The sequence below is a fragment of the Ixodes scapularis genome, unplaced genomic scaffold (genome assembly GCF_016920785.2).
Source record: "Ixodes scapularis isolate PalLabHiFi unplaced genomic scaffold, ASM1692078v2 PGA_scaffold2__306_contigs__length_199485367, whole genome shotgun sequence".
In the NCBI taxonomy this organism is placed as follows: domain Eukaryota; kingdom Metazoa; phylum Arthropoda; class Arachnida; order Ixodida; family Ixodidae; genus Ixodes; species Ixodes scapularis.
Window position 1 is genome coordinate 112,738,986 of NW_024609857.1, and position 114,609 is coordinate 112,853,594.

Genomic DNA, 114,609 nt, shown 5'->3' on the forward strand with positions numbered 1-114,609 from the left:
CAATGAGCCTTTTCGTTCGCAGGCTCCCACGGTCACAATAATTTATTTTGATGGCATAGAACCAGAGCCTTCCACATCGCGAAATTACTAAATTATGTTATGTGTTTGTTTGTTTTTTCGTAGTTTACGTATCTACTTATTGATGCGAGCAGGGCGGAACCTGCGAGTACGCTCCTGAAGAAAGCGAAGCTACAAACCATTCCAATAATCGCCTTCTGTATGCGCTACCATCTTCGTCTGCTGTCGAACGTGCTTTTAGCGCATGCGCGGCGACTCTCGTCTCTGCGGAACATCAGACGCGTGGCGCATCTGATGTTCCGCTTAGCCACTATGACCCCGCATTTCTCGTCTGCGTTCTATCAGCACCGGAGTTGTATATAGGCGTCCAGCATTCACCGCCACTCTTCGAATGACAGCGCCGTGTCTAGCCACGTTTTTTGCACTCTTGAAGCACTACCTATAACCCACCGTCCCACGGCGTCACGAGTATATCCTGAAAGAAAGAAAACACCATCGTTAGTTGCGCGCGCCAGGTATAGGTACATCGAGCAACTTTTGCTTGCACTAATTTCTCGGTTGCAAAAATTACCGCAACGTAGCGCAACCTGTTTCGTGAAACTTAAGCGCTGGAGGCCTTGTAGCCTTTAAAGCCCAGGGGCGGATCCAAGGTGGGAGGGGGGGGGGGTGCGACGGGGGCGGCCGCCTCCCCCCCCCCCCCTCCCCCCCCCCCCCCCCCCTCCTTCCTTCTCGGAGGGCAATTGGACAAGGGTGGACCTCCGGTGCACAAGAAAGAATGGGAAAATAGAAAATAGTATCCTTAAAAACTCCCCCCCCCCCCCCCCCCCCCCCCCCCCAAACGAAGTTCTGGATCCGCCCCTGTTAAAGCCCCAGTCAGACTGCTCATACGTTACAAAAGGCACGGAGTCCGATGCAGCCATGATGGCAGAATTATTCGCGGACGCGCCTCAGTCGCATTTCCGCAACGCTCCTACTTGATACATGGGTGTGCTTCGAACATGACTCCAGACAGCAGGTATAATTTGAGGTAACCGTTTTTGCACTTCCCATGCGGTGCGATGGGCCCTTCGGTGCGAACCGCGCATGTGCTACGCAGACGACCCGCACATGCGCAGTTCGCACCGGAGGGCCCATCGTATACCGTATCGGATGTGCGAAAACGGTTACCTCAAACTTCCCAGTACTTGTGGGACATGAGCGTACCATACAAGGAAGACGCACGTCTCAGATGGTGTCTGCAATCAACGAGAAACGGTTTCAGCGCGTCCGCGGAGGAGAGACAGTTTGCACGTTGTCCGAATTTACCGGTCCGACGTGTTTCTTGGACCCCGTCCTCCCGGCAACAACACACGCATGGTTGCCCCGGGGTAGCGCGTGCCGTGAGTGCCGCCGTGGATCGCATTCTGGCCCTCCTCAAGGCTGGCCGGTTACCGTCGGTGCGCGACCGACCTTGTCGGCTTAGGAGCAGGAAGTCTCCTCCGTCTGTCAGACACGAGGAAAATGTAACTCCTACATGTCCCACGGAAGCGCTCTAAACTGCTAGACTTTATAGACAAAAGAATAACGCATTTCTTCTCTCTCTCCTTTTTGTTTCCAGACGAAACTTTAGTTATTTTACGATCAGTGCCGGCTTTTATATCGTTGAGAAGGGGATCGAACCGTCGCGTCCCTAGTGGCTACATTGATAACTGCACCGATGTAGACAACAAAAACATAGATGTTATGTTTGTGTCTTTACGCATAGCTCGACCCACGTAGCTGAACGCATACCGCCAGCGTTCAACTCGGGCTCGTGTTCAATGAGTGCAGCCGAACGCGGACGCAGCACTCGTGGGCTGGTTACTTCATCTTTCTCGAAGGAGCACGGTTAAAAAATAGGGCACAAAACGTGCCCCCCCTCTTTCTTTTTTTTTTTTTTTTTTTTTTTTTTTTGCTTTGCGCTTTATTAGAGAGTTTTAGTAGATCGTGTTGTCAGGCCACGCTATTCGTAGCGGGAGCTCGCGCTGCCACTTCGATGCATGCTCTGTAGCACGCGCTCGTAGAGGTAGCGGGCCTTTGAAAACGATCTACTAAAACTCCCTATTGAGAAGTGTAAACTATAGTTCGTTTCACCTTATGTGCGAGCGAAGCCGAAGCTACAAGCGCGAGCATGCTGCTTGTAACAGCGTCTGTAGTGCACTAGCGCACGTGCAAAGCAGGAACGCTGAGTGTGTTGGGTTCGCGCTTCTAGCTTTGACTTCGCTCGCACATAACGTGAAACGAAGCATAATGAATCCGAATCCTGGGCGTACGCCCTGTGTTGGTAACCAGAGAACTCTGGGGAAAACTAGAGAGCCTCAAGTAAGATGTGTTCAACTACTCACCCGGGGGAGGTGCTTGTGTGCGCCGTTAAATTGCAAAATATTGCTGCATGTCTATGAAATATGGGTGGTTTTTCAACGTAACTCCGCTTTTAAACAGCCCTGGAAATGCTTAAACATTTTAAGCGAAAAGAAAAACAACTTTTCTTTACACGCCATTTTTGTTCAGGTAGGGTATTGTAAACACGAAAAAGGGTGTAATCCGCTGTCTCTAACGCCGCCATTAAATTGCAAACGCTCTCCGTAATTTGACCTGAACACACTTTTGAAGCTTTCTAGGGAAAACAAGTTGGACGTTGCGCCCCCTATAGTTCCAACTCCTTGCCAAAATAACGGGTCAATCAGAGCGCAGGGTGGACTTGCTAGAGACGAAGTCTTACTTAGCTACGGTGGAAGGAAAGAGAGGTGTCTGAACAAGGTCGTCAGCCAAGGCGGCAAAATTGTGATTGGGCTTTCCGCATCTCCCGACACGTGCACTGCCGGTCACTCGCTGCGCGCCCTTTTAAAGGCTCCGCTATACTTCTACGTTGAGCGTAGCGAACGCAGTGTAGCGTAGGACGCGCCCCTCATTGGCCGGCGAGAAGGAACTCGATATCTGCGACCAATCAGTGTGTGTGCGCTGCACTACGCCGCGTTTGCTACCTGTACGCGAAAAGGGACAGCTCGTCGGCTGATTTTAACGTTACTCCAACTCAGTTGGGAAACTGCCATAGAGCCTGCTTAGGAAAAGTGGCTTCGATCCGTACTCGAGGACCGAACTAAAGACGATCGCAACGCCGTCATTTCTCGCTCAGCGACCGCTCCGGGAACTGCACGTCCGCATGTATCGGTTCATGTCGAGCCCACGACCAACGAGTTGGTCGTGGTCGAGTCTTGCAAGGGCTTTTGGTGCCATCTCGCAGTGCCATTTCGCAATAGCAAAATAAATGAACTTTTATGTTTCGACTCGTCGCCAAAAAGTGGGGCTGTATCGTATTTAGTTTGGTCTCGGTGGACGCGAGCGGTCCGGGTTTCTAGTGTCAGTTTCCCAACGGGGTGTTTTAATAACCCTGGATGACTCTTATCATACTGTATTGTATTATAATATATTCTGCGGCGCAATCTTTTGGACACTAGAGCCTAATAGCGAGTTCGTTTCACGCCACTCGTGCCCACGCGTGCCCACTCGCAGCGTGGAGCGGGTTCGTTTCGGCCGGCTCTCCACGAGTGGTTGCACCCTCCCAGTTCGTTTCAGCGCCGTCACCCCACGCGTGCATGCACTTTCTGCACCGAGGAAATCGAGCGTGCACCAAAATGCAATCCCGTCATGCCCCGCTCCGGCGAGGAACGGGAGCAGGCGACACAGGCTGGTCTACTACGATGTGTCATTCGTACAGCCACTGCAGTACAACGGAACTCAAAGGGAAAAAAATAGTTTTTCTGATAGAAATCGTGTCCCGCGGGCACGGTGTAAGATAACACTCTTCAGTCTGTCTATGCTGGAAAAAGCGGTGGAGAAACTGCATCGTGACGTCGCCGGTGGGAGGAGCCTAATCTCCATCGCCAACCAACTACATCGGAAGAGAACTGCACCGTGACGTGTCCGGTGCCGTCGCCGAACAGTGGCGGTTGAGTTGAAACTACATCGTTCTTTCTTTCCCCACAGGGAATTTCAGAGAATCGCCGAGTGGGCTAGCGCACACCAGCTCGGCGCGCGTGGAGCGAAAGCTCGCGCTGCAGAGCCCAGGGATCCTGGGTTCAATCCCCGCCCCTGCCCGTTTCGATCTGGATGAGCATAGTACAGGCGTGCGGTCGTGTATCACTTCTGTGTGATGCACGTTAAAGCTAACCCCAGGCTAGCAATCGTACTGCACTGGCTAAATTGCTGATCTACAGTGGGTAACAATGTCGCCATGATCAGGCAGACTAGCCTCCTGCTGCATAAACAACTAACGACAAATTTCACTTTTTGACTATGTTTGACTGCGTTAGTGCAACTTGTCTCGTGCTGCACGAGAAAGAAAAAAATGTTCCTTCGGGGTTAAATTTTCGTTGAAGTAGGAGGCAAAAAAGAAAAAAAGAGAATATTTCCCTCAAGTATGGTTCGTAGTAGAAGAGGACGAAAAAGAAAATCAGTTGTTAGTCCCATGGTGTGCATGGTCTTTTCTTTATGTGTATGTTTATTCTAGTTCAGCTGGCCTTACCTTAAGTAGTTTCTCTAAAATAAAGCATATTTCTCTCTGTCTCTACCTGAAGTATGAACGAACTAGCTCAACTTAAGCCTGTTACCGCTGCTTAGCTTTTCGCTCAGCCAAATCGCTTATATGGGGTGCACTCAAATTAAAACGCAATCGTGTTAAATCGTGTAAGAGTATTTAGAATATTTATCAATAACGCCGCTGAACTTGCATCGCTCGAAGAGCTTCCTTTTTGTGAGCGCCTTCTCTGCTTGAGTTTGTTGGAAACACAGCCACTTCGATCCGAGGCAATCGATGATAGCGTTGGTGACATCACCAAGGTATACGCGACTCACAGAGCACCGGAGAACACCAATGTTTTCGTCGCTCCCGGTGGTTCCCTGGAAGTCGCCAGCGGCGTAAAGGCGTAGAGCTGCGAGGACTTGTTGTTCGACCGTCAGCACACGGGGCCCTTCGCGACGCCGCTGGAGCTTTCCCCGAAGCTGGTCGCACAGCCAGCAAGTCACCCCTTTGGACAGCCGGTATTCGCCCACAAACCTCGCATCGCTCTTCTCGAAAGCATCCCGGTGATCTCTAAAGACTCGATCCGCTGGCGAACCCAACAGCGGAGATGCATATGTCAGGGTCGCCATCTTTTACGATGCAGATTGATCTCTGGCTTCGCCTCGACCACTCAGTTAACTGCATCGTCAAAGTGCATCGTGACGACATTTTGACGTCACCGCCAACTGCATCATTTTACGAGCATAGCTCGAACTGCATAGGGAAAAACTACATTTCGACGTCATGTCACGTGACCAGAGAGAATAGCCAATAAGTGCCCGATGCAGTTTTCTACATCATGTAGTTGGCGTTCCAGCATAGACAGACAGGTGAGGACAGCGCGCTCCTCGCTCAGTGCGGATAAAGTTCGCTTTTCACTCTCTCTCTTTCTCTCTCTCACTATTTTTTCAAGTGGTGCCGGCAGATGACTCGTCGACCCGTGGGCAAGACAAAGACGGCTCGTGCCGCCTCATGCTCCACACGCGCAGAACTCCAGCGAGGCTGTCGCTCGTGCAGAAAGACCACGGTGTACCGGGGTGTCATGGCAACGAGTTAATTTTTTTCGCTCTCACGCAGTTTCGCCGTTTGGCCGCCGGCGACACTGTCAGCCGCGGGCACGGTGGCAGCGGAATAATGCAGCCTTTCGGATGCCCGTCGAACGAACACTATCTGATTCCTCGCGCCGCGCGTTCAGCCTAAGAGTGTATCTTACACCTTGCCCGAGGGCAACGGAATCGAACAGAGCTTAAATTGTGCTCATCTAATATTTCATAAAGGAAGCAATTGACAGCTTGTGCTTTATTTGCATTTTTTTTGTCGCTCTGTTGCCGTACAGACGCTGAAATATACCAGTGCGTAAAGAAAGGCTCAGAACAAACGCATCAGCGGCCCCCGAGATCTTCATCACCATCCGTGTGCGGGTGAAAAATTTAACATTTGTCGACAAAGGTCCCCCAGCAGAAACCTGTGGCTGCCCAATACACATCCGAGAATGCTAAACATAGTGACTTTACCCGAGGCTTAGGCAACATCATCTTGTTTAACATTTACCTACGTCAGCTATCTTGCCCCGTCGTGTTTTGTGTGAGGAAGCTCTCATTCTCGACGCCTTCACCACAGCTAAAATCTGATCCACCTGTAACTACGATCAAAATCGGAAGTCCCACCAAATGTTTTGCTGGATATTCCAACAGACTTGTTTTAGGCCGTACCCTTTCAGTGGTTCACGCATAATACCATGCTGAAACGGATCAAGAGTCTGTGCGGACAGCCATCATCAGTTTTCTTCTGTGTAAACCCGAGCTGCTTTGTAGCCAGTTGGTTGCGGATATTTACGCCGTCTGTAAATATCTCTTCGACAGCCGAGTTGCTTGAAGTTATCGCAAATAAAAACTACAGGTTATAGCGACCAATGTTTATACATAAACACTGGTAGCGACTGCAGACTCTCGCATTCCCACCCATCACGTCGAACAGAAAGGAGCTAGTTTCGGTTTGAGGTAGGTGCATTTGGCAAGTTTGTTGGAGGCCAGTTCTCTGTGCGACACTCCGCGAGTGCGATGCATTCTGGGAGAGAACTCGAACGGTGCTAGTGTGTGTGAAACGAACTCCAAACATCGGTCCCTTACATGCTGCGCCTACTCGCGGCGTTTGTTAGAAATGCGAGTGAATCTTTGCCACATCTGTTTCGTGGTGAGGCGGCGACGTACAGACACCCCTCCCTTCATCCACCATGATCTTAGCCAAACTTCTACACAAATACTTTACTGAAGGTACTGTATTTCAAGTACTTTTGGTAGTCATTGGGTATCTTGCAAATGCATTTTATCAAAAATGTTTTTACTCCATCTTAATTACATTTCTAAGTGTCCTACATCCTCAAATACATTTTTATCTCTTGAAAAAAATGAAAGTTGCTTACAACCCCTGTAACACCGAATTAGAGCGCAGCTCTTGAGGAGGAGGGAACGGTACTGAGGGGACCGTATACCCCTCCTCCTTCCTCATCCTGCGCGCTGCTCCTCCCTCCGAGCGGCATCGGCGTAATTGTGAGGTCACGTGACTCCCGTGAATCACGTGACCCCCGTGAGGTCACGTGACGTCATCGTAATGACGTCATCGGTATCGTCAGTGAAGATGTCACATGTGAAGATGACGTTATCGTGATGGTGACGATGCCGTTGAGGATTACGTCATCGTGATGATGTCATCACGCTGACCTCATCCTCATCGTCATCGTCATCATCATGATGACGTCACTGAGGACGTAATCAGTGACGTCAGTGGTGCATTATGGGACGCGTGACGTCATCAGTGACGTCACGCGTCCCATAATGCACCGCGTGGTTACGCCGACGCCGAAGGTGACGCCGCTCAAGCCGGAAACGGGCGCCTAAGAGTTGAGCTCTAAAAGTGTCGCTTGAATATTTTATGGGAATTGGAAACGGCATACCCTCGCGTAAAGCTCAACTGATAGCAAACTTGAAGCGGAAACGGCCGAACACAGGGTGGGAAAGAAGCGCAGGATCAAAGATGCGCTTGAAATGCCAGAGAATTGTTTAAAGAAAACGAGGAGATGAAAGCAAAACAAGACACAAGCTGTTTTATTATTTGTGTCTTCAAGTGTGACCAAGATACGGCATGCATGACAGTTTCTTACGGCAGTTCGGCTCTCGGGGGGGCGGGGGGGGGGGGGGGGGGGGGGGGTCGGGTTAATGTGAGTTTGACGTTTTCATAAGCACGGAGACAAGGCAGGGAAGAAGTTCCGAACAGGATGAGCTGCAATTTTTTTTAGTTTAGTCATCTCTAAATGCAGCGCTTGGGTAGCCTACTTGAGGAAGGCGCACTCAGTATTTTCCTCATCCCAAATTTGTTCAACTACGGATATAACAACTACCGCGCTTAGTAAAGCGATGCGTCCAGAGTGCGTATGATAAAATGGTCAGATGTGATTTTTGATGCTGTAACACAAATTGTGTGTGTGTGTGTGCGCGTGTGCGCGCGTGCGTGCGTGTGTGTCTATGTGCGTGTGTGTGTGCGTGTGCGTGTGTGTGTGCGTGTGCGTGTGCGTGTGTGTGTGTGTGTGTGTGTGTGTGTGTGTGTGTGCGCATGTGTGTGTGTGTGCGTGTTTCTGAGTTGTATTTTAAATATTTACTTCTGTCCTGCTTCAGCGATGCTAGTCTTTGTACTGGATCTGCATAAAAGGACACTGTGATTATTTTTCTTTGCGTCCGTCGCGTTGATGCAAATTGCGGAATGCGGAAGTATCTTTGGAAGAAACTGAAATACCCTTCTAGGTATTTGTACTCTACTCGGGATATTTCGCAGGGAAAGTAACTTGAGAAGCACTCTGCATACTTCGTGAGGAAGATATTTAACAACTTAAATACTTTTGTTTAGTATCTTGTCCAATACTCTTGTTAGTTAAGAGCATCATTAGCACGGATACTCTTAACCGTAGTTGGATGTGACCGAGGTCACACTTATATCCCTGTTACACGGGCTCCTTTAACGGCTGCTACGCGTCACCACAGTTACCGTACTATTCGCGGTGAGGAGCTCGTGAGGGGCGCTGCTGTTTTCCTCACTATGGGTAGTGCACGTGAGTATGGGTAACGTTCACGGGACGGTTACATAGTAAATTTATTTACTGCGCAACGTTACGAGTAAAGTGAATTTTCGTGCAATTTTTATATTTTCTACGAGTGCAGCTGGAAGCTATTAGATATGAAAGAAAGAGCAGTAAGGTCTAGCTGTTTGCGGAAAAGATAAATATCTTAAATTCTACGGCACGCTGGCTCCGAAGGCGATTTCTGGACGACAACAATTCGTGCTGTCGGGCTATACTTCGTCTCACCCGATGGAATAAAGGCAGAAGCTTCGGACCGTCAGATCCAATCCCGAGCCACTCAGAAATTGCGTGGTATCTCGCTTCGGTAAGTAACTGTGTCCGCGTCTCGGATCAATGATGGGGATGGGCGGACCGTGGTTCGGATCGAATAGCACTGAGTGACTCAACAATATTACATTGCAAAGACAGCCACGACATGCAGACTCTTCGCGGTGTCGAAGCTATGAAAATGATGCAGCGCTTTTGGATTCGGAGCATTATTCGTGCACCCCTAATCCATGCTAAGCGTGTCATAGCTTAGCGTGGAAGGTGATTGGACCTGGCGGCCCGTGGTCTTGGCCTTTAGTCCATCGTAGGATGAGACAAAGTATAGTTGGTGCATTGTGAGAACTTAAAAACAAAAACGAAGGACAAAAACGAGAAGCGAACGAGCACAACGCTGACTGGCAACTGAAGTTTATGCCTTCGAGGTACAGAAAAAAAACATAAAGGAAGCAAGGTAGATAAAAGATAATCAACCCCCGTGAGGCACGCCTGCAAACATTTAAAGGGGTAGTGCAACGATTTTAGTGTTGAAATAATTGGCAACTTGTATCTTTAATATTGTTTGTCCAAGCACAACTGACAAAAACGCGTCACCTTGCCCCGAAAAACTGCTATTCCGGTGAGTAATCGCAAACAAGAAAACAAAATATTTGCCGATCTGCAGCCGCTTGTGGTGGCTATAGGTAGCAATACAATTGGAGGGTACCAAGACTGGACGGCGGGTTTACCTTGCCCTCTCTCTCTCTCCCTTTATCTCTCTCTCTCTTTCCCTCTCTCTCTCTCTCTCTCTCTCTTTGTATATATATAATCTGAGCTAATAGTGGAGAGGGTGATTTTTGAATTTTTGCATTAGGGTCAAGGAAAGAGAAATGGAAAGAGAGCTGTCAAAAAAGGCCCAATTTTCGCCAGGTCTCCTTTCCTTTCCCTTTCCCTTAATCACACTCTCCCCTTTTCGTTCACGTTATTACTACGGCTGCACTTCTCAATCTTCCCCTCAGTCCCAATATCATATATATATATATATATATATATATCAGGGCGTCGAACCGGAACCGAACCGAACACCGGAGCCGAACCGGTATTTTTTCCGGAACTGAACCCGAACCCGAACCGTTATATTGTTATCGCGATGAACCCGAACCGGAACTGAACCGAAAAAAAATAACGGTTACCGGCTCATGCCAAAACGGTTCGGCCACGCGCTGTTGACAATGAATGTGCTATCAATGCCATTTGTTTTTTAAGTGCCGTCAACTGACACACATTTCGCTTACATATTTTTCTTCTCCACTCAGTCTTAGAAATATAAACGCTGCATCCATGAATCTTGACAAACGCTGCATCCATGAATCTTGACATAGGAACCAGTATTGCGCTGGTCGCGGCTTGCACGGAAGAAAAAGAACTGGAAGGCTGTGCAAAAAAAGAAAATCGCGTCACGGGATTTCATTTTCCTACAATCTCGTAAATCCTAAATGCTGCTGTGTGCTCATTTCATAACACGTTTCTAGAACGCGCGAGTTCTTGAAGCTTGCTTCCATCGGAATGAGAGAAAAAAAAAGGCTATGGAGTTTGATAATAATGCATCCGGTTTCGCATAGGCACTTCGAAGCTAACATAATTGTGAGACAGCGAACTCTTCTATTTTAATATTTATCCTATTACGTCCTTCTGGCGTTGCGTTCGGTGAAGTGTTTTTCATATTCCGTATCTTGTTTAATGAAAACTTCTTTAAGGGTCTAATTTGAGTTACCGAAGGTAGTTCAAATAAAGAAAGCTGTATTTTCACCCCACTGTTCCTTCAATTGCTTACACGCCTAGGTGGCGGGATAGTTAGCGAGTTCTACTTGTAAGTGGGTTTGTAAGGAGGTCGCGGATTTTACAGCTACTGCGTCGGACCCAATTAGATGAAGTCAGAATGCGTAAACGTCGGTGAGGTAACCTTTGAGTGCACATAAAAAAACATTCCTGGTAGAAATCCCTGATCCTTACACTACGATGTATCCCGTTTCGTATGTGCTGATTTCAGATGTTTTATTTGTAATTTATTTTGATGTTGCAATTTGTCATTTATAATTTCCGAACCGGTTCGCGGATCGAATTAATCGAACCGGAACTGAACCGGAACAAAATAAATTTACCTGAACCTGAACCGTAACCGAACCCGTATTTTTTTTCGGTTCGACACACTGATATATATATATATATATATATATATATATATATATATATATATATATTGTAAGGAAGAAGTCGCACGGACAGGGGTTTTACCAAGCGCGCGCTCGGCACGGGCGCTCCTTGAATGCTGTACCGCCATTCATACTGGTCGCATTTTCCTCCTATCTTCTATTAAACCTCCTTTATCAACGTCTCAACACTTGGTGGAGGTGCGCTAGCGATCCCCAACCTGATCATCTGGTAATTCCGACCTGAAGCTGCGCAGCGGACGGGAAGAAGTGGCACGGACAGACAGGCAGCGGTTTTACCAAGCGCGCGCTCGGCACGGGCGCTTCTTGGTAAAACCACTGCCTATCTGTCCGTGCCGCTTCTTCTTCCTTACAATATATATATATATATATGTGTGTGTGTGAAGAGAGAGAGAAAGAAACAAAGCAGTAAGAAAACTTTCATGGAAACAACAACGGAAGATTAATTCGACGTTTCGATCTGAGACATGTCTTCGTCAGTAAAATAAAAACAAGGGGCTACCAAAAATGAGTAAAAGAAGTACTGCAAAAGCAAATACCAGATACGTTACTTCGAAAACAAAATGCAGAGCTGAATGATGTCCCCATTATATCATTATACCCTCTTTAACGGGAACATGAGACAGGGTCTAATGTCTCCATCATACAAACTTATAACAGACTGCAGGTCGTTTCCAAAAGCGAGCTGCGCCGAGCCAGCGCGCATGCCTCGCACAATATAACCGTGCTAGTGTTGGTCCAGAGCCTCCCAAATACACGCTTTCAGGCAGCTGTGCACGGGCGCCGCAATAACCGACCTGCAATTTTAGAGCGCAGCTCTTACCGCTCATTCACACTGGAAGCGGATCCGCGTTCGCAAAGCGGTTGCGAACGCGGTTGTATAAAGATCCAGTACAATTGCACGGGCACTTGAGCGGTTGCGAACTCGGTTGTATAAAGATCCAGTACAATTGCACGGGCACTTGATGACATCAAGTGCACGTGCAATTGCACTGGATCTTTATACAACCGCGTTCGCAACCGCTTCGCGAACGCGGATCCGCTTCCAGTGTGAATGAGCGGTTAGGCGCCCGTTTCCGGCTTAGTGGCGTCGGCGTCGACGTAACCGCCCGGTTCATTATGGGAAACGTCCCATAATGCAACGCGCGGGACCGTCGTGACTCGTGACGTCACGAGGGTCACCGGTGACGTCACGAAGGCGACGTTTCGGCGCCGCGCGTTGCATTATGGTACGTTTCCCATAATGCATCGCGCAGGAGGGAGGAAAAGGAGGGAAGAGGGGGAGGAGGAGGAGGAGGAGGAGGAGGAAGAGGGGGAGGAGGCGAGGAGCACGGGAGGAGGAGGTAGGAGGAGAGGGTACGGATGAGGAGAAGGGGCATACCGTCCCCTCCGTACCCTCCCCTCCTCCTCCTCAAGAGCTGCGCTCTAATTAGGCCTTACAGGGAGTTAACGTCTTTCATTTTTGTTTCCTCTTATTAAAGGGAAGATGGGGCACTTCTACATTTGAGATAAAACGCTTGAATTGCGTTCATTTGGCCTTTAGATTAACAGATATCAAAATTGTATTTCAATGCGAAGCGCCGGAGAGCCATACGAGCACTTTCAAAATAGGACTGAAGCCCCGCCTCCCTAGCCTTGGGCAGCCAAAAGAGCCGTCGATGACGTCACGGACAGCGACTGTCTGCTTTTTTCTCGCGTTTAACAATACTTACGCGGCAAATGGTTTGGGTATTCGGGTTCACGGGGTAAAAATACACTAGAATTCACTTCTAACTCATTTTTTCCAAGGAGCTCCGTAGCTTCCCTTTAAGGCGAAAGCCTTATATGTCTCATCGTTCAGTTGACCTTTAAAGTACTTGAACGAAAACACGTCGGCGACGCGAAAGATACCGAAACGTTTACGTGACCACTCGGTGAATGACTAAGCGAATTAAGATGATGACTCGGCACATTTATTTATTTATTTATTTACAATACCTTCAGGGCCATAAGGCGTTAGATAGGGGAGTCGGTGTTAAGTACAACATTTGATACTGCTTCTCGGAATCTGATGGGGTCCTGGATGGTGACGAACTCTTCGGGAAGGTCATTCCAGTCCACAATTGCATGAGGAACAGGGGCGTGCTGATGTGCTGTGGAAGAAGACTTTGGCCGGGCTATTTTATTGCAATGATCGAGTCTGGAGGAAAGATAAGCCGCTGGGGAAAGAAGAGACTGATTTAGAACTGGCGAATAAAAAACTTTAGGCAGAAGGCAGAGACGGAATATTCTTTGACGGGTGAAAAACAATGGGAGAGAGAGAGATTTGATTTAATGAGGGAGACACTGGAAAAACTGGAATAATCGGACTGAATAAAGCGCGCTGCACGGTTTTGAACATATTCAATGTTGTCTGTTAATGTAGCATGATGAGGGTGCCAGATTGAAGATACGTATTCTAATTTAGACATTGAGAAGGATGACTCAGCACATTAAGAAGAATGACTCAGCATATTAAGAGGGATGATTCAGCGAGTAAATTATGTGTCTGTCTTTAACGCATCGGCTTTTGGGCTTTCGCCTTCCAGTCGTCTTAGGGATAACATAAGAGGTACCCCTGTGAATTGTTCCGTTCTCATCACTTCATTGCCCCAGCAGGATAGGTTATGGCCACTTTAGGTGCTACTGGCCGTGTTCCAAAATTTACTCGATCTTACTCCAGGGCAACGTTACTAAAACACTCAGTTGGGAAACTCCCATAGAGACAGCTTTGAAAAAGTGGCCCCAATCTGTCTCCGAGCACCGAGCTAATAATGAACACAATGCCACCATTTCTCTCGCAGCGGCCACTCGAGGAACTACACGTGACTTCTATTTTGGCTTTAAGAACAGGTACAGCGGTAGAGGCTACAGGGTTTAAAGAAAAGTTTATTGACACTGTAAACTGCAAGACGTAAATCACACCGGTATACAATAGGAACATGTACGCTACAAAGATCCAGGGACGGAGGTAACGAAAAAACATAACTTAGCGAACCAAATATGGCCGCTGTTTACATCTCATCAGCACACACGAGGAGGGTTCTCTCCTTTACCTAAGAAATGTCAGTGTAAGCCAGGCGTAGCGTTCGGCTGGCTAACGTCATATCCCCCCCCCCCCCCTTTCACCCCACCCCACGCCTCTCACACCTGTGCGAGAGGCGCGAAAAGCAAGTGGATGTGACCACCGACCAGCCGGACGTAGCGGCAAGACCACCGCCTGAGGAACTCTTCCTCGCCCAACCAAAAGAGCTCGGAGTCTAGGTGACGGAGCAGGGTACCCCGCAGTCGAGAGAGGACTGGCCACATTGCACGAGATCGTCGTTGCTGGCCAACCGCCGCACAACGATTCTGCCAGAGGACCAGTTGGCCGACTGCCAACAGGAGCAGGGCGAAGCCCCCGCGGGGGCACCTACCGCCTGACACAAAGTTCCAGATGCCGATACCCCGGAAGCCATGGTGCACCAAACGCCAAAATGAGCGCGCAACGGGACAATCAAAGAAAACATGGCTGTTTGTTTCTACCTGTCCACAGTTGGGGCACTTAGGGTCGGGAACAATGCCCCAGCGGTGGAGTCGTTGTCTTGTTGGAAGGACACCCCAGCCCCGACGCCACTCAAAATCCTCCACAGGTCCGGGAAGGCGGCGAGAAACCAACCAGGTCCACGGAAAGGCGTTCGCTCGATCCCTCTGCTCACGAGTGATCCGGGTCACGCAGAGCTCTTCGACGACGCGAGCCGGTGGCACTTCGCGCACTTCGAGGTCTGGTAACGCCCGCCTCAACTCTTCTTGGCAAGCCACCACCGCTTGGTAAAACGGTGGCGTTGCTTCTGCGCTCGGGTAAAGGTTGCCCAACGCGCGAGGAACAAGCACTCGGCGCGAGGGCCCTAGAAAATAAAGAGCCAGGGACCGTGTTGGGTGATCCGTGTCATCCAACACCCCTAGAACAGTGCGGAGGGAGAGCAGGCGGCACACCGTGCTGACGCAGGGCATGCCCCTTCCGCCCAGTGACGTGGGAAGGCGGAGCACCGACCTTGTCACTAGCTCAGCGCCCCTGCTCCAGTAAAACCGGAAGAGACATGAGGTGATGCGGCTAGCGAATCGAGAAGGGGGAAGTGCAATGTGGGCAACATAGAAAAGTTGCCCACAAAAAACAGCTCTTACTAGGTAAGCTCTGTCGCGGAGGGAGAGCGTAAAGGTCCCTGCAACAGCCACCTGACGTTCAACGGCGGATGCTACAACCTCCCACGTGCGGGGTGCCACTCCAGGAGAGTCAAAAAACACGCCGAGAACTCGGAGCTCGTTCACAATCTGGATATCCGCAGGTAGAGCGGGAGGGGAGCCTCCAAACTCCAAAGCCTGGCTCTTGGTAGTGTTTAAACAAGCCCCAGAGAGTGCGCCATACTCCAAGAACAGCTGTCCAGCAGCCTCAAAACTGTCAGAGTTGCGGACAAATAAACTGACGTCGTCTGCGTAGGCGCTAACCGCGACTGAGTCCCGGCCGGGCAGCGGAAAGCCACAAATCCGGGAGCAGGATGCAAGACGTCGGAGAAGAGGATCAAGACTAAGAACGTAGAGTAAGGGAGACAACGGGCAGCCCTGTCGTACTCCCCTACCTACTGGAAAAGGCGGAAGAAGACACCCGTTGACTTGCAAATGGCCAGTCAGTCCGCTGTATAGGGACTGAAGTAACGAAATGAAAGTCTCGGGGAAGCGAAAGGCTCTCAGGACCTCGAACAGATAACTATGCTCAACCCTATCAAACGCTTTCGCTTGATCGAGGGAGACACAGGCCCCCGACAGATGGGTAAAATTCGCGTACGAAAAGAGGTCTCGTGTGAGTGACAGGGACGAAAAAATGTTTCTCCCAGGCACCGAACACGTTTGAACTGGGCTCACCACATGGGGCATGACCGTACGGAGGCGCGAGACGAGTAGAGACGCTACCATCTTATAGTCTGCGTTTAACAAAGTGATAGGTCGCCAAGCCGCAGGATCCGATGAAGAGCCACCCTCCTTTGGGAGGAGGATGACGCGACCTCTTCTGAAGGATGGTGGAACTTCGCCTGTCTCCAGAAAGCCGTTCACAAGCTGGACTAGGGGATTCGCGAGGACATCCCAAAAAGTGACATAAAATTCGGCTGGTAAGCCGTCGGGGCCTGGGGCAGACCCGACTTTCATAGCCCGGAGGACGTCAAAGAGTTCCTCGCGTGTTGTAGGACGGAACAGAGAGGAGCCGAGATCATCAGGGCAGGCCGGGAGATCTCCGCAAAAAAGGCGAACCCGCTCGGCGAAATTCGAGATGTTTACGGCGGGGTTCGAGCAAAATAGGGACGAAAAGAAATTTCGGAACACCGCGCCAATTTCACGGGGGTCCTCCGAAAGGCTACCGTCCGCGAGATGTACACTGGGAACGTACGAGTACCCGTCCCCACCGGCGCGTGTGGCACGGAGGCACCGGAGCACCTCCGGGTCTTCCACCGGCTGGTCACGCAGCCGCTGCGCCACAGCACTTCGAGAGGACATGCTCAACAGACGTTGATGGCGATCGCGAAGAACCGTGAGGTACTCAAACATCAAGGAGGTGCGCACAACACCACGCTGCACAGTGCGAATGCGACGGACAACCTCATTGAGGGCCTCCGTCGTGCGGCGCCGAAGCGACTTCCCAGCTGCCGTCGCGAAAAACCGGCAGTCAGACTTCAGCGCGTCCCACTGGGCGGGGGACAAGGCAACGGCCGTCAGTGACGCCCGAATCGATTGTCGTAAGCTAGAGATGGACGGTTCGTCCCGCAGTAGCGAGATATCTAGGCGCCATGTGTCGCCGCGTGGGTACAAAAAACCCGTCACATCAAAAACCGCTGAAACCGGGCGATGATCTGAAACATAGCCTGCAGCTGATGGAATGGAAAGCACCTCGCAGCTGAGGAGACGCGATGCAAGATGTTTCTGGACATAGACGCGGTCCAGCCGGCTCGACGACGTGCCCCGCGACCACGTGGAGTCGTACGCAGCGCCGTGTAGTTCGACCCAGGCATCGCGCAGGTCGTGCAGCCCGAGAAGCCGAACCAGCTCCTGAGCGTCAGAGGTATTCCGCCCGCGACCAGGCCCGCGAACGTCTCGAGAGGAGTCTATTACACAGTTGAAGTCCCCGCAGAGGAAGAAAAAACCGTCCTCGGGCACATACTGCAGAAGGCTTTTAAAAAAATCCCTCGCCGGCGTGTGGCCGCCACGAACTGGAGCGTAAACGCTTATAGCCCGAAACTTGGCATGACCGATAAAAAAACTGTACACAAGGATGCGACCGTCCGGGTCGCACAGTGAAAAAGCACCTCGCAAAAACGAAGTGCGGAATATTAAAACGCCAACACCACGCGCGCAAGAAGGTGCGAGAGAGAAATAACAAGGAATCGAAAAACGGGCCTTAAACTCTGCCACATCCCGGGCAGAAAAAAAATTAGTTTCTTGCAAAAAGAGCAGATCGCAGTGATTAGACTGGGCAAAGTGTATCACCTCGCGCTGCTTGTTCGGATTCCGAAAACCCTGCATGGGAGGCAAGCGCGATAACCGTTAGGCCACGCGCGCGCTGCCTACTTGGCCAGCTGCGCGCGGCAATATGACAACGCCCCGCCAACTTGCTCGCATATTTAATAGTACAAGACAGCGAGTACACTGTCATTCCAGTTGCTCAATTTACTCAGGATTTTACCAAGCTCAACATGTCTCTAAAAGCCATAAATTATTTGACTGTTCTTGCTTTTCTGACGATTTCTATTACGACAGCTATACTTGTCTTTTAATTGTGATATCTTTTTAAGGCGAAAATCCCGAGCTCGTAGTTTTATCTTCGGTAGTTGCTCCTGCTGATGGAGAGTTCGTGCAGTCGAGATGCATCTTTCAACAAAGTGCTCGCGCTTGCAGCCTAGTAGCGGAATCGTTGTACATCACAAGAAGATGGGAAGAAAAAGATAAAGCGGAGCAAAGAGAAAATGAACACAGATAGGTAAAAAGTAAGCGAATACTTTCAAAGAACGACGCGATTTTTCGAGCGAAAATGAATCGGCGAGATGAAATCACGATGGTGCATGCCATTTCTAGCGCTCGAGACATGGGAACCGGGCCTTGTAGCCGGCTGCCTGCGGTCCGCGTCCCAGCGAGTGGCGGGCCGCGTGTTTGAGACCCTTGGCCTAGCGCATCCAACATTTGGGAGTTATGATAGACCGCGTTTCCCCCTCCGCTAAGCCCTCAGCAACGAAGAAGCCCCTACTGCTCTTGCGCGCGGATGGCCCTTGGCTGTAGCGTTCCGGGTATCGTAGCCGGTTCCGGAGAGAGTCGCGGGACGGCGAAAACGATCTACGAAAACTCCACGCAGGCGCAGTAGCGGCTTCGTTGCTGAGGGCTTAGCGGAGGGGGAAGCGCGGTCTACGAAAACTCCCTTTGGCAACACCTATTCTTGCGTGTATTTCGTCTTTTCTTTTTTTCTTTTTTTAGCATTGGTATTATAGGGCTTGTGAAGCAATGAAAACCTATACAACGACACGATGTCAATCTGTTTTGACAGGCGGAGACATGGGAAGCTGCTCTTCACTTGTAGCTCTCGGGCAACTTCCCAGATGGTGTCCGTTACTCGAAAAAAGGTCCCTTGAAAGCACGGCGTGAACGTGTGAACGCTATCGATTGTATCCGACTCAAGATGTACGGGTTTTCAGTCACAGAATTTCACCAGGAAGGAAATAAGCGATAAACAAAAAACACGATCCTCCCCTCTTCCGGAGAACTTAATCGCAATGTCTGTGTATTTAAACGCTTTGAAAATTGCATGTCAACCTCGTTTATGTCACTCTATAATGCTGCTGCATTATCGAGTGATACTAAATCCGGAAACTCCGTTTATGACGTCTATTAAAAATTGTGAGATCAGCAGGAAGTTTTTGTGAATTTATTTTGTACACTAGTTTTTTTTTGTTTGTTTTTTTAATAATAATTGTGTTTCGATCGATTCTTATGTACATATTCCAGTGATTTTGTTTCCCTTGTCGTGTTCGCTGTTATGGCGGTTGCTGCTGTTGTCGTTTTCACTGCTTGCTGCCGTTGTTGTTTTGCAGTCGTCGATGTACCAGTACTGCAAGATGATATCGTTTGCGTGCGTCGTCTGAGACCCGTTCTTTCTTGAAAACGGCAGTTCTGTGAGCAAGGTTGCACGACGTTCCCACGCGACATGATTTGTGATGCGGGTCACGTATGCTTGTACTGATCGAGGTCGATGACTAAATTTTTGTATATACCTTCACGTTTGACTTAGGAAAGCTGCGAGGTTAGGAAACATTTACCAAGGGGCGTCTTTGGTGTTTGAAAAGTGCTGTTTCGCGCTCGAGTAATACAAGAAGATAAAGTGCATTTCCTCGTGGCATTTTAGATATGAACTTCGCGGCCGAAAGCATACACACGAGTCAAAAGCTCCAACGCTGCACCGCATGGCTGCGTCCCAACTGCCTTTCATGGTAAGGCGGTAGCTTAGTACCTCCGTACCTTTCCTCGACGCCATGATTTCTAAATGTTCTGTAATTGTAGGCATTGTGTACGGGAAGTTGTGATATCATATATCTTTTGCTAATGACTGTCCAAGTGCCATAAATGCTGCGTCACGCATGTATAATGGGGAGATGTAATTGTCTCGCTTTAACCTCTGTTATGGTAAGATCTCATATTTATAATGGAAAACATAATATTCTGAATTGTTCAAGGTATGTTTTAGGGACAACATCCAAAATAATATTTCAGCTTACCCAGGCATCCATGTCTGAACGTTTTCTTGTTGATCGAATGAACAACAAAAAAAGTACTTCAATTTTTTTTTTTTTTTTTGCTTCATAAAAAAATTTTTTCCAACTACAAGGAAACAATCTGTTGATCCAACTTATTATTTCTGGTTAATAATATGAAAACTCAACGGAAAAAAACATCGTACTTTATAGCAAGTCCAGGAAAAGGATCAATGGTGCTTGTACGGAACCACCAGAAAATTCATATAGGATCTCCTTTATAAAACAATTGTCGCAAAGTAGAAGGCCTTGCATTTTGCCGAACTTCAATGAGGAGGGGGAAGAGGGGGAGGAGGGGGGGGGGGAGAGGGAGGCTGGATGGCGCATTCAGCAAACATGTATGAAATCACCGAACGTAAGCGGCTTGTCCCGGAAGTGAGCGCTTAATTGACAGGCTTTTCAACGCTTCCGTATGCTGGTTCGAACAGCGTCCGGGGCGCTGGATTTTTTTTTTTTTTCTTGTCATCTCAAAAGGCTTGCCTTTAACGCAGTAAAAGCGCATACAGACCCGAGAAGTCTCCTGGAAAGTCATTCGATGTGAAACGTTTTAGATTCTAGTTGATAAAGTGTGCACATGTCCCACGTTCAAATGCCGTATTTTCGGGATTCAATTCAAAGCGGGATTATTAAAACCCACTCAAAGGCACAAGAAAGTATGTATCAAAACGTCGAATGAATGCGCAAGGAAGCCCAGCAGACGGCCGACTTCCGGGACAAGCATCGAACTTCCGGTGGCTTCACTCGCGCCGGCCATCCAGCCGCCTATAGAAGAAATCAGTGGTCGACACGTGCTTCTATTTGTTTGTTGGCTATTAATTGTCCAGAAAAACGAATAGCCGGGAGAGGTGCCTAATTGCCTGTGTATAAGACAATTTACAACATTGCATAAATCGCGCGACCAATCGTGCAGCATCTGAAGCTGCGACCTCGTTCTTTTAGGTCAGTGTGTGTGCGTGCGTGTGTGTGTACGTGTGTGTGGGGGGGAGAGAATTACGAGACGGAATGTCCAACGAGCCTGAATGTCCAACGAGACGAAAGATCCAATATTGGATATTCAGGCACGTTGGGCATTCAGGCGCGTTGGACATTCCGTCTCGGTTGGATCTTTCGTCTCGATGGACATTCAGGCTCGTTGTACATTCCGTCTCGGTTGGATCTCTCGTCTCGTTGGACATTCAGGCACGTTGGACATTCCGTCTCGCCTGTCAAGTGCTGTACAGACTTGGGTGTATATTTAGTCCGCGTTCCTGCACGCATTGCCGTAGTTACATCATACTAAAATGTCGTGCCACAAAAGCCGACGTTGACGGACCGACAAAGAAACAGAGCAGACGCAAATATTATAATTACATCTGTAGGAAGGCTTGATGGTTAGTTAGCTGAGTGCCGATGCGCAGCTATGTACCAATCGGTTAAAGGTGTCGATTGTACGACGCCAAACGCTCCTTTGATATTAACAGTTCAAATGTTTGGAATATTCCAATGACATAGATCAGCCAATTTGAAATATATAATAGGGATGCAATGTACGGGTGTTCTAGTGGATCGCAGTTGGGAAACGACTATAAAAGCCGCGCTTCAGAACCCAGGAATTTCTACTTCAGTCCTCATCCCTGCCCGTTTCGATCTATAGATTAGCTACATACGGAGATCCGCATTGCAAACACATGACCGCCCGCCAGCGCCACTGACTATGCGCAGAGTCAATATTTAATTTTTTGAAAGGAGCTTTGGGAGCTGTGGGTGCGAGGCATCAAGAGTTTCCACAAGCGTAATTTCCCACTAACAAAAAAAAATATAGGTATCTTTTTTTAAAAATAAAATCCACATCTAACGCGCCTATAAATGCATGGGGGTGGTTGTTGGTGTGACCCGACAATTCCTGAGTAAATGCGGAACAATTGTGTGAATTTGAGAATTTTTTATTTTTGTTCGTTTATCTTTGGTACAGACAACTACTCACTGTACACTTCAGTCGTCAGTAGTTTACATACGCATCCATTCCCTACCAATAGGTTTGTATGTCAGTGAGCATAGCGATAATGCTAGTATCACACAGTACGCAACTTTTTTTTTCTTTTTTGCATGTGACATGCATAGTGGTTTTCAGAAGCCCATGTAATTTAACTGGCTTCTGGAAGCACTCCAAAGCTCGCCATTCTGTCGAGGTAGTTCATGACGTTTTGGTAGGTGGGAGCTTGACTGCTGATAAAGGAAGCGAACGCATCTATCTCGGAGTGCAGCAGAAGGTTCACACCCGGATGTACCAATAGCCTGCATCATGTGTGAATATAACAATAGATCGTTCCACGTGGCTTTCTATTCTTGTAGGGTAAGCGTATTGCACCACGAATCCGGTCACTTCGTCGAAATTCCATTGGTCTCTGGACAACTGGAAGGAGGACAATTCGTCCCGATTCGCAGAATGAAGAATGGGGCGAAAGTCCCCGTTTGTCGAACTGTCGAAAAGAGTTGATTAGGGTTGGGTGTGCAGATTGCCGGTGACAGTGGGGGTCAACAGTGAGACCTTATTTTCAAAAAAGAGAGGATGACAAATGGAGCTCTCAGAATTGGCAAGGGTCCGATAGAGAATCGTACGCGGGTTATTCAAAATGATAAAAGTCGGGTTCTTCGTGAGTATGTTCACTCGCAACTCTAGCATTATGTAATCGGGGAAGACCGAGCGAGGGGCTGACCTTCTGATGCCGTGGTCATATGTGCACTTGTAATGTACGCATATGAATAAATAACGGTCGCACTGTCGCAGCGGCTCTGTGACAGAGTAAGAACCAGTTGAAATCCGACCGCAGCCTTGGTATGCTTACTATGCTACCATGGGCGCGTTTCGGTGCGATTGCTGCATGCCACGTGACCAGGAAAGGCAGAAACGACGGAAGCCAACCCTAAAAAAGTATTGCAATAATTATTAATATTACCTACTTGTTGCTTAATACATAATTCACTGCGACAGCAATCGCTTTGGTGGCCGAAGCATGCGAAACTAATCGTCGCGATAAGCGTCAATGTGCCGAATCCTCCGCACAATCACCGAACAAAGGCTTAACGGAAGGAACGTTGTATTCTATCACTGATTTTGATATGAGGATCGAATTTTCGTTTCTGGGGACCGAGAAGTCCAATCAGAAATGTCTAAAACTTTCACGTTCGTTCTGTAAATAGAAGAAAAAAAAACTACAATTTAGAGTAATTACACATGCTACACCGACTTCACCTAATAATAATTATAATACTAAAAATTCAATCAGGCGCTTTTCTCCTATGCAAGGGACATCATCTTTGCGGGACTATAGAAAAATACAGCAACTCGTACAATACGGAAAAACGGTGGCTGAGGACGCTCGTGGGTCCTACATTTGTTTCCGCTCCAAAGGTACGACCTTCTAAAATCAAACGCGTGACAGGTTGTCGATGGTCAACAAGTTCAGTCTTTGATCTTGTAGCATTAGTGACCTTTTAAACGTCTTTTTCTTTAATTATAGAAATCATCTTTATATCTATATATAAAACGAACAATAAATGAATTGTTTTGGGGATTTTATGAAGTCTACAAAATATACGAGCAAATTTTAATTTCATTTTGGGGTCTTCACAGAGGCAACGTCAGTGGGACAAGCTCCGCGGCATACCAAAATAGCCGTGCATCAAAAATCCCGGTACTGAAAAGCCCAGTGCCGAAGCGACCACACACCGAAATGATCGCGTACCGATATCTCCGCACCGAAATGTCCGGTTCCCCATTTCATCGAACGCATTTTTCACCGCCGTAACTATCAGTAATCCTACAATTCAACAAAGAAATGTTTTCTAAATTCTTTGCCAGGTTCATTCTATACCCGTTGGATATTCAGACTCGTTGGACATTCAGGCTCGTTGGACATTCCGTCTCGGTTGGATCTTTCGTCTCGTTGGATATTCAGGCACGTTGGACATTCCGTCTCGATTGGACCTTTCGTCTCGTTGGACATTCAGACTCGATGGACATTCCGTCTCGATTGGATCTTTCGTCTCGTTGGACATTCAGGCTCGATGAACATTCCGTCTCGATTGGATCTTTCGTCTCGTTGTACATTCCGTCTCGCCTGTCACGTGACCGATTGGAAATTCAGGCTCGTTGGACATTCAGTCTCGTTGGACATTCAGGCCATAAGCGGAGGGGAGGGGGGGAGAGAATTTGTTTAAATTCGACTCCTGCCAATTTTGATGTACACGGGAAGTTATAACAGCTGTCATTCGTGTTCACTACTCTGGATTACAGAGATGTACTCTCGCGAACAATTTGAGCTTCAACGGTGTTGGCATACCTTCGGGCAGACATGTACACGGTACCCCGAACAGTAACTAATTACGTTACTCGTTACCGATTATCAAAAGGAACGCGTTACTTTACCTCAAAAGAAGCGAGTTACTTTTCTCGATACTTTTTGTTTTAGAGTTTGTCGTTTTCTTTTCATTAGTCGCTGCGCTTAAGCAGTAGCTGCTTCTCAAAGTTTTCATCAGTTATGTTTCTCCGCTTCATGGACAATACAACTCCGGCTACGCTGAAAAGTCGCTTTCCTCACGAGCTCGAATGAACGGCAGTGCTGTGCTTCAGCAAGAGCAAGAGCTGGTGAATCTGGAATTTTCCTCTCTTCTATTCTCTCTACTTATAATGTTCGAAGTTGACAATGGGTTCTGTGCCTTCCAGTGTTAACAACCTCCGGGTTTACATACCGTATGTACACTCTTCTAGAAGGTTCAACCAACGAACCCTATTGTGTTCTCTGAGCGAAGGACATTCCCAGCTGTAGAGTTTAACTGACGTGTTCAGCGATAAACGTTGCTATGCTGTCATACTGTTTAGTTGCTTTTCCGGTTGACCATCTGCCTTGGTCGCAAAAGACGCATACTCAGGCTAAAAATAAAACGAGGCTGCCTAAACGTTGCTGTACACGTTACTCCTCAAAAGGAACATAATACCGCTACAAGTTACGAGACCTTAAAAGTAACTAAGTGTGTGACTTGTTCATTTTCTAAAAAAAATAAGTAACTAAATACGGTACTCGTTACCGAGAAAAGTAACTAGGTAGGAGTAACTTGATTTAAACATGTGATGAAACGCCACGTTTACGTGTTATTATTTGAACTCTATGACAAAACTAGAGTGCCTTCATGCGAAGCGGGATATGAAGGCGCCCTAGACAAAACTAGAGGGAATGGAACATGTGGGGGACACTGACGCCAAAAAAGGCCAAGCTGTCTGCTGGGGTGTAAGTGTTTACAAACATGAACTGCCACTTGCGTCCCTAGTGACTTCCGGTCGTTCCGTCTTTGCAAGCCTGTCGAGCTTGCTTATGTTACCAGTGCTAGAAAGCTTAAATTTTACACGAACAACAAAGTTGGAGATTTAACGAGGGCCTGCGGCTGTACTATCTAACATCTTGGAGGAGGCAAGTTGGTTTACAAGAATATTAGAAAAATTTGAACGGCCAACTTGAACCGGAATTTTTTTGGGACGTCAAAAATTGGGGCGTTTGTCACGAAAAAGGGTCTATAAACCTTTCCACACAAAAGTCTTCTGGCCGGTTCCATTTTCACTGTTCGTGCTTATGGCGAGTGATTGGCTCGCTTTTCGAACTCACGAACATGCGCGTGCTGGGCTGAGGAGATCGGACGTTGCGCTAAGGACTTGGAAATTTTGGAATGATCTAGGAGGTGTTGGGAACTTGGGTGTATAAGGGTAGAAAGGGAGAGCGGGAGATGAGAGAGCGCGGGGACACCAGAGAGCCAAGCTCTGGCTGGAATGGTTAGAAGGGAGAGGCAAAGCTCGCTGCCTTTATCTGTACTCCCCGTTCGGGCGCGAAGGCCAGACACACCGGCTTTCGGATTTCGAACACGTTCGAAAGTCGAAAAGCCCTATTGCTCGATGCTCCGACGTCCCCTCGCGCTTTCGTTTTTTTTTTTTCTATTTTTTGTTTTTTGCCCGCATTGTGGCTTATCTTTTTTTGCCGCCAAGTCCGTTCTAAAGACGCTTCTTCTCTCTGCTTTCTAGTCCGTGCAATTCTTTCATTCTCAGAATCCTCGAACCCCGTTTTCCGGAATGTGGCGCCCGTTGTTTCTAAAATGGTGTATTAGAAAGACTGTATATTTGATTGGCACTCGTCTATATGTTAGGCGAGCACATTTTTAGCACGAGACACGGGACCACGGAATGTCCGCGCTTTTAGTCGCAGTGCCAACTTCCGCACGAGGCATGAAAAAGGCTCACCGTCACGCCAAAGGGGAAATGTTCCGTGAGGAAAAAAATATATAAAAGCTTTGAGATGCTTTTTCTGGCTTACCCACTTTATCCTGGTGCAGACCAAAAAAAAGTAAAAACAAACAAAAAAAAAACTTCAGGTTATTCTAAAAGACGTTGCTTGGAAAGACGTACCTTTGCCTGCTGTTCCATCTGAGACGCCATCCCCGGCAGTCTTTAAACAGTTCACACTAGAGAGATCGGGAACTTTTGTCCAACCCAAAGTTCTACGTCGAACCTCGGAATTCGATTGGTTCGTCGACCTTCGAACTTTTAGCAAAATTTGACGAAGTTCTACTTATGCACAGACTGTTGCCCCACCTCTACAGTCTACACACACACAAGAACCAATTCGAATTTTGGGAAACAAATCATAGTTGGAGTATTTTGTGGTATATTCTATAAAAAAAATTTACGATCATTTACACATCATAAAAACGAACCTTGCACGTTTAATTCTTTAGTTAGATTATTAATCTGAAAAAAAAAATGAAACAATGCACCCAATAAATATTCGTAGTTTTCCTTCTGTCGGGTGACGTCCGTTATTTTTCAATTTTCGCGCATGCGCACAGAAGGGAAGCTTTAGTCGAACCTTGATCGAACTTGGCGTGAGAAGTTCGAACAAAGCGAACTTGGTCGAAGTCGAACCTGTGGAGGTTCGCGGCACCTCTAGTTCACACAAAAAGCGGCACCCAGCACCTTTATATCCTCCCTTTTTGTTATTATATTTATGTTCACTTTGCGCTCCGTTCTGACGTCCTCATTACGGGGTTAGCGCGCGGTCCGTTCGAGGAAAGCTGGGAAGTGAGAATGCGAGACATTCGCAATGTCGTCAGAACTGCGTAGACTCTTTTGTGTGTACGTTCCGCGTGCGTAAAACTAGGCTTCTTGGAAGACATTATCACCAAGGATGAGAGGAGGAAGTGACGCTTAGTTAAACTCATTCCTTTAACCACGAGCTCAACTTTTACGTTTCCCGAGCGCACGTGGGGTTTTAAATTGTCGTAATCATAGTGCTGCCTATCCCACTAATCTCTCGCGTATTTTTTATTGTTTTTTAATAGTTAGGTTAAATGATGTTGCCTTTATTCTTTCGCAAGAAGCTGTGCCTCTAACTTCTAGAGGAAAACCTTTCGTAAGAAGCTGTGTCTAACTTTTAGAGGAAAACTGTTTTAAGGGTTCTGAATGGCACACAATTTTATTTACAGGTGCGTTTTCGGATTAAGGTCATATATAGTCAATACGAAGTTAGAAAAACATAAACAGGAGTGTCTCTGTCCCCAATTTGTGTTTTGCTTTCCTCGTATGGAGTATTACCTAAACACGCTCGTCAAACTCATCATCGTCATATATAGGGTCGCCATTCTTGCTTGCGTTCAGCAAATCTGTGGTCAAGCTCGAGGCCACTGAGATACTACTCTTATGCACATTTGAACATGATTGCACTGATTTGTGCGTGAACGCCAGGAAAAGAGCAGCCAGGAAATATTTCGATTTGTATATATTCAGTCTGGAATGCCGTGCGGCTGTTGTACTTAAAACATGTTGCACTTCCACCTTGTCGACGGTTATACTCTGATTTAATTAAAATTAGACTGAACTGGAATGGCTTCGCCCACTGAAACTTGCGCAATATTCATGTGGTGCCGTCAAAAGTAGGAACGTATGACGTTTTTTTAGTAGCGGTCATTTATTTTACAATTTAAAACCAGGTAAGACGTTCGTGTTCGGACATCCCAAGGTCGGTCTGCCTTTGGGGTATGACGACACTGATATCGGCTGTAGGAGATAAATTTAGCCACTGCAGTACGACCGCTATGGGGCCTTTAATGGCCATCGCGCTGTAGCGATACGCGACCGCACGCCGGCACGATAGCCGTTCAGACCAATATGAGCAGGGGTGGGGAGTGAGCCTCGGATCCCGGGTCCTGCAGCATAAGCTTTCGCTTCACTTGCTCTGAGCTCAAGTGCACTAACAGACACGCAAGCGTCTTCAAATAAGGCGTGCATTAGCCGTCCGAACTAGTTTAGAAATACACACGTGTATGACATCCAGAACAATTTAAAAAAAAAAAGTGAAGTACCGTATCAACGGTATATTTTCTATTCTCCAAAAAATCAATGTCAGAAAACACTTCTTGTTTCTTTGCAAGGAACCACCTAGAACCACCTAAGCGTGGTCCATTGTTGTGTTAAGGCTATCCGTAAGTTATTTAACGCGATTATTTCCGCCTTGTTATTTCACATACTAAAAGGAACAGTGTCATGCATGTTTCTGTGTATATAACCAACTAAGAAATATTACTTTTTTTCTTCTTTTCAGTAACAAATTTCGCTGCATCAACCCCGTGTTCCCCTTTCCCTAGTAAACTCGAGCGCGCTATAATTAATCCCAGTCAAACATGGAAAACTTCCTTTTCATTCTTCGGATATTAATCGAAGCCACGAGTTTCGCCTAGAAGCGAAGGGGAAAAAACGTATACGTTTCTATTAATGGCTTCTCGATCGTGCCAGAAGATAAACGCAAGGGGTCGCGGCGTATACCGAGCTCGATGAGTAGTGCGTAAGAATGTGCCTTCGCCGATGGAAACAAGCTCGGACGTCTGATTTCGCAAGAGCGCATCGACGCAACTGCGGGTTTCGCACGCCGCGCATAACCGGACGTTGAACCTGACCCGTGCGCGGCCTTCGGTCGGCTCTGGTAGGTGATGGGAATTCGTGATCAGAGCTCATCGTACTTTCTGCCGCCGAGCATGGCGCACTGGATGTCTCCACTCTGTGTACCTGCATCTGGCTTGCGTGGCGGACTATATACGGCGAGCAAAGGTTCCAAAATGCGTCTCCGGCGCATTGGAACGCCCGGAGTGGTAGGACAACCAAAGGGGAACATAGAGATCCCGCTGAAAGCGCGCGATGATGAGGCGGCCAAGTGCGTCATTCGTTGAGGTCGGAAGGGAACCAAACCCACGTGGCGACGTGGTCGCGTTTGGTGGGTAAACAAATGCTCCAGGTGCGCAAACAGCAGACGAACTTGCATGGGCGTATCAACCCAGGGGGGGGGGAAGAGGGTTGGGAGGGGGGGTGGGCGCTTGCCCCCCCCCCCCCCCTCCACAGTTTTCAGTGTGTGTGTGTGTGGGGGGGGGGGAGGCAGGCAAGGCATGTGCTTTGCCTTCCCTGAAACAGCCGCCACTGGGCAGGGCAAACTGGCTGACGGCGCCCAAGGGCACCTCCACCCGGCGGGGGCGGGTCTGGTTTGCCCTTTTTGCTGAAAAACGAGCTGGTACGCCACCGCGAACTTGCACGTTGCAGACCGTTCCAATATTTGCATTGTGCTGCGCGCCGCCATATTTGTCTACTGGGCTGTGTTGTACGCGTTCTGAGAGTACGCAGTAGCCTTCCTTCTGCAGAATAGCAGACGATGTGCCTGCGCCCTCAGATCAGCGAGCCGGCGCTTTCGGTCTGGATGGTAAGCGACGAAGGAATGCCTACGCTCTTCAAAATGAAAAAAAAAAAAAAAAAAAAAAATGATTGACTAAAATTGTGAATTGTGACAACCCACCCAGACAGTGGCGTTGGAGAAGAACGGGTATGAGGTATAAAAATATATAAACGCCTTAAATAAGGGCTTAAAACTTCCGCAATCGGAATTCAAATTACGATGCCCACCCCCCTCAATTTTTTTTCTAAAATGTTGCTTAACTGATTGGCTTTACATTGTAGTATCAAATTATGACGCTGTCACGCTTCAGCCCTAGCTGTGATTCTTTGGGTACGCAGCACAATGACGGAAAATCCGCGACATTCATTGCGAAGCCATTTACAATTCAGTATTGATTGTCTGACATGCATGCTTTATTTTAGGTCCCCCAACAGAATGCCGCCTTCATAAACCATACAGATTCTATACAGTAAATTATGCAAAGACTATTATAATAAACAAAAAAATCAGCGCCTAGCTGCTATTGTGTGAAAGGTCAATAAAAAAGCATTAGCGATATTCAAAGAAAACATAATCAACGCTTCAAGCTTCATTGTATATATAGATACAGCCCGGTTATGGTTGACCCATTGGAAGTATTAAAAGGCAACAGGAAACATCTGACTGCGACAGGTTGTTCATGAAACCTTGATGAAACTCTGCATGCCGTAAAACACAAAAAAAAAGTATATTTTCCGGTAGACAACCCTGCGTAAAAACAGAGTCGTGAGCATTTCTTTGCAAAGGCAGAATGGATTTCACCGAAGTTTTAGCAAAATATCGTAATATGTTGTATCAAAATCTCTATCGGCCATCAATCTTTCTAAACTCCTCTGCACATTTTTAACATATTCCGATTTCTTAACTATCAAAAACTTCTATGCAGATAAAAAAAAAATACATCCCTTGATATCCTTATAGTCTGCGATTTCCTGAATAGGTGGGTTATGAGAGAAACGACATCTTTGAGTATACCGCTATGCCAACTGCAAAGATCGTCCTGAAAAAGGACTTGGAATTCCTTGTACAGGACGATCCTTGCAGAAAGATAACAATCTTGCGGGTGTGTGACAAAAATACCAAAAAGAGTATGTTCGTCCAGGAGCGTATTAAAAAAAATAAAACCTGATATTTATGCGAAAGATTACGCGGAGTTTACAAGTCACGAATGAATCTCAGGAGTATATTATTTCCCATCAAAATATTTACGCTCGCAATGAAAATAACGAACAAACTCAGAAATCCGACTCCGGTGACTTTCACTGACAAGGGTCTCCCCCCTTTACTCAAATGACACAGCCATACCGTTGCCTCTGGAAGGGGCGCCGGTTAGTAAATTAATTATGTACTCTCTACCTTTTCCCTTCCTCCGCAGCAATTTTGTAATGTATTCAACCTAAAAAGAAAATATAACTATTATCTTTTTCTTGTCTCTTTTTCTGGAATCTCGCGCATAAAACCTTAGTTTACCTTATTTTTCACCGCTGTGTGCTCATGCGTCAGTGCATCAGTGTACCGCATTTTCCGGACCCGCGGACTACACATGTCTAGAAGTTGAAACTTTACGCAGTGCCCACTATCTGTAGGTGCGGACAATGTTAATAAGGATTTATGTATGCTAAAAGCTTCTTTGTCGTCTAATAGAGCCGGCATTTGCCAAGGTGGGGTGTGAAGCCCACAGCAGGTGCGAATTACGCACGAGGTGCAAATTATTTAGGAAAAAAACTTTTTTTTTCTATCGATATTTGTTTTTGCTTTTCTTCCCACCTGGTGCGGGCGAAAATACTGTACTCCTACCGACCCTTGCGGTGCCTCTTGCATTATTATAAATGGACCAATAATAAACGTAGCGCCCCTTGTCTAGCGGAGGACGCTTTCCAATTTTCCAATCATCGCGTGTTCTGTTCCCCCCCTTCGAGTGCTTGACCCTCTCACCACCAGGTGACGGGGCCGCGCCCGTTTTCGGTGCACAGGCCCGAGCTTCCCATTTCCCCATTTCCCAATTTATCCGCTGGGTGGCGTTGGCTCATTCGGCTCCCGCCATTACACGCACGCAGAAAGCCAAGGAAGGGATCATGCGCGCCATTGGCCAGCAGATGCTGAAGCACCCCGAGAAGACACTCGTGTCGAACGCAAGGATCGGGTTCGACCGGTGCCTGAGCTCCAGCTACGCGTACATGTTTCCCGAGACGGTGCTCAAGGTCGAGGAGGCCAGGACCGCGGGCCGCCTGATCGTCTCCAGGGACGCCTTCTACCACGCCATGGCCGTATACACCTTTCCCAAGGGATCGCCCTACGTGGCCACGTTCAGCAAAGGGTGAGGAACATAGCAATAATGCCCAATCTTTTTAGAGCGCAGCTCTTAGGGGCCCGTTCCCGGCTTGAGCGGCGTCGCCGTCGGCGTCGGCGTAACCAAGGTCACCCCAAGGTCATCACAAGGTCGCGTGACCCCCAAGGTCACGTGACACCCAAAGTCCCGTGACCCCCGAGGTCACGTGACCTGACCCTCCCCCCTCCGAAGTCACGTGACACCCCCTGAGGTCACGTGACCGCCCCCAGGGTCACGTGACCCCCCGCCGAGGTCACGTGACCTCCCCGATGACGTCATCGTCACTGATGACGTCACCGGCATCCGCATCGTCCCCATCACTAATGACGTCATCAGTGACGTCACTCATGGCCTCACCGGCATCCGCATCGTCATCGTCATCATCACTGATGACGTCATCAGTGACGTCACCGGCATCCGCATCGTCATCGTCATCATCACGGATGACGTAATCAGTGACGTCACTGATGACGTCACCGACATCCGCATCGTCATCGTCGTCATCCCTGATGACGTCATCGGAGTCCGCATCGTCATCGTCACTGATGACGTCATCAGTGACGTCACTGATGACATCATCACGTGACCCCCAAGGTCACGTGACTCCCCAAGGTCACGTGATCCCTCCAGGTCACTTCACCCCCCCCCCCAGTACCCTTCCCTCCTCCTCCTCAAGAGCTGCGCTCTAATTCGGTGTTATAGGGAGTTGTAAACGGCTTTCACTTTTAGAGCGCAGCTCTTAGGGGCCCGTTCCCGGCTTGAGCGGCGTCGCCGTCGCCGTCGCCGTCGCCGTCGGCGTCGGCGTCGCCGTCGGCGTAACCAAGGTCATCCCAAGGTCACGTGACCCCCAAGGTCACGTGACCCCTCCAGGTCACGTGACCCCTCCCAAGGTCATCTCAAGGTCACGTGACCCCACGTGACTCCCAAGGTCACGTGACCCCTCGAGGTCACGTGACCCCTCCCAAGGTCAAGGTCACGTGACCCCAAGACCCCACGTGACCCTTTGAAGGTCACGTGACCCCCAAGTCACGTGACCCCTCTGAGGTCACGTGACCCCCGAGGTCACGTGGTCTCCTCCCCAAGGTCACGTGACCCCTCCCAAGGTCATCTCAAGGTCACGTGACCCCAAGGTGACCCCCACGTGACCCCCAGGTCACGTGACCCCTCTGAGGTCACGTGACCCCCCGAGGTCACGTGACCCCCTCCCCGAAGTCACGTGACACCCCCCCTCCCCGAGGTCACGTGACCGCCCCCCCGGAGCATATTAAAGAATGAGGGGAGGAGGAGGGGTCTACCCTCCCCTCAGTACCCTTCACTGCTCCTCCTCAAGAGCTGCGCTCCAATTCGGCGTTACAGGGATTTGTAAACGGCTTTCACTTTTTCTTTTATTTGTTTGATTTTTTTAAGGAATGCAAAGGAGGTAAAAGGCGTTGTGAATGGTTAAAAACCAAACACGCCTGCGCATATGCATGGCTTCCACGTGACGTCATCTGACGGTCATTCCTATTTGTTCTTCATGAGAAAAGCAACTCGGTGGTGTGAAAGATACGCCGCAGAAGGTGAACGTTCAGCAGCAAGGACACCATAGTGGCCACTGCTATGACGTCAGGGGGAGCCGTGTATACGAGTGGCACCCAAAAGACATGTAGGACGCCGAAATGTCGTGAGTTATTTTTTGTCTTTCTCTTACAATAAAAAAAAATACATATATATATATATATATAATATATATATATATATATATTTTTTTTTTCCCCGCAGGAGGATTTAGGAAGGAACTTGCCGGAATGATTGACCAGTTAGCTTAGTAAAGTCCTGCATACGCAACTAATGCAAATTAAACTTCGAGGATTTGCTCGACAAGCTAGATGATATAGCAGAAGCTTGTTTGATTTGTCACTAGCTGAATGCACGCGGAACTCAACTGATTTTCCAACCAGAATCAACATTTTTCGTTCACAAATGTTTTTTCTCGAGTTTTCACTAAGCACTAGGCGTGAGTTCATCTGTTGAATGGGAAAGCACATATGAAGTCGACCCACTTTGAGACTGCACCCCAATTCTCTCAAACATTTTTAAATAAACACGTCAAAACCATATACCAGAAAAAAAAAAAAAGAGTGTGAACATCTAGGATGCACAAACAGCATGCCACGAAAACCGACAAACATACTTTTTTTTTTTCTCTCTTGCCGTGTCCTTTTTATGGTACCACGTCTACGTCCCCCTGCGCAAAAACGATTAGATTTGAAATTAAGAGTCAACTAAAATACGTGCAGTCCTATGGGTCACTAAATACAGCCTATACGACGTACCTATAGATACGACGGACAACTACTGAAAACCATAACAAAAATCGCCATTTCCCTGATCGTCATTGAAGCAATCGATAATTCAGAAGAGCATTTGAAATATCATTCTTGTCATTTCTTTCACAGCATGAAAAGCTTCATGTTCATGGGTCTGGTGGACAAGTGGCTAGGCGACTTCTTATGGCTCCTGCGCGCGAACGCCAGCTTCACGGACCTGCAGACAGCGGGGAGCCACGGAGAACGTCCCATCAACGTGATCGACCTGCAAGGGTCCTTCTTCGTGCTGGTCCTGGGATTCACGGCGGGATTTCTGGCGCTCTGGGTCGAACGTCTCCACGTGCGAGCGCGTCAACCCCGGCATCGTGTCGCCAAGCTTCACTAGAGCTAACGTCCTTTGCGTGGCGCTTCACGTCTCCTATGCTACACGCGGGAGCATTTCTGTCCACCACTCACCGCAACAGCCCTATCCCACTTAGGAAAGTCCCGCAGTCTGGTTCACACATTTTCATCGGCATAGGAAGAAGTTTCTCTTGGGGAGGTGGGGCTACTTTTTTGTTTGGGGTACGAAGAAAGGAAGAGTAGAAATGTTCTCTTTTTATTTCCCTATGTTGAGAAGACTACGTATTTGACAGCTATAAAAACACTTTACTAATGGCTACATCACTGGCACAACATGATTACAAAAAAAAAAAACCCTAGAATTTTACTTTATTTTTTATACATCAACCACAGCAACAAAGGAGAGAGCCAGTGGAGAACAATGGCTTCCAGAAACGTGTTCGTGACGCTTGGGAAACATCAACGAATACGTTTAGGGTGTGGACTCCCTTGTCTACCCCCAGGAAGATTGAGCTAGAATAATTACTCTTATCAAAGAAGAGCACTATAAAAGTTATTTCGGAGAAGATTCCAAGCCTCAGCGGAATGGTCGGTTGTCATTCTGATCGTCCCCAGGAGGAGGGTTGCTTTTCAGTCCTTTCGTGCATCTTCTGCAACTTTTGTGGTTCGGGCCCCCTGAAGTTCCACGTCGGCCCTAAGCGCCGTTACTCAAGTTTCATGGGAAACAGACGGACCATTTTATTTCTCGTTGTTTTCATTGGCACGTGAGAACAACGGCGCAAGCTGTGCACATGCTGTGTGTGGTGTTTGCTGATGTCTGAAGTGCACACGATAACCATGCTGACACACACGATACAGTGATTATTTGGTTCAGGAATAAAACACACTGCCTTCTTCCTTCGTGCAATTTATTCTTTCGAACTGAAGCAATGATGCATAAACGATTTGTATTTGGTTCATCGGTTATTCAACATCTTTTTGTTACGTCGGAACAACAAAAAACAAGGGAAAACGGTTACTTCAAAACGTAAGTGCTTTCGAGAATCAACGGGCCGAAAGCAAAACCAAACATTTTTGCTTTAAAAATAAATTCTTATTATTATAATATTTAGCGTGGCGGTGACATATATCAAACAAAATTAGAGCTCCAAATATTTCCTCAGTCTGTTACAAACGCCGACCTCTTTCTTCTGCTGCAGCATGCAGATCGGATCGAGACCTTCCAAAGACCGTAGGTGGTCCGCGGACTATGGGTCGTGCGCGGGCTGTGCATGCCTGCGGTCTAGCATACAACGTGAGCAAAACATACAAAACACGTCCGGTAACGTCATGAGCCATTGCCCGTCGACTCAGTCGTTGAAACGCCCAAATGGCAATACTCCCAACCGGTTCTAAGCGCGGCATGTAGACGTAGCGTAAGACGTTTCGCAAGCCTCACATAGCATTTCTTTCTTTGTTCGCCTCTTACTTTCACACCGGTGACCGGAGCTTTCCTCCAGCGCTTCGCGCAGCATTCTATGTTAATCAAAACGAAACCGTTGTTGACGCCGCCGCCGCAACTGGAACAAAAAGATAAAGAAAAGCGTCCACGCCACTAGCGCCACCACTCGCTGCTCGTGAACTTTTTCCACCTTTGCGTCAGTCTCGATCAAGATGGCGACTGGGGGTGTTTGTGAGGAACTTCGGCGTGAACGGTCCGGTGCCACTTTTGATATCGCCGAGTTGACACATCTTTTGGACGGTGGCAGGGATAAAACGGAACGCAGGAAAGAATTGGGTGAGTTTTTTTTCAGTCCACGAGTGTCGGATTTGACGAGCAGAGGACGCCAAAATACACGTGGCCTATTTAGGCTGACTGCGTTAGTATCCTTGTGTCCGAGCCGAAGGAAGTTTTGCAGTGCGTGTCACCAAATGCTTGCCAAAGTTCGTTAACTAGAAAGCATACGAGGAATTCGACTACTTGGCTCGTGTTCTCCGACGCTGCTGCATTCGTGAGCGATTGGTGCACTTATAATAAGAACGTTTTTTCGCGTACCATCCGATTTGCTGTTGCAGACCGTTTGTGGGGACAACTTGCCCTGCTTTCAGTTTTCCCGGTCGTAACACGTAGTACGCATTAAATAAAGGGCTGCTTGACGTTGATACAAACTAAGTTTCCCTCACGTGAAAAATGACACGATTTGCGGAGCTGCGCGTTTTCCTTGTGGACTGTGCTCATGGCCCCGTGTCGACCATGAAAGTTCGTACGAGTTGGCCTTGCTAGGTTGACTTCCAGTGAAGGTATTTTCTGGAAACTGTCTCGAACTCGACATGTAGCGGCAATTGAAGTGTCGGTACCTGCACCTATAATGTGCACTGACTGTCGTTTATTTATCGTGAGTTGCTTCGCGCGCAGCCGAGGTCACTTGACGAGGCGGAAGTTGATTTGTGTCAGGCAACGTCTCTTGGCCGTCGACGTAATGTCTTGATTTACAAGGACGGCTAGTTTCACTATAGACCAAATAGCTTCGAGCGCTACCATGGGCTAAGCTGTTTTTGCGGTATGTGTCATTCAGGAACAACGCTGAGGTCATATGGTTGTGAAACACGACGAAGATGTAGTGCCTGGTGAAAACATAAAAATTGCGTCTCCGTTGTTAACCTAAATGTTGTAATCAAGCATGTGCTGGTTCTTTCTAACGTTTCGGTTATTAATGATGGAACTGCGTTTCTTTTTAAAGCATAGCTGTTTATTTGTCAGCTAAATTTGTCACTAAACCCCGTTAATTGTTTCACCGTGCAGCTGAGCACTTGCTTGTATATATCAAATAATTGTCACAAATAAAATGAATTTATGGTGGTGTAAATTGCGGATGACTCCCAGTTACTGCTTTCCATAGGGAGCTTGTGTTTTGACTAATGCTGGGCGATGCATCTATTCACTTGCAAAACTCCAATGATGCGTTAATTACATTTAGATTTATTAATAGACACTGTGATGCTTTATAAAAAAGAGTTCAAAGAAAAATACCATTTGTTGCTGCCACTCACCCTTTGTGTCATTTTATTTATTTATTTGGTGTACTGTCAGTCATATCCAGGACTCTGTATGCAGTCCATCATTTTCCAAAATATGCTGTTTGAGAGTTCTTCAATTTTAAGTTGTGTGGTATGTGCGAGCTTAAACATTCCTTTGAGCAATGAAGCTAGGTCCTGTTGGCTCCATTAGACTATGGTGACCTAGAGTGAGCTCCCGAAACATTGTTTTTGTGCCTACTGCGGCTGATATTTCACCCCTAAATTCGTAAAATGATAAATGGCACCCCCTGTTTCCTCCATTTTTCTATAAAATGCAAGTGTTTATTGAGTGGTATGGGTTGATGGAAGTTTAGGTGCCCTGACTGGCTCATGAGAAGTGAATTGGATAGAATATCGTAAAAAAAAGCTTCAAAAATTTTTTTTTTTTTATGCACTCGAGCAAGAAAAAACTAGATAAAGCGTCCAACTTTGTTGGAGACTATAATTTTTGCTAAGTCGACAAAATGAATCAGTGTACTTGACTTCATTTTTGCACTTACAGTTTCCCAAGCAAGGAGGCAACAACACATGAAGCAGGTTCTTCTTAAAAAAACCACTAAAAATAAAAAAAAAAATTTTTTAAAATCAGTTTGGGTGAGACACGCGTGTCAAAGAATAAATCTTACATGGAAAAAAAAAAAAAAAAATTTAGAGCATTATTGACGGGGCGAGATTTCTGCGCGCGAAGTCCATGTCGCACGGAATGGTCATACACTCTCTCCACCTCAACGTGATGGCCAAGCCGACCCACCTCTCCTCCATGCGCCCGAAATGCCGAGAGAGAAAAGTGGAAAGGAGGTGACTATTTACTGAATCGTGTCTCGCGCTGTCAATATTGCTCTAAAAAAATTTTCTTTCCGCATAAAATAATTTTTTTGACACACGTGTCCCAACCAGACTGTTTAAAAAAAAAAACACTTTTTTTTTTCTTTTCAGTGGCTCTTCCTGCCACAGTGGCCCTTCCTGCCTTCCATTTACCTACTAATGTAATTTCTATCGAATGACATTAGGCAATTGGAAATCAGCTTACAATCCTGATTATGACTGTTATGCATGCACTGCGCTGCGCCAGGAGTGGCGTGCGCTGATTGGCCAAACCTACAATGTGATTAGAATAAAAGGACACAAAATTTTACCACGTGGCAGGGATATTAGTTCTTTATATTTTATTCAGTTTTAAAGTTCACCAATTATCTTATCTGAAATTTAAGTCCAATACCGATAGTGATATAGCACAAGTCTGACCTCATGTCAGACTTGCACATTGGAGTTTCAGTAGATTGTTTGATAACCCCGATAATGATACTTGATAACAATATGATGCACGCTCAAAGGAGGTGGCGGGCTATTGGGTATCATTATCACATTCATTGGGACAATGTACTAAAACTAACATCATTGTTACGAATTTTAGATTGTTTTTCTTCACCAGACTGTAGGTTACTCTAATAATTCAGTGATGTAATTTCTGTGCAAAACTGTGCCAAAATGCTTACCTTGTTACATCTTCCTACTTTTTGGCAAAATATGATGAATTTGTGCCAACATTGCGCCTAAATGTAATTTCACTGTGATTACTAAAAATATAATAGCTCAGGCTTCGCTATACGGCCGGATCGTTGCAGTATGCTTGTATGAACTTTCAGAACTTTCAATTATCGCTTCAAATATTTACTTGATTTGATCTCTGTGTCAAACGCTGACAGTACTAGGAGGTCCTGCAATATTTTTCATGTTCGTGGTCTGTTTTGGTAGGTTAGTAGATTTGTTCAGTGCGCTTCTTTGCGCGCTTTGGTGCGCTGCAGTGAAGCAAGGAGCGCGAAGTAGCCATTGCAATTTTGCGTAGTTTGCTTTGCCGCAGCACATCCACGTGCTAACACAAAAGCACTCCTCCAAAGCAGTATATTACACACACGGGCATCGGGAGTATTAAAGGGGTCATGAAACAATTTTTCAACGTTTTTCCTTCTTAGCTTTACTCCTCAACTCACAATTCGCACATTGTACCAAACAGTTCAGGAGGACTGAAAAGAGAGACTCTCCTCTTGCTCGGACCCTCGTTTGTGTACCTGGATACCGCTACTCTCCCCTTGGAAGATTAGCCCGTCCCTCAAAACTCGGACAAAAGTTGCTTTGCCCAGCCCGTTCACCCTGAAGTTGACGGTGCCGTGGAAGCTACGTACTTGTTGGGCCAGCCACTTTTGCCACGTGATCACGCTCTCTTGCGCATACCCACGCACAGAGAATGGGGTCAGGTGATGAAAGGGACGCAGCTGATTGATCCGGCAAGCGCATAGCTTCCATCGCACTGTCGTCTTAGGGGTGAAGGGAATAAGCGAGGTCCGGTGTCGTGTGACATGCTTTCGGGCGCAGTGACGCGTTTTGGATATGCGGATGTGTCGCAGTGAAAAGGCAGAGAGCTTCTAAGAAAAGGAGGTACGAAATAGTCCACTGGGCTTTCACATTTTTGTATTGAAAATCAGGCTTTTGACTTTTTACCTTTTTTTCTTGGTCCACTAATTGATATGCTACTCGTAAAATCCCAATGTAAATTCATTTATCCCAGCCAAACATTTTATTTATTTGTTTTTTTTTTTTGTTTTTTTAGGAATACTGCTGATCTCACGTGGAGATCATAGCAGGTGGGATACAAACATAATGAAACATAACTCACAAAGTAAATTATACAGGCACTCACATCCTCCACAACACACTAGCAAAACACAATAAATTATACGAAACGTGCAATAAACAAATCAAGAGATCCTAATTCCACCGTCTCTCGAGGTAGCCCGTTCCACTCTTTCACAGTATGTGGAAAAAACAAATTTGAAACAATTATTACGAGGCATAAATAGAACTATGGATAGACAATGCTTTTGTCTTATAGAATAAATAGCCTTGTGAAAAGGTTATGTAGTCGTGCATATTAAGTCTAAAATGCCCATGAATAATCTGATATAAAATTTTTAATCTGCACACCCGATTTCTTTCTGTCATTGACTGGAGGCCAGCTTTTTGGACAAGGCTGTTTACTGATGTCCTCTCATAGGTATTAAAAATAAACCTAGCAGCTTGGTTTTGGATTGTGTCTAGTTCCGCCAAGTTTAACTTTTTAAATGGGTCCCAGATGGCATTGCCATATTCTAATATAGGCCGAATGATAGTTTTATAAGCAAGTAATTTCGTTTGAGAGGTGGATAATTTCAGAGTTCTTTTAAGAAAGAAGAGCTTACGTAGTGCATTTGAAGTTACATAATCAATATGCTTAATCCGCTTAAAGCGGTCGTTAATCCAAATCTTAAGATATTTGTATTCTAAAACCCCTACTAGGTTGTGGCTTCCTATGTTATATATAAACTTGAGGGGCTTCTTTTTGTGAGTAACGGACATAAGAACACTTTTTTCATAATTTATGCACATCTGCCAAGAGCTACACCAGTTATTAATCAGACCTAGATCTTCATTTAACTTACACTGATCACTAGAACCATTTACCTCGTAATAAACTACACAATCGTCAGCATACAGCCTCAGTTTTACAGAAATATTGTCCACAATGTCATTAATAAATGACAAAAACAAAAGAGGCCCCGATACTGCTCCTTGGGGAACCCCCGAGTCAACAATCACCCTATTTGAAGCAGCCTTGTTAAAATCTATGTATCGCTGTCTATTAGAAAAGTACGCCACAATCCAATATACTAGTTGATCATTTTTAGAGTTTTCTTGTAATTTGGTTGCTAGCTTGCTATGAGAGACCTTGTCAAAGGCCTTTGCAAAATCTAAGAAAATAACGTCAATCTGACCGCCTTTATTTATGGATGACGCAAAATCGTGTCATTTCCACTAACTGTGTGATTGTGGAATAACCACGCCTGAAACCGTGTTGCCTTTGGGTTAGAACTGTATTCTCTTCAAGAAACTAAAAAATATGGGTATGAATAATATGTTAGAGTAGCTTGCAGGACGTACAAGTAAGCGAAATTGGTCTATAGTTCGCAACAAGATGCTTATTTCTAGATTTATGTAAAGGTCTCATTTTGGCCGTTTTCCAGTCCTCTGGGAGAGAGCCTTTACGCAAAGATTTTTTTATAAATGAGAAATAAAAACTTAGATACCCATTCTGCATACCGCCTAAAAAATGCATTAGGCGAGCGATCAGGTCCCATAGACTTCTTTTTGTTTAGATTCAGTAACATACTGTAGATGACTTAATTTTCGCGAGGACCTAATTTTTGCGAATCGCATACAATTCGCAAAAAATAGGTCCCGCAAACAATTTTGGTAAAAGGTAAACACATTGGAATCTATATTGAGATCTCCCCGCGTCACGAAAATGAGAACCTGCATATTATTCTAAGATTACAGCTTTGACCTGACATGTGAAATATTGAGCCCGCGAAAAATAGTTTGTTTACAGTATTCAAAATCCCACTCTCACTCAAAACTAGATCTGAAATACTAGGCAGGCTTTCATGCATTTTATGGCTTGGCACTTTTTCATTATCATTTGTAAAAATAGATTTAAAATTACCATTAAACGAATTTGCAATTGCAGTATTATCACTGAGAAGTAGTCCTTCAGAAATAAACATATTAGTAATAGGAGAGGACGGCTTAATGTGTCTCCAAAACTTTTCTGGAGATGTTCTAATAATTTGACTAAGTGTGGCATTGTAATACCTGTACTTGTCCGAATACATTTGAATTTTTAATTTAGCCGACAACCTCAATATTTTGCTCTTGATTGCAGAGAAACCATTCTTTTAATATGATTTCTTTGCTCAATTTATTTGACGCTTTAAGTGTATTGAGTCACGTGATTGATATCCAAGGATTTTGAAGGTTAGTCTTTTTAGTTTTACTGGGAACAAAGCATGATATAATGTTCTGAACAAGGTTTTTAAAATAAAACCACATTGAATTGGTATCACAACCATCAGATAAAGAAAAAGTTATAATTTATCAAACTTGTGATCCAATTAGTCAAGAATGGAAACTTTATCCACTTGTGCAAAATCTAACACACTAGACTCCTTCAATTTGGATTGCATATTTATGTTAAATAATGCAAAAAGCATGGCTCTATGGTCTGAAATACCATCAACAACTTCATACTCTTAATTATTTCCAACTTCGCCATTCACAAACACAAGATCTAAAATTGATTTGGAGTCGCCTTGTACTCTAGCAAACTCATTTACGACTTGGTAAAAATCAAAAGTAAAGGCAATGTTCAGAAGTTTATGGTTGTGCACACTGTGTACAGCACGAGCCAAAAAATTAAGGCAGTCAATATTGGGCAAGTTAAAATCTCCTCACAAAAGGACTTTTGTGTTCAACTCTACATGCTTTGTTATGTAATCTTTAATATTCTTTAGGACCGAGAGCGGTGAATTTGGCGGTCTATACACCACCCCAAAGATATACAAATTATTATGAAAATATGCTTTACAAGAAATTGCTTCCACTTTAGAAATATTATTCATTCTCAAAAGCTTAATATCTTTGCCATAGAGGACTGCAACACCCCGTCCTCTTGAATCTCTGTCTTTACAAAAAATGTTATACTTTGGCGGGATAAATTCACTAAAAAATATTGTCATTCAACCATGTTTCAGTTAAAACTCCAATTTTTGGACAATAAAATGAAATTAGATGCTCAAGCTCTAGCACCTTATTTACCACACTCCGACAGTTGACATTTAGAATTTTGAGAACCTTTGGCTTAGGGTCACGATGTCAAGTGTTGACTGCATTCTGTTGCTCAACCATTCTAGCAGTTGACACATCCCATTATGCACCTTTCCGTTTACTACTCATCTTTATCAAGATCAATTTTACTTTTCCACTATTTGCTCTGTTTACAGCAGTACTGTCCCAAAGAAGCTTACGAATTCCTTGAAACAGTAAGCGAAAAGTCCTCTGTCACAAACATTTTCAAACCCTTCAGTTTTTGGCAGTTTTTCAATTCAGATAACTTTTCTCGATAAGCTTCAAGATGACAGGCCAGGTCTTATCGGCAACCTTTCTCCCTAATCTGTGACAACATTCAACCCCTGTTATGGAAATTCCAAGCCTATCTCGAAACACACCATTAATCAGTTGGTCATGCAGGCTATCTGCAGATTCGCCCGGCAGTTCTTCTAAGCCATGAGCAATGAGGTTGTTTTTCCGGTCTCGGTTTTCTAAGTCGTCTATTTTACATTGCGAAAAAAAACATGCTTTTTCAATTGAGAAGCATGTTCCTCGCACCTGTCCCACCTTCTCTTTCAACTCATGAAATGTTCTAGAGCTGATTCGAATGTTTCTAGACAACTTTCATACGACAACATTTTCTGTTCCATGCTTGTCTGAGCAACCTTAACCTCCTGTATACTTTGTACAATTTCTTTCTGACCTGTAATAAGCTGTAAAATTAGGCCTCTAATCAGATGGGTCAGAGTTTAGTTCAACATCTGGGCCAGGGTTTGATTCAACATTGCCCCAAAGTTCTAATAGGTTTACAAAAGCATTCACACATCCCATCAACAACTGTTTACATCTCTGCGGGCAAGGCAGCAGCACAAGAAACGGATCATTGCTACAATAATTCCGAGCGGGATACGCAGGGCCAACCTGTATAGCAAAGAAGACGTGCGTGCTTAGCATCATTGACGGATACTGCCACCTTGCCCTCTGACAAACCAGGACAATGTGCCGACTTTAGTAGCCACTTGATCCGGATATGACGTCGCCGTAGTCGAGTGGAGTTGTTTCATGGGCACTTTAGAAATGCAAAGGAAAGATCTCCGGCTAGTATATGATACATAGCAAAATGTTTTCTGACAATTTTGTTTTTGCATTTTAATATTTAGCAAGAATACTTGGGCATTATGAGATTTATATGGACTAATCTTTAGGTTGGGTGGCAATGCAGGCCAGTTGGTTCATACTTAGTCAAATCGACACAGCGCACCAAAAACAGACCAAGTGGAAGGGTGTATGCAAATCAAGTGCTGACTCTCAACCGAAGTTTTAATGAAAAAGCAAACACTAAAATAAACAACAGCAAACAACACCATTATGGCCAATCAGCAAGTGCTCACTGTTGTCTGGACATATGCTGATTGGCCATGATGGTGTCATTTGCTGTTGTTTACTTAGGTGTTTGTTTTTTCCATTAAAACTTCAGTTGAGAGTCAACGCTTGTCATGTGTACACCCCTCTACTTCGTCTTCGTTTTTTGTGCCATGTCGATTTTACTATGTTCTTTAGGTTTATTTTTATGCCAACATACTTGTTTAGTTATCACCTTCATATGGGCTGCATTGCCACCCAACCTAAAGCCACCCAACCTATGTGCAATTGTAGTGATTAGAGTAAATTAAAACTAAATTTGCTGAAGCAATGGGTGGAAACTTGGGAATAACTTTCATGAGTTTTGCTGCATATTAAGGAGGAATATTTATTGTTCCCATGCCAATTATTGTTATCATAAAGTTCTAAACGTGGAATGTCACTGATGTCCATAATGAAATGACAAAAGCTTTGTTTTTATCTTAAGAATTGAAGTTTTATTACGACAGTTAAAACTTGTATGAAACATTAATTTAGGTAGTTAATAATATTCTGTTTCGACATTATTTTGATAGATATTTGGTTTACCTCTGACTCCATATCTAAAACACCTGTTCAGGCAGATCATACTGTCCTTCATCATTCAGCACCTTGTTGCTGTGCTTAAGTTTTTTTATTGGCAACTAAACAGCTAGTTCTGTGTTTGAGGAAATCAGACCTGCAGTGCAATTTAGGCTAATAAAATGTTGCACAGAAGTTAAAAGGCCAAGTAGACAATGTCTTATTTCGACAGGCCGACACATGGATCTTAACATATAATATATGCTGTGGTAGGAATGAAAATTAAGTATGTGCCTATGCTCCAGTCTTTTTGCTGCTCCAAAGGGTGCTCCAAAATGGCTCAGACCAATCACATCACAGATAATAAAAAAATTAAAAAAACCTGGGAAAGGGATTACCCTTCACCATATCAGAACCTTGTGTCAGACTTGCACTTTATCATTGTAATTGATTTTAAAATTTTGTTTTCAGCAAACAGTAGGTTACAGATCCTAGGTGAAATAGTTGGGAAAAACCTTGTTACCACGTCAAACGCTCTCATTCAACTTGCATTGTTAACATAGTAATTGATTCATTTTTTTTTTTTTTTTTACCATTAGGCAGTATAAGTAATTAGGGAAAACCTGGGAAAGGGAATGCCGTTGTCACCTTGTCAAAATCTTATATCAGACTTGCATTTGTTACCATTGTAATAAATTTCAAATTCTTGTTTCTACCAAACAGTAAGCTGGAGAATCTTGCTCAAATAGTCAGGGAAAATTTGGAAAAGGGAACACCCCTGTTTGCATGTCAAACCCTAGATTAATATCTTCAAATGACATCCAGCCCTTGTTCAGGCACACTGAAACCAGGCCTGACCACAAAGGCAAAGACGAGTAGACGTTCCAACTCAACTTTTTGTGATTCTCTTTGTTACTCTGTCTTTTCATGCTACATTGGCATTCAACAAAGTATGGTGCAGCCAGTGTCAGCAAACAGCTCGTTGGATAAAAGTGCTTATGTGTTTCCATTCCAGAAAAACTATTCCATGAAGACCCAGAGTTCCAGAGCGATGTTCCCTACTGTTACCTCACATACTCTGAGGCATACTCAGATGCCCTACAGAAGTGCCTCAAGATTTATCAGAAGGCTATGGTTCTCTCCGATCCAAGGGAAATCTTGTAAGTTCTTTTGTGCCTGAAACTTGAGCGCTATTTGAATGGGTGAGAATTTGCTTACTGGTGCTCGAGCCCATGTTACATCTTGGGAATTTTCTGAAAGAAAATTACATTTGTCTTTGCCTTGTATCTATAGAGACTTGTTAAGGGACAATAATTAGAGTTTTAAGGGCAACTCTGGTTGAAAACGAAACCAAAATAAATAACTGGTTTCGCTTTAGTGGCACGAAATATGACCACAGCCGAAATATTACGTCAAAGTGAAGCGGTGTACTCCACTAAAACCGATTTTAAAGATGCACCCAGCTGCTCTTTAGCGGACAACAAGCAGGTTAGCTTCTGGTCAAGGAGCACTCGCGCAGCACCCTTGTGGCATCACGTTGCGGTGGAGCTGCGGCTAATTGGTTGTATCGCGTACCGTAGCACCCTTGTGACGTCACATCGCGGCCGTACGCTGATGATCAATGTTGCCATTTCTCTAGCAGGTAGTTTTGGTTTTGCCATAGACGCCCAAAGCCATACTTTGAGCCGTGATATTTATAAAACTACTCACAATATAGAAAAAAAAATTTATACCTTGTAATTCAGGGACACTGCTTTAGCTGAAAACAGTCGCAATTCCAAATTAAAAAATATTGACCGGAGTAGCCCTTTCAGTAAACTGGATAGTAACATTCTCTTATCTAAAAAAAGTGCACACTTCAGAGGTCGTTCGTGTTAACTAATTATGTGTTCACTTCGGTTAAAGGTAGGTGGAAATACAAGTTTCAGCCGAGTTGAAACCTCACATTTAAAACTTTGGCAGCCAGAAACATCTCTACTAGAAATATAGAGGGTCATTCGGTAATTGTTTTTCACATACTCTTGTGTGAAAAACAATGCACAGAAATGAAAGACCTACTTTGTTCCATTGTTAGTCTAAACTGCTGCTGCTATTGCTGGCTGAGAGCATAAATAGAGCTCATACACACAGAAAAAGTGTCATGCCATCCAATACTTCATTTTATTGCTAACTACTAACATAAACATCTACTTTAATATTCCATTGGTATGATACACACTTCAGCAGTTCCCCTTCACAGCTGTGACTGTGCTGTAGGATATAAGATGAAACTAAGCATTGGGTAGAATATGCAACAGCAGTGTTACCTCTATAGCAGCAAGCAAATACGGATGTGCCGATTGCCTTTTCGACTTGACCAGTGCTGTGTCATTCGCATTTTTAGTAACATGAAGAACACCAGGATGGCATTCACTGTTCTTGTTCTTGGAGGCTATGGTTATCTGATCATAATTGTGGTTTGCTCCTTTGTTAATGTGGCATAGATGATTACATTCTAGTTTGATTTGTATTTTCTGTATAAGTGAGGTAGTATCCTGACCTTGGAAACTGTACAAGGTATCTAAAGTGTTGTTCAAAGCAGCAACTAATCAAACCTCTTACTCTCTGTGCTTCCAGGACCGTTGCCGATGCCATTCTGCACGATTCAACACCTGTGCATGTTCACTTTGTTATGTTTGTTCCCGCCCTCATGGGTCATGCAAATGAAGAGCAACAAGCAAAATGGTTGTCTGATGCACTCATGATGAAGATTGTGGGCTCCTATGCACAGACTGAGTTGGGACATGGTGTGTAACCCTTTTGCTCGTTGTCATTAGCAGTTAGCCTAGAGCTTTAGTGAATGTCAAACAATTAGTTGTATTCCGCCTTTCATTCCAAATAACAGCCTTTTCAGAAACCCTTTTTTTTTTGTTTAATTTACAGCATATCTTCAATCGGATGAATTTCTTGCCTTTGTCGTTTAGTATCTGCACATCACAATTCAAAATTACCTGCTGCTTTGTCCAGGTTTTAAGACCGCTGCTAGCATTTAAGATTGATGGAATCGGGGTGTTCCCAGCCTTTGGTATCTGTGTATGTAAAATATGACCACAGTGCAGTCCACTTATAACAATAACAGATATAACAATGTACTGCTTGTAACGATCAGTTTCTAGAGTATTAAGACTAGAAATGACCAGCTTCTAGTCCAGATACAACGATAATCAATTATAACGATTGAATTTTTGGGTTTTCTCATTATCGTTGTAAGTGGATTGCACCATATTTTTTTTAACACTTTAAGCATGTTTTTGTTACTTGCTTTCCCTAAACTGCTACTGCCGTGTCCTACACACAAGCCTCCTTGACTTATGTGAGAATTAAATGGTTAAATGTACAAGAATTGCAATAAAATGTATTGTATTTTGTCTACCAACCTGAGAAATAAGGGAAACGGGGCATTGTCGGAGGATTTGCCGAGTCTGGAAAAGTCCTCGAATTTCCACCCCAATCGGCATCAATCGGGGAAACTGAGCTTTCTGTATTAATTCAAAAACATCATTTTAATGGACTCCCCAGTAATATTAATTAGATTTAATCCGTAAAATAAATGTTGGTTAATTGGCACTTTATGAAAACAAAATTTCCAGTTTTTTATTGATTTTTTATTGACTCGACGCTCCACGTGTAACAGATTAGCTTATTATTTCAAAGTTGGACTGAATTTGTGCTGTCGTTGAAAATTGCAATGCTGATCCATTGTTCCGCATATTTTAGGAACATTCATCCGTGGACTCGAGACAAAAGCAACCTATGATCCCGCCACGGAGGAGTTTGTTCTGCACACACCAAATCTTTCTTCCATCAAGTGGTGGCCTGGAAGCTGTGAGGATATGTTTCCGTTTGTTTCACTGTTCATGCGTGCAGTGAAGGAACCGTAGGTTAAAGACAAAATCCTCATTCACTCTCTTCAGTGGGTAAAACAGCAAACCACGCCATTGTTCTGGCCCAACTTCACACCAAGGGAAAGTGCTATGGCATTCATCCGTTCATGGTGCAGATAAGGAGTATGGAGAACCACGAACCGCTTCCTGGTAAGTAACATTGGTCTCAACATCCTTCTTCCTTTTTGTACTGGCTGTGGAACATAAGGAATGTGCAAGATAGGTTGCTGCACTGGACGACGATAATAATCCCTGGAGAAGGGGAACCAGGGGGACAAAGGATTAACACAAATCTACAAACACAGCTAGGTGACTAATACATTAATTGCATTATCTTCAGAACCTTAAAATGCAGGCCGTTCACTCTTGTCGGTGTTAGACTGATGGCAGCTGATAAAATACCCATTTGCTCTACCGACGTCTAACTCCTGGTTAGCTCGGTTGGTAGAGCGCTGTACTGGAAATGGAGAGGTCCCTGGTTCGATACCAGGACCAGGCCAATTTTTTTTTGGTTGTGCACCATACCCCTAACTGTGTTAGGATATTTGTGTCTGTTCTGTGTCCCCCATGTTCCCCTTCTCCAGGGATAATTATCATCATTATTGTCCAGCTCGCATGCACCTTTGCATTAATTGCATTATCTTCATAACCTTAAAATGCAAGCCGTACACCTCTGTTGGTGTTAGTCTGATGGCAGCTGATAAAACCCGTTTGCTCTACTAACGTCTGACTGCTGGTTAGCTGAGGTGGTAGAGCGCTGTACTGGAAACGAAAAGGTCCCTGGTTCATTACCAGGACCAGGCGGAATTTTTGTTTATGCACCAGTCACCAAACTGTGTTTGGAAATTTGTGTTTGTTCTTTGGCCCCCCTGTTCCCCTTCCCCATTGATTATTAATGTTGTTCTTGTCCGGCTCGCTTGCACCTTTGCATTAATTGCATTAGTATAATTATGCCGAAGTAGGTTGCTGCACTTGCATTTGACAGCAACCTAGGTGCTCACACTTCCTTTGTTGAGGAAAGGGGACATTATTGCAACCTGCAGTGTTCCACCATTTGTCAAGGTCTTTTATTATTGGGGGGATTTATATGAAAGTGTGGGTTCAACTAGCTGCAAAAATAGCTTGCACAACAAAAAGATCTAATCTCAGGAAGGGTGCATACTTTGGTGGTCCTGACAGCATCCTTAGATTTGAGAGGATAGTCTCAACTAAATGAAAAATAAGTTTTTATCTGTGGCAACAGGTTGAGCAATGCTCACATTAATGATAAACATGATTCTTATTAAGCTGTGATGGATGTGACGTAAGATACGCTCTTATTAGTGCATGTTTAAGGCAAGACTCAGTATTCGTCTTTAATGAACTCAGTTTGGAACAGCGTCAAATATTCCGAAAGTGCAGTCCTGTCGGGTCGGAATGAATTTCATGGGTTGGGGACATTTCAGTGTTTTTAACGGTATAGATATGGCAGAAAAATTAGATGGGCAGTTTTGTGGTGTGTGCACCTGTTTGTAACATTACAGTAAAGATTCGTTGACATCTTTATCTTTTTTATTTAATTGCTCTGGTCTTTTGTGTGCATCGACGTCTATCTTCCACAATGACATGGCAATCCTGCCCAATTCACATTGCTACATTAACACTCACAATGACCTTTTGCGCAGGGATCACTGTTGGCGAGATCGGCCCCAAAATGGGAATGCGGGCTGCTGACAACGGTTTTCTCAAACTGGACCACGTGCGAATCCCTCGGGAGAACATGCTGATGAAGAATGCTCAGGTGGGGACAGTGTTCCATGCACAGATCAACTGCACCTAACTAGTTTCTATAATTTTGACAAAAGGCTAATCGAAAAACTTTCAGCCTTTCCGCTCTGGTGAAAAAGGAAGAGCAGTTGAGCTGTGCTATATGCAGCCATCTATCAGCAACAGCGGCAACCAGACAACCAGCAAACCGGTTGTCTGGTTGCCGCCGTATAGATGGCGGTAGCTGTCCAGAGGGTTGTGTTGAAATTTATTTGTTCATGGACACGAAACTGGGGAAACTAGCCCGTAACAGCTTCGTTGTAAAACAAAATTGGCACTAATTAATGGACTGAGAGTTTCAAGCTGTAGGAATACAAGGGAGATTAAGGTTTCCTTGCACCATAGGAGAGAGAGCAAATTAAGCACAATTGTAATGCCCGTTTTTTTGTTTTAAGATTTTTGTTTATTGTGAGGGGAGAAGGGAATGCGACGTAGCTAAAGCTATCGCTAAAAGAGAAATTGGGAATTGCATGTTTGTATGGAGAGTAAGGATAAGGCGCAGACGGGCTGATGGAAGTCAGGTGCTCTCCTGCGGAAGTAGTGATGATCGCATTGGTTGCAGCTGGTGATGTAGTCAGCCCAGACTTGGTTGTGGGGAGTAGTTTGGAAGGGTGAAGTCCGTACGTGCAGTTGACATCAGTCGACTCGTTGTGCAGGTCACGAAGGAGGGAGACTACATAAAGCCCGCCAGTGACAAGCTCAACTACGGCACCATGGTGTTTGTGAGGGTGCTCCTTTTGGACATGTTTGCATTCAACATTGCTCGTGCGTGCACCATTGCCATCCGGTACAGCGCAGTACGGCGACAATCCGAGATCACGCCAGGGTAAGTAAATGCAAAGGCGCACATTTCTGGGCAGGTTTGCATTATTAAGTATAGAGTAACTCTGCTACATTATTGATAGGCTCAAGCTCTCAGCGAGGCTGCGTATGCTCATTGCAGTGGCATTCGGCTGTGTTGATTCCTCGGTGCTCGAACATGCTTAGGACCACCCTTGCGGAGCGTGCCATTCATTCTCACCTCTGTACCTCTTAAAAGATTAAGAAAGCTTTGGAGCTATTTTCTCGTTATTCTTTCTTGCACTCTTTTCTTTTGGGCCAGCTTTGTGCGGGGCAAGGGTTATTAAACTGGGCTCCTAGGAACTCTGGTTCCCCACAGTACTCATAGGATTCCCCAAGATCCCATACAGTAGGCTCGCGACAATTCAAACTGGGATATTTTTATTACACTTCTGGTTAATTTCAGCAAATTTTAAAATTTTGGTTGTCCCACTACTTTTTTAGTGTACTTATAAGCCGCTTAATCAGAATGGCATTTTTGTGTAATTCATACTTTTTGTCCTCGCGGCCCCGTTAAGCACGCTTCTTGGTTCTCGCGGTTCCGTTAAGCACAGTGCACTGCGGAAAAGCAGCACCCGCGGTGCTCGCTTCTATGGGTGTTGCTTCTCCGCAGTGCACCAGTGCTCTGTAAGAAGCATGCTCGACGGGGCTAAGTGTCCAAAATAGACAACTTTTTTGGCTGGATGAACAAACTTAATTTTGTTTTGAAGTGCCATGTTGTCCAAACAGCCCACAATAGACTACATATTTGAGGGACGAGTAAACTTCTCATACATTGCACCAGTGCTTCATGTCTGGCATACCTGCTTATGATTAGTAGGCTTGTGTAGAAGTCATCAAATATCTGCTTTGTATGTGTAGCTATCCAATTAAGAAATCATAATTTTATCTTGCATCGTATTTAGATGAATTTCTGATAATTCAAACAAAACTTGTGGCTCCCGGGAATTTGATTTAATGAGTCTATTGTACTTCCTCGACCGCCCCCGCCCTTAAGTAAAGTGTTTTCCCAGTTTTTAATCACCATTTTAGCAGATCTGAGCCACCCATTGATGCATAACTATGAGCCAAACACTTGCTAGTGTATGCGTTACTGTTTATCAGGTCTGTGAGCTCCTGCCATTCTTTATTGTGCTAATGTTGAAACATTGATGCAATAAAGCTACTATATTGAAAAGTTTGGGAACCCCTAATGTGGAACATCAAATCGTTCAGCAACTTCTTGTGTATGACGTCATCTTGGTGTGTCAACCGTGTTAACTGCAGCGGTCAAAGAGTTAATATAGGGTGACCAGAATGAATGTCTGCTCTGTAAAACTTGCCACATAAATCGGCGCCTGCTAACAGAAAGTTAAAACTTTCACCAAATGTACATTGAGGTTGTAAATTTTAGCTGAAGAAATTTTAATGCATAGCTCCCTTCCTGCGAGAAATGAGACCAACAGACTCACCAGGATCGAAGGCGGACAGATTTCCAATCGAACGAGTTAGCGATGCTCATATCACGTGGCACCATTTCCTGACCGGGACAGCAACCAGACGGCACACTCTGTCGTATGCAAACAAGTCCGCCGTTGACCCCGGCAACTTTGTTGGTCTCATTCTTAACAGGAAGGAAGCTATGCCTTAGAATTGCATCAGCTAAAGTCCACCACCTCAATGCACGTTCGGTAAAAGTTTGGACTTTCTATGTGCAGTGACCCTCGAGTCCTCGCAGCTAGCCCAACTGTTTTCCCGACAGGCAAGGGGAGAACCAGATTATGGACTACCAGGCGCAGCAGTACAAGCTGTTTCCGCTCCTCGGACTATGCCACTCCCTGAGGGCCATGTTTGCGAACCTCATGGAGCTGTACAAGCAAGCCAACCAGGACATGGAGCAGGGGAACCTCGAGATGTTGCCAGAGGTGTGTTGTCAAGAACTTGACCCAGCTCATTGTGGGACAGAGCCCCATGTGTGGAGAGTGTTTGGATAGGGAGGGCAGTGGTGTGTCAACACGGCCTCAACAATCCCCCAGTTGCCGTAATGCCAAATAATTTCGAGCCTGGCTCTATTAGCGGTGCCGTCTTACGGTTCTCGTGTGTGACGTCACGACCATGATTTGCCTCACTGCGACGTCGGGAGTTGTAATTTTGGCTGCTTATCATAAGTTGCCAACTACCAATTCGACGGCGCGCGTAAAAAGCATGACGGAATCGTGGAGCCATCGCATTCTTAAACCCACGCCGTCAAAGTTGGCAGCGTGGCGTTGCTTTTGTTTTCGTCTACGAAAGCAAAATTCATTCAACTGAACATGTCATGGTGAGCATTTGACTAGTCGTGAATGCCAACCACAGCAACGCATTCGGTTGTGCACGTTGCCAATGCTCTGTTTCATTTTATGATAACAGTTCATCTCGGCCGACCCGACTCCATGGTGCATGGAACACATCTTTGACTGGTGTGCTTACCGCGTCCAAAAAAGTGGTCCCTCGATTTCTGCCTGATGACGTCATGGAAGTGTCATGCTGTCGCCAGTTGCGATCCTGGTGGCGTCCCAGCAGCTGTGGTGTATGTGGCAGGTGCCTGTTCTGCTGCAGGTCGCTTTCACTCTGGCAGTCCACAGATGCTTCGACAGCCAAAAGTTGAAACGCCGGGACAACAGCGACACTCGCATTTGCGTGTGCTACTTGCAGCTTCTCGTTAAGCATTTATACGAACAACCGTCCAAATTGCGACGTGCAACAGCATGATAATCCAATTTCTGTGACGTCATTCGTTGCCACTTCGGGACCACTTTTGATGTATGGGTGGGATAGGAGGCTAGACACACCAGTCGGAGATGCGCTCCAGGCACCATACCGACGCTGTCAGCGTATCGGGTGACCTCGCGCTTGAAAAAGAGTAGGGCGTAGCACGCGACTGCTCCCTCATGTGCCGCTCCAAAGACTTCACTCTTAATTAAAAGGACACTGCAATGAAAAAAATATTTGCTTCTAGAAAAACAGAAAAATTTAAAAAAAAATATAATGACCCCCCCCCCCCCAAAAAATTTTTTGAGCAATATTTAGGTTGCTAGACGCAGTTTAGGTGCAGAAAGTGGAGGTCGCAGCTCGCTAAGCCCCGCCCCATGTTTACAAGGTGCTTATGTCTCATTGGTTGGAGAGAAAATTGACGTGTGAAAAGTTGGTTGTAAATTTGTATCTCCGTGCCGTAATAGTACTTCAATCGACTATATTTTTATGTTTGAGAAGCAACTAATCATGGTGAGTCATTATTGTTTTCGAATGTATTCAGAGATTGCCTTACCCGCTTTGGTTTGAAACGTTAACAAACTTGGCTGCCGGCATCTGCAGAGGGCTGAACGGAGCATAGTTCGTTGAGCTCGTCAGTTGTTAAGAGCGCAGGTCGTTTGTAGTTTACAGAGGTGTTTAGGGGAAGACCTCATAAGCTGACATGGTTTTCAGCAAACAACTGTTGCAAGTATGCTCCTTCAGAAGTGCTGTGTGGATGCTTGTCTTCATAGTGGGACTGGTCTGAGCCTAGCATCTCTATTTTGATCAATCTGGCTCGATTTCTTCCTTTGTGCGTGTTGGTGCTGTATAAAGATGTTGGTTCCCATAAAAGCGGCCCTGCTGCTCTGTGAATTGTGCAACGAGCGTTCGGCTTGTATCAAGTTGGTCAAGGTATGTTCCCGTCATTTCACTTTGAAAGGCATGTAGCTCAGGTTTTACGGTGTACCTGACCTTCCAAAGGGAATAATTTTACGTCCCATTTTAATTGTGCGTCATAACGTTCTCTCACCTCGCTCGTGGATGCCATGTGAAGTAAATAACAAGAACGTAAAAGCTGAAATGACTGCATATATATTTAATTGCGTTTTTTTAGTTCTCTCCGTCGCTTTTTACCACACATCTGCAGATGCTGACAGGCGCTTGTAATGGACCGTCACCCGCGCGTGATGAAATACTAGAACGCCGATTTCATTGTCGCATCTTGCGAGCGTTGTAAACATTTTTTTAGGCGGGGGCAGAATAGCAGACGGGCGAAGGCGAAAACGGACGCCGACGGTTAGCGTTCATGTCCGTGTCCTTCAAGCATGGCAGACGACGATAGATGGTGGTGAAATAGCAGGCGATGCCGAAAGCTGCTGCGCATCTGTTCACACAACTAGCAGGCGTTGTCAGACACCAGACTAGATGTGCCAAATGTTGGGAAAGGGAGACACCAGGCTTGTTAGTGTGTTCGGCTATCCAGTAGTAATGGGCGGGGCACATGATTGGTGTGCGTGGCTTAGAGCAGGTCGTGACCTCTACCTAAATTGCGTCTAACAACGTAAAGATAACGCGAAAGTTTTCTTCTCGTGAAAAAATATTTAAAAGATGTGTTTACAACTATGATGTTAAAAAAAAAAACATTTTTTTCCTTGCAGTGTTTCTTTAAGTGGTTCATACCACCGAGCCTGGATAGCTCATTCGGCAAAATACTTGGTTTGTAATCTCGAGGTGATGAGTTGAAATCCTGCTGGGAGACTGATGTCTTTATATGGTTCCTTATAGGCACAATTTTTTTTGGTGTTGTTACAGCCAAGGTGTTTCAGAACCCTGTGGAAATCGGCTGATAGAGCACATTCTGCATTAAAAAAAGTTTCAAAAGGTTGGGCTTGCAGCGGAATTGCCAGTGCTGACAACTGTTGCAAGCCAGAAATATTCCAGATTATGATTGTTATGTCTCCCGTGTTATTAAGCAAAGTTGTAAACTTTTGTGCTAAGACTGTTTTGTAGCGAGTGTTGCTGCCTTCAGCTTCATGAACGGCAGTCCTGAATATTTTTTAATTTAACCTAAATTCGCTTCAGTCCACCGTTATGTGCAACCTGCATTTGCTGCCAAGTAGGTTAAAGTAGTTCTATTAACCCCATAATGACTAACCTGAGGCTGGGGAAAAAAAATGGTCAACCACCCAAACACACTCGCTCACGTCTTGAAACATTGTGAGTGATTGTCCATTATTTTTTCATTTTTTCCAGCCTCGTGTTTATCATTATGGAGTTAGTTCATCAGGTTGCCCGCGTTTTTTTCCCGTGCAACAAATTGCCCGACGGGGAGGAAGCCATGGGAGTTCTCGCAGCCACGAGCAAAGCGTTTGGCTGATGGTCTGTCTGAGCAGTTCGTGGCACACGGTGTGAGCGGTCGTCCCTCTTCCCTTAGCTACATGCCATCTCGTCGGGCCTGAAGGCCTTCTGTTCGGACATGGCGGCCAAGGGCATCGAGACGTGCCGCCTGGCCTGTGGGGGCCACGGGTTCCTCCTCATCAGCGGTCTCCCTCGGCTGTACGCCACCACGGTGGCCGCCTGCACCTACGAGGGAGAGAACACCGTCATGTACCTCCAGGCTGCCCGGTAAGAGCCAGTCCCAGTTCACTCGTCTGCCGGAGGTTTCGCGCAATGTCGGTCGCAGAGAAAGATGATTGGTGGCGTTCTGGTCCGTGTTGAGGTACATGGCATTTCGGGTAACAACCGTAAAATACCGAGCATGCACCCACGTCGCTGACAAGCACCCACCCCCCACCTTTTAAATATAGGGCGGTTTCACGTGACACACTTCCGGCTCCAAATCTGCCCAGATGCCATGTTGATGAACTTTCGCCGTATGATTTTCTGCACGCGGAAGCGGCGTTTCCCAGCTCGGTCGAGTCCCTTTGAGTCGTGATTCACTGCATCTGCCCGACTGATCGGTGATACAAAGGTACTCGATTTTCACACAAATACTAGTCCCTATTTTCACTTAAGACTAGCCAGCAACGGAGAAGGGGACTCATCGACTGCCACAAAGGACCTATTAGATGAGGCCAGGGCAACTCTGAAAGGAAAGAAATGGGAATAGGCTGGGATTTATGCTCTCCAAATACGTCCCCAATCATACTTGGTTCGGTTGTCGATGGAGCTAGTCACCATGCTCTATTGTCTCACGGATGCCAGAAACAACGCCAAAAACTGAGCTTCTTCGCATAAACAAATGGCGAAAGTGGTGGACCCCCGTTCATCATTGTGGCAGAACGTGACTTATTGGGAAGGAAAAGTCGTTTCGTGAAACCGTCCCATTGGCTAAGGACACGTCAAGTGCGCACCCCGGCAAACTGCCGTGCCCACCAAGATAACGGGAGGCCTCTTCCTTCACATTAGCATTATTAGGAAGTCCATGGTAGGCATGATAGTGTGCCAATACTGCCTGTGTGTGCTACAGTCTCGGGGCTGACAGGGCGGAAATGCGGGTGATAAAAAATGGAGAGACCGTGCAGGCGCGCCGAAGTTGGATACGTTTTTGGGACCTAGAAAAATGAAGTATGCGCTTTAGATCCTTCCAAAATTGACCGAGTTCATGGTTTCCCATTACGCCCATTAAGTTTCTATTTGGATCTCGAGCTCAAGAGTTAAAGTATGCAAATCTCGATAAGAAGTCAATTATCCTAAATGCCACAAACCTCAATGAATTAATGCCGATCAGTACGGTAGCTATCTTACTTCTGTACGATGTATGGCTGCAACAATCTTGCCTTATAATACCATAACAGTATGCAAGGGGCATCACCATTTCCCGTATTTTTTGCAAATGCCTGGAATCGAGCTCAACTCTGGCCTTCTTTTAAATTTTGGTTGGATTTGCCCTCGAAGAAGGGAACATTTAAATCTCCACATTGCGGTGCAGAAGAAGTGAACGTCTTTTAGTGCACCGTGCATCGGTGTCGTCTTCGTCCTGCCAGTTCGCAGGTGCAACGATTTCTTCGATCGAAGCCATCTCGGCTGACTTCAAGGCGAAGTGCCACCCTACAAACCCCCAAATGGCGGGTTCGAATCCCTGCCAACATGCCTGCAATCGGAGGGAGCCTGTTCCGATGAAGGTGCCGCGTAACCGAGATTTTGGTTGCATATCAAAAGTCTTGCAGGCGGTCGAAATGAATCCTCGGTTTGGCACGGGAAACCCCGGAATTTGACTTGTGGCTTCTCCGGTCGCAGGTACATGATCAAGTGCCTGGCGCAGCCGCAGCAGCTGTCCCGTAACTCCACCTTCCGGTTCCTTCTGGAGCCCGGCACTCTACGCGTACCTCCGTTTAACGCCAGGCTCAAGGGTCGGGAGGCCATCAGGCAGCTGGTGCCATTCTACAGGGCAGCTGCATACAAGTAAGCCAGCCTTTCGTCTCGAGCATGGGCGCCTTCATCTTTGTTGGTTTGCTGTTTCTCTTCTGGCATGGTCGGTGCCACCTTGTCACGGTTAAATGTTGGCCTTTAAGGGACCTTCAACAAGACATTGATTCATACCTAAATTTTATGGACACACAATCTATTAGATGTCTTGGAGGAAACTGCTCGGCTTGAAGTCTTCGTCAAGTGCAGTGAGGGGACGATGGCACTTAATGGCATCCTTAGCGAGCAGCTCTCTGTCAGAAGTGAGCGGAAATACTCCACCGCTATTCCCCGTTAAAATTTTGACATCACGTCATGCAACACTGTGGCGTCGAACACCACAAGACACCATGCAGTCATGGGATACGGTAGGAGGCTTCAGGTTAATGTATTCAATTTTAGCATACGTTAGCACTAAATTTAGCACTAACATCATGCCAGAAAGCTTTAAAGTGGCGTTTCTTTTCTGCCACGCAAAACCGATGGGTATCTCGCACTTGCATTGTTGCCAAGATGCAATAATCATGATGTTTAAACCCTGAGACTGGGAAGGAAACTCGGGTAAAATTAGAAGAAAGGTGACAGACAAGCGTATCAAACTCGGCTAACAAAAATTTATTTTATACAACGCTTCTCCCAGGGTCGCCTACACATAAAAAAATAAAATAAGCAATCCTTGTTTCCAGGGTGGCTCAAATTCTAATCCAGTTTGTTCCAAACACACCAAGGTAGCAAACAATAATAAGAGATACTCAAAAGATTAAAACAGTGCAAAACGACGACGAACTGGATGAAGGAAGACACAGACAGAGCACTGACTCGCAACTAAATTTGATTGGACACAACAGTGCAATATATACACGCACAGTTGGAAAAAAAAAAAAGACTAATTCTCTTCCTTTTTTGTTCTCAACTGTGCATGTATATATTGCACTGTTGCCCCCAATAAAATTTAGTTGCGAGTCGGCGCTCTGTCTGTGTCTTCCTTCATCCGGTCCGTCGTCTTTTTGCGCTGTTGTAGTCTTGTATGTCGTACGAACTCGCCCAAGCTTCAACCTTAGCAATAACAAGAGGCCTAGGAGAAAACCTGACCAAAACGGTTCATCGAAACTAAGCCCTTTGACACACAGATACACAAAGAAATAAAAGAAAAATGTCACATGAAGTTACCAGGTTTCCCGCATACAAACTGTGCAAACTTAAAAAAACACAAAATCTTTAAAAAGAAAAAAAAGCAAGCAATCCTTGTTTCATTTTGATTCATAGGCACCAGCTCACCTGCACTTCGATCATTTTTTCGATAAAGGTATAACAACTTTTATTTTGTGTGCAAAACGCTGTAACTTGAAAGAGAAGAAAAAAATGGACACATCTCCACGTGGTGAATGATGTTGATTGGGGCGAAGCTCTGGTGGTGCTGATGATACTGATTTTATTGTTCATAGGTAGTGCTGATGGTGCTGATTTTTTTTTTCTATTGCTCATAGGTAGTGCTGAGCTCCGGGTTGCGTTTCGACTTCATTATTACTGCTTTATGGTCGGTGAAATGCAGAGCCAGTGGTTCTTCTAGCAGATCAGCTTGGATCCGCTATAAGCCGTGGAAACGCATCTTCACTGCTTAAGTCAACGGTCCATATCAAAAAGAGAATGTGTGGTATGGATCGTGGTTATGTACGCAGTTGAGCATTTGACCGCAGCGCCCTTTCGTCTATAAACGTTGAGCCAATGCATGCAAAGTTTAACACGATTATATACGCATTTGACCGCAGTGCCCTGTCCTGCATAGACGTTGAGCGGCTACATGCAACGTTGGAGTGTAGCGTAGTGGTTACGACATCTGCCTCGTAAGCAAGCAGTCCTAAATTCAAACCCCCGTGCAGGCGTACATTTTTTTTTTTTAAAGTGGGCCGATCCCAGAGGCAGTGCAATCGATGTGAGCACGGACTCCGGAAAGGCTGGACCCTAAGGAGCTTCACCCCTAAAACGGTTTTGCCTCAGTTTAATATTTGAAACTCGCTTAATATGAAAATACGATGCGAGTGGTTGACCAGTCATATCCGCTCGCATCGGCAAGAAATGTCTCGCTTACTGACGTGAGTTTTCGAAATCTATGTAAAGGAACTCCAAAAGCATAGTTTCAGAGGGAAGGAACCTAAGTAACTAATGGCAAGTCTCGGGCGTCGCAGCCCTCTGGTTTCAGATTGACTTGGTTTGTCTTTTGTTGTTCCCCAGCAAATGGGCAACTCTACAGAGCACGTTGCTTTAACATCATAATTTACTGGTTCGCATGAAAAAAAATAAACAATTTTTTTGGATTGTCAGAGGCATTTTAATGACACTAATATTTTGATGGTGACCTCAATCGGCGGTTCCATATGTTTTCTTCCGGATATTCGTGCGCCTTCCTTGTTGCAACATGATGCAAGGAGCGTAGCTGCGTTGTCACCTTTACGTTTGTCCCAATCTCAAAACATCAAAAGAAGACTCACAAGTCGGCGCGTTTCGTTAGCAGTGTCGGGTGGGTTTGCAACTTCGGTCTATCTTTTCTTCAAACAGACAAGTGCACAGGGCCGATGCAAAGGTGAAGAGCCTGATCAAGTCTGGACTGACTCCTGAGATTGCATGGAACCACAGCCAGGTCGACCTGATAATCGCCTCGAAGGTAACCACACTTTACAAAGCAGTATTGGAAACCTTGGTGCAAACAAATAAACTAAAATGCAGATTTTTTTTTCTTTTTTTTCTTTAGAATGCGTTTTGCAATGTTACATTTCAGGGCAGGGTACCTACCTCATCGTACACTTTTTAGAGTAACTGATTCTAGAAAGATTGCCTTTCTGCCTTTTCTAGGTGCTTCCCCTAAATAAAGGCTCTTAACCCATTGCATAATATTTTTTTATAGCGGAGCTGTTAAGGGCTAGTTTTGCCAGTATCGTGTCCGTAGGCAAATAAATGTTGACGCAAAACTCTTGACAGCTACCGCCATCTATTAGCGACGGCGGCAACCAGACCACCGGCTTGCCAGTTGTCCGGTTTCCGTCGTCGCTCATAGATGGCGGCAACCTTTCCAGGCCTTTCCACTCTGCTTTTCACCAGAGTGGAAAGGCTGAATTTCTCAAGGCGTAGTTATAGAAATCGTCCTTGAGGACGACGTTCTCTAGGAGTCGTCCTCGAGGTCGTTTTAGAAGTCATCCTAGAGGAGGCTAGATGTTGACCTTGAGGTCATCTTAGACGTCCTTGAGGTCGTCCTTCAGGTCATACGAGACGTTGTCCTCGAGGTCGTCCTAGAAGTCATCCTTGAGGTCGTCCTAGACGTCCTCGAGTTCGTTTTAGAGGTCATCCTTGAGGTTGTCCTAGACGTCCTCAAGGTTGTCCTAGAAGTCATCACTGAGGTCCTAGAGGTCCTAGAGGTCGTCCTAGAGTTCGTCCTTTAGGCGTCGTCCTTGAGGTCGTCGAAGAAGTCTTCCTTGAGGTCGTCCTAGACGTCCTCTAGGCATTGTTTAGACGTAAAGATAACAGCTTCGCTGGTCCTCTATCTTCACATGAAGTGGAAGGGCTGTACATTTTTCAAAGGAACATACCGTATTTATTCAATTCTAAGTCCAGCACAAATATAGGCCGACCCCCCCCTATGTTCAACTCGGCAAGAAAAAAAAGAAAATATTCGAATATAGGTTGACCCTAGTATTTAAGAGGGCGCGGTACCTCCATTTATTCGTCCGTTTCAGCCACCAGATGGCGCGCGGCTCGAAACGTGGTTGAACGCGCAACTTCTAGATGGCGCCACTATCGAGGTGTGAAAAGGCCCGCAATATCCGCTGCGTGAAATAGATCCCGAAATGTGCCGTGTTCCCCCGGCGGAGGAAGTTTCTCCCTCCCTCGCGCGCGCTTGGTATGTACGCGCGGTGGCCGAGTCCGGCCTCTGCGCTGTGTGATGCAGTGGGTGGCGCTCGTTTCTGTTCGGAGGTAGGAATAAAAATGCCGGTCCCCTTTTTTACGACGCTCGTTTCTATAGCTTGTTTTCTTTTTTTATCTCAAGTGACCTACAGTACCGCCTGTTCGAAATCGTCCTTTGCGGTGAGCGATTGAGAGTCAGGTTAGCATTTTATTTTGGGTCAGCACTACACGTTCAATGGAGACCTCGGGCGGCGATGTAAATATGCATTGCTCCCCAAAGTGTGTCCAAGGTGCGCAATGACAATTGGAAAGGGTATTGAAGGCGCGCGACCGTCGGTTGGTAAAATACGTCCGTTAGATTCACTTATTCAGTCTAATCATTTTTGCCAACATCTTTTATCTGTTTCGACAAATGACATGGTCGAGTCTATTGATAACCTTAGCTAGATTGGACGTACGGAGTGTCTGGGCTTTAAATAAATTTGCTTCGTTTATGTGAATGAATAACTGTTTTCTCTTCTCCGTGCTCGGTGCTTTGCAAAAATCGCTTGGATGTTATGGTAGCGCAGTGTGGCGGCGTTTTGCACGCTGACTCGCTATTGCATTCGCTGTGCACAATATGTGTTCAGATGGAATGTGCCAAATCGTATTTCCGATCGATATGATAGATTTACTTTGCTACAGTGTTAATTATATTTTCCTGATTTAAACTGGTTCGTCCCTGATCTGAGCCTAAGTTCAAATTCGAAGGGCAGACAGACTTAGCGTCGTAACAGCCGTAATGCGCAGAAAGAAATTAGTACCATGAAAGAAAAACAAAAGGATACGAGGTGGCTCAGTGTTATAGAAGTAATGAGTGTGCAAAAGATGCCATCGTACGTGTTTTTGTTTGTTTTTTTAACTCTCCGCATCGCTGGGAAACGCTCAAGGTACCAGCAAAGACAGCGAGCTGGCGTGAAATTTCCATCGAGCGGAAAACGAGTGTCATTTTTATTTCATCATGCGCTTTCATTTTAATATGGCTCAAAATGGGCGCGAAATAGTAACAGGTAAGGCAACAAAATTTAGATGTTAGGTCTGGAACACCGCCATACTCAGCCATCTTGGGGGCATCTCTCGCGAGTCAATACGGCAAAGGTATTGCGCGTCGAACTGTACGTGAGTGTTATCCATTTCAGCGAAACCTTGATTTCGCAAAACTATTGTGGCTCGAGTCGTGGCTTCCAGTACTTGGAAGCCACGAGCGAGAAATAAATGACACTTGATTTTGAAGGACAGTCGCGACGTGGAAACCCATAAAAGAGAGTTCCAATAAGACGAGAGCTTCCCCTTCTCTTCAAGTGCGTGGGTTACGCTCTCAATCCTGCACCTGTGGTAACACTGCAGGCTCCTAAAATCGCTTTGAAAACGTTCCTGGTCGCAACAACTTTTTTTTTTTTTTTTTTTTTTTGTCGAGGCGTTATTTAATTTTTTTCTTCTTTTTGTCTACCTTGATACCCCATCAGCGCAAAAACTACCATAAACTAAAAAAAAAAAAAAAAAAAATAGTGGGCATACAACGACAACGCACCCACTGGGACCCGAGTCAAGGCAAGAACAACTAACTACTAAAAGGGGAAAAAAAAATCATGTTCGCATACACAGACAGAACGCCTCCATCGAAAGAAATGAATCATGCGCTTGTTCTGCCAGTCTCGTTGTGCGTCTGTCAAAAGCCACAAAGGAGGAAGACAATCAGCGCCTACACCACTCCCCTTCCCCCCCCCCCCCCCCCCCCCACCACCCCTAAAAAGAAGAAAAGAAAGATTTCTTGGGCGCGCGCGCGGTCGCCCATGCGATGACCTTGGAAGGGTATGCGATTGTAGCACGTTTGTCCCCCGGTTGTGCCCCTGTCTCAAATGCCACGGTCCGTTTCTCCCAAGTGCCTGTCTTCCCGAGTATCAACTCCGCTGTGATTCTAAATCATTCCGATGCTTTCCAACGTTGCAAAACTGTTAGACGAATATTTGCACAGAAGTATACACTGTTCGCAGAACTATCTACGGCGCTAAAATTCAAAAGCGCCGTGTTGGATTCGGGAACTCGTGTAGGTTTAGCTCATTGTTGGAACATTCTTATTCGCTCGATGAACTCCACAAAACGTGTAAATATTAGAATGAACTTTCCAGAGAACGATAGTTGTTGTCGGGGTTCCAGGCGACCGGACAGGTCGCAATTATTGGCTGATTAAAAATTTTATTTTATAATCACAATCGTATCATCAAGGGCACGCCATTTCCTAATCACTTCTTCTACGAAAAGAGTTGCTGTATTCGTAGCACACACAGACGGAAACGGTTGAGACTGTGCTCAAATAATATCTTCTTTTGGCAGGTACTGCGCAGCGATTACACACAATGCCTCTAACATAAACATGCTGCTCCACATGTCTATTCACAAGATGCAATACATCGTTCTCCCAACTTTGTTGAAATGGGCATGAAAGCGCGTAACCGTCACTTTTTTAAAGTTCTACTTAGAGGTGAAGTGTTTACCGTAAAAAGTCGTTAATTATTTATTTTTTTCCGTTCCACTACAAAGCTCGATTCACTTAAATTTTTGTTTTTATATTGTCTCTACAGCGCTTTTACGTCGGTACTTTCGTGTTAAAGGACATCACATAATGTGCAAAAAAAAACACAAAAAAATGGTAGGATCGATGCTGCATAGCCTTTTTTTGTGGACATCAAGAAAGAAAAAAAAAAGATAGTAGTTGTCTTTACTTCGCACTGCATGTTTTAGCATGGAAGTTCCTATTTGGTTATGATGTCTTTATTTTCTTAAAAATTGTATACAGTAATTTAAATTACCGAATTACAAAAACGTCGAAATTGTATAATTGCTTTTCGTTGGGACGCCATGACGACAGCGACACTCGTGTTCCCTCGTGGTTTTCGCCAGCATTTCTACGATGAATTGCCAGGATCGCGAGATGCAACAGCGTGACACTCCGTCTTCTGTGACGTCATTTGTTGCACTTCGGGACCACTTTTGATGTATGGCCAGCATAAGACGCTAAACACACCAGTCGGAGACGCGCTCCAGGTGCCATAGAACTGCTCCTAAAAGTAGCTGTCACGTGCTTTGCTCCGCGACTGTGATTCCCTCACAGCAGCTCTGACTGAGGGTTGCCAAATTACGGTGAAACGGAGTATAGACAAAACAGACCGGAAACGAGCTGCCAGCATGCAATAGTCAAACTCCAACAAAAAGGATTAGTTTCTTCCCAAGCTGGACGACATTTACCGGGCATCTTCAGAGTTGCGAAGCTCAAAATCACGCGTACTCATAAGATGTTTTTTTTCTCGCGTGTTTGTGATTTTTATGGTGTCCTGCAAGCAAGAAAAAAATATATATGGTGAAGTCACTCCGAGGGGGTACCGATAACTGCGAGCCACGAACATGAAGGATTCGCTAACATCCGTCAGGAGTGTGAACGGTAAATCGTCACGCAAACATATTCTCACAAGCTGCAAATATTTATTTGGCTTAGCAAGTAGAATACTAGTATACTAACGACATGTGATTATTGTACACAAGATACCATTTCTCGGTTCTTCAAAACCATTTCCCTAGTCTGAACGGTCGCGCTACGGGCCGCGGCTAGCCGTGCCCTCGATAGACTACGGAGCTGCGTTGTGTCGTCTGCTACTGTACCGCCAACAGGAGAGCGATAGCTCTGTGTGCTCCACAGATGCGTGTTGCGGTATAACTCTGTACGTCTGTCCTAGAGGAAGACAAAAAGATAGGCTCTGTGACCCCCCTCCTAAGCTAACAAAAACAAACAGAAATATACTCGTTTGGACTGAAAGGTTTACAAAATTGTGACCAGACATTGGAAAAGCATATGTCACAGAACTTGGTTTATGAGATGGCATCATTGTTTCGAGCAAGAAATCACCTGCTCACCAACCACTAGGACGATGAAATCGTCACTATTTGTTGCGTTAGGTATATTTGCGCTCATGAAGAAAAATCTGAACACATCCTTCTTCCAAAGTCCTATGTCGAATAATAAACACTTTTTTAAACATCTATGCACAAATAACTCATTTTTTTCTACACTTGTATATACACGTTAATTAAACGACGTCAAACCACATTTTTGATTAGATCTTGATGTCTACACCAACTACATTCATATTTTTTAGGGCTTTATTGAACGATAACTTCAACTATAGTTAATGGAACACGATGGCTCGATCTCAACAAAAACCTCAACGTGCGAAGCTTCCACAGACGGTCGCTTGCGAGTATTCTCAATGTGAGACTTCAGAAGCTTTCGCTTGCCATAGGGAGCTTGCTTTCGACTACAGCACTGCACGGGCCCGGAAAGCGCGGAGCGCGCTGCTGTGGGGAGAGGTTGACTTACAAGATGACGTGTTACGTGGTCACGTAAGATGGCGTCATTTCGTGCAGCGTGATCACGTAAGATGACGTCATTTCGTGTAACGAGATCATGTAAGATGACGTGTTTGTGTCACGTGATCACGTAAGATGTAAGACGTCAGTTCGTATGAACTGACGTCATCTTACGACAACGCCAACAACATTAGTGCCGTCCGGAACCATTGACCTTAGAAACACGCCTCTTCGCTTGAAGAGCTGATATGCGTTGATTGTTATTTGTTTCTTTTGCCTACTACAGACCATTCAAAAACTCGCCTTCTGGGTGCCACCAACTTCGTCTACTGGGCTGTGAAGCGCGTTCGAGCGTGCGCAATACCTCTCTAGGCCGAAAGATTCTACACTGAGTATGCGTTCACAGCTCAATGACTTAGGCATTTTTCGTCAGGATAGATGCTCCCACGAGAAGAGCGTAATGGATATGTGAATAGAATTGGAAATTTGAAATGTTCTTGTCCAATCGCATTTTTCTTTGGTTATCAACACTTTTTAGCGTCATCACAAGACGTTCAACCCATAATACACTGGTGATTAAAAAATAAGCACCGGAAAAAACATACCGTAATCATTACCCATGTCACCTTTTTGGGTGATATGTTAATTTCCAGAAGAACAGCGAGTTATCACCCTCCCCTAGAAATACCCTGACTACAGAGCAGGCGACCCGTTTTTCCCCGCGTTAGATTTGGGGTGACCACGAATCGTACGGAGGTCACAGGACGTCCTTGAAAAATAAAAAGGAGGCAAACAACGTTCTACTCTGTGCACGCTTCATCCCCGATTTCCACGACCCCAAGGCCGAAGGACGTTTGTGTGAAGGATAACAATAAAATAAAACTTTGCGTCAAAAAAAAAAAAAAAATTCCGTTTTTAAAAGAAAAAAATAAGTAGAAAGAAGCACAACGCGTTGACGGACCGCGAGGTTGTGGAACACCTCGCGGTCCGCTTGCCAGAGGACGGTTGTCTTCGACCCATAGCTCCAAGGTGAATTTGCCACTTGCGAAAACACTGAGACCTACCCAGCGAGAACCAGGAAAGCAAGACACGCACACTGACGCCTCGGCGTGCAGAATGAAACAGGATACGGGCACGGAATACGGCCGCGGAAGAACACCTCGCACAGTGCCGATCCGGCCAATCTCCGAACGGACGATTTCGCATTTCGTGGACAGCGAGCGCCACCGCACGGGAGAGAGAGTTACCTTAAAAACGACGAAAACAAGCACCGACACCTTGGTTCTTTATATTTGCTGTAGTTACGGAACAAATCGACTTACATGAATAATTTGAATATTATTCGATTCCGTAATAAATTTAGAAGACATTAAGCGCAATACTTCTTATGTTTGAATTTAGATAATTTTGTAAATTCGCTCCGAACGCAAGAGTGCTGAATTAGCCGATTTTGACCATTTTCATGATTTTTTAAAGAATATAATTAAATTTATGATGAAACATTTGTTGCGCTTAGTGTCTCGATAACGACTCAATGTCTTTAAAGCCGAAATTTTCAAGAAGATCCGCGCAGCCGTTATTATGTGAGAATTTTTTTAATTTGGTGAAAAACCTCATGTATTCTCTATGGGGCTCTGAGGTGCGCCCCCTCTTAAGAGAAAAACGGAGAAAACTTTTCAAGACAAATCTTTATTAACAATGTTTAACGATGTGGTCGCTTAAATCTCATCGATTGGAGCCACATGCTGCGTCGTCGTCGGGGCCCGCGGAGAAGTCATTGTCATCGCATGCTTTGCCGGCATCCTCGGCACCTCAGACGACGTCATCCTTGGTGCCATTGAGAGTGTTCGAGACGCAGCCCTTTTTTAATCCGGTCCAAATAATGTCCACCGGTGGGTCTTTTTATGCGTCCTTCACCCAAGTCGCAACTTCGCTGAAGGGAGCCTTCTTGTGACGTCCCTTCAGGGTCTTGGCGGCGTCATCCCTCGCCAGCCACTCCTTGAAGGACGCAGCGATGCAGACCTCGAACGGCTCATTGACAGCAACATCCAAGGGCTGCAGCCGAGTGGTCGTACCACCAGGTATAGCGACTAGGTCCGTGCCTGTTTCCTGGATGGCCTTCTTCACTGCCGGGCAAATATGGCCTCTAAAAGAGTCTAGGACCGGCATGTTTGGAAGTTTCAAGTCTGCTCCCGGTCGCTTCGTCCAGACCGTCCAAAACCACTCCTTTACAATTGCCCCGTACATAAATCAATTTTAATTTGCACGAATGGTCACTTTCTTTGGAAACACCTCGCCCTTGGGGATGGTCTTCCGGCGAAACACAATGTATGGCGGCAACTTCCACTCGTCGGCTGTGCAGCACAGCATCACAGTGAACCGTGTGTGCTCGTGTCCTGTCGTCAGCAGGAGCACGTCCCTTGCCTCTTTCATTGTTACCTTCGTGGGGCTGGTTATGTCGTCTGGGTTTCCGATTTGGCCGAGAAGGTAATTGTTTTCGTGCCTAAGCTCAACGACATCGCGCTGAGACTCCACCAGCCACTTTTTGTTCTCCACTGGAAGATGCTGGCAGGTAGTCATTCTGCGACGAAGGATGTGTCCGTTCTGCCGCGTGGGCTTCTGGACCCAGCCCCAACTCGCTTTGAAAGTTAACCGGTCAATCCCATCTCACTGGGCCAACTGCCGAGCTTTCATTTGAATATCTTCGTAGGACGCTTAAAGCCCTTTCGCATGCTCTTCTTCCACATGAACTCTGAGTTCTTTCTCTAGGGCATCGTGCCTCCTGATAGCAGGGTCACGAAACCTACGACGCAGTCCACTGCACGCGACAAGTGTGTCCCGTTGTTTGCGCCATCCTCTAATCAACCTCTGAGTGGCGCAGTTATTCGAGCTCTTCACAAAGTGTATCACTCGATGCTTGAACTCTGTTGTGTATCGTATTTGCATAAATGTAGGTCGACCCTTTTTTCAATTTTTTAAAATCTGAAGTGGGGGGGGGGGGATCGGGCCGACTTACAATTGAACCGAAGCATTCCACCGCCGGCAAAAACGAAACAATCGCGATATCATGAACATCTCGACTTGTTATAAGTTCAGCCGGCTGTACTTCTAGCATTGCACTATTCTGCGTGCTCATTTTACAAATTAATTTTTTTTTTTATTTGTGTGAACAAGTATTAAGTCGAGCCCACTTATAACGGCCGCAGATATAACGAACGCTCGCTTAGTACGAACAAGGGTGGTGCTACCGTCAAAATATACATTGGGGCAATGGCACAGTGTCTCACATAGAACGAACTGTTGCGGCCTCACCACTCGGTTAGAGCGAACGCGAAGCTCTCGGGCCCCCGCAGTTGACCGAGCCGGCGGTGCTTGGCGCGGTTTCGCTCGACTGCGAACCCGCGGCAGACGAACTTCGCCCACGGAGCGTCCCCGGGACGGTCCTTTGCGGAGAAAATAAAGAAAAAAAAAAAGAAAAAGCGCGCGTTGAAAAATGAAAACGAAAAAGCGCGCGCGCGCGGTGACGAAAGAAAGTGGCGCCGCCCGCGTCGTCGGGATGCATCCACGTGATCTGCGTCGAACAGTCCGGAAAGTTCGGCGCCTGCTCTACCCGCTTTACCGGCCCAAACCGGTTCTCCATTTGTTGCTGCTCCGTTGCCACCCCGGACCGCGGATATTGAGCCGTCGATTCTTTCTGTGCGATGGCACTGCGTTGACATCGTTGCCGCATTCGTGCTCTTCCCAGATCGGGGATTTGAAGGTTGCCTCAACGCGCGAGTCCAAGGGCTTGACTTGCGCCTGGTGCGATGGCGGACTGCATGCCGACCTCTTCAGGTGCTAAAAGGAAAGCAGTCGACATTGCAACGAAGATGGCCATTGTTAATGAACTTGCTCAAGGTGCAAAAAACGGCGATTTGGTCAAGAAGTACGGACTGTCGAAATCGACCATTTCGACCATTGCTAAGGACAAGGAAAAGATTCTTGGTGCTACCGTGAATGCCAACCCGACAAGAAAGCGCCTTCGGAAGGCGACCTACGCGGACGTTGAGGACGCACTGCTGAAGTGGTTCGCTGACGCCCGGTCTCGCAACGTTCCGATCAGTGGACCGCTGATGCTCTCCAAGGCTAAAGACTTCGCCTTCCTTTTGGACTTTCCCGATTTCAGCCCAGGCAATGGATGGCTCCACCGGTTTAAGGCTCGCCACGGAATTGTTTTCAAGGCGGTCGTCGGCGAGGCCGCGTCTGTGAACAACGAGGACGTCGATGCATGGCTTTTCGACAACCTCCCAACAATTGCGAGCTATGCTCCACGGGACGTTTACAATGCCGACGAGACTGCGTTGTTTTATCAGATGTTGCCATCTAAAACGCATGCCTTGAAAGGCGACAAGTGCGCGGGAGGTAAGAACAGCAAGTTGCGGATAACCGTTCTTCTCTGTGCCAATATGGACGGCAGTGACCGGCGGCTACCTTTTGTTATTGGCAAGTCACGTAAGCCGCGATGCTTTGGAAGCTACGTGCCCGTACGCTACAGGAACAATACGAAAGCCTGGATGAGCCGCGACTTATTCGCCGAGTGGCTTGTCGAGTTTGACCGCGACATGGCACGAAAAAACAGGAAGGTCCTGCTCGTGCTAGATAACTGCGGCGCACCATGTGCAGCTTTCCTTGAGTGCGGTGACAGTACTCTTCTTGCCTCCCAATGCAACCTGCAAAATTCAGCCCCTGGATATGGGCATTATTCATGCGTTCAAGGTGTGCTACCGGCGGCGCGTCATCCAACGCTTGTTGATCGCAATTGATCGGCCAGATGCCGCCATGCCGGTTCGCATCAGCTTGCTTGCCGCCGTGGAGATGTTGAAGGCGGCGTGGATGGAACTCACCGCGGAGTGCATAGCAAATTGCTTCCGCAAGGCGGGTTTTATGGGCCCAGGCACCGAGGACGCCATAGATCACCCACAGGAAGGCCGGTCGCACGAGGACTTGTGGCAACGCGTCGTTGACACGCAGCTGGCCGGACCTGACGTTGCCTGGGACGATTTCGTTTCTGCTGATGACGACGCCGACATCGCGGAGCCGTGCACTGACGAAGCTATTGTGCGTGAAGTGCGAGCCCTTCCCGACTGCCCAGAGACCGACGAGGACGATGACGAGGATGCTGCTCTACCGCCGGTTGCTGTGAACGCTTCAACCGCGATCGGTTACATCGCGTCGCTTAAGGAACTCGTGTGCAGCAGAGGTCTTGGTGATGAACATATTACCGCGCTGGAAAAATTAGAAACGGCAGTGATGCGATCAGCTTTGAAGAAGCAGACTTGCATCATGGACTTTTTTCAAAAATAAAGTTAACTTTCTTCTCGCTTGCTCTTTTTGCCTGTATTATAGGTGGTCCACTTACTACGAACTTTGGATACAACGAACAAATGCCGCGTGGCGATCAAGTTCGTTATAAGTGGGCTCGTGATAGCGATTCGCAAATTAACCCGAATATACGGCAGTGAACAGCACACGGCACGCCCGACTCCCGGGGGATGGCAGCACTTCTTGTAAGAGCCACTCCGGAGGCCGCTGGAACAGCCTCACGGCTCACTCGGCTCACTCACCCCGCGGCTTCGCAGTTTTTCGCACGATTCACAATAGCACACCGTTTGATCGAGTGACGAGATCATGCTGGAGCACTAACTATGTTGTTTTTTTTGTATTGACACGCGTGATCCGAGCCTTTTGGGTTTTCGGTGCTCGTTTATGGCCATTCTTCACTCAGAAGCAACCAACAACTGTGCTGTTGGACGCAAGTTCGACCCGTCGGAGCGGGTGATGCTCCAGTGGAGTCTGCAGTGGTGCGGGATCTTAAACTATGACGGCAAACAAAGAGGCTTCCGTAGGCCAAAGTCTGGTTCCGGAGTTGAAAGTCAGGCTTGCAACGTGCGCTGCAAAAGTGTGCAATCGGTCCCTACCCGTGACGTCCAACGCAATCGCCGAGCAAGCGCAGAAGATGGAGTTGACTTTGTCATTTGCGAAGTGCGAGATCTCTTTGGACGACGCCGACGACATGGGTCCCCCCCTTGGCTACGTGCCTGGCTCCCATTACCAGCCATGGGGGTGCCTCCATCAGTGGAGACATGCCACAGTACCCTGCCATGTCATATTGGCACCTAAAGTGCCATTTGTGCAAAGTCTGTAAATGCAAAAATTTTACCCCGCAGAATGAATGCTCTCCTAAATATGTGTAAATTTTTTTGAAAAAAAATGTTCGCTATGCGTGTAAATACGGTATAGGTCGAAAGTCTTTGGTTACGATTATAGGACAGCCTTTAATTTTGGAGAACATTTCTGGGGAAAAAAGGTCAACCTATATCGAATAACTACAGTACAGTGAAAGCTCATTAATTCACAACTCATTAATTCAAACTTATGGATAATTCAAACCAATCGCCATGATCCAGTCACGCAGCATAGAGGTATGTGTGTGAAACAACCCGTTAATTTGCGCTCAAATCGTTTCCGGCACCGACATTGCAGACCGTGTACCGCCATGCATGGTTTCCCAGTCAAGCGATAGGTGGCGCAACGGGAGCCACGTTGCTTGCTAAATGCGGCAGGCGTGTTGTCAGAAACGCATGAGCGTTGCCGGTACCCACTGAGGACCAATAGGAACGCGCACACTGATATTTGGAGCTACGTCATCGGGAGTTCAATAGGGTCTCTTTAGCCCTTTTTGAAGCATCCAGCCTCCCTTTGTTCTCCTTCTCCGCTTTACCAGTTCTGTTTCTGTGCCTCGTTGAGCCAGGCCCACTCTGTAGAGCTGTTGCCACCATTGTGCGATCACTAATCGTTCCATTTGTGCTTGTGACTTGGCTGGTGGTGCTAGATGCAGGACAGTGCTACGCACTTTGAGACCACAATGTCGTCGTCGAGTGGACTGGCCTGAGGAAAGTATCGCGCCAAAACGCTTGGAGAGAAAGTGGAAATTTCGCATGAAGTAAATGCAGGAAAATCGAGCAAGGTCAAGATGGCCAAGAAGCACGAGATCCCGAGAAGCACGTTGCCTACATACATCCGCAATAACATACATACATCCGCAAAACCATCAAGAGTGCCTACGAAGTTTTTGCCCACGACAGGAGAAGACTTTGCTCTGCCAAACACCCGTTTTTTGAGAAGGTGCTCATCATGTGGGTTAAAGACATGAAAAGCCAAGGTCTTCCTCTCAGCGGCCCCATCATTATGGCGAAGGCAGCGGAGTTCGCACTGCATTTGAAACACCACGACTTCACCGCGTCTGAGGGATGGTTTCATCGCTTCCATCAGAGGCAAGACCTCGTCTTCCGTACCATGTCTGGTGAAGGTAAATACGTGAGCATGGGGACACTTGCGTGATGTGACGAAATGGATCCCTCCAGGGCTACCTGGATAGCTACTTGCCACGTGACATCTTCAATGTGGATGAAACCGCTTCATTTTTCAAGCTCTTGTTGGACAAAATGGTCGCATGCGAGAGAGACAAATGCGCAGGCAGGAAGCGAAGTAAAGAGCATGTCCCTGCCTTGGTCACAGCAAACATGACTGTAACGGAGAAGCTTCCCCTGCTTTTAATAGGAAAGTCGATGAAGCCTCGATGTTCCAAGAACATTCGTACACTGCCCACGGACTACGAAGCCAACAGAAAGGGGAGGATGTCTGATGAGGTGTTCAAGAAATGCTTAGGAAGCTGGACAGAAAGTCAGAATTGAGCAACCGACAGATCCCGCTCATTGTAGACAACTGTTTAGCGCGCAAGGTCGATGTGGAGCTGAAAGCGATTAAACTAGTGTTTCTTCCGCCAAACATGACTGCAGCACTCCAGCCCATGGACCAGGGTATAATCAAGAACATCAAGTCCTTCTACAGACGTTGCATGCTAAAACGAATGATTATTTGCGCGGCCAAAGGAAACCAGACTTATAATGTGATGCTCCTCAGCACCATGCACGTGCTGGTCTACACATGGGATCAAGTCACCGCCGCAACATTTGCGACCTGTTTCCGTCACTGGTTTTAGTGTCTTGGGTAGAGAGGCGACTGGCAGCGACACTGGAGAGCATGAGGTTGTTTCTGAGGGCATACGGGATCTGCTGCAGGACGCGGGTTTTGCTGATTACATCGATGTAGACGGTAGCACGGTGATCTGTGGCGCTATGACAGACGGAAGACATCATCGCTCAAGTAGGTGGCGAACCCATTGCGGAAGCAGAGAATGACGTCGAGGAGGAGAAGGAAGTGGAGGAAACTCCAATTCGGCTATTTGTGCCGGAGGTCATGGATGCACTGAACGTTGTGTGTCTTTTCTGCAGCTTTGAAGAGGGCGAAGAAGATGCCTTGCGCTTGGTTCTCTTGTGAAGTAAAAGGGCACTACAATTTTTTTCTTTCTTCTTTTTTTCTTTAATTTAGGCCGCCTCGGTGACTCCGAGGCGAGAGCGCCAGCCTACGGATCCTTAGGTGGTGGGTTCGAATCCCGACCGAGGTGCCCGCAATATGACGGAGGCTTATTGCGGAGAAGGCGCCGTGTAACCGAGCTTTCGGTTGCACGTCAAAAGATCCCCAGGTGGTCTAAATTAATCCTCAGTCCTCCGCTGGGGCGTGCCAGATGCCCGTCGTTGGTTTGGCACATAAAACCCCCAAATTTGACTTCTTTAATTTGAATTTTGTTTAGCTCAAATATTTTTAGCATCCCCACGCAATTCGAATTAACAAGCTTTGACTGTACTACAAAACTTTATGTAAAACAGGCTGTTTGCACAAAAATTAAAGGAAGCATTTTATTGGCCTCAAATGTGTGTTTTTATTGCTCCTATTCATGATTCGTGGTCATGAATAGGAGCAATTTTATGTAGAGTCTGTGCATACCCTGAATGCAACACCACCTCACTTGTGATCGGAGAGTCGTGTCACCGCTGAATGACCTTACATGCGTTTTATGGTCAAAATGTTGCGCACTGTCGAGAATTCATTCAGTAAGACATAGGCAATATGTACCACTAGTTGACAAAGTTTTTAGCTCTGCACTGTCCACTCTGCCTGGCATAGATTATGTTGGAGTTGAGCAAAGCAACGTTGGTTGCGTTCAGGACCATGTTCTCCTAGCTCTTCGCTAGCTTGCACAGCCCCCAAAAAGCGATCCACCCTCCAGTCATATTTGTCGACGGCACCTATTCTGTGTCGTAGTCCAAATCGCACCTCGGCACTGTTTGTTAGATTATTGCCGCATTTGAAGTTACTGGAAAGGCACTCATCAGAAATAATGAAACACCTGTCACTTTAAAGAATAGTTTCTGTGTGCATTCATCAGCTAAAGCAGACATCCTCATCGAGGTCGCATAGCTTTTGCGTGCACTTATTGAGGGCAAAATTAATTTTTTTTTTTTTTATAGAAGAACAAAAAACCCTGGCTTGACAAAAAAGCAAAACAAACAACCCAAAGGGTATGGAGCAATGGTGGTAGTGCTGGCCTCTGCTGGAGAGCACTTGATCAAAGCTCTGAAACGACTGTGCAGGTCAGACTCAAGGTTGGGCTTCCCGATTCTTAAAGGATAACTTGAGCCATTCCCGCGATTGGTAGTCGAGGAACTAAAAACCTAATTACGGGTCATCATAGCCAGTGACTTTAAGCAATTTGCGCGAAAAGTGCAACACGAGCATCATTAGTTAGCGTGCAAAATATGAGATGTTGGGCTTGCACGCAGCTCGATTTGAGCGCGTTAGTACGCCTGGGCCTAAGGCTTCTCGACCCCTCTCTTGCAGGCTACGGTACTGTACTACCTGGGCCTCAACTACCTCACCTGGGTGGAGAACGGGAACATCTCGGAGCGGCTGCGCGATGTCCTGCTGGACCTCTGCCACCTTTACCTGCTGCACGGGATCTACGAACAGCCCGGCTTGTTCCTTGTGGTGAGTGAGCACCTCTAAACGTTTTGAGGCCATTCGAACGGGAGCATTGCCAGGATTTCTCGAATTCCCTGCACGAAACTCGACGGAAAGAGCCGTGGTACGGGATTTGGCAGGAGACGCGACTAGTCTGCAGTTGCGCTACGTCGGCAGAGAGCGTGCCTGGCGGTTGACCGTCCTGCCGTAGCTCGTGCTGCGGCGAACCGGTTGACGGACAGTCAGGTGGCCACGTGTTGGGACGACAATGGCAGGCTCTTCCACGACCGGTCACCATGATTGCAACAATCGCCACCGTGAAATTTCAGTTCCTGTGACATACTTTTTTGCCACTTTGGTTATGCTCTGATGTGCATGCAATATACAATGCCGAATGCTCTAGTCGGAGATTTCTTCCTGGCACCACGGCGACCCCGTTGTGACCGGGAGGCTCATGCAACGTTGGCTTTAGTCTATTGTCGTCCAAATTTATTCAGGATGATTGCGCAGGAAGTATTAGTTGCAAGGAATTGGTACTACCGTAATATCCAGAGTTGTCGCCCACCCCCTGCTGCCTGAGGTTCATAAAAGTGGGATGAGCCATGTTTTGGTGGGTAAACATAAAACATTTTCGAAAAAGCTAAAAGAAGGCCCATTTTTTTGTACATATCGAGCACGGCTGCACAACAGATACATTTAACTTGAAACACTAATTAGTTTGATTGTTTAATGTAAGAAAGGATCATGAAAGAATGTTTTATTATCGCAAAGTCTGTTGCTTGCACGCGTGCGACGAACACCGCCGATCGGCTTACAGTATGAACCTTTCTTCCATGAAAGCACGTTTCTAGCACTGCTATGTTCAATTTGTTAGTAAAAAAAAGTCAACAAGAAAATGCGAAAACCAACCAGGTGCAACGAGCGAGCGGGCGAACGAAGCGACCGGGAAAGACTGCGATCATGTTAGCAGATACTTTGGCGTCTGGCCAAGTTGGGCGCCTGGTCAGTCACAAGGAGCAGACTCTTGTGCAACTTTCCTGTTTGGTGCATACATGCGTGCGTCTGTGCACGGCGTGTTATCAGCGCTGGTTGAGGCGGCGTTGTTGCATGGTGTGGGCGGCACCACTAACATGGTGCTCAAAATGGGACGCGTTACAAGCGTCTGTGTGCGGCGTTCCACGAAATCTATTTTTTACCCGTTGGCTTTTTCTCAAACATTACACAATCGTACCACCCGCGGTCGCAACATAGCAGGAGAAGGAGCAGGTTCACGGTGACCTTATTTCGGTGGAGACGGACTTTGACCTTACACTCCACAGTTACATACCAGGCTATGGGGCATTCGCTAACCTCACGATCCCTGAATTGGTCACTGCTTGTGCTATCTTTCCGACCTTTTTTCTTTTTTTGTACACTTTTTTGTAAACAGTTAAAAGTATCATTTTGTTATCTCCATCCTTTTTTTTTCCGCACGGATGTACTCCTACTTTGAGGTCACTTAAATCCAGGAAGAAATGGGTTAACAAAGTGAAGTGCCTTTCCCTCCTTCGTTTTACCTTGTCACAGACGTCCTCCAACCGTAACGTCTCATGCCGCGTCATTCAGGTAGGATGAATGTTCGCGGTTTGTGGAGTCCGCTTTGGAATATTTGTAAAGGTGGGCGATCACTCCGTGTTTTTATAGCGAAGCTATTATGTGCTAGGATCTGGAAAAAAATGCATCCGCAGACGTTGACAGAAAACTCTCCATTGGTCGTGGCAAGTATGAATAAATAAAAATGAAAAGGTTGCAACCAGCGTGAGTTAGCCCTCCTTGGCATTATTAGATTTTATAGCGAAGCTGTGATGCGCTAGGATCTGGGAAAAAATGCATCCGCAGACGTTAGACATGTGCGAATATTCGATTTTCCCAAATATTCGATCGAATAGTACATTATTCGGTATTCGCTTCGATCCGAATTCCGATATTCTAAAAAGTTTGAAGTATTCGGCACTAACGAATAGCGGAAGGAAGGCCGATTGTATCTGGTAGTTCCGGTTTCGGTTGTTACTCACGAAAGCCGCACCGGCATCAAGAAATAAAAAATATCCAATCCAATCCAAGACATGCTAAACCAATCAGAAAATCGTGCGTCGCAGCTCCACAAAGGATTCCGAAGTGTGCTGGCTTTAGGTGCTGCGTGTTCGTTCGTATGGCTGACGGGTCATCAACGGCAGCCGGAAACGATGAAACTGAAGCCGGTGTGTATCGAAATCCGATATGGAACTACTTCTTGAAAGTGCCACCGGGAAATGAAGCTTGGTGCCTCAAATGCAAGGCAGTGCTGAAAACTCTAACGGGCACGACAACGACCCTCGCAACGCACCTGAAAAGGCACCCTGATTCGTACAAGACTTTCGAATGTGAGCGTCAAGCACGCGGGAGTGCCGTCAAACACAAGAACGGGAGTAAACCGAATCATCAGCAACCGTCGGTAGCCGACAGTTTCAAGCCCGAACTGAAACCGACTGCACCCAAAGTGAAACAAATGGCGGCGATAATAGCGAACTTCATTGCTAGCGGAATGCATCCGTACAGCATCGTAGAAGAAAGTGGTTTCGTTGAAATGATGAAGCTTGCCATGCCCGACTACACCGTGCCGTCGCGGACGACCTTCTCGCGGGCTGTCATCCCGGATCTATACGAGTCCAAAAAGAAAGAACTAAGAAAGAGTCTGCGAGACATTTTCAGTAGCGGAGCAGAATGTTACTTCATCACGACGGATGGCTGGACATCGTGCGCAAACGATAGCTACGTCTTCGTGACTTGCCACGTGATGGACAAAGAATTTGCACAGCACGTGCATGCACGCTTTGGTTTGTACGGACATGACAGTCTCCCACATGGCCGAAAACCTGGGACAGTTCATCAAAAGTGCTATCGAGGACTGGGAACTACCAGCACCAGGCACCATGCCAATTTATGTAGTCACAAACAACGCAAGGGATTTTACCTCAGCGTTTGCACGGTCATCGTGGTCTGGCGTGCAGTGCTTCGGACACACACTCCAGCTGTGCATCAGCAACGCCAAAAAAGAAGTGGCGGGTTTCTCGCAGTTATGTGCGAAAGCTAGAACCATTGTGGCTCGATATAAAAGGAGTGCAAAGGCTCGCGGGCACCTTATGGAAATCCAAAAGAACATGAACCTTGAGCCACTTGAAGTTGTGCAAGACGTTTCAACACGTTGGAACAGTGAACACGCCATGATGAGGAGGCTTGTGAAGCTTCGCGTGCCCGTCAGTGTGGAGCTGTCTGAATGTGACACAGTGGAACCTCTCAGTGCAAGCGAGTGGAGGCTCATGGCTGCAGTAGTGCAGGTCTTGCAGCCTCTCGAGCAAGCCACAGCTGAGCTGTCTGGAGACAGCTATCCGACCCTCTCCCAAGTGATTCCCTTATTAGAGTGCACCAAGGTTGTTCTCAGTCGACATTCTACCGATGAAGCAGGATCAGTTGCCTCGAGCCTCATACAAAGCATCAAGACACGATTTCCAGATGGGAAGATGTGTCGCCTTCTAGCCTTGTCAATGTTGGTGGACCCCAGGTACAAGGACGGGTGCTACACTTGAGAGGCAGAAAAAAAATGGGCATGCACACTCCTGACGAAGGCCGTCGAGCAGAGCGCATCAGTGGACGAGCCTAGTGATGCAGCCGCCGAGACCAGCAGAGGCATAGGAGACTCGTTAGGAGACACCCTGTGGGATGTCTTCTCCAGTCTTAGTTCTGACACGCACCAAAAGCCAGGCCACGAATTCGCTACCGAGTCTGTTGAGTACCTGAAGACACCCCTCCTTGCGCGCACAGAAGACCCCTTAGCATGGTGGAGGTGCAGGGGAAGGCATCTGTACCCATCCCTGGTCCGTGTTGCCCGTAGGTATCTCTCGATACCAGCAACCCAGACTAGGAGTGAAAGGCTTTTCTCAAGTGCAGGAAGCATCGTGAGCTGCAGGAGGGAGCTTCTCCTCCCTGATCATGTGCAGCAGCTCGTGTTCCTTCATGAAAATCACTGACTTTTCTTGTACTAAGTTTTGATTTGTGCATGAGCTTAAGTTTTGATTTGTGGCTGCGTTGCAGTGAAAATAAATGGTCTGTGAAGTGACCACTGCATAACTTTTGCTAATAATTTTTTCCTACAACTATTCGAATTATTCGCTTCGAAAATATTCAAAGCAAATTACTATTCGCTTGGAACTAAAAAAACACTATTCGCACATGCCTAGCAGACATTGACAGAAAACTCTCCATTGGTCGTGGCAAGTATGAATAAATAAAAATAAAAAGATGGGACAACCAGCGTGAGTCAGCCTTCCTTGGCATTATTAGATAGGTCCTGATCCCTTGTTATCATCTCTAGGCATTGTCTTCGTGGTCGTCCTAGGCGTCGTCTTCGAGGTCGTCCTGGAGGTCCTCCTAGACGTTGTCCTCGAGGTCATCTTAGGAGTTGTCCTCGAGGTCGTCCTAGGCGTCGTCTTTGAGGTCGTCTTCTAGGCATCATCCTTGAAGTCGTCCTAGACGTCTTCTGGGCATGGTCCTCAAGGTCGTCCTAGAAGTTGTCCTTGAGGTTGTCCTAGACGTCGTCCTCTAGGCGTCATCCTCAAGGTCGTCCCAGAAGTCGTCCTTGAGGTCGTCCTAGACATTCTCCTCTAGGCATCGTCCTAGACGTTGTAAAAATGACAGCTTCACTGGTCCTCCATCTTCACGTGAGGTGGAAGGGCTCTACAATTTTTTTGTGGAAATTATTCGCTCAAAAAGTTGGGTGGGCGATGACTCGGGATATTACGGTATGTTGTTGACTGCTTGGCACATGTGCACCGTTAACTGCCGATGTCACTCTAGGCTCAGTGAGCAGGTCTCGTCTTCTTAGTTACAGTGACGCAGCTTCTGGAAAGGAGGCAAGTGGGAGAAGGAAAAAAAGAAAAGATAGTAATAATAATCTTTATTTTCATCTGTCCACAAACAGCACTAAGCCTATAGAGTGGTACACCGTCATGGAAATAGAAAGCACCTACAAATCATTAAAAAACGAGGCAAGCAAAGTTAAATTACACATACTAAGGTTTTACGACAAAAAAAAAAAAAAGAATGGACAGAGAAGTGAGAGCGAACACAGTACAGCGCTTGTTTTCAACCAAAAGTATGAGACGACAGATGAAAACATTGCAAACTGCACGTGCGCAAGATAAAGACACCTGGCTAAAGAGCTCGGAGTAAAAAAAAAAGCCAGACAGCACTAATGCATGACTGAGGCTTTGCTGATGTAGGCATGCTCCTTATCAGAAAGGGCTACAGAAAGAGCGTTCATACAGACATCACTCAGGTGTGTTCTAATCATTGAAGCTTCATGAATCTTCTGCTCTAATTTTGTTCTGAAGTTCCCCACCGCTTTTGTTCTATAAAAATTTGGGTTACAGTCATCTCGGTCACAGTGTACAGCTAAGTGGCCAGACGGGAATTTTCTTGTGGCAGCAGAGTGCTCTCTAATTCTGTCATTGATGTGTCTCCCCATTTGGCCCACATACACCCTTCCGCATGACAAAGATTTTGCACGCAACCCCCGTGGCACACTCTCGGAACTTGTTAATGTGATGCTTTTTTACGAATTCCCTCTGCCACTCCCAAATCATCCGAGTTCCCTTTGATCTTTTTGCATGGCACAGGAAGTTTATTCGACACGGAGAAAACAATGGGAGTCCGAAAACGATTCACCACCTTTTTTAAGTTGTGAGATACTTAATGAACATAGGCCCACGAGTCTGCCCTAAGCTCTTTACTAAGCTCTCCGAAACATCTCACAGAACCCAGGGAGGGAAACCCGCTTGGCCTTATCTCAGTAGATGTGAATAGAAGCTAGTGCTTGTTCTGTAAGGACGGGATTTTTTCAACGAGGCATCCAGGCAGGTGGAGGCTATTCCCCTTTTAACAAGTTTGAAGTGAGCAGAGTCAAAAGGTAGAATCCTCTTCATACACCCAACACACACAATCGACCTCAAAACAAAGCCCCAAGTTCAAAAATTGTAACCGCCCAGAGCTCGGGGCTCCGTGGGTGAGACTAAGGCTGGCCACGCAGTTTGTAAAGATCATCAGCACCCCGGGAATCAATTTGTCGTTAATTTCTACATACTGCGAAGCAGAATCTCCCGATACCTTTCAATACACATTTGCACGGCCACCTGCAGTTGGTCATGTGAGGTAGCATAAAGTAAATCCTCAACATCGATCGAAAAACCATTCCTCCCCTTCAAGCCTTTGCATTTCACAAACTCAATTATTTCTTCGAAATTTCTGACTAGAAAAGGGTCCCCCAGCTTTAACAGACGAGTGGCTCAATAGCCCATTAAAGAGTGCTCATGTCACAAAATATCTATTGCAGATTGATCTATACTCGTTTTTACCTCGAGATCCGCTGTAAAAAAAAAATCCGGATTCTCGCAGAACATTACTAACCTGCCCCTTAGTGCTTTGAATTAAGATATGTGTAGGTGCATCTTATATTAGCTTTGTGTTATTTTATCGAGACATACATGTTTCAAAAACTAAAGCATTGTTTCTTCCTTCAACAGCCAAATTCGCGACTCTAGCGACCTATAGGGGGCGCCACCACCAAACAAACATGGCGGCTGGGTCCAGGTCGTGTCGGCTCGGCCGGGACGCCTGAACGGGTGGCGCATTCAATTTAACAGATTTTCTTTTCTTTAATGCCCAATTTTAGAGGTATTTGAACTGAGACGGTTAAGTGTAGCCAGTGCACATAAACTTGCAGAGCATAGTTTTGTTTTCTCGGTATTTTTTTTGTTCTTTTCATGTCAAACTTATGTGTCGGAGATCTCGTTCAAAACCGGAACTATGGATCCGGAGAGACGGCAATAGGCTCTAATCAGTTTTGATCAACTAAGGAAAGCGCCGATGACTACAGAGTTGTTCCACCGAGAGTAATTTTCAGCTAACTCTCATGCCTCGACCATGCGGCTTATCTGTCCGCGACATTGAGCTTTTGTGCGTATCCGTGTTTAAGAAACAGCTCCAGTCGTCTGCTTGGTCAACAACACAGGCTGCAGGAAAATTACGAAAATTAAGCAAGCGCTTCTTGAGCCAAGGAGCATGTTAACTTGCTGGCGCCCCACTAAGCAGCTGATACTCGTATTTCAGTTCCAGTTTTAGTAAGCAATCGAGAAGTCATTTTGACGAGCGGGTTCTGTATTATATACTACGTAGTACTATGTCCCAATAAAGCGATATCAGTATATTCTTCGGCTTGAAATATGAGCTTAGTTGACTAGGTATTAAGTGAACTGCTGAATAAAAGTATATTTGACAGACAGAGAGATACTTCTTAAACTTAGCCGAATGGTACTAGCCGGTAGCACGAAGACGAATGTGGACAAACTGAAGAGTTTTCATAGGAGATTCACGCAGAACCTCTCTGCATTGAACTTAACTTCGTATCCTGAACGAAAAAAATGAGTATTTTTTTTGTGGCCCGTCAACCTGAGCAATCTAGACGTATATTGCTGCTGGCTTCGACGGGGGTATAATATAAATATTGGAGGCGCGATAGATCATAATGCCGTGAAAGCTTCTAACTTTGCGAGACGCGTCCCCCACCTTTTGAAAGCAGATAATTTCCCTCATTAATCATATGCAGCGAGCAGGTTTTTCTGAATCAAGTAAAGGTGAAATCAGCCCAACTCCTTCAGTGTGATTCAGATGAGCTTTTTCGGCGAAAAGTAGTCAAGATGAATAGCCAACGCACCGATTGGCGTAGGTGACCGAAACTTGAAGCTAATCGAACACAACCAAACTCAAGAAAAGCAGCTATTGAACCTTCCCATTCACTTCACTGCAACATTGGTGTTCCCTCCAGTGAAACACCTCGTCTGTCGTCCTCAGTCCACTTTTCTACATCCTTACAAAGAAACCACTTATCAGTTACCAAGTAGTCGTCACTTTGAATGTGATTCGAGACAGACAAGAAATCAAACCTTTTTCCCGTGGTTCCTCTTCATCCGAGAAATCGAAAGCACGCGACCGTGTGTTGTGGAGTAAACGGGCTTTCAAACATGCGATGGAAGGAAAGAATCTACTGAGGCTTCACCACACTATTGAACACTCAGGCAAACTTAAGAAATTTTCGGATCTTTGTCAAATTACACTGTTCGCCACCGCGCCGACAACACCAGTCCGCGAAAGCCACCAGAGACGCGGAGGGGCGCGGAGCGACCTGGACCGGCTGGTTCCCGGTTTTCCCGCTTGGCGGCGTCCGTTTTGCTGGAGTCGCGAATATTGTAGAGCTACTATGCGCAGCCAACGCATAATGCATAAAACTTTTTCTCTTGAGGTGTCAACGAGTATAGACCAGTGCCCGAAATTTTAGCACCAGTGATAAAAATGGAAAATAATCTCAAACACAGGCTCTTGCGAAGAGAGGGGCACGCATAAAACAAGATTTTTGCTTTTTACAGCACTCTTGGCATCGAAGTTGTTCTTGGAGCTTCGTGAATATACATTTCTAACGTTCTTGCGCTACGATATGCGCGAAGGTTTCTAATAAAAAAGCAAGTCTCGCAAAAAGCGCAGCCCCCGTAGTGCATCATGTCATCAGCATAAACAAACATGCCGGCGCCCATGGAGCAGAGCAAACACTGTCTATTTGCGATCTACCGAACTATAGAGGGCGCGCTGGGCAGACGAAATGGCAGACGAAAGGGCATTGTTTTCTTCGTTCAGCACATGCGCCGCCATAAATTTCTTGCTCTGCAGCGTAAAATTGGTATTACATATGAAAGCAAAGTGATTTTTCGACAGTAGAAACCTTCTAATTGGAGCGTAGGAATGACATTTTGGAAGCATAAAACTAATTACTTGAAACTATGTTTGTTTCTATGCTGCCCACGAGAACCAAGCAGCGATAGCAGACAAAAGAGTTGAAACGACCTCCTCTCCTGAGCTTATCGCAGGGGTGGAACGGCTGCGCCATTTGCGCCATTTTGCGCCAGACGCATTTGTCTGCGCCATCCTGCGCCATTTTGCGGAAACTGCGCCACAGCCAATACATCGCGCCATTGTGCTCCAAATCGCTGAACGTGCGCCCAATTTTTTTTTTTTTTCATTTTGTCTTGGTTTCGGTTTTTATCGACTCGATTGGCAACAATGAGCGCGTTTAGCTTGGTCGGCCTTGCAATCCTTTGTTCTGTTTATTCTTCCTTTGTATCCCAATTCCCGAGTCGGAAGCGCGCGAAAAAACTCGGGGTTCCAATTCCAAGTGCTACACCACCTGCGACTGGATTGTTGTTCTTCAACCCTAAGCGGCTAAGCAAGTCGGCCGAGAAGAGGTAGAGCCATTAAGCGTCAGATTACCTGAGGCTCTGCGGCCCGGGTTCCGGACGTCAGCCAGTTGAAAACACATTAGCAAACGATTCCTTTTAGTACTTCTTCGTTAGAAGTTGGAACCGCATTCCTGCAAGATAAATCGTGATTTGATAGAACTGAAACGCAGTCCGATCCGAAACCTTGCCGGCCAGCAGCTCTCACGCGAGCGATAGATCTTGCTTGACAAACCTTGCTCCTGCTTATCGCTAAGAACACGATAACTCCATTAATCGTAGTCTGCTGCTTCAATATTGAGTTATACAATAGTATAAACTCGGAATTTGTTGCCCTGTTCCTCCGCGCAACTGCACGTCCGTTTCTCACGCACGTCACGTGGTTCGCACATATAATTACCATCTCGAACAGGTGTGAGTTGTGCCATAAGCAGTGCTGGTTTGCATTTTGAGCAGCTGAAAGCCACTCAGAAAATATCAAGGACACTGTCTGCAGAAACAAATGGTACTTGCTTTTTGGTTCTCATTAAGGCTCACAAAGTTTCAAGTTTTCGCATCTGTTACACTGTTATCCCATCTACATAGGTCCCTAACCACCATCTGTGTTGTTCTTTTGTGCTGCTAAGCACAACTGAAATTGCTCCCGTGCTTGTCTAAGACACAAGCTGAAGTTCAGTGAAAACTGAGCTGAGCTGCACCTAGCCTGCTCCAGAATGTAGTTTTAGCTGCTCCCAACCTGCTCCAAAACAGCTGTTTCAGCTGCTCCCGTGGCTGCTCCCAAGTACATTTCATGAGTTCCACCCCTGTTATCGGCGTTGCCGCTACGCGGCGTCGATTTTGCTGGAATCACCGATAGCTCGTTACATTCGAGTTGCCTTCTTGTAAGTGATGTCGTACGGTACAAAACCAACAGACAAAAAGGGCACTGAGAGCAGCTGAACTGGGAAGAAGAGCGAAGGACATTGCGGTACATGGTGCATTCCTAAATAAACTAGACAAAGCCAAATTCTCCACATCCACTCAAATTGCAAGATACGTGACTGGTCGCATATTATAGGGGGATTTTTCTTGCCGTCGTTTAGACATGTTAGGTTACATTCCCGATAGCCGGCGAAGTGGACTCGTCGAGATTTCTAATCGGTTGTGGTCGTGTCCGCTTGCAGGTTGGTCTCAAGGACCAGGACCTGACGGACATCTCGAGCATCATCACGGAGCTGCTCAAGAGGCTGCGTCCTAATGCGGTGCCGCTGGTGGACGCCTTCGACCACCACGACATGGTGCTGAGCAGCGCCCTGGGATCGTACGACGGCCGCGTTTACGAGCGCATGTACGAGAGCGCCCTCAAGGCACCGCTTAACAAGACGCAGGTAGGGACTAGACAATCTAGGTGTCACTTTCTTCAACCCTTTTGCCATTGGTTGTATCCTTCCAAAGATGTGCCCCAGTGATTGGGTTTCTAGTGAGGGAAAAGTGCAAAGAAAGAGTCGATGCACGGTGTTTCTTAATTGCCTAATGGGAGCACGTACAGTGCTTGGAAGCTATCCAGGTTTAGAAGCGTTGAATAAACATGTTGAGGGCAAAAAGTTGACGCCTTTTTTTCAATCAATTTTTTTTGTTGTTGTTCGTGCGTCCGCTTTTGCCATGTTTTGGCGGCTTCAGACTTTGAACCGAGTGTTTTTTTGCTGAGCTTCTCCATTGGGCGAGGAGCTTTCATTCTTTGAATTCATATCTGAGAAGCGTTAGAAGTTTTAATCGTAAAAGCTGGCACTCCCATTGCCACTACAGTGCAACCCTCTTATAACGATAATGAGAAAACCCAAAATTTCAAGAATCAATTTAATTGAATATTGTTGTATCTCGTTTAGAAACTGATAATTTCGAGTCTTGAAACTCTAGAAACTGATAATTTCCAGTCTAGAAACTCTAGAGACTGATTGTTATAAGCAATTCATTGTTTTATGTAGTATCGTTATAAGTGGGTTGCACTGTACCGCCAGAGCTAAAGGGCAACCCTGCTTCAATTTTGCTTTGGAAAAAACAATGCAGCCCTCTTCAGTGTCAGCTAAGAAGACCACGCGTCAAATATTACAACCTAGTTCTGTCTAAATGTTTCCTAAACGGTCCGGCAAACCTTGTAACGTGCCAAGTTGCGAGAACCAGCTGACTGTAGCAGGCGAATTGAGGTGCGACCAACAGCGCGGTCGAGGCAACGGCGTTGGCCTAGCCAATATTGAGCTAAATGCCATCACCATTGCCCTTTTTTGTTTGTTTTTACTTCCCCGGGCAAGCTTAACTGGTGACGTCGACAACGTTTCCTCTTGGTGCTTGGCGGTGTTCACGTAATTGGTGGCTTCTTGAGAGCCGTCGGGCCATCCTCGCCGCCTCCCGTGTCACAATTGGCATTGCATAGCTGCCAACTCTCCCGAATTGTCCGGGAGCCTCCCGAATTTCGATCACATCTCCCGATTGTATGGACGCGACCTCAAATCTCCCGAAAAATGGCCGCCGTAGTTTTTATGACGCTTTATCGCTATAATTATCATGCCTGTGTCAGTCCAAGTTAGTCGAGAGTGGGTTCAGGTACTTTGACAGGTTACCACGTGACAACTCGGAGTAGCAGCGTAAAACGAGGGTAGAATTTCAAACGCCAAGGTTTGAAACCTCTACTCCTGAGTAAGTTTGAGCGCATTTTGGAACACGGCTTATATAATAATGGGTACTCGGTGCGCTAGGCTTCACTTGGTTTTGTCAGGATGACGAGTGAAGTGTGGAACGCCGAACTACTCTTTGTGTTTCCCCGAGTTTAGTTGCAACTATTGATGGTGCTTTCAAAAGCCAAGAAGTATTTGCAAGAAGTACTTGCAAAGCTGAGAAGTATGGATCTTGTACCATGTGCGCCTGTGATGTGAGCGTTTCACACGGCGGCAAGCCTGGCATCAAGATACAGATCGCTTCACGAAAGCATCACAAGTTCACAACTATGTTCGTGCCATAGAAGGCAGGGCACCATCGGCAGTTTCCCTCAAAACAACTGCGAAGAGTGCGTGATACACGCAAACTGCCTCTACACAAGATTTCTTGTAAAAAAAAAAAAAAAAATTTTTTTTGTTTTGTTTTATTTTTTATTGCCAAAACGCAGTGTATTGATGAGGATAAAATACCTTCTTATGTGGAAAGCTTTTCAAACCAATATTTTGCATAATAAAAGTGCAGATGTCAGGGTAAAAATAGATAGCTGCACCCTCTCCCATATGTTCTAGTTAAGGCCAAAGCTTAGAAATGCTCAATATTTTGCAGCACTTTTATATGATAGATTTCCTTGCTAAATGAGGTGACTTATATCAATGTTGCCGTATTGTACCTCCCCCTGTAGCTTATAGGAAAATTTTCCTATGGAGATGGAACGTCATATGGCGCCTTTAGGCCTTTCTCTCTATAAATTTGTATGCGTTTACCACCCTATTAAAATTTTGAGATGTACTCTTTAAAGGAAGCATGTATAGCTTAATGTAAAGATTAAAAATATATTAATGTGCCTTTCTTGCTTCCTCTTTTTAGGTGCACGAGTCTTACCACAATTTCCTGGAGCCCCTCATGAAGTCGAAGCTGTGAAGACGACCACTATGTACAACAGCAGAATTCTACATGCCTGTGGGGGTGTACTTTGATTTCTCAAATGCACACAACATAACCTCTAGTTATTTCAACTGTACCCATGTATAAACCACTCTAGAGTCTCACAATTTTCTGCCGTTTTTAACTAGAGCACTTTTTTTTGGTCTTATTTAGATCTTTGTATACACATTTGTATTTTGGCGTAATTTCTCTCATAAATCATTATTACCATCTGTTACCATATTCCTATTGCGGTCCGCTCGGGATCTTTTAAATCTCGTGTTCTGTCCTTTTATGCCTGAAATTAGTCACCATTGCAAGATTGTAGACAGCTACTATTTATAATTGCCATAGGCATTACTGAAATATCGTTGCAACACGAAGGGTGGTCGGAACCCGTTGGGAGAACTTAAAAAGGAGCCTACTACTAGAAGGCTCGGGTGTGGTAACCAGCATTTCGCACTAAGAGGTAGATTTTTCAGGGACCTTAAGGAGCCAAGTTTTTTAGTTCAACGTTAACTTTTGCCCTGAGGTTTCCATGAGGTCCTTTTTAGAGGACTATCACTAACGCTTTTGCGGAAAGTAAATAGTGTAAGATTCAACAGAAATATCCGCAAAAATATTGTGGAGTAGACTTAAGAGTGGCCATTACTTCTGAGTATTACATGCATGGTGGACAGTATAGCTTACAAGATGAATTTGTACTGCCTTCCAGAGTTTCTTCATACTCGGCCTTTATTGGGCTGTCAGAGTGCACAAATCTTCTCTTTTTTCGTGGAATGTTTAAGCGCTCAATTTCACGAGCGACGTAATTGCTAGAACTCACACTTGTGTTGTAGAAGTTTGTAACTATGAAACCTTTTTTCTCTGTAACATGTTTTTCATTTCTAACTCGACAATGTAAGAATGTTGAAATTTACTACTTTACGTAAAATTGCTTTAATCTATAATGCTGAAATTTGGCATGCATGCACGATACGTGAAATGGGAGCTTGGCCTGTTTGTCGAATGTATTTGAAAGTATTACGAGTATTTTAACATTCCATTTTGGGAAACGTGTCTACTGTTGGCATTTGCAGATGGCAATTTTTTTAATGAATATATTCTGTTGCTATTTTTTTCACGTATTGTGAAGAATGTGTTAAGTCTCACGTACTACAAGTTTTGCAATACATAGCTCTATAGAGTTTATATCGGAGAATATATTTTTCTATGTATGGTGACGTGGTGCTCAACTCTTGTTTATACAATTTATGCGTACATATTAAACATTGTTCAACATTTTGTGGTCGACTGATTTCAATGAGGCGCACATAAGAGTATTTTTGGTTAGATCTTTCTCAATATCTAGTACTTCAGAATATCGGTATATCTTATTCAACCCTTGAATCAAATAACTAGTGCAAAACTTCAAGAAATTTTTCAATATTTTTAAAATCTGCTGCAGATTATTTTACTTTCGTTCAAAATGCTTCTCCCAAGGTACGGGTGCATTGCGGAGAAGCGACATTGTGGGAAATTTTTTTCCACACTGCGACCGTGGAAGGAAAGAGGGTTGTGCAGGATTGTGCGCAGATTTTGAGAAACTTGTAGCTTTGTTTTCACAGGTACTAAAATGCTTAACTGTAAGATGATTTTCATCCTTAGAAATTGCATGAGTGCATGAACCTTGCATAATTTAATTTATACAATTTATTTTAAAAAAATATTTTAAATTTAGTTTGTGTAGAATACAGTTAAAGGTCCAGAAGATTTTATTTAGCCCCAAATATGTTACAGGCCTAAATATTCGAGCCAATGTACTCTCAATTTAAAAGGAATCCTAGGATTATTTTATTGTATTGTTTTGATTTTCTGTGTAGAAATCTGCGAGCACACACTTGACTGGAGGGCCTCGAGCCTAGATTTTATCGACACATTCACAAAGCACAAATTCGAAAGAAAAAGGCTGAAGCCAGCAAATGCCTGTTCTTTTGACACCTACAGAAAAGTGTGTCCATTAAAATTGACACAAAAAAAAAGAATGAGAATTAATCTCGTGGTTTTTCGTCATTTTTTATGGAAGAACAATGCTCGCTTCAAGATTATTTTTGGTTGAATCAATCATCTTGTGGAAATTAACCGTTATTGTTCCATAAAAAAAAAAAAAAGTTCTGTTAGTTAAAGGGCCCATGAAAAAAATGCTGGGCTGAGATAAATTAATTTAGATTGGGATTTTACTAATAGCATATCATTTAGTGGCCAGAAAGAAAGAAGGTAGAAAGCCAAAAGCCTGAGGTTAGGTTCCTGAAACTTTCTTACAACAAAAGGTAACTTTGTCGGAAGATAAATTTATGAACTTTTTGTCATGAGAAAGTTTCGGGAATCTGACCTCAAGCCTCATTTTTCGGTACGAGAATTAAAAAAAACAGCGGAATATATTGTATTTCCTTCCCTTCGAAAGCTCTCTCTTTTCATTGTGGTACATCTGGGGTACCCCAAGCATGTCGTTAGGCCCAAACACGTCACACGACACCGGATTTCACTTACTCTTTCACCCCTAAAACGACAGTGCAGTGGAAGCTATGTGCTTGCTGGACCAATCAGTCGCCTCCCTTTTATCACCTGACTTCATTTTTTCCTGGTGGGTATGCGCGAGGTAGCGTGATCGCGTGGCAAAAGTGTGGCAGGCCCAATGAGCACGTAGCTTTTACAGCACTCTCAGCTTCGGGGTGAACGTAGAGGGGAATGGCAGTGTCCAGGTACGCGAACGAGGGTCTGAGCAAGGAAGGAGTCTTGAGCTGAGGAAAGCTAAGATTGAAAAAGTTAAAAAATTGTTTCATGACCCTTTTAAACGTATATCTAAAAAGCAAAAAAAAAATATTGTTAATTAAACGTAATGAAAAAAAAATTAAAAAATTCGGCACACTAGCTGGCACAATTCACCATGACCTACACTACCAGCGAGGCTTCTTTAATTATAAGTTGTTTTAAGCTGCCCCCGTACAATAAATATGATATTCAGCAAATCTTCCCCCATGGAAATATTTTGGCCGGAGAACAAGTGAACAAGTTGCTCAATTTCTTGATGTGCTTCCAACCGAAGCAGGTAGTACCTGATACTCCCGTGTTGTACATGATGTTTGATGTGATGTAGTCAAATTTATTACTTTTTCACGACTGTTTATGCAGAAGCGAATCCAAGGGGGGGGGGGGGGGGGGGGGGGGGGGGGGGAGAGAAGACAAAAGTGGCGGCCGCCCCCCCCCCCCTTACACACACACACACACACAGGGACGGATGCAGGAATTTCCTGAGGGAGGAGGGGGGGGGGGGGGGGGGGGGGTCAGGTGTTGGTCAGCGTACGATATGTTTAGCAACCCCCTCCCCCTCTCTTTCGTTTTACGCCCTAAATTTTACACATGCAGAAATCAAGAGGGGGGTCAGGACATCCGGACCCCCCCTCTAAATCCGCCCCTGCACACACACACACTCTCATTCACACTGGAAGCGGATCCGCGTTTGCAAAGCGGTTGCGAACGCGGTTGTATAAGGATTCAGTACAATTGCACGCGCATTTGATGACATCAAATGCGCGTGCATTTGTACTGGATCTTTATACAACCGCGTTCGCAACCGCTTCGCGAACGCGGATCCGCTTCCAGTGTGAATGGGGGGTAAGGCGGCCCCTCCCCCTTCTCGGAGGGCAATTTGACATGGGTGGACCAATACCAGGTGGACCCGCCGGCGCACAAGAAAGAATGGAAAAATAGTATGCGCACCCCCCCCCCCCCCTCCCCCCCTGAAAACGGAGTTCTGAATCCGCCCCTGTGTTTATGGTCTGTCTCATCGCAGTATCGCGAGGTGCTGGAGGACACGCGAGGGCATTTTCGTTTTCTGGCGAGTCTCCTGGCAACGTTGGTCTTGCGCAACGAGCGCCCTCTTTGTATCACATTTGTACTTTTAAATTGGACGTTTATGTTGATGTTGCCCATCGGCATTTCTTCTGACGGAGTAGCGAAAGTTTGTCCGTCTTTTCAACTAGCATCTGACAGGTTCATGTTCTGAGCTGCGCACTAGAAAACAAGAAATGGGTACGCCATCGTCCGTTCTTCGCATAGTTCTGGCTCAACTGCTTCACGTGCAGCGGTTGGGAATTCGACCGTGCGTTTTCGGTTAGGCGTGTATGCCGCAAAATCCTCCTGACCGTTAGTTTACATCTGCTACCACTTCCTAACCTCTTGAATTTGCACGGTGCCAGGTTTAACCGAGGAATTTTAAAATTAGTGCACGTTCAAAACGCTTGAAAGTGAGATTAATTCCAATGTGCGTACCATTTCGGAGCCGGCAATAAGTTTTCAATGTGTTCTCTTTTTTTTTTTTTTTTTTTTTTTTACTTTTTTTTTACGCCGCACTAAGCGAATTTTGTTTGTTCCTAGTCAGATCGGAGCACCAATTCTTCTGCATGCAAGGCATGTATTGTTTATATCCATACTGTTAACCGTCAGAAGTTCCGTGATTGCAGAGCTTTCCCTCGAACCACGGGTTATCGTTTGTAGTGCTAACGCTTTCGTAATCAGCATGGCACATTTTCTTCTCTAACGTTAGCTCAACCTTTTCGATTACTTTTTGTATCGTAGCGTACACACCATTTTGATAACGAGCGCCGTAGCGTATTTTTTCACCCTTCTTTTTGCTGAGTAGATATTACTGCCAGCTGTGTCGTACATGCAAATCCTCTTGCTCGGGGCAGTCTGCCCCAAGTACCAAAATACTCACCGCAAGCTGGGTGGGCTTTTCCGAAATATTATGGTAACTACTCATGCAGATCGTTGTTGCGTAAGTTCCTAAACGAATCTTCACCACGCCGGAAGACTAACACACCCATCCAATAGTGCATTTCCCAAGCGTTCTGCGCGAATCGTATGCGAATATTCGCCTCATTTTTCACCTCGCAATATTGATGTGGTTATCTTGTAGTTCGCAGTATTATTCCAGCGGCCTTACTAATAATTTGGGGTGGCTGGGCTTTCCGTAGGAACTTCCCAATTTTGTTTTTCAAAGATCGTTTTCTTTCTTGCATCTGGTATGATGGGTTCATAAAGTTAGATCCTTATGTCGAACTACCATCAGCATTAGGACAATCAGGCTAAATGTTTATTCATCTTCAACACCCTTGTTTCCCACATTTATTTAGATTATATTCTTTGTTTCATAAGCGTGTAATCAATGTGTGAGGCATCTGCTCAAGTGCAGCTAGTGATTGCAATTAGTTGGAAAAGTTTCAGGACTTAGCTGGTGGTTGGAATCAGATGGAAAAGTTTCACGACTTAGCATTGTCCAATTTAAACGTCATAAGTGATTTTTTTTAAACTTTACAATGAAAGATGGGGACTGTTCCTGGCAGCAGAAGCAACAGCTGTGGCTTTTCTCACCTCTGATCCCAACCACTATCTTTACGTTCAGGTGACTCTTGGTGACACATTGTAAATTTCAGGGCAAAAAACGCAGTATTAATTTTTTTCTTGAAAGCATCGAAGCACCATGTTGGAAAGCAGCATACCTCACTTGGCGTCTTTAGTAAACCCTCTGAACAACTCTTTGTACCTCTCTAGGGCTTCTCTCGTTACTGTTGCTCACTGGGATCCCTGCTCATGTATCAAAAATACCTTTTCCACAAATGTTTGGCACCAATCAATCCGCAAATCGGGAAGCACTTTTCATAGCCTTCTAATAAACTTTGACCAGCTGTTACAGCTGTTGCAAACGAAGGTGAAACGAAAATTGGGGAGAGTTGCGGTTAAAACTCTTCCTGTGGTCACCCATTGGTGATACTGTCCCATAAGTGGCACCAAAAATGACAGGTCTACTACGCATGCGCCTAGGCAACCCTGTAAAAGGCTCGTTGGCATCACGATTGGCCTATATATAGCACATACTCCAGGAAGGGTTCAGCACTTCCTTGCCACAGACTTCATTTTTATAGCTGGACGTCGGATATGCAAAAGAGAGCATATCAGCGGCAATTCTCACTGGTCGCCGGGTGGTTGTCTGACCGGCTGTTGGCTAAGCTCCATCTCACTTTAAATGTGAACTTTTTGGGAGCTGCGGGAGCGAGATTTGGCCTTTTGGCATCTGCCGAGCATGTGCACTGTGCAGTTGAAGCGTCGCTCGAGGCAACATGCCCCAAGCGAGGCTTGTACTTTGGCACAGAGTGTAACAAATGTAACAAACTATATATGTCCCATTTTTGACTCTTGATGGTGTATCATATGTCATACAAGTTATAGAATGAAGATGGTACTTTATCTTTTCTGAAGGAACTTGTCAAGGTTTCTTACAAATGTTTGCTTTTATTAGCTTCTGTTTCACAGGGGGGGGAGCAAGCATTTTCTTCTTCATTTCCTCTGGTATTTTTTATAAAATAAAGTGTGCATGTATTGCTTATATTTTGTGCTTGTGCTTCTGTACGAGAGCTTTTTCTAGTCCGAGGTAAATATCGCATTTCTGTAGAGGTAAAAATAGGTGGCACAAGCTTCAGCTACCAAAATAAGCTAGTAACTTTGTTAAAATTTTTAGTAAAGTGAATTCATTTCACCTACTGGTTCGGTGAAGCCATTTAATGCTAGTTGCTTTTTATTTTGGAAACTTTATTCGGGGAAGCACGAAACAACACCTGGTTCCATACACTACTCTCTGGGATTGAGCTTGCGGAGCAGTTTCCTGCAATGCGTGGAAGTTGTCACAAAATCATTTGTGTAAATTATGAATTGATAAACCGCTCAGTTTCCCTATTTTGTCAAATTATTGTGAGCCTCGAAGTCAATATTTTATTTCTAATTTACTGAACTTCATTGTTTTCCATTACTCGTCGATGAGACTACCTTTGAGAGCACTTCAGGTGGTAAAAGCAAAGAGCTTGCCTTTTCCAAAAAATCCCATCTGCGGTTAACAAAAAAATATATATATATATTGTCTTTGGATATTTTTTTTAGCTTCTCTTCCTTATGAATTTTACCTTAGGAATGGGGGGAAGTGCTTGTATCTTTTTATGATGATGCATGATATTTTTTTTTATAGATCACTCACTTTTAAACATTAAAAATGCTGACGATTTTTACGTCGTCAGACTTCAGCTTCCGAGCCCCAGTCTAACCCCACGCACGGAACCTTTCCACCCTTTGTAGAGTCCGTCAGATGAACCACAGTCCGTCTGCGTCGGGCTCCAGAAGCCGGTTTGAGATGGCCAGCGTCCTTCGGCGAGAACTGGCTGGCGAGTCTGGCTGCTACTGCTGCCACACGGTTGCAAGCCTATCGCCCCGCCCCACGTCACCGCCATCCTCCTCCGCCGACACGACGGACCTGGACGCCTCGCTCCGCGAGCTCGGAATGCTAAGTGCCGTGACAGACTCTCGACACGACTACGTCCTCGAAAAACTCAACCGAAGCGGTGGCGGCCGCTTCGTGCAGCAACGGAGCCCTGACTTCGGCCACCACCACTCGGGGCTCTGCGTGCTCGCCATGAACTCGGCCTACATCGCCGACTTCTCTTTTTCGGCCGCCGCGACGACCGAGAGTCCGCCTAGCCCGTCAGAAACGGTGCCGCTGCTGACACTAAAGCGGCCGCGGGTCCGCGGATTGCGGCGGAAGCACTACCTCTACCAGCCGTACGACTACCCCTGGAGACCCAAGCTGGTAGCGATGCTCAAGGCAGGGGAGCCACCCGTGGTCTCCGCCGACGTCAGGTTCGAGGAGCCCAAGGCGGCCCTTGAGAATGGGAACAAGTCGAATCCAGGGAGTCCAGCCAAGCCGCCGCAGGGCAGCTCTTTCAAGGGCAGCCCTGCACCTCTCGGAAGTGTTGCCGGAGGGGCCGGGGGTGCCGGGATCTTCAGGTCTAAGTCTCTGGACGACCTGGAGGTGTGCAGCGCCAAGGCCACAGGGACCAGGATGGATATTGAGACTGTCTCGCGTAAAATTAGCAACCTGCACGTCAGCTAAGGCAGGCTGAAGGAAACGTCGCACTCTTCTGCCGCCGTGGCCAGTGCAATTGCGTCCTTTTTTTTTTTTTTTTTTTAACAGTATTTTTGATGCAAAAAACTAAAGCGCTTACTTATCCTCTTTGTCTTACGAAAGAGAAGTCTCGTGACAGCCCCACCATTTAGCTAAGAGATTTAGCGTCTCCCAAAGACGCCGAGTTTCTTGGCAAAACGTCGCCCGCTGTTCCGAGGCCTTCGGGAGACTTCTTTTTCGTTGCTTCCGAAATAGCGTCTATCTCCTCCGTGTTTTGTTTGGACTTCCTTTACTAAATTGTGCCCGAGCTGCACAACTACTATTATTTTACCCCTTTCACTTTGCCCCAATTTAGGCTGGTCTCCAACAGAAATTGAAGCTGGGGTTCTTTCTGCCCCGCATTTGTGCGCAACAATGCGAGGTAAAGTGTCGGACATTACGAGTATTTAATACTCGCTTTTGTACGCCGTCTCGCCCCGCGATGCACTACAGCCATTGCCACAAGCTGCCAGGTTCAATCGCGAGCAGTTACAAACTTGCTGATATATTGCTTCGATGCATGTTCCGGAGCAGCATGCTGGTACGCACGTCGGAGCAATGTGCCAGATGGTTTCTAACCGACTCGTGAATGGATATGCCTGCCTATAGCTTCGGCTATTAACTGCGTTTCGTGGATGGGTTGAGACAGACTGCAGCGCACACTACGAGCCATCCCGTCAACCCAGTGCTGTAAACATATTGCAGGATTATGCGGTGCTGCTCCTCTTTCGAAGGTCACGTAACACTCTCGAGGCAGTAGATTGGTTTTGATGGCTCGTAGCCTCCTCTGCGGTCTGTCGCAAGATGAAACTGAGCATAGTACGTCGCAGGGTGAGACAAAGCATGGAGGTAACAATGCTTGGTAATTGCGACGTAGCATTTATTTACGTGCACAACCGTAACTTCTTTTTGCAATGTCGACCCTCGGTTCTTAAGGCTGTTTGCTAGTCCCGAAACCTCCGTGTACCTGATTGGGTGAGATAGGATTAACCCTGTGAAAGTACTGGTCAGTTTGTTTTTTCCCCTCTTTATTTGTGGGCATCTCTATTCTAGGTTCAAAGCCAAGCTACCCCCTCAATTTCCGTATAATTTTTTTTTAATGTTAGACATTGACATTGGATTTCTTTTTTTGCCAGCAATATGTTGACCTTTTGCTTCCGGTGTAATCCCTTGAATTGATCAGGTAGTGTTCTCACTCTAGTTCCAAATCTCCGGGAAGATCTAAAGGTTGGAGCAATGCTCTTTAGAAAGCATTGCCTTGTATTGGTATGGAAAATGTTTTCAATTTCTACTTTGTACCGTGTCCTTTACTGGAACAAGCACTGTTAAAGCAATGCTGTCTTGTCATCCTCGTTGATGTTGTCCTTTGAAATGGAAAATTTATACGCTTAAAACACCCGAGTTCAGCTTTCCATAGACACCAATGTGTGCCACGACACTGCACACGTGCACTAGAAGTTTCTGCACGTGTGCAGTGTCCACACTTGGTGCCAGGAAATATGCGTGCGTTTCTGAACGCAGTTGGTCTGTAACAAATTGCACAAAGTGCATGGGGCTTTAGGAGCATCAGTTGCGCGAGCTTTTGCACAAAATAGTCTTCTTTGGGACTAGATGCATGTGAGAACGCCTTCAATCTGCAGTGTTTAGAAAAGGAATTCTGCAACCACAGGCAGGGGCAGATGCAGGAATTTCCTGAGGGGGGTCAGGTGTTGGTCAGCGTACCATTTGTCTAGGAATTCCCTCCCCCTCTCTCTCGTTTCACGCCCTAAATATTACACATGCAGAATTCAAGAGGGGGGTCAGGACATCCGGACCCCCCCTCTAAATCCGCCCCTGGCCACAGTTATGGGTTTAAGAGGAATAATGCACTATGACTTTATTTCCCTTGCTTGCCAGAAGCAGCATGTGTTAACTTCTGCTGGACTAACTCTGCCCATGACTTGCATTCACCTCATCTACAGTGATGTATGCCCTTCAGCATAGTGAAAGTATTGTATTCCATAGTGTATGCTGGACAAGGAAGTAGAGCCTACTGATTGCTTACTCTTCGAGCAATTAGGTTGATTACCCGATTTGAAACTGTGAATGCAATCATTATGGACAATTCTTTGGAAGTATTGTACGACTTTTACACCAGTGGTTATTAGTGCAGAATACTGCCATCGATCTGTCCTGATGTGGCAATGCCTAATTTAAGTAAAATGCTAGGTAAGTTACTAAAATTGTAACTGAGGGAGAATTTAGCTGCTGAATTGTAAGCAATTAGGTTAAATTGCTTTAAATTATGTGAGTTACTTTAATCTTCAGAAATTTTTAGTCTACACACCTGAGGCATTCTTACGCGAAATAAATGAAGTGACACATATTTCTCGTTAAGTTCCGTACCATGGTATAGACCGGATTCTGCCTCTGCTGTAATACTTGAGGGTGCAAAGTTCTACACAGCCTTTTCATATTGAAGTTATTACCGATACTGAGTAACTGAGTCATCAAGTAGGTGTTGACAACAGGGGCCCTAAACTCGTCAAAGACAAAGTTCGGGCCGCACTTGACGGAGCGAACTGATTGGCCTACCACGACGATGACTTTGCGCTTTTTTCGCCGACGTCCAATCAGCGCGCTTCGCGAACTTTTGGCTCCAACTTTGTGTTTGACGAGTTTAGGGCCCCAGGACGGGCATATTGAAGGAAGCCGCTTTTTCTTTTAAGCTTATAGTCTTGTTTTTTTTTATTAGACAAATTTTCTTTGGTTGACAATCCATTGCATGCATGCATGCAGACTCCTTGCATTTTAGGGCCGGATTAAGAGATTTTGGGGCCCTGGGCTAATGCTGGCCGGGCCCCCGAAATCGGAGATCATGATGATGATAATGATGACAACAATGATGATGATAAATCGGTAAAATAAATTATTAAAATGTCCCCGCTCCGGACGCCTAGAAATGTACTAAGTTAGCGCGATATCTATTAACAATATTTACATTGAAATGTTCAACTATACTACATATGCAATCGGCATCATACAGAATACAATCTTATGTATTCCCCTTTGCACGTGAATGCCTCTAAGGCTGAAAATGAGCTAGTCCAATCGGATTGTAAAAAAAAAAAAACACGCTTTGTCACTGTGTTATCCACGCATATGTGCACGCCTTCATCCCAACAGTACCAATTGAGAGGCAATGCGCAGAAATCCCTATGTTTGGCTCCTACCACCATAGACGTTCCAGGCAGCAAGTGGCTCTTGAGAATGATTGCCGTATCTGTTCTCTCTAGGTGGGGCCATGCTCTGGGGTAGGCTGCGTACAATGCTTTCTCGAAACAGTTGTAAGTGAAACAAATTATGCCTGCACGTGCGCTAAGCGGGACATATTTTGGCAGTCGTAAATCGAGCGGTTGTAAGGTCCGTGTCTAATTGTAATTTGAAAGAAAAAAAAATTAAAGACGTTTACAACACTCTGTAACGCCTGAGGGGAGGGTATACCCAAATGCTTTACTAGGGGGAATACATTCCACTCCTCTCAAATACAATAGCCTCAACGCGGACAGGTTTTCTGGGCTTGACGAGAACCATCTATCGTCGGGGAGGTCTCGGCTATCGGGCGGTAAATGATTCTGATGGTCAGTGCTGCGCCAAATACTTTGCTGCGCTGTGCCGCCATGATCTTCCCAAGGGTTGCGCGTGCCACGTGCATCGACGCACCGTGCGCTACTTTCGAAACATAAAGGGGGTTTAGGTGGAATCGGAGATGACACCGCCACGCCCGCCGCAAACATTTAGGTGCACATGCGCGTGGACTGACTCGGATCTCTCCTCCGTCTGGCCTGGATTCGGCACTGTAGGCGTTCTGTCTAATGCAAATGAGCGGAGTGGAACGTATTCCCCCTAGTAAAGTATTTGGTATACCCCTCCTCCCTGCCTTCTCATCCTCCCTGCTACTCCTCCTCCCTCCTCCTAGCTTCACCTCTTCCTCCCTTCTCCTCCTCCTCCCTCCCCCTCCTTCTCGTCCTCAATGCGAGTTCTGTAGCTTCTGTACGACTTTGTCATGACTACCATTGCTCAGCACCAGTCTGGGCTCGCCTACACTTTTGATTACGCCCAGGGTGAACGTACCGTTTAGCGCTTTTTTGATTAAGGGAATTGGGATTTTGTTTCGGAGTGCTCAGGGACAAGGGAACTGCATCCTTGTGCAGCTTAATCTTGTAAGGTTGTTTCATGCAGCCAAGGCCTTGAAGTTCCAGAAACTCGCCCTTTGGATCGACTGTCCCAGGTTTCGTGTCGACTACCGCACTCAGTCTCTGTACAAGTCCCAACTCCACAGAGTGGCCTCTCGACAAAAGTGGTTCGTCTAGAACTTTTAGGGCGTAGACATCGGCGGATATGCGCTTTTCTCTATGGCGAATATCTGCCCTCGGTACACCCAGTACGTTCAGCTTTGTTCGGCTGGGCCCTTTTACTGCCCTTTTGGCCTCAACCAGGGGCAATGCACTGAGGTATTGTCTGTAGGTTCTTTCTGGAATCGCAGTGACGTCTGTCTCAGTGCCTATCTTGAAAGATACTGGAGCTGTCTGGACTGATAGTACAGGGTGTCACAAAAGAAAATTTACACGGTCTTTTTTACCGCAAAAATAAACTATGCATCGCCGAACGCTCATTCTCCGCCCAAAGGTAGAGCTAGAGGTCACAACCAGATGCCAAAGTTTCAGCCCGATTCGATAACTTAATCAAAAGTTGTGTGATTTTCTGAAAAGTTCAATGGGAAAATGGAGCCCATTTTTGCCTGTTTTCGGTTTCTGGTGCCATAGAGCCCCATGTGTTTGAAAACTCCGTCAGCCGCCATTTTCCCATTGAAATTTTCAGTAAACCACTTATAACTTTTGATTAAGTTATCGGATCGGGCTGAAACTTTGGCATCTGGTTGTGACCTCTAGCTCTACCTTTGGGCGGAGAATAGGCGTTCGGCGATGCCTCGTTTATTTTTGCGGTAAAAAAGACCGTGTAAATTTTCTTTTGTGACACCCTGTACAATCCTCCATGCGTCTTTTTTGGCTGATTCTATGACATCAAGAAAGGCGGGCTTTTCGGCTTTGACTTCTCTAACCGTCATGAAGCTGTAGCAAACTTTGCAAAATGTTTTATTTTCTGTGTTTGTGGAGAATAACATAGAGGACAAAAACCGGACGACACGACATGTTATTCTCCACAAACACCGTAACTTAACCAGCACGCTCCATTTCCACGAGTTCTATTTTCTTGCGCTTGTTGCAGGTTGCTTGTTTGGCAGGACATTTATTTCGTGAATCAGGACTTCGCTCGCACAACAGACACGTTTCTTTAGTAGCCTCTTTGGAAGGCCTCCTCGCATTCACCTTGCACATCAGTGGTGACGCCGCGGACGCTCAATTGGGACTCTTCTATGTGAAGATCAGCTTGCTGCTTCTTCACAGTCTCCGACTGACCTGCCATTGCGGTTGCTTTTTCTAATGTCAGCTTCGTGCCGAGCTGCGTTTGCTTGGACAACTTCCTGTCTCAGACACCCACTACGATGCGGTCCCTGATCATTTCGTCGTGTAGGTTGTCGAACCGGCAGTACTTGGCCAGTCTATGAAGAGATGTTATGAAGTCTTCTACTGACTCCGATGACTCTTGCACCCGCAAATAGAACTAAGCCCTGACATAAATTATGTTCCTTCGAACGCATTTTGTACTGCGTCTTACTGCTGCATTTGCATCTCTGTCGGCTTCGGCGAGAGCAGAATATCTTTGCTCTCGTCTCCCTTGCAGTAGACTAAGGCGCTGACCTGTTCGGAACTGCTTTTTGCTTGGTTCACCACTCGAAAATGCTCAAACGTCCGAATTCACTGGGGCCAGTCCTCTGACTTGGAATAGTCTATCTCTTCCGGTGGATGGCATGCAAAGAATGGAGCCACCATGGCGATTCAAACATCTGGTTCTTCAAAACTGCCGCCTTCTGTTGCCATCAGTTCGTAGTCGTCGTCCTGGTACACTTTTTACTGAAGTCCTCTCGGAGCAAACATCCTTAACCAGTTGCTGCCACCATGTTGTGTTAGCATGGGGAGGAGAACAAGCCCATTCTTTCCGCAGTAAAAAGGAAGTCTTCTTCTAGCAGCCCTCCCACCCTTGGCTGGCGATAACATGCGTAAGCTGGCTTACTGAACATGAATCAGCAAACAAGTTTAAAACGAAAAGAGGGGAGGAACAAACAACTAACAAACTACATGTTTATGAATGCAAGGGTTTGAAGATAAATTTCACATTTACAAAAAGATGTCTCGGCAAGTGCAAACCGATGGTAATAAACAATCTTGATAGTTATGCATCTTAAAAAATGCGATGGTGCAACGATCCGGTTGTCTGCATTCACAATTGTATGATGTAGCAGGATATGCATAAACGGGGGAAACAATCATGGCATGAAAAAAAATGAAAGACGTTTATAACTTCCGGTAACAAGGAGGAGGAGGGGAGGGTATGCCCCTCCTCATCCGTACCCTCTCCTCCTCCTCTCCTCCTGCTTTTCTCTTGAGGTATTTCGATCTTGCGATATACTGTGCTAAACAATCTGAGAAAGATATATACTGGTATTCTCGCTCACGGCTTGTCCGGAGAAAGGAAATGTAGTACTCGCATCTGGAAGCTCCACTCTGTCTCAAGTTTTGCTGGTGCCAGGAAACAGGACAGCAAGATCAAGGCGGGAGAATGAGACAGCGTTAAAGCTAAGACTTCGACGAAGCACGTGATACTCTCGATGTCATCCTACTTGCTGTCGGCTCTGTCGAAGGCTGCTCAATGTTTTTGATTTCCTCAGCATCAGTCCTTGAGCGTGCTCCCCCGAGATGGCACAGCAGAATAGCGAGTCTCTCGGGGCCAATGGGATGTTTTCCTGCGTGACTGGTAAGAAGTTCTTCTTTGTCTTGCACAAAATATTCGGTGAGTGCCATAGGCGAGAGATACAGAGCTACCACGAGCAAGCCGTTGTAGACCTTGGCGGCACAATTTACCAACTTTGTCTGACGTGCCACAGAGACCGATGGGTACAGCACAGACCCATGTAGATGGCCACTTGAATAACGAGTACACCACGTTTTTATACGTGCCTCTGGGATTTATGAATGGTGATATCACTTGCCTGCACAATGGGTACCTGGCATCTCCCCTCCTCCCCCTCCTGTCCTCCCTCCTCATCTCCTTTGCGTTGCATCAGGGGACGTTTCTCACAATGCACCGAACGATTACGCTGCTCAAACCAGAAATGGGTGCCTAAGAGCTGCGCTCTAAAGGAATTGTGACAGAGGAACGCGCATTCTTCCTGAGATGGTTTATCTTCGGGCTCGTCAAGATGACCGGCTCGAAATGAGCCTTCAGATCCTCTTGTCGCACATTCTTTTATCGGACTGTTTAAGGAATTCTGGTGTGCTTCGCGATCCACTGGGCACTCCCATAAATTTGATCATATCAATACGAGAAATCCTTCAAACTTTCGAGTTTAAATCTGAATTTCCGCTAAACTTTGCATCGCAGTATCTACACAAACCTTTAGAAAGCTGAATTACCTTTGAGGAAACATTATTCAACCCTATTTTTAAAGGGATACTACAAGAAAATTTTGACACTTATTCCTTTGTCTATTCATGTTCAATGGAGCATCATCACATCAGACACACCAATCTCTTGTTGAAAAAGACACGAAAAGAAATTTTAATACAAAAACGATTAGCAAAGAGCACTTGGTGGATGTCGCTAACACCTCGTTTGTAATGCCCGTCTAGGAACCTTGACAGGTAGTGACTGTAACTGTCTCGTCTCCGGCCACAACGAAAGAAGAGCTGAAGGAGGAATGATCCCCTTTTCCCGAGACTCTTGTGTGTGACCCAGAAGTCGCTGTTGTCCCTCTACAAGATTATAGAAGATGAACCCGTCACTCAAAATTCATACAAAGACGGCTTTGGGGTTACTAGCGGTGGCCCGATCGCTGGTGTGCTTCGGCTGCTTTCAGCGGATACTACGAGCCATCGGAGCCAATCGGAGGCCGTGTGAATGTCACGTGACCTCGGAGAGGGGGCACCGCGACACGCGGAAAGCATATCAAGGGCTGCGTCCACAGAGCAGGATTGGCTGGGACAGCTCACTGCGTCCGGACGTAAGGCCCCGAGACAAACTACGTCACGATTGCGGCGGATGTGACGCGCTCTTCGCTGGCTGCTGTCCGAGCGTTTGCTAGAGTGGGCCGTTCGTAACGAAAAATACAGCCATCAGGCTCAAAATACAAATGTGTGATTGTCATTTACGGATATTCTGGATCATATTCAGCCTATTTGTGAACACGATGGGTATATTTCGAATTCCGTTGAAGTATCCCTTAAAGGAATACTTCAACGAAATTTGAAATATTCCCGTCGTGTTCAAAAATAGATTGAATATGATCCACAATATCCGTAAATGACAATCGCACGTTTGTATTTTGACCCTGGTGGCTGTATTTTTCGTTATAAACGGCCCACTCTGGCAAGCGCTCAGAGAAGGCCCAGCTTAGAGCACGTGACATCCAACGCAATCGTGACGTAGGTCGTCTCAAGACGAACAAAGCTACGGCGAGGCTGACGTCGAGAGGATGGCCTAGTCGTTCCAGCCACCGAAGCGGCTGCTTTTGTACGAATTTTGGGTGACGGGTTAATCTCCTATAATCTTCTAGGGGGACAATAGCGACTTCTGCGACACACAAAAGGGATTCTCGGGAAGAAGGGAGTTCCTCCTTCCCCCCTTCTCTCGTCGTGGCCGGAGACGAGACAACATCCGCCACTAGCTGTCAAGGTTCCTAGACGAGCATTACAAACGAGGCGTTAGCGACATCCACCAGGTGCTCTTTGCTAATCGTTTTAAAATTCCTTTTCGAGACTTTTTTAACAAGATATTGGTACGTTTGATGTGATACTGCTCTTTTGAACACATATAGACCAAAAAATGAGCGCCGAAATTTCGTTGTGGTATCCCTTTAAAGGGAAGCTACGGAGCTTCTTGAAAAAAATGAGTTAGAATGTGAATTCTAGTGTAAATTTTTACCCCGTGAACCCAAATACCCAAACCATTTGCTGCGCAAGTATTGTTAAACGCGAGAAAAACGCGAAAGACATTCGCTGTACGTGACGTCATCGGCGAATCTTTTGGCTGCCCTAGGCTAGGGAGGCGGGGCTTCAGCCCTATTTTGAAATAGTTTGTATGGCTCTCCGGCGCATCGCATTGAAATATAATTGTGATATCTGTTATTTTAGAGGCCAAATGAACGCAATTCAAGCGTTTTTTCTCAAATGTAGAAGTGCCCCATCTTCCCTTTAAAAGGGCCTGCAACAATTTTCTTACCGTTTTTTTAATTTGCACCGAACCTGAGTGCACTCAACCTAGTAAATTTTTTGCTTCTCGATATTCGCTTTATTTTCAAAGTTATAGGTGTGTTAAAATAACAAAAACAAGCAAAAAAATGACCTCCTTCATGTCGTCCTTAATTGGTCCTCTGTCCCCCCTCTTCCCGCGCCGGAGGATTCCCCTTGCCGCGATGACTGAGGAATGTGGGGAGGGAGGGGAAGACGGGGAAAGGAAGTGAGGCCGAGGAGAGAGCTGCCCGTGAACGGGGCAGCTCTCTCTCGGCTGACAAGGACCAACAACGTCACGATTTCGTCACATGCCGCACGCGTTCGACACCACGGGGCGCCCCCGTAAGAAGAGGAGGTTTCCGCGTCGTCCGGCTAAAATGTGACGCACTGATATTTAGGACTCTCTTCGTGCCCGCTGGATTGCCCGAACCACAGGAGACGTGGAAACCGCAAAAAAAAGGTAGACGTTTAAGTAGGATTGCCCATAGAGTTATTATAATGTACTACGTACATTATAATAACTCTATGGGATTGCCGAAACAACGCGGGCGCCGCGCGAAGATCGTAAGCGCATGTACGAGCAGGACAGGCAGCCGCAGCCGCGACTACAGGACTACAGCGTCACATGCAACCCATTGCAGCCTTTCAGTGCATTGCGGTGGATACGTGAACCGCTTTGAGTGAACTCGCACATGTAGCGCCTGTAGCCATGCCCGCAACTCAGAGCCGTGGGCCGTGATGCCCGCCAGGTGAGGCAGGTGAGCGCAGCGATTGGATGGATGGATGGATGAATACGGCTGAGCCCTTTGGATCGGGCGGTAGCTTGCGCCACCTAGCCATTTTGTTTTACCAATTAAGCTTAGACTATTTAAATGTGAAATCTATATTCACTCCGCAGTGCAAAGAAAGTGAGGCTATGAAACCCCCTTGCCATCAGTGGATAAGAAAATACCTAGTTTTCTCTCGATTTCTGCCACCATTCACTTAATCTTTGCTTGGTAATCTCTACAGTCTTGAAATCCACGCTCCCTTCGCTGTCTCTAAAACCCAATGACTTTATTAAATCTATGTTGTCTTCGGTAGGCATAGGGTGAAGCCCTTTACAGTAGAGTATCAAGTGCTCAGCCGTCTCGTCCTCCTCTCCACAAGCAGTGCACACTGTATCAATTTCCTGGTACTTCACTCTGTATGTTCTGGTTCGCAGAACACCCGTTCTTGCCTCAAACAGCAATGAGCTTCCCCTAGAATTGTCATAAATGCTTTCTTTGGCAATAACTCTTTTGTTTAATCTATAGCTTTCCAGAGCCGTCGTTGTCTGCATTCCCTCTAGCCACCAATCTCTTTCTGTGGCCTTAACTTTCTTCTTAACTGAGACTTGCTCTTCGGTATCTTCGCTATAGCCCAAAAACTTTCCTCTTAATTTCCTAGTGCGCTGTCTCCACTTTGTGTCTACACTCCTCATGTATAAATAGCTGAAAACCTTTCGTGCCCATTGCTCCCCGTCCATTTGCCTCAACCTATCCTCAAATTCTACCTTGCTCACCGCTTCCCTGCTCTCAAATGATGCCCATCCCATGTCTCCTTGTACTCCCTGGTTTGGCGTTTTGCAATGTGCCCCCAAAGCCAGTCTACCTACTCCGCGCTGTTTTATTTCTAGTCTCGCATGCACTTCGGATTTCATGCATAGCACTGCGTTTCCAAAAGTCAAGCCAGGCACCATGACCCCTTTCCAAATCTCTCTCACCACCTCATACCTGTTGTAATTCCAAAGTGCTCTATTTTTCATTACAGCTGCATTTCTGTTGCCCTTACCTATTATATACTTTTCATGGTCTCTGAGATATTCTGCACCATCACATATCCATACTCCTAGATACTTGTATTTACTAGCTCTCTCAACTGTAATATTCTGTATCTTCAGCCTCTCAACTTCATCCTCGTTAAAAATCATGACTGCCGATTTTTCGCTACAAACCTAATTCCTCTCCTTCCCTACCATAGATGCTCATTAATTCCTGCAACTCTGTCCTGTTGTTAGCCATTAGTACAATATCATCCGCATACATCAATCCCGGTAAGGATTGCTGAATTTTTTGGCCTAGCTTACTGTAAGAAAGGTTGAACCCAAGCCCACTCTTCTCTAGTCTATCCTCCAATCCTCTCAGATACAACATAAACAGCATAGGCGATAACGGGCAAGGCCTCGTCTTATCTCTATTTTCCCTGTCGCCTTTCCTTCCCATGTTATAATCACCTTGTTATCTTTGTAAATGTTCCTTTAAGGGGCACTGACAGGGTGTTTATGCCCGCCGAGGTTTTTAGTTGTACGTGACATATGAGAGCTCAACTACCCAGTCTGTCTATGCTGGAAAAAGCGATGAAGAAACTTCATCGTGACGTCGCCGGTGGGAGGAGCCTAATCTCAATCGGCGGCGAACTCAACTGGCAGGGAACTTCATCGCGGCGCGCTGATGACGTCGACGGAGAGTGGCGATTGAGTTGAAACTTCATCGGGATTTGTCCCCAAAATATGTCCCTAGAGGGAAATGCGCAACGCCGCATCGAAGGGTCTTGTAAAAGCAACATTTTTAACTTCTGAAAATGTATAATGCGGTACAATCTAAATATAATTACCGGTGTCAAGTCTAGATCGCATGAATCATGTCTTTTTACGTAAGTGAAACAATTTAGATGATCGCAATGCGTGAGCTGCATCGCGATCGTGATGAATCGTCATGGCCGACAGTGGATGTCACACGTAAAGTGCTCGTGTGTCCGTACGAAGATCTGCCTCACTTTTGGAATTTTTGCGTCAAGTCGGGCTTTTTCACGTCGCTATTACCACTCGGCAGTCTGGTGGGGGACGTGAACCAAGTGTTCTCGCTGACCTCGAGGAGTAGGACAGAATCTTGGCCCATATGAGAAAGGTTCCTCGCTAAGACACGGAAGAAGGCGCATGATTTCGAGGGCGGACGCGCCTCGTCCGTCGCCACTCGGCATCTCGGCTGCAGTATCGGTAAGTAAGTGTATGGCATCTCAATGGGCGGTTTTAGCGTACCGTTGCCGTGCGCAGCGAAATTGCTACTGGGAGCTCGCGCTGTAACTTTGAAGCATGCTTTTCAGCGCGCTTAAAGCCTTACCAGCCGTACCGTGGCCACCGCAGAACACGGTAACGGTCTCCTAAAACTTGCTGCTTGTAGTAAACAGACACTGTGTTGTTTTTGGTCTTATTTACTTTGCACGAGTGTGCTGCCTCGTGATGTTTCTTTGAAAGCTCGGATCGTAGCGCTCAAGCTGACGAGTTAATTTCTCTAGAGCTGGGCATGAGGCACTCCGATACCTGAATTCTAAAGTGTAGGCAATGGGCATTACATCAACGCGGAACCAGAAAGGCTGCCAATTTGTTGTGCGTTAACTTGTGTTTCATTGGATGATGCAGGACTCATCTGCTGTGGCCAAAGGTGCTAGTGAGGACCCAGCACAGATGGCAGCTCCACCACCACCAAATGGTAGGTATAAAAAACAGTCTGGATTCATCTCCATAATACGTGGTTTGCGCCTGTGTCAGAACATGTATTATGCATGAGTGCCGTCGGTAGCCTCAGGCTGGTGGCCATTGATGTTGTGGGGTTGCAGCTTTGCTAGACTGTGATCATGGTGAACTGCGCTGGCTCCAGTGGCCCAAAGTGACAGCTTTTGTACCCATCTCAGCAATTGCACAAAAATGTGAACATGACCTGCACTGTGCATAACTATGTAGAAGATGCTGTCATTAACATATTGTGCCTGGTCGGTAGCTCCCAAGGTGACTGTAGGTCCAACCGTGTTGATGTTTCTAGCAAGGTGACACCTCAGCAAGACTTACAAAAACTTAGTGTACACATGGTGCAGAGACAATCCACACATGGTAACTTGAGTTTTGTGTTGGACAAGACACAGGTCCAATTAATGAGACTGTGTCAGGAAAAAGACGGTGCCTCCGGTCCTGTTTCCCAACAGCAACCTGCTTCCACCGAACATTCCCGGCAGCACCACATCTACCCACTGCCCTGAAATTGACAAGGGAATGACACTAAGACAAAACTGGCTCACCAATTCCAAAACCGGTGTCTGCTATTTATATCAAAGGTCCACTTCTAAAAATATTTGCTGCAAAGGGCTGTGGAAGCAGGACGCACCTGGCTGGGCATTGCCTGTCGAACTCGGCAAAATCATCGGCGTGCAGTTTTGTATACTTCTCTTCATTTTTTGCACTCAGGTATTCACGTCCTCCACCTTTGGCTAGATATCACAATCTGTCACAGTTGAGAGTAAGTACCAGATGGTTCTCGCCACCACACAGAGCAATATTTTCTGCGTACTGAACTGGACAAACACGAACAAACTTTGTCGTCACCACTTGACGGTTTAAACTTCCGCCTAGGCTTAGCCCAAGTGCCTGCACTAGCACATATTTCCCCGCACGTCTCCGAGCAAGCGCGCCCGTGGCCGAATGGTTCTCGTACTTGGTTCCCACACAAAGGGCCAAGGTTCGATTTCTGGCCGCGCATGCACCTTTTTGTTAATGTCCCGCACATCCACCAAACTTTCGCGAGTGACAGATGGTCAGGTGACGATGGAACAGAAACTAAACGTTTAATTTGGCAAACTTGTGCCGAAAACAAAAATACAAAGAGGTAGCATCACAGGCATCGAAGTTCGGCGGAGTAGCACGATCGAGCGCAAGAGCGAGACTCTCTCTGTATCGCCACGCAGAGCCCCTCATGTATATGCGTGGACTTCTGGAACAATCGGCATAGAAAGTTCGGTGCGTAGAACATTCTGACTTTGAACAAGCAATGGGATTCTTGAATTAAACCAGAATGCAACATTTACAGAAATAACAAAAAGGTGCATGTGCGGCCAGGCATCATACCTCAGCCCTTTGTGTGCAAGCTAAGCACAATAACCATTCGGCCACGGGCAAGCTTGCTCAGAGACGTGCATGGCAATATGAGCAGCCTCTGCCATTAACCACATCTGACATGTACCAAGTGGTGGTCACCAACACGGTGCCCTTGGAAGTACTCAAAGGTCTTGTCTTTTATACTGACATGACATTACCTGCAAACCATGTATGCATGCTACTGAAACTGTGTCATGTCAGCTGTGCACCAGTCATCAGGTAGAGCTGCAGCGGAAAAAGATAAGCACAAGCGACTAACGACCGCAGCAGCAAAATCGCGACACACGGTGGTGGCTGGCACAAAGCAGCCCATCGTAAAGCTTGCATTCCGAAAGCTATCTTATCCCTCAATTTTCTGGCAGCCACCAACGTTGAGACATGGAACATGACTGGCACTTGCTATCGGCGCGCTCGGGAACAACAGCGCTGCCTGTCGCAATTTTGCTACTCCGGTCATCGGTCACTTGTGCTAATCTTTTTCAGCTGCAGCTGTACACTGCCACCCTGGATGGTGAGGGCCTGAACTGCCCCCAGCTGCACTATTTAGGACCTCTTGCCCACTCTGCGGGAGCAGCTGGTTGCATTGCACATGCTGCTGGGCACCCAACATTGCAGCATGAGTGCCCTAGATGTAGAGAAGTGCAGTCAAGGTCTAAAATTGGCTGGCAAGCATTGTTTGGAGAACCGTCGAAAGAAAACCTGTGTCATATTGCACTAATGAATTATTCCAGGCCAAGTTTCTTCGTCCTTGCTTTATTGAGTTACACCCAGAGCAGCTTGGGCTCACAGTCTTTGTTGTTTGCTCAATGCAATGCGGAAGAGCTGGACTTCCACAGCACCAAAAACATTGACGGGAACAACAGTTAACTTGTCATTGGGAATCAGTTATGACAGACTGTTTAGCATAAAGGAAAGTGAATGCAGGACTCTTCTGTTTTCGCTCCTTTTCATTTTCGGACCTTGTGTTGTGTTTCGAAGTGAGTGATTTCCAACTTTTCGCTTTCCATTTTTCATGTGATGGACAGTGCAGGCCTGTCTGCTGCAAAGTAATTGGATCATGCTAGGTGCACATTGCTCAAGGCTGCTTGCTTCGTAGGTTGCATGTTGTACTGGAAGACCCACAGCATGAGCTTGCTGGTCTGAGCAGTTCCTTGGTTAGGAAGGTGCCCGCATAAACAAAATGTCTTTCAGGAGTCTCGCATTCTTGATATTTCCAGCACTGCATAAGAGTTCTAAAAGAAGATAAAAGCAGTGGTATGCCATACACTACTGCTGCTCACTCACCCCTGGGATTTTCTTGTTCTATGCAATTTCTGTAACATAGTCTTTAAAAATGCTTGTTTTTATAAACATTCACCCTTTTCGTGTACTTTGTTTGCAGGCTGTGGAGGGACAAGCAGCTGCAGATAGCCAGCAGTCATCTTCACTGACCACACTCGTGCTGCCCCTCATGGGGGTGCAGAATTTCCATGCACAATAAAACATGCTCCCCAGGCACCATTTTGCGTCTGTCATGATTTCAGTATAGCATAGAAAAAAGGTTTGCAGCACTACCTTGGTCATACCCGACAAAATTGTCATACATCGAATACAAATTTTGGGTCAGGAAATCTCGGTGCAATTGTTTATGTGCCGGGACTCGTATCTCGACTTCAGATGTCGATGTATATTTCATATACAAGGAACGAGAAACTTCACAATTAACGGTGACACGGCGGTGCAAGTTCAATCGTCCAGATACCAGCAACCACAGTTAATTCTTCACCTTTTCTTCCTCTATGCTTGGAACAATGTACTGTTAGAGCCAGAATGCTTATGCAGTCAATGGGAAACAAGATGCCACCCATGAGGAGGCCCTCTTCTATTCTAATGCC

The 114,609-nt window shown here is 46.0% G+C and overlaps 4 protein-coding genes across 5 annotated transcripts; all 4 read left to right on the forward strand.

Annotated features, from left to right (window-relative positions):
- Positions 1-30,798: 30,798 nt before the first annotated feature.
- LOC121045930 lies at positions 30,799-34,842 on the forward strand. The gene is made up of 3 exons (XM_040499426.2): positions 30,799-30,882; positions 31,877-32,136; positions 34,587-34,842. Exons 1-3 carry the CDS (start codon positions 30,799-30,801, stop codon positions 34,840-34,842), a joined length of 600 nt encoding a protein of 199 aa, XP_040355360.2.
- A 1,403-nt stretch (positions 34,843-36,245) lies between these two features.
- Positions 36,246-91,659, forward strand: LOC8027406 (peroxisomal acyl-coenzyme A oxidase 1). Its single transcript, XM_029982513.4, has 14 exons — positions 36,246-36,576; positions 46,495-46,639; positions 48,096-48,265; positions 49,236-49,343; positions 49,433-49,552; positions 51,067-51,182; positions 51,865-52,034; positions 53,790-53,952; positions 57,234-57,424; positions 59,039-59,203; positions 61,763-61,868; positions 77,285-77,431; positions 87,924-88,127; positions 90,319-91,659. The coding sequence occupies exons 1-14, from the start codon at positions 36,453-36,455 to the stop codon at positions 90,370-90,372; spliced, it is 1,983 nt and encodes a 660-aa protein (XP_029838373.1). The 5' UTR covers positions 36,246-36,452; the 3' UTR covers positions 90,373-91,659.
- On the forward strand, positions 71,332-72,868 carry LOC120842582 (tigger transposable element-derived protein 6). Its single transcript, XM_040213716.2, is given in 2 exon segments — positions 71,332-72,146; positions 72,148-72,868. Coding segments are annotated over 2 exon segments (1,473 nt in total). The 5' UTR covers positions 71,332-71,373; the 3' UTR covers positions 72,848-72,868.
- A 2,543-nt stretch (positions 91,660-94,202) lies between the features above and the next one.
- LOC8027405 lies at positions 94,203-99,736 on the forward strand. Of its 2 annotated transcripts, none has more exons than XM_029982516.4 (2): positions 94,203-94,824; positions 97,540-99,736. In XM_029982516.4, the coding sequence occupies exon 2, from the start codon at positions 97,550-97,552 to the stop codon at positions 98,348-98,350; it is 801 nt and encodes a 266-aa protein (XP_029838376.3). In that variant the 5' UTR covers positions 94,203-94,824; positions 97,540-97,549; the 3' UTR covers positions 98,351-99,736. The 2 variants fall into 2 exon arrangements, with proteins under 2 accessions (XP_029838376.3, XP_029838374.3); XM_029982514.4 differs by having other exon boundaries at positions 94,203-94,446.
- Positions 99,737-114,609: the final 14,873 nt, after the last annotated feature.

Coding starts and splice junctions, on each gene's coding strand:
- LOC8027405 (XM_029982516.4), top strand. CDS start 97,550: ATGAACCACAGTCCGTCTGCGTCGGGCTCCAGAAGCCGGTTTGAGATG.
- LOC121045930 (XM_040499426.2), top strand. CDS start 30,799: ATGCCAACTGCAAAGATCGTCCTGAAAAAGGACTTGGAATTCCTTGTA. Junction 30,883..31,876: donor GAAAGATAACAATCTTGCGG/GTGTGTGACAAA, acceptor ACACGCACGCAG/AAAGCCAAGGAAGGGATCAT. Junction 32,137..34,586: donor GTGGCCACGTTCAGCAAAGG/GTGAGGAACATA, acceptor TTTCTTTCACAG/CATGAAAAGCTTCATGTTCA.
- LOC8027406 (XM_029982513.4), top strand. CDS start 36,453: ATGGCGACTGGGGGTGTTTGTGAGGAACTTCGGCGTGAACGGTCCGGT. Junction 36,577..46,494: donor GGAACGCAGGAAAGAATTGG/GTGAGTTTTTTT, acceptor TTTCCATTCCAG/AAAAACTATTCCATGAAGAC. Junction 88,128..90,318: donor CACCGCTTAACAAGACGCAG/GTAGGGACTAGA, acceptor TCCTCTTTTTAG/GTGCACGAGTCTTACCACAA.